Consider the following 144179-nt stretch of genomic DNA (forward strand, 5'->3'; position numbering starts at 1 on the left):
AAAACAGCTGTAGAATAGTTCACTTTTGCTAGAAGTGACCTAAAGTGGTGAAACTCACTACCAGTCTGTCATTATTTACAACCCCCCAAAAATTACAGACTACCAAAAGCTTGAATTTATAAATACACTCATAGAATTAGTTGTATATAATGTAAATTTGTGATTCCAAAGAATTTTAAAGTAAATTTTAGGAAATCTGTGACGATAAAGTCACAAATTATTAAATCATAATAAATTTAAAAAATCCTAAAAGGTAAAACGAATGTCGTAGCATTTCATGCAGGGTCATTCTGGATACTGTGGATAGGAAGGACCTCCAGTAGCAGTCAGTCTTCCAACTAATCTGAAAAGGCCTCTGACTGAAGACTGTTGGTGTATGACAGCTTTATCACTGTCGTCACATTCCAGGGAGCAGACACTATTCCACAGTAACATGTCCTGGATGACGCCATCAGGTGTTAGCAACCGCTGCTAATCCACCTCATTTGCTTTTGCCACTCCTCTTTAAAACTGCTGCCTGGCCACTACGAACATAAAACATTACAAAGATGTGCTGCCACCATGAGCGGCGCAATTCTAGGAATGAAATATGAAATGTTGAGAAGGAAAAAGAACTCCAGGAGTGAGTCAAGAAACATTTTTATTTCAAACTGCTGTGACGGGGCACTAAAAACAAAACTGCAGAAATACACACAGCCTCCCCGCCCTCCCACAAAGTTAAACTTACAGTGATAGAAAACGTATGATTTTAAAAGTTCTGAGTACGATGAAAGCACAGGAGAACATATAGTGGATGAAATGATTTCCAACAACGTCATGTAGCTTTCAATCAACCAACAGACGGAAAAAAATAAAATAAAATTCAAGAATAAAAAGGAACACTTATGAGATAATAAGAGCACAGTTTGGTGCTGAAAAAAATAGAACATTTCACAAACTTTGAGCAATAAATAGATAAGAGAACACCATCCTCGACGCTTATTCCTGTGGCGCGTTGACGTTACGGTGGGGGGGGAGGGACAAAACTAATTTTCCTTCCAGGGAGGAGTGGCGCGCACATTCACACTGCTTCCAACGTCTGTACAATCAGTCACAGTGGCTCTCTTTCACTCACACACACACACACACCCCTACACACACAAATAGAACAGAAGACGCCATTATTGATTATTGGAACTGGCTGACCTCACAACACATCGATAAACTAACAGTGCAAATTTTTCTTTCATTTTTTTTAGACGGCTGCAGAAAATTTAAATAAGAGCGAAGACAAACCACTGAAATGGCAAACTTCCCATTTATACAAATCTTAAATGAATTTTTTTAGTTTGGTGCTTTTTTGGGGGGAGTGGAGGGATAAAAGATGGAATGAAGCTCCAGAAAAGCAAGGAGAGGGAAAAAATATCATTTGAATTCAAGAGATATTATTTAAAACTTTTTTTTTAAGGATGTTATTTTACTTTCTTGTTCTTCATTTACTTAAAAAAAAAAAAAAACCTAAAACAATAACAGATTAACTACAATAAAACACTCTGGAGCACCATTTTTGACTAAACGTGATGAGAAACTACGACTCGACAACAACAAAAACAGAAGAAGAAGAAGAAGAAAAGAAAACAACAACACAGAAGCCAAAAGGTCAAAAAGGTGACTGGGATTGTTCTAGAAGGCAGCACATTTGACTGGTGGCACTAAGTTTGGACTTCCACGTAGACACGAGTCAACCCAGTCAACCGACTACAGTGCATTAGAAAGATTATTTTTCTCATCTATGGGCTTGTTGTGAACGACCTCGGTCCTCCTGCGGCCAGACGGGGGTCACCTCGCCCTGGTCCACTACACCTGTTTCATGTGAAATGCTTTTTTTTGTGTGTGTGTGTGTGAATTCTGTCCAGGAAAAAAAGGGCAGAGGAGCCCCCTGGAGGATGAAGATGGAACTAAAAAAAAAAGAAGAAAGAAAACTCTTCATTTCCAGCCTCTCCCTCCTTCTTCTGTTGGTTTCTCATCCCGCAAGGCATAGATTGAGTGTTTCCACCCCCCAAACAAGGCTGACATCCAGGGTTGTTATTTTTTTTTACGGAACCTCCCCATCCTTTGGGTTCTAGGAGTTCTCTCCAGTCACAGAGTATGGAAGGAAGGATGCTCGACTGTCTTGTTAAATGGACAGGAGGAGTTCCAGAGTTTTGTTTTTTTGTTGGGTTTTTTTTTTCTTTTTGACTTTCCTTTTTTCCTTCTTCACCACTCGGCGTCTCCGGTGGCTTTGGAAAAGACGAAATCTCTGCCGTTGAGATTCATGATCCCGTCCTTCAGGTGGAATTTCCATTTGGTCTTACTTCTGTGAATCTGTAGGTGGGGGAGCGGGGTGAGGGGTGCGGGGGAGAGGAAATGAGTCGGGGGCGTAGAGAACAGATGGACGGCATTTTTAGGGGATCAAATCTCTTCATCTCACGCACACAGACGGATCACACAGCTTCCCTCACCATGATGGAATTTCTAGTAGGTCTGCAACTAGCGATTAATCGATTTCTAACTTTTAGTAACCGATTAATCAATTGTTTTGACGATTAATTGTATGGAAATGGCACATTCAACAGATTCTTTGCTTAACCACTTATGCCTTTTTATACATCATAGGAAATGCATAAAAATAAACAAATAATTAAATCCCTGTCTTGCATTTTATTGCCTAAAATGGAACATCACAGAATTATTATAGTAAGTCTGAACCTTGAGAAGATTTGGCTAAAATACTTACAAACAAAGGTGTTTTCATCTTATATGCAAAATGTAGATATGTTTGTATAGCTTTGGATTAATTACTGCTCTCAATATGTTGGTATTCTTTAGCAAACTACATTTTTAATCCATTACTAAATTAGACCATCATTTCACCGATCGATTAATCATAATTAATTAATTAAATTTAGTGTCTTACCTTGTCGTACTGGCACACCACAACATTCTCTGTATCAAACAGCTCCTGATCTTCGTCTTCGCTGACATCGTCTTCGCTGTTCAAGGGCTCCTAAAGCGGAAACCAAAACCCATCAGCGTCAATCTTCTGTTTCTGGTCTCCATACCAACACAAGGCGGCCATATTTGCAGTAACAGAACAGAGAGTAGAGAAGGAAGCCCACCTCTTCAACCTGTCCGTCTTCGCCACCGTCCTTGTCTTTCTCTTCCTCCTCGTCCTCGTCGTACTCCTCCTCTTCGTCCTCGTCCTCCTCAGACGAGGTGTCCCCCGCCCCGTCCACCTGCAGCATCATGGGAGGCTGCTGTGCCTGAGGTTGCGGCTGGCTCTGCTGCTGCGCCTGTGGAGGGGCCTGCGGTGCAGCTGCGCCCTGGGCTTGCTGGACTTGAACTGCCGCCGCCCCTCCTGCTGCTGCAGCGGCCACCGCCATCTGACCGGTCTGCTGCACCATGGTTGCCGTTTGCACCACCTGCTGGTGGAAAGGCATATTACAAATACATTAACATTAGAAACTCCCAGCTAGCCAGTGGAGAATCTCCCCTTTGGAGCGACGGAGCTCTGACCTGTGTGTTGCCTTGGACTTTGTTTCCTGAAGCTAAGACGATCTGCTGCGGCTGGATGATGACTCCGGTTTGCTGGGGCAGACCTCCCTGCAGGGGAGCCAGCACCTAGAAAACAAGAAAAAAAAAGAAAAGAAAAGTGAAGAACTTACCCAGCATGCCATCTTTTTGTCGCTTTCACATACAAAAAGACCTCTTCCCCTAACCTGCTGTATAACGGGAGCCTGAACGCCACCAGGCTGCATCGGCTGCTGCAGAACGATTGGCTGCTGGGACTGTTGGATGATGTACTGAGTGCCGTTGGGAGCACGCACCACCTGCAGGATCTGACCTGCATCAGCAAACGCAAAAAGTAAAAAAAAAAAAAAAACCCAACTAAAAAAACAAGAAAACATCCTGACCAAGACCAGGACAAGTTGGAGCTAAAAAGAAACTGTTCAAAAGGCTAATATTGGTGCAGATTAATGCGAGTGCTTTACCTTGGCTGGTGATGATCTGTTGGTATGGGGTGACCCCTGTGGGTAAAGCTAGAGTGGCTGCGGTAGCTGCTGCGCTCTAGAGGAGGAAGGTGGGGGTGCACACAAAACAAAAAGATAAGGGATTTAAAAAGTAGGAAACAGGAAGGAAAAAACAATTAGACACAGTTTCCCCCTTATTCTGCTGGCTGACGTGATAAACGCACCATTTGTTTCACAGCACAGAGTCATGAATGCGTGTAAATACTGTCTGAGGGAAAAGAACATCATCTATTCAACAGGTAAGAGATAAGGTTTTCAATTTTTTTTTTCTTTATTAATAAACGAGATAAAAGCTGATGAAGCAGAGTGAACAAAAGAAAAAGCAACAACAACCACAACTTTAATACATTTAATAGGCCTGTTGCAATAAATCAATTAATCAGATGAGAAATTAAAACAAGCTTGATCATTTTCATTTGGACAACTGATTGTTTTTCTCGTGTCTCTCTTTCTGCCAGAGACTGGATGACAAAGGTTCTTCAGCCTGGTTCACTGGCCTCAACTAGGCCAGGTTTTAAGGGACAATTTTGTTTACAGAGACTTTGTTAATTTTATTTGTTTTGTTTATTTATTTAGGACATTTCACATGTCTTCCAGTTCCAGTGTTAAATGTTTGATATAAATTAAAAGTTTGTTGATCTTTGAGAGGGTGAGCGTGCATTATCATGCCGTTAGCATTATATTACTGGAAAATGGTCTCGAAAACAACAGTGATATTGTTTATTCTGGGACGACGCATCGTCCAGGATTCAGGTTTTGACTTTGACTAGGCCATTCTATGTTCGATTCTACAATGGCTTCATGTTTAGGGGTTGTCCAGGCGAAAGACGACCACTTTACTTTATTTTTAAATCTGTCTGATCTAAATCTGTTTTGATGTGTATTAATGTATGAATTGAATTTGGTGGAGGAGGAAAGTAGAAAAAGAAAAAAAAAGAAAGAGAAAAAGTAAATTGGAAATAACCAGCGCTCCAAAAATGTGTAAAGGTTTTAATGTGGGCAAAGAAGAAAAATATGAATGAGTACAAGCTGTTGACGGCCAAAACGTTTTCAATTTTTTGCCCGCATTAAAACCTTTCCATATCTTTGGAGCACTGGTTATTTCCATTTTACATAAATAAAGCTTCCTTGCCGCCATCATTTTAAAGCAGCTGGCATGACGTGTGCAGGTTTGTCATCATCTAATCAGAGCACCTTCTTCCGCATATTTGCTTTGTTCCCCGTTGTTGCTAGCTTGTGGCAAACTGCCACCATTGTCACCATTGTTTAACTAGTAAAAGCATCTGAAAAACCTGCGTCATTCCTATTGAGGAAGTCATAAAAGATGTATAAATATGAGATTAACTTAAAAAAAAAAAAAAAAAAAAGACAGCGTCTCACCATCCCCGTTGCACTCATGTGCTGGAGAATCTTCGGATCCTGAACAATGACTTGCTGCGGGGTTGCTGTAGGGGAAGAAAAAAACAAAAAGAGAAGCATGCTCAGCTCAACATCATGGCCCCCAAGGTGACTATTATTATTGTTATTACTACTACTACTCATAAATCAAAGATGCACTCATTTCCACTGCATCTCCATGAGGAATGTGTTTTAATGGTGGTGCTTTTTTCACTCCTGGGAGCCTACCTTGCTGCTGCTGGGGGGGCAGGATGACCTGCTGGGCCTGCGTCACCTGCTGGACCTGCGGGACGTGCTGAACCTGCTGCTGCTGAGTGGCCTGCAGGGCCGCCTGCTCGTCCGTGTGGAAGCCCTCCACTGCCTTGGACTGCAGCAGCTTGTTCTCCCACAGCTGCAGCATTGAACGGACGCTTTAGAGGACTAACTAGGGTGGAGGGGGCGTGCAACGTTGTTTCTGTAGTTTGGGTTTACCGTTTTCAGCTCCAGGAGAACCTGCTCATCCACTCCCTCATCCAGGAACAGCTCCCGCACCTCGTTGATCACATCTTCGATTACACCCCTGTACAATTTAGGCTAGGAGGAGGCAAACAAAACATTTTATTTTAAAGAGGACGCAAAAGAGGGCTCAATTGATGTTAAATAACATATTTTATAAGATTAATAATAAGTAACTGGCAATTGGGAGAAAAAAAACAACTGAGGATGTGATGTTAAAAATGCCTTTTGAATGAATCAGATGCTAATGTTGAATTTAACATGTTGCGAGTTAAAATACATTGTGTTCGAGCTGGGAAGCACAGCTAGTGTGAGCGTATAGCTGATGGATAATGGCAGCTGAGCTCCAGCGCTCACGACAGCAAACACGGTTAAAATGTCCACGACGACACCGCGGGGCAGCGTGGGTCCGAGAGCGGCCAGCCGCCGAGGCCGCCGCGCCGCACTGCCCCGATGTCCGCAGCGGACACCTCGGTCTTCTCCTTCCTTCCCTCCCCACTCGGCCCCCGTCGGTTTCCTCCACTATTTAAAGCGCAGTGTGGTGTTTATATGTAGAGCCAGTGACGTAGCGTCGTGTAGCACCGTCCCATCCCGGCCAGTCTATATTAGACGGCCAATATGGCGCTATAAAACCAGGCGGCGGAGAGGAGGAGGGCCAGAAGCGCGAGAGAGGAGAGCAGACCGGGGAGGCCATTTTACGGAGCAGCGCGAACAGCCGCCTTCTTCTAAGCTTCGTGAGGAGATATCCTCCGTCTTTTACCTAAAATATTCGGTTTAGACAAAAGCAATTTGGCTTCTGACGTTAGGGAGCAGGACTTATTTGGCGTTTTGTGGATAAAATGTGTGGTTTAGGACGTCTTTTCGTCGCCCTCTCGTCGTGGAAATGGTGGACAAAGATGAGGCAGCTGACTGGTCGTCGAAGACTTTCCACAAAATGAGGCTTTAATGTTTGAAAATTAAGCTTATTTCAGTCAGAGTGGATGTGACTGTGCTTTGGGTACATCTGCGTTTCATAAGTCTTTTAATATTAACCAGCTAAACGCTAAATATCTTATATCTCCAGTACCAACACACAAAAAAAGAAAAAACTGTAGCAAACAAATCAAACTAACTTAATTTATAAAGCTTTAACCTAACAAAATAAACAACTTTTAATCCTAATCTGCATTTAAAACTTGATTCTTTAGTGTTTTTGTTAAATTCTGCCTCTGCAAAGGTAGTCTGTTTAACAACTCGAGTTTCGCAAAATGAAGGTAATGGCTGCTTGACTGAACGTTGATTCTGTCATTTTAATGGACTTAAACAGTGGTGAGTTGGTTACAGCATATTCATCTGACTGCGAGAAATAAACTTTACCCCCCCAGTTCTTCCCCTCTCACTGACAGTCCTCGGAGATTGATCCTTACCACTTGGTTCGAGTTAGCCGAGCTCGCCATTATACGCGTAGTGTACAAACCACACGGAAATTGGCGAGAGACAGAGCCAAAAAATACGACACAAAAAAAAAAAAAAAAAGACTTAAAACGACTGTGAGCGGTACTTTTAAAAGAGCCGGTATCGCTTTTGTAAATAAAACACAGTTTTTGCGGTCTTATTTACAATCCCCGGGCTGCGACTCCCCAGCCGTCTTCCTCCCGTCGTTGTCCTGCTTTATATACTGAGCGATGGAGCTGCGAGTGCGCCGAACATAGGGCAGGGTCAAGTGTCGCGTATCGCGAGACTGCACGAGGGAAACGATGACTAATCGCCACGGCGACTGCTGGGAAACGTAGTTCACACATGAAAAGGGAGTAAACGATACAACTCGACTGTCGCGTTAGCTTAGTAATGCTTTGTGATGTTAATTTGTTTAATTAGGCCAACTGAAAATAATAAGACTTAATGTGTGTCAGGAATTAATCACATTCTGCCAGGAAGTAGACATAGTTTACCCTAGATGTTAATATATGAAGATATTTACTACTACTAATAAAACATATAATGCTAATAATCATTATAGTTTTAATCCTATAAATAGTAATAATGGAAGAAAATAATTTTTAGAAGAAATGTGATGTAATATTTCCAACAAAAAACTTTCTAGTAAGAAATAAATAATGACACTGTCACATTGATTCCAGTTTGTGAAGTGTTTTATATGTAGTATTTTAAATTGAATTGAATTGAATCAACGTTCTTCTTTTGCAGTTCCCTCCACAGATTCTGGTTCAGATTCATTTCAAGATTAGTATAAACATCAGTCAAAAGGATCATTAATGGGTGAATTAAGATTACGCATATATTTTGGACGTGCTCTTGCTTGCTTATCACTTTTTCATGTAGTTATTTTATGCTGCCACCAGAGGGCGATCACGCCACATAAAAGGAGAACCGCATCTCGTTCCAATTCCAGAGCACAATATCATAGCATCCAACTATTTTAAATGGCATTCATTAACAGAAAAAAAAAAGAAAGAAAAGTGATTTAAAAAAAAAAAATTCCTTCATGATATGCAGACATCCTTGTGAGTATCTGAGGAAATTTACAACAATAAATATATATACATAAAACCTTTGCAATAAATCCAAGCTGACAGGAGAACCGTAACCTCCACTTCAGTCTCCATGGAAACTTGCTTCGCTGGTCATTCTATGGTTATGGATGATATGGAGCAGGGGGGAAAATGAGGAAGGTAACCCGTTCTGCAGCGGCCCACCTGACGCTTCGGCGTGGCACCCTTTTATTATTATTATTATTATTTATTTTTTAATTTTATTTTAAACAGAAGGTCATCCGCCACGTTCCCTTGAATCCACTCACCTTTCTGTTGGCTGCTTTCAAGATTTTGAGGTGAAACGTGCTCGGAGGCCACGTGACTCATCTGGAGTGTTTGTGGATGTGATTAAGCAGGAAAAAGTCGGCCACGGCTGTTTCCTGAGCATGCCCTCCAAAAGATGTTGAAAACGTGCACCCCCCCTTCACCCCCGCTCCACACCCAACTGCACGCACCCCTGTTCTTCTTTGCTATAGTTGCATAGCAACAGAGGAGCTGCTGGCTCCAGTTGTGTTGTGGTGGGAGCGTGCTGCACAGTGGCTCAAGATTAAGCCGGTCTCTCCGCTTCAATTATGAATGGGCTTCCACCGCCACACGACTCCGAAATGGCACCACTTAGACTGAAAATGCATTGAGGAACTCTTCGGTACTCCTGTTTCTTTCACCACTACCCCCCACACACACACTCCTACACACACTTCTCTCCCCAAGGTGGAGGTGGGCAAGACTTTAATCGCAATGTATTGAACTTAAACGATTAGAGGAGGTAAATGAATAATTAACTGGGAAGAGGAGCGGCGGTTATGATAAGACCCTTGTTGATGGGGAATATGCGAGGTTAATGATTGGGGTCAGGCTGGAGAGCAAATTAAAGAGTTCTCAAATCTCACAAAGGCGGGCCCCCGGTAGCGGGGAGCCGCTGTGCAAGTGTGGGTAGCGGCGTGAAGGCGAAGAGAGGCCTGCTGCTTTCTCGCGGTTAGTCCTCGACTATATTTAACTTAAGATTTGGAGTGGAAGACGATTAAATGAGACCCAATGCCCACTGGTCTTCGGTCAGCTCAATGGATTAGTCGAAGTGTGGCGGAATGTGCAGTGCTTAAAAAAAAATATATTCACACCCATGTGACATTTTGTCTTGATACAACCACAAACCTCTTGCTACTTTATTGGGGTTTAACGTGACAGAACAACAAAATGTAGGGTTTAATATTGACCTGGAAAGAAAATGAGATGCAATTTATTTAAGTTATCAATTTTAGTTATTTATTTTAGTTACTTATTTTAAAGTGCAGCTCAAGTGGGAGATCCTGCTGACTTGACAACTATTATCTGTGCAGTTCAGATTGGAAGTTTTGGTTTCAGTTTGCCACGTGCTACGTACGACAGACGCAGCAAACGCGTTAAGAACTGATAGAAAAAGAAAAAAAAACCAAGATGCCCCAACGACAACTTTCAGCTGGCGAAACACGGTGGTGGCAGCATCATGCTGTGTGTGTTTGCTTTTCCTCGACAAGGAAAATCTGTCGGAACTTGAAAACTGCCGTTCCCGGACACTCTGTACTCGGTCTGAAAAAATCCCGAACTTATCTTAAAACGAAGGGCGGCCAAAAGATTCGGTTTGTAGATGTGCAAATGCAAGCCACACTTTTCAGATTCAGAGTTTTTTTTTCTTTTTGTGAAAATCTTTTTGAAAACCATCTATGATCTTCCTGCCACTTTCTAGTCACAAACTTCTTTGTGTTGGTTTGTTACGTTAATAAAGATAAAGTTTGTGGTTGCAATATGAGAAAAAGTGGGAAGTTTTTTGATTTCTTTTTTTTATCAAAGGGTTTAATACTTTTATGCGACAGTGCAAACTTTCTGATTTCTTACTTTTATTTAGTTCAGTTCAGAAACAGTTGATCTCAAAAGAAAATCAAATGTTGTAATTCGGACGACCCGGGGAGCAGGTAGCAGTCAGTCTCGCAGCGAATTTGAAGAAGACTCTGACTTGAGGACCCTGCTGCTGTGCCGCCTTGTTGCCACGGTTACACACCACAACAACTGTCTGAAGGCACAAAAGTAAGAGCAATAATCTTTCCAGCTGCACAGCATCCAAAACCAGAGGAAATACTCGTCCAATGGTAACAAAGCACCGTCCATTGAGAAATAAACAGCCGAGCTTCTCTGCAACTTGTATTTTTTTTTATTATTGCAACCAACTGGAAGACAATACATCACATAAACATCATCGTAGTTTCTCAGAGAATGGAAAACAAAACAACAAAGAAAAGAAAAACGACATTTATATATTTTTTGCCACGGCATTGGACAACGTTGATATTTACATGTAGTGATGAAGTAGGTCTTGAAATCATTCTTTGGCAACATGATTGCACGATAAGGAGAGAACCGAACACTTACTGAGATAAAAACCAAACCAAAGAAATAAAATAAAAATAGGAACCAACACCCGGGTGCACCCCGCATCACATCTCGCTCACAAACATGAACCTATGGCTTTCCAAGATTCAGCTCTGCAGAAACAATGGCAGTATTTTAAGGAATTTTGAACAAGAGAAATAATAATAATAATAATAACAATAATAATAATAAAGGGATTAAAAACTAGCAAAAACAAAACAAAAAAAAAGTTGGCAAAAACCGTTCATTTGTTTATGAATGGGTTCTGTTTGGCAGGTGTGAAGAACTAAAATCACTCGTCTTGAGCGCTTTTTCAGGCAGTGGAAAGAAATTAATTTGAGTTTTTTCCAGGACGTTAAAAGCCAGATTTAATCTCTACGACAAAATACAAGGGGAGTCGCACTAAAAAATTGAGCGTCTGGTAAACCAACTCTTTTTTTGTGTTTTTTTGTTTTACTTGTCAGTGCAGGGGCGTGTGTGTGTGTGTGTGTGAGTGTGGGGAGGGGTGGGGGGGGGGGGTATTACGTCGAATGCAGCCGAGTGGGAACCCTCAGACAGAAACGAGACGGATGGCACACAGCCAGACGCTCCGACTGCGTTTTCCTCTTGGCCTCTTTTTCCGTATGCGCGGAATGGAAAGTCAGCGATGCATGCTGCAGGTGGCAAAAGGAGCATACCGGTGAATGGGACATGCATTTGTTTTTCCGGCTCGACCTGCTCATAATCGCTCAGTGTCTAGTCAACTTAAAAAACACACACACACACCTCTTCTGTCTCTGCTACTCTAAACAACCCCAGATGACAGAATATTAGCACGTTGACGCGCTCTCCTTTAATGTTTTACATCATTTCTCATAAAAACAAAATAAACAAAGCAAAGCAAAGACTGTTTAAAAATACAAAATGTTGAAAGTGTGCCTTTCCGTTGTTTTTCTAAACAAATAAATCCAATTCACCTTTTTGACAGTAAAACAAAAGTCGACAATTATCTAAAAACAGGAAGCGCCATGTATGGTGTCTGATAGGCCTCATCAACCGGGACTTGTCGAGTGCGTGTGTAGCCGCATGTTGGAGTCAAACAACAACTGAAAAAGTTTCTATGTTGGAAACACTCGGAATTTTTTGGGACTTCAGGGAAGGAACAACCCCGAAATTGGGAGACGGTGATAAAATACAGTTTATGCAGAGGCAACAGTAGCTTGCTGTTTGTGAGCATAAAGTGTGTCAGATAAGAAAATGCTGCCTTCCACAACACTTTTCTGTTATGTCAGTACAAAATGCTAAATAGCTTCAGCTGTTTCTCCGTGTCGGAGCCAAATGAAGAAGAGAAATTAACTAATTGTAGTTTGGTCATAGATGAGGATTTATTACCTTAACGTTTTGTTTTAGTGTGAAACAGCATGCTGTTTGAAGGGACAAACTTCCGACCTCTCTGGTTAGGCTGACTTCAAATTTTACTGGCCAGATACTCGCTAGATATTGAAAGTTCCAGTTGTTACGGATAAATGGGCAAATATGTTTACTCACAGGACATTTAAAGAACAATTAAAATACAATTAAAAGAAGCAAAAAACATCCAGCCGGACATTTGAAACTTAGGCCTTATGAGGTTAATCATACTATTTTTCACGTTTTGACCTCAAGCTGTACTCTTTGCAAATCACGACACTCGTCTTTGGTGCCTTTGTATTTCGCACTGATGCCTGTGTTTGGCGTCGCTCTTCGGGAACGTTTGGCTGCTTCGTCACTTTGAATCTTCACACATTTCTTGATTTTGGTAAGAAAATAAAAATAATAATAATATATGCCCTTTAAAGTTTCCTACCGTGTTTTGTCCTCTACAATGGCAGCAAACCTCTTCTTAAATTACAGAATTTAAAATACTGTATTTAACTTAGAAAACAACATTTCTTCCTCTCTGTTTCCTACAAGGTAGCCATTTTCTTTCCATTTTGAAGGGGTGGAGGGGGACATGAGATTTATTCAGGACACCTACAGAGTTTTCCATGCCCAACTGATTCATACATTTACACTGAACAATGTCAATGGAAAGTAAGATCACATGTACATCTACACGCTGGAAAAGAGAGAGAGAAAAAAATCCCCCCCCAACAAAAAACAAAACAAAACTGTTATAAATAAATACAGGTGGCGCTCTGTTGTGTAAATAGAGCGACTGACGGCAGGCAGGGAGGCAGGCACAACGTTAAAGGGTGTGTGTGTTCTCGGACACACTGGCTCACACACTCCACAGACGAGACCTGTAGTGACACACCGGGGGTGGGAGGGGATGTGGGGATAACACTGAACACCTACAAGAAAAATCAACAAAAAAACAAACAAAAAAAAGAAAGACAGTCAGGTAGAGGAAGACAGAAGCCCACCCTCCCCAAAAAGAGGTGGTCAAACCCGGAGCTCAAAGGTGGCACCCTTGGGAGAGGGGGTGCAAAGGGGGGGGTTTCTAATTGTTCCTGCCTGAAGACGTGTCGTTGAAAAACCCACTCCGACAAATCCAAAACTAAAACGCTGAAAAGAGACAAGACCAACAGGCAGAAGTAGACGGAAGCCCACCCTACACCCCCTCATCCCGCCACCCCTCAAAAGAGGCGCTTCTGCTGGCCCTGAAATCCGAAGCCTAGAGGTTTCACCACCCGCCCTTCAACGGGGGGTGGAGGTCTCTAATCTACGTTTCCTGCCTGAAGACATGCCCACTCCAAAGGAAAAAAACCCAAAAAACCCTGATAAAACAAAACAAAAAACTCCATAATAATCACAGGTATTAGAATTGGCAGAAAAAAAAAAAAAAAATCGTTTTTTTTTTTCCTTTCCTGTAGGATCAAGGTTTATATGAAAATAAGTCATGCTTCATGCTAAATACATCGTTTATCTTACATGAATCTTTGAATAAAAAAGATTTTGCTTCTCATCTTATTTACAAGCACCCATGCAATATAACTGAGAAAGTCCTGCAGGTCAAATTGCTTCAATTAAGAAAAAGGGGAAAAAAAATAAAATATTTTCTAACCTTTGTACAGAGTTGCCCGCGCGGGACAAATTGCTTATATCTTTATGAAGGTAGAGTGAGAGGGTTTAGAGATGGGGACACGACGGTCAGGAGAGGCCCGAGCCCAGCGGGTCGGACGTGGAAAGTTGGCGTTGTCGGCTGGACAGGACGTTGTGGCAGCTACTGGGTATAGCTATGATCTCTGAACGGAGGTACTGAGCGAGTTTCAGGGACGACGACTACGTGATGCAACAAGAACAACAAAATGAAGAAGATATTGCCTCAGACCCGGCTTGCTATCTGTCTCTATCGTGATAAACATGACTTCTTTTTTTTTTTTTACATTTTTTTATTTTAAGATATTTTATTCTTAAATACTATGAGTGCTCTCGAAATAAACCAAGTTTTTTTTTTCTCCATGTAAGTGGCATAAAATAATTTTAAGTGCATTGAATATACATCACATTGGGTTTTAACTTTGACACTTGAGGTCACTCCTCTCTTCAGCTCTTTACCACAATGCCTTCTCCGTTTTTCTTTTTTGTCCTTCTTCTCCGTCGGCTGTCGCATCGGCTACATGAAGCAACCTGGTCGCGTATCTTTGGCACAGTCTCACGTTTGTGCTCGTGGGTGTCGGAGAGCGATGCCCCCCGCCCCCTGAAGAGGTGGGTCTCCGCCGCGTTAGCTGGCATCGCTGAGAGATTGCTACAGATTCAATGTGGAAAAAAAAAAAAAAGAAAAGAACCGAAACCAGGAAAGGACAAACAGCCATCCTCCGCTCGCTGCGCGGCGTACTTCCTCTGCTCGCCGCGAATTAGTGACAAAACATGCTTTTTTTTTATGGCTTTCATCCCCTTTTTAAAACGACAACAAAAAACCCAACATAGACATATGAGAGATACCCATTGATGTTAGTGTTGCTGAACATGTAGGAAAACATTGATTTTTGATATTGCCACAAATAAGTAGGATTCACCTAATGCCCTGCAGATAGATAGAGGGAGATGACGAGTGTCTGTCGAGACTAATGCTGTAGTAACGTTACCTGTTGACCTATTTGTGTACGTGTGGGGGTGTGTGTGGGGGTGTGGGGGTGTGTGTTGGGTGTGCGTGCCTGGAGGTTTCTGAATGCGTATGTTTTTTTTTTTTTTTAGTTTCTTAGGGCCTCTTTCTGCTCCTTCTGGCCCTTGGCGGCGCGGTTTGTGATGTTGTTGAGGCAGGCTCTGACGCCGGCCAGGTGGAGCAGCGACCCCGCCGCCTCCTTCATCTCCTCGTCGTCGCTCTCCGGCGGCTTCTCCGGCGCGCGCCGCTTCTTCAGCGGCAGCGTGTCGCTAATGCCCCTCGCTCGGCTTTTGGTCCAGGGCAGGCTGCTGCCCGGCAGAGTCCCGGCTCCGGCCGCCGAGCTGCGTCTTTGTCCGCGCGGGGGCTGCTGGGAAACGTAGGCGGCGGCGGCGGCGGCTGTGGCTATGTGAGAGTCCAGCGGGATCTCCCGGGGCTCCGGCTTGATGTCCGACTGGATCTCCACGGCGATGATGTCGTTGTCTTCCAGCGCGGAGGAAGGATTGGTGATTTCGGAGGGGGACAGGCTGCTGGGGGACTTGCCGGTGCTGTAGGTGTGGTCGTCCTGGAGGTCCTCGCCGCAAGGGATGGGGGAGTAGCGAGACGGGCTGTCCTTTCCCCGGCTAAGGTAATCTCCCAGGGATGATCTGGACATGAAACAGGAGAGGATATTGTTACTTCTCTGGTCGGGAAGTCAAAATCAAGTTCATCAAGTTGTATAGCACATTTCAGGAACAACGAGGCAGTTCAAAATGCTTTACACCATAAAAACATAACTCAGTACATGTGTCAAACGCAAGTCCTGGGGTCTGAATCCCGTCCACCATGACCACCTTCAACATAACATTCTGTGAAATTATGTCAATCAGTGTCTCCAGTTTTTTCGTGATTCTTTAATTGAGGAAATTCATGCGACAGATTCCCTAACTTTTTCATGCTACTTGCTTATTTGTGAGTATATGTCAAGTTTTCCACAAAACGGTCAAACACATTGATGTTAGGCAACTGCTAACTTAAACCTGCAGGTGGCGGTATGTCACATTTCTGCTAAACTCCTTGGCTCTGCCTTACTTGACGTCTAGCTATCGGCCTTGATCGATAACGTGATCGACGAGTAAGAATTACCGACAGCTGATAGAAGGCTGACTTTGTAATTATCTTTAACTGGCTATGGAGGTTCAAATCTGAGTCCATCACTACATCCACATTCTGATAGTGTGGAGCCATGTTCTACTGAAACTGCTGGGAAGTAGAAGAAAGGTAGGAGGTAAATCTTTCACTCCTCCAGACCTGAGGTGCACATCTCTCAAGTCCGACAAAAACCTTGTATCCCTGGAAATAAAAATAAAAAAGTCAGCCTTTCCCGTTGAAGGTCGGCAGTCAACATCAGACTGTCACCCATGCATATTTCAGATGACACTGAGCCTTCTGAGCGGCTTTAAACCTGGGGAACCTGCTCAGCACAAAGGCTCAGCACATCAGAACACGTCAAGGTGGCAATTTAACACTGAAGGTATAACATTCAAACCCCGTTCAATATTTTCCCATTTTCCTCATGATACACCTTTATGCATTCTAGGGGAAATTTTTGGGTTTTGATAGATCACAAAGTAATTTTTGTGTGAAGTGTAAGAAAAAGGATGCATCAATTTGGACAACACATTTGTAGCAAACTGCCCTCTACTTTGACAAATAAAACCCAATGCCTTCAGACCTTTAATTAATGACACGACTGCAAACCAAGAAGCTTCAATCAAAGAATCAGCCAATATATCAATGGTAACTCAGGAGGAGTGCAAAGTATTCTGGGTAAATACAACCAAAACAAATGTCTATTCTTGTGCTAGCTGGAGAAATGGCTCCTTGTTTGTTACCAATGACAGAAGAGAAATCTTCGTAAAATGTTTCGTTTACATTTTACGAAGAAGGAAGTTGCGCTCATGTCGTCTTCTAAGGTTCTCATATAGTTTCCCTCAGTGGTTCTTGGTGCAGCGCCACCACACGTTTTTTCAAAGGGTTTGGATTGTTTGACACAGTGCAGTGTGAAAGAGAACCAGAACAGCTGAATGCTGCAATACTGGTCTCTAGTTGAGCTGAGTCTACCAAACTATGTGAAAACCCCCTTAGCGTTATCCTTAGAGTTATCAAAGTGAAGGAGGCTGAATGCAAATGAAGACCTGACTTTAGTTATTTAAAGGGACAGTATGATGCATTTTCCTGGTATCATTTTGTAGCACAAGCAAGTAAATATGTTACCTCCAGTTGTTATAAAAATGCTGTATACATCAAACATGACTTAAAAGAAATTTGATTACATGATTTAACAACTGGAAAATTGGGCCTCTGTCTCTTTAAGAAACTCCTGCTCTTTCTGAAACTCCGCCTTCAGGAAGTCATCACAACATGGCTCCTCTATTAACCCCTTAACATTTTTACCAGTGTTTCAGTGAGATGAGCTCCTATAATAAGCTCAGCAGATGTGTGGTACTACCAGGTGTTTGCTAATTGCTGCTGGCTAGTCTGAAGGAGCTGAGTGCGTTTTGCACAGTTGAATGGTTGCCATGGGAGATTCAAGGGTTTCTCAAGCATGCATGAAAGAATCAAAGCAATACTCCAGGTGTGTTTTTGATGAGGGAACAACATAACATGATGTAAAGCTAAAAAACAACAACAACAAACAAAAAAAACGAGTCAATTTTACATGGTACTGCACCTTTAAACATCTCACAATTAAGAACTGATTTATTTTGACCTATCAGAAACTGATCAATTTCTGAGAAGTTCAAGGGATGCTCATTCTTGTCAAGCCCTGAGCATCATTCCCTCACTATTTTGCTGTAGTAGTGAGAGAATTGTGTTGTGTACAGCACTAAAGGAGGCGGAGGGAGGTGAGGTGGGGGGTATCCTGCAAAGCCATAAATCAGCAGCAGCTTCAGGAGCGTGCCTCGTCCCGCAGACATCCTCTCCTTCAGAATGAGAGAGTTAGCATATTAATATCTTATAAGCAAAACACACGCCCCTTGCAGTGATCAAATATTCACTGCATACCTCCAGTGAGCCCTCGGCTATGTTTAATTCATTACGCCGCGCCGACCATTATACTCTTATGCTCTGGTGATGGATGTGCGTGTCTGTGCATGCCGCATATGTTCTCCGGATCAAAAAGCCTTTCCCTCTAATAAACCTGTTTGTGTGTGTTTTTGAGGAAAGGAGCGCATTACATAAACACACCTGGATCAAATGTTCAGAGCAACAGGGGGAGCGTGTGAAAGCCTGACTTTTGGAGACAATAAAGATGTAATTATGTAAACTACGAGTGGAAATTTGTTTCTTTTTTTGTGGGTGTAGGTGGATCCGTTTGCGCCGGGAAATCCCATTAATTATATGTCTGAGGGCAAAGTTTACCCACCTTATGGCCGAGGTTCTGCTCCCCACGGGGCTTACGGGAAGGGGTCTGATGACAGGGAAGAGGGCCTGGCTCCTGACGCGAGCGCCGTTCTGGATCACGCCGCGGGGAACTGGAAGAGAGAAGCATTTATAAACACTTAAGAAAAAAAGAAAAGGACATTGATACAGATCCTTCCTGCAACCTGTAACCCTTAAATCAGTTTATGAAGGAGGGAGGGATAAAAATAGAGGAACCGTCTCGAAAAAATTTGATCGGGCCTCGATGAGAATTCAGCGGCCGTCCGAGGAGGACGGCGGGGCGATATTGATGAGCAAGGAGAGCTTAAATTGAGCGGGAAAGCGTTATAAATGAGTTAGGGCCGCTTTGATTCATTCGATTAGCAACGACCGCCGAGCTCGGCTAAATGCAGCCTGTCTGACGCCGTGTAGGGGAAGCGGCGGTGGCGGCACTTCAAACTGGACCTGAAGTACTCCTGTTTTGCTCATGAGTTGGGGATTTGGGCAGTATTTACCCTACAAATGAACCGGCAGGTCGACATCTCCACTCAATAAACGTCATGAGTCAGAGACCAGCATAAAAAGAAGACCATGTCCATGATAACCCACACCGTAAACTGATTTTTAAAGTAGCTACACCCATTGTAAAACCTCCTTAGAGTTACCCGCTTTCTGAAAATAAACTATAAAAAGCAGCTGATGCTCAGTAAATAAATGTGATCCCAGCATTTTTGCTGGATGCTTCTTCAATGACAGTTTATAACAGGGTAGTTGTTATAAATTAAATTTTTAAGAAATTTTAAGACAGACTAAATGAAATATGCAACCAAAAGAAATCTAATTATGCGGGATGATTAGAGAATCTTCATATCGACAGGCAATAGAAGTGAGCCAGTGGTAAAAACAAACATCGTGCAGCCAATTAGTGATACATTTGCACTCAAAAGGGGCAGCTTGCTAACTTTTATACCTTACTTAGCCTTATACCTATAATATACCTTTGCTAACTAGGTATATAGCTAGCATAGTTAGCAAAGGTTTACTACCTTTGCTAGCCAGCTAGCAAAGGTATATTAAAAGAGAGTTAGCAACAGCCTGGTTATCAATTGGTAACCTTTGCTAGCCTTATACCGCTAATATGCCTTTGCTAGCTACCTAGTTTTCTGGTTAGCAAAGTTATAATAGTCCTGCAAGAAGGTATAAAGTCCCGCAAAAAAAAAAAGCTACTTACAGGATTCAATAGTCCTGCAATTACAAAATTAAAGACCTGTGATTAGTGCATCTAAGGCCAAATTACCTTTTAGAAAAATTTATTTAAGACTTTTTAAAAATGTGTGGATACTCTGTATGAAAGTTTGTCTAAAGGTGAAAAAATTCAGGTGTCCTGGCAGCAATTTGAAACCGGTATAAGCATGCACATGTGACTGGTTTTGAGTTATTTGCAGATTCTAAAAATGTGAGTTCTAAGCTTTCCAATAATGTCAGAGACATGAAAATCAAAGATAAATGTTAAAAAAATGTAGAAGACATGGACATTTGAATATTGGTGCTATGAAAAACTGATTTCCAAGAAAGTTTCAAAAATAATTATTCAACCAAACACAAAAAAACCCAAAAATAAGAAGCGTAAGAGACTGTACAGTAAGGACAAATTATAATATTATAATAGGAAAAATAACACTGTACAGACATTAAAGACAACATGCTCAGAGTAAAAGAAATGTGCAAATTTAAAGCAGTAAAAGGGTAATTTAAAGAAAGAAAAATGTACAAGATGTTTATTTAATTTTTAATACTTGGTCAGTCGAACTTGTATTTGTTAATTTTTGCAGTGCACCGAACAACCTGCCTAATAATGACCTGTTTAAGCCGGGCTAAATTACATCATTTCCTTTTCCCTCCATCGGCGGTACTTAACTCAAAGGTGATCTACTGGCGACAATTTGGAGATACACGCGTTTGCGCTAATTATGTCCTTAGATTACAGTAAATGTCAAAGTAAGGAGCAGGAAGTGCTAGAAGGATTGTAGATGGCTCCCAGTGTAACTGGGGTTCAATTGCTACACCAGTTACATGCAGAACAAGATTCTGACTGGTCTAAGCTGACCGAATAAGTGCGACTTGTTTCAGGTGTGAGGATGTGAACTCAGACATTTTCAAAGAAAAGTCTGCCCAAAGGACACTGAATAGTTGAAATAATTCATGTCATGCGACAAGAACATAAAGATTTATTTAAAGTCTATCGCCTTGGCAACAGGTCAACTTTGACAAGATTCCATGTTCTTGCTGAAAAAATAAAACCCATACCATGATGTTCAGAAGAAGTCAACGTGGACGTCTTTTAACTTACTAATATCCACTTTTCATACAGGCAAGGTCTGAGGACTACTAGTTCTACTAAACTGTGGATTTCTGCACTGTTTCCATGGAGCTTCTGGGTTGCTGTGCTTGACGGATTGTTGGAAGTGAAAAATTAGAGAACAAAAAAAAAATCGGCATAAAATTCTGAGCCCAACACTTACCTCTCCACTGCAACCCAGCTGGATACAGAGAGGTTTGTTATTCTCTTTTGCTTTTTAAAGAAAGACAAAATTGTGTTATTTTATTTCCAAAAAATAATGTAAAAGGAATATTGTTGCTTTTGCATTAAGTAACAGGCAAAAGGATTTACACTTTAAAGAAAAGTTGAGAAAACCCAAATTCTAATCAATTATGATTGATGTCATACGGAGAACTTTCTAAAAGTATTTAAACATTTTAAAAAAAGTTTAATACCATATAAACTGTAAAGAGTTTGATATTTTACTCAATGTTTCCATAAGAATATAACTTTTAACAACTCTCATGTCACACACTGCTTTATATGAAGAAAACTTAATAGATACTGCCCAACTCTTCCTGGCTTATATGCTCATCATACTGAGGCATTATGTGAATAGATCTCAAAGTAAGTGCTTAAGAACAAACACCAGCCTATTTTCCAATTGTGCACTAGAAACATGGAGTTTAAGACCTGCACATTCATGTAAAAGTAAAATAATCCAAGCATTTATTTTACGCCTATAAAGCCAGGCTTTACTGTGTGTTTTGAGACTGACAAGAAATAAAAGAAGAAAAATAAAATACCGTATTTAAAGCTTGAATACTCAATGCCTGTAAGCTAAATGTGTCTAAATATAAAACTAAAGTCAGAATTGAGAGAAGCATTAACAAGCTCCAAATAAAACTCAGCAATTTCTGGATTCTCCTCCAAGGCCGTGCCGTCTAAAGGCATCCGTCCTGATTCTGCGAAAGGACCGAACCGGGAAGCTTCCCGAAGGTCAGAAGAAGAAGAAAAGATCTGAGCCCAAAGCTCTTATTATTCAAAGCAGACTGCTCACCACGAGCCGTCCCAGTTCACTAAAACAGCTGTCATCTCTGGGGTCAGCTCGTGTTTTGCAAATGATGACCCGCTGCTTGCCTTTTGTCTGCCACAGACGCATTTGTTGAGGTGCAAATGCCAGCGAACATGTACCGCAGCACAAATACGCTGCAGCTGAAGCCTGTATCCCCCCCCCCCCCCCCCCCCCCCACCACCAACACCAACACCCCCACCCCAACGTTATATCTGAGCCCAAATGCTAAATTTATGATTGATGTCATGAGGAGAAATTTAATTCGCCCCAGGAGCCGCAAGCTCATTAAAACATACAAGTTGTCACGGTGAGGCCCCCCCAGAAAACAGCCTGGTGTATTTGGCTCGTGTTGTAGCACACGCGAGTCGGGCAACCAGATGAAATATGATGGGAGTTGCTAGTGCTTTTGTCGTTGGTAGTGTGTTTTTCAGTCTCTCTCCCGGCCCGTTGTGTCCACAGTAATCTCATTGACTGCTGTTAGCATGGCCGTGCCCCTGATATCGCCAGCGCTGCTCTCCATAACCTTATAAGTAAGTCCCTGCACAGAGTCTCTTTTGTAATCTTGATCACTTGCTGCATGGTTCTCTGTATGTGTGTGTTTTAGTATTTCTCACCTTGTAAAGTCCATTTTTCTAACGAATACTACATTGTGAGGACCCAATACTCCTTATAGAGCCCAAAAACCAGACCCCATAAGAAGATGTGCTGTTTTTGTGTTGGTAATTAGGTTTAGGACTAAAGTGTGAGTTGAGTTTAGGTAAGGTTTAGGGTTAAGCATGTACTGGCAATGGTTAGGTTAAGGGTTAGGCTGTAGAAATGAATAAAAAATGAATGGAAGTCAATGCAAAGTCCTTGTGAAAATAGAAAGATGTAATATGAGTGTGTGTGAGTGTGTGGGCAGCGCATTAGGTCTTCCCGGGTTGACGTGCAAACGTCCGCTCCTTCCCCACCCGTTGGCTCCAATCGGGCTTTGCGTTGCCATAGCAACATGCCACAGAGTAGAGGATTGGGCATCAGAAGGGAAAGTGATAGAAAGAAGCAGGGGGGGCGAGAGGAAATACCAGGCTGTGTTTGACACAGCGACGGCGAACCAACCCGAGGACTGTTTCGCTTCAACATACAGAGAAACCCCGCGCTGTTCCAGACACACAGATCCAGAGTCATCTGTGCCTCTATAAGCCAGTCTGAGAGGAGATATACAAAAACTCACTAAGAATTTACAACACAAACCTCTGAGCTGTATTCAAAACCAGATGGAAGGATGTATATAAATATAACTAATGGATGGAGGATAGACTTCTAGATGGATGGATGACTATTGGATAGACTACACAATGGATGGATGAATGTCTGGGTGGATGGATGGGTGGATGACTATTGGACAATCTTCTAGATGGATGGATGACTAAAGGATGGACTTGTAGATGGATGAATAGATGGATGGACAACTAATGAAGGAACTTGGGTGGATGGATGAAGAGATTAATGGATGGATGACTAATGGACAAACTTCTAGATGGATGAATGGATAAATAGATGGATGGATGGCTAGTGGATAGACTTAGAGATGGATGGATGGGAAAACAACCAATGCATTGACCTATAGATCATCGATGGATGGGTAGTTGACAAATGAACAGAGATATATGGATGGAAGGACAGATGGATGGGAAGATGATGAATACACAGACTAACAGATGGATAGATTAATGGACGGATGGATACTTAGTGAATCGGCCTGAGGGGGAAACACCACTACACTTCCATACTTTATTTTCTAAAAGACTTCCAGACGGCGTAGGAACTGTGGACACAAACACACACCCACAAACACATGACTGCCAAGTCCAAGCGTGGGCAACTCTTCCCCCTCTTCCTCTCTCTATTTTCGTATTTGCACTTGTTCATAAACCCTGTTTGTCCATCTAATTCCACCCTCTTGTTGATATTTCCCCCCCTCCGTAGCCCCCAGCCAACCACCCTCTGTATTGATCTGGCTGCCATTCTGTGTACACTGGTGACTCATATCTCCTACTGAGCATGTATGCCGTCTCTGCAGGTGAAAAGCCTGGGACATATGCTGCGGAGATGAGGCGACAAAACCGCACCGACACTGAGCAGTTCGCTCTTAAAAGCCTCAAGCCGTTCAACTGTAAAAAATTCTTTTTGATGGTAAGAGAACACACTGTTTGCATCCGAGGCATTTTCCTAGAAAGAATGTTTGCTTTATTTTCCCCTTCCCCCTTAAGTATGGTCAGCTGCCCTCTCTTCTGTCTGCTTCCTGCGTCTTCTCCCTGCCTCCATCCTGTCTCTTCCTAAATGAGTTCCACATGGCCCTCCGGGCTGCACAGTCTCGCCTCGTCTGGCAGAGGAGCGCTCGCTCAGCTTTCGCTCTCACAGCCCCACGGATTCACAGGTCACTCCCGGCAGACCTTGAGATTGCAACCGTTTGAAGGCGGCCTCTCGCTCAGTCAAAACAGGCACTCCCCCTCCGTTCCCCTCTTCCGTCTCCCCTCCCTGTCCGTTTGTCCGCCTGGCTGCTGTGTGTTAAACCCAGAGCAGAGTCTGAGGGCAGGATGCATGCTAATGCTGCTTGACTGACTGGTTGAATGACAGCCTGGATTTCTGGTGGGATGAAGTTGCTGGCAGTTTAACTGGACGACTAACCGGCTTGTCTATCCGACACTCGGGCGGAGAGTTTAAGAGCTTGGCTGACTGACATGTGCTGGAACTTGTAGAGGGGAGAAAAGGAAAGTAGTTCTAGATTACGGTAATATAATGCAGCTTTGTAAACAAGTCTCTTCTTTCCTGTCAAACGAGCCTAAAGTTAACCATTGGAGATGCTCAGATAAAAAACTTTCAGTTTGATTAACGTTAGAAATAGGACTCCTAGGAAATATCTGAGTTGCTACCAACAAGGTTGTTGTAGGTTTCACCAATTCAAATGTAAGACTTTTTAAAGGGGCAGCATTATACATCATCAAGGCATATGGTGACATTTTATAGCACAATCAAGTAACTATGTTTCCTTCGGTTGTTATAAAAATGCTGTACACATCAAATTTGACTTTGTAAATTAAGTCCTTGAAATTGGGCCTCTGTCTCTTTAAAAACTCTTGCTCTTTCTGAAACTCCGCCTTCAGGATGTCGTCACAACAACTCTTCTATTAACACTTTAACATTTTTACCAGCGTTTCACTGAGAAGTATCTCATATAATGAGCTCAGCAGATGCAGTTCCACCAGGTGTTTGCTAATATGAATTGAATTCAAGACCTATATCACCACAGAAATGTACAAATGTCGTCCAGACAACTGGGAATAACTTTGGACTTACCCAGGAAAAATGCAAAAAAGCTAGCTTGCTAACAAGAGTATGTTGGCAGCTAGTAAGCGTTTGCCTACTGGCCTGATTGTCTGATTTATTGTCTCACAAACAATGAATCAGGCAAACAATGAATATGTTTTGCCTGATAGAAAAGTCCAGCAAGAAAAAACCCCCAGTGAATATTCAAGATTAAATAGTCCTGTAAAGGCAAAATTTAAGACCTGTAAATTGCATATTTAAAGCCAAATTATTCTGTTTTTTCTGATTAATTAAATATATTTTAAGGTCTTAGTTTAAGATACATGAATTCAGAAGTTTTAAGGATGTGTCGCTTCTATTTTGGTGAAAGAAATGACAGCAACAATAGCACTCCCATCCAGAGGGAGGCGCCAAACACTACCGTTACAGAACACCCCAAGAGTTTGATGATGATCAGCAGAGACAGCGGTGAAGCTTTTTAAGAAACATAGTGAGTTGAGATCGTTGTTTAGACCGTTTGGATAATTAATCTCAGGAGATTAAACTTTGAGTCACTTTGTGGCCAGTAGCCACAACAAAGATAGATAGCAGGTAGATTTGGTCTATGCAGTGTAACGCTAACCAACCAATAGGCAGAAGGGGAAGCCTTAAGACTCCGCCCCTCCTCATTTGCATAATGAGGCAGAAATTTATAGGTAAAATAAAAATAGGAGACAGCAAAGACATAAAATAGAGTGGAGGGGGGAAAACAATATAAAAAGTTAAATAATAAAAAACAGAACTAAATGGATCTATGAGTAAATAGAAGAATTTTAAAAACAGTCAAATTTACATTATGACTGAGTTGTTAGAACTAAACTGAAACAATGAATGTCTATTAAATTATACAACATGAGATACACCCTCCTTTTTAAAATTATTCAGTGCATTGATTTATTTACTGGACTATTTATATATTTCTGCTTTATTTTAAATCATGTAATCTCTAGGAGTCTGTCATCTGTAGCTGTAAATCCAAACTTAAAAGCATTTCATATTTTGGAACCTGCATTGACATTTTATTTAAGGGAGTCAACGTAAAGGGGTAACTACAGGCAAATACAAGTCACACTGCAGATTTCTGCATGAAAACAAACTTTTCCCTTCACTATATACTGTATCAGGCACTTTGAATTGGCCTGTCATAAAATCCCAGTAAAACACGCATTCGTCATGGTAACATGAGAAAGTATGAATAACGTTGAACGGGTATTAATACTTTAGCAAGGGACTATAGGTTTTAATATGACATATCAGTATCCTTAATTACCATAAGGAAATATATTACCTGAGCTACTCGAGGTGAACGTGAAAGGATCAGCTTCATATTATAAAGAGTTTAATTTAATACTCTGCTGAATTTAAATGAAAAGCACATTGATTTTGAAGGTGAATAAAATTAAATAATGTGAGCGAAAAGTAAAAATGTTGTGGCGTCTGTAAAAAAAATTATATCGTGCTTTATGGGTCTATTAACTTACTACAGACAAAATCAGCAGCAAATATCAAACTTTTTACACCTTTGGTATCAGGAAATTATTTGTAGATTATTTCAGAAAAACTCACTTTGTGTATTTTTTAAGTGTATATACTTCTAGAGAGCTTATATTGCTGTTACAGAAACAGTTTTGACATTTTAATATTTTGTATGTCAGTTGCTTTCTATTTAAAGAGACAGTATTGTGTATTTTCAGGCACATTGTGCCTTTTTAGGGTACTTTTTTTTTAACCAACGTTTCACTGAGAAGTAGTTCTTAAAATGAGCTCAGCAAATGCACAGTTAAGTTGGCTAAAAACATGAATTTTACATAATTCTGCCCTTTTAACATGTGTTTTATTCTTTTGACCCTGTGATTGGGTAACTTGGGAGGGTAAGGGAGGCAATCCGTCAGAATGGGGCTTCATCTCCCAGAGACTGTCGCTGTGTTCTTACTGCTGCTGTCTTGGTGACAGGGACAGACAGACTTCAGGCCAGATCAGCTCAGAGCAGAGCAGCTCTGAAAGCTCTGGGAATGGGAGATGGAAGTAATAAGTGAGGCCACTAACCGCCCTTCCCCACCCCCTCCCACCACCACCGTCCTCCTACCCTCTGCTTGTCGTTGCCTCTGGCTGTCTGTCACAACTTCCTTTCTCCCTGCTGCCTCTGAACATCACACCTGACCATTCCTGCACTCTTTCCTTTAAAAAAAATGGAAAAAAACGACACATTTCCTGTCCTTTCCTGCACTCCAAGTCAACCCTCGCTTGCCTCCCTTTCTGCCGTCCGTCCGCGTTGAGTCATCACTCAGACTAGAGAGAGTCCAGTTTCTCAGCCCCCCCCCTCTTCTCTCTTCTCTCCAACTCCGGCTCCTTGACCATTACTACTCCATTATTAGCGGCGATGGAGGGCTCGCCTCAGTCACCTAATGTATCCATTTCCCCCTCCATTTAGGGCTCGGCGGCCCGGCGAGCTCCCGGAGTGCTCCCTGATTGGGATTGAATGTTCATTTTAACTGCCGTCCAGCCACCGCAGGAGGAGGCGGAGGAGGAGAGGAATAATGGAAAATACAGGGAAAAGGAAGTGAGAGTGGACATATGTTACGCTAAATGAGGGGAGAGGGCGGTGGAAAGGTGGTCTCCGGTTTCGTTCTTTCTTATTGTCTCATTCTTTTTTATTTTAAAAAGATAAAGAAAAAAAAGAACAACTCTAAAATATGTTTCTGTAGACAGAAAAACAAAAGCATTCCTCCTCTGGCTGCAGGCCAAGAGTGAGATCTCAGCTTGGTATTCTCAAGGTGCGCCTCTAAAAAAGAAGGGATTTGGAACTGAGATGATTGGAGTTGGCACATCCGTGGAAGGTGGAGTGGGGTAGAAGGGAGAAAGAGGGCGAGGGAGTGAAAAAGACAAAAGAAAGAGAACAAAAGAGAGAGCGCGAGAGATCACACACATAAACAAGAACGGGACTTGCGGAGGTGAGACCGTACCTTGTAGCAGAACTCCTCCGTTCTTTCTGAAGAGGGGGCTCCCTGACCACAATGGAGGACTGGAGAGGAAGGAGAAGGAAAGAGGAAGAGAGAGAGACAGACAGAGAGAGAGAGAGAGAGAACTGGTCAATCATTTGATCTCGCGGCAGCAGCCAGACGAGCCCAGCCGGCTTCGTCGCGAGGCAGGAATTTGAGTCCATAAGCCAATGCTTCTGATTATAGTGATTAGAATCCCGGGTGTCCCACTGTTGCCATTATTCCCTGTGATTACCTCGGAGAATTACAGCCTCCACGCTGCAGTCCACGGGGGTAATTTCTCATGACAGCCCCCCCACCCCAATCCCCTCCAACCGCCTGCCGCCGGTACGCTCGCACGCGGCCGGCCCTCACCGGCACGTGTGCATTTAACGGCACGTTTAAGACGGACGATGTGCGTCCAGGCTGACGCGTTTTGAAGCGAAAAACTAATCTGTTATCTGTTGGCATTGAGGTAAACCAGGGTTATAACCCGCTAAGGATTTACATCACATCATAGAAACAGATTAAGATCCTTTCAGTCTACAATAAGAGGTCAGCATGTCTTCAGGCTATTTGGAGCAAAGAGGAAAGCAGAATTACCCTTCCCCAACTTGTTGCTGCCAGTCCAGCCACCTGTCTCGTTGACAGGGTAGCCATTGCGTGGATACTAAACATGCCTCATCCGTCACTTTATTGAGGTAGTGCTTTTCTAAAACTCCATTCGTTAAAAGGGCAGTATTATGTATTTTCCAGGCACATGTTGCCATTTCATGGCACAAATCAAGTAACTATATTATAAAACATTATATATCTGAAACATCACTTAAAAAAATTTGACTTTGCAATTTGAAGCCTTGAAATTAGGCCTCTGTCTCTTTAAGAACATAACTTAATATTTCTATTTGATCTCTTCTGACATACTTTTTCATTTGTTCTTGTTTTTATGATACAGACACATCTTTGTGTTGCCCACGCTGCGAATGAAACAGCCTCCATAAAGAAAAATAAATATAAAAACAAAAACGACTTCTTGACTTCTACAAAACAACCACCTGAAAACTACAAAATTTATCAGGTGTATAATTCATATTTTTGCTTTCGTTCAGGTATTAAGCCACAACATTTAAATGCCATACATATCATTATAATAACTATAAAAAAATCTTACATTATTTTAGCAGTAGTACTAATAATTGTTGCAATATTTCAAGGATAAGCAAAATATTGCTTTCTAATAATTATTCTAAGTATTTAAACACTTTGACAGACTTTCTCTGCCCTTTTTGCCCACAAAAAAAGAAATGTTGGTTAACTATAATCAATTTGGTCATTGCAGTATTCAACAATTACATCGCTAACTCGAGTTCTAACATCGGGAGTTAATCCTTCAGGTTGCGCAAGAGAAAGCAAGACTTTCAGCAGAAAACATTCAGAAATATCAGCAGCCTTTCGGAAATCTTAGGCTACGTTCACAAAGCAGGTCTTGATTCAGATTTTTTGCTGAAATCATATTATTTTTGAATAGTCAGTTATTCTAATAATGAAATGTGAATATAATCAGGTTTCTGTCTGAATGGTTTATAACCACAAAGGGACCTGCAAGCGTGAGAAGAACATAAGAACTTGTTTATGTAGGTAATAATGGATGAAGCCATTTAAGGATTGATTTTAAAGTTTATTTAGCAATTAGAGCCGATATGATTGTCACAAGATCATAACAAACACAAAGGGAACTAATAAAAAAAAAAACTAGTAGAAACGGCATTTTGTGGAGCATTGACTGCAGTTTCGGTTGTGAAGTCTGTTTGGATACATAGTCAGAGACAAGAGTGGTGGGAATGTGATGTGATGCGCATCAGGGAGACAAATTTAATTCATAATTTTATGATTACAATTTTTCAGCCATTGTTTATGTCTAAATTTCTTGGCCTCATCTGGTGCAGAATTACGTCTCACACCAATGACGTAAATGTCAGATTAAAGGCGACATGACCGTTCAGACTGCAGACACTTTGAAAACTATTTATCAGATTTAGTTCAACATATGGAAGTGGCTGAAATGAAATTTGTTTTAAGGTGAGAAGATCCAAATTGGGCCTTTCAGATTACCGTGAAAAATTTGGATATACACCGCGTTTCAAATTATTATACAAGTGATATTTTTCTCAGATTTTCTTAAATGTTCAAAGCAAATGATGGTCAGTATAATTTTCAAGTCACGAACTACTACAGTATAAATCAAATTTTACTGAACAAAGTTCCCCATTAGAACAGTATTTTTTTCAAAAATAAAAAACTCAAAATGCACTGTTCCAAATTATTATACACAGCAGATTTTCTAAACATTTTATGCATTATAAAGAACTGCAAACGGTTATTCTTCGAATGTGCAGCATTAAGGGTTGCACAGCAGTCATCAGTGAACAAGTCTGTTTGAAAATTAATCTTCATGTACGGCTGGGCCCACTGTGACCGTTTCTGCTTGTGAGCTCTGGTTAGGGGCCCAATAGTAGGTTCAAGCACCGCAAGCCTCTGGAGGATCCTCCACCTTGAGGTTCCAGAGGCTCCAGCAGCTTCAAACGCCTGTTTGCTGCTTTGTCAGGGCATTTTAACAGCTGCTTTCTTAATCCGATGAATTTGTCTAACAGGAACCTTCCTCATGCCTTTATCTGCACAAACCCATCTTTGTTCTGAATCAGCCACAAATCTCTTCACAGTACGATGATAACGCTTCAGGTTTCGTTAAATATCTAATGTTTTCATACCTTGTCAGACGGCTCTACACTATCTGATGATTTTCGTCAGCAGAGATTCTTTCTCTTTCCTATATTGATTGAAACCTGTGGCCTGCTTAATAATGTGGAACATCCTTCTTCAGTAGATTTCCTTTAATTGAGCTCACCAGACAAACTAATCAACCAGCTCTCTGAAATTAATTATAGTGATTCGAAGAGCCCTGACACACAATACCATCTATAAATTCAATAGCACGACAAAAAATGTAATCTTTATGACACTTGAATCCAATTTGCATAATAATGGAACATGGTGTAGGTTGTATTTGGGCAAAAAAAGTCAGATTTGGGTCACATCTGCCTGCTGTGTCAACATAGGCTCAAATTGTGGTAAGGATCTATATTATCCAGGAAAAACTTGTAGAGGCAGTTTTAGCATGGCTAACAGTACTGGAACCAGGGATAAGAAATCAGCCAGAAAATGTATGATTTGTGCATCTCTATTTCAAAAAATCCCATGCCAACAGTCAATCAAATCCCCCTAACCATAAATCCAAGTTTAAACCCTCAAGAAGCCATTGAAACTATACAAAAAAAAAAGCACTCAGTGCACACCCCTACACACGCACACACACACAAAGCTGGGGACTCACTTTAGGTGATCATTGCACCACTAATGAGGGAGGTAATGACAGCATTTCTCACATAGACGGAGATATCTTCACTCACGAGCACAGTCACGCGAGAAGACAATGGGTGCAGTTCTGCTGGCGAGGCCATAATTCAGACAGAAAGATGGAGGGATACGGACAGAGGAGGAGGGGGAGAGTGGAAGAGCTTTTCCAGGTTGAGTAGTCTTTAGCTCTCCGTCAGACTGCACGTTTGACTGCTTCCCCCCAACTCTGCAGTCAGGAGAGGCTGCCCTCCCTAACAGAGTCAGCGACAACGTGGACAGTTTATTATACTGTATGCAAACACACACACACACCCACACCCCCACACACACAGAAGAGAGAAAACAGAAAACACCTGGAGAAGCTGGAAAGTCCAAAAGCAGCACTTGTTTCCACTCATCTGCCGAGCTGTCTTTGTAATGCAAGTTGTGTTTTATGTTGGACTAAGCAGCTGAAGGAGGCACACGTGCAGGCGTGTACACACACAGACACACACTCAAATAGTATGTCTTTCTATCTTTACAGGGACTTTTCATTGACTTCCATTCATTTCTACAGCCTAACCCAAACTGTAACCGTCACCTGTATATGCAGTACTTCTTATGGGGCCTTGTGTTTGGGACCCACAAGGGGCAGTCGGTCCCCGCTACATCGTATTTGTTAGACAAATGGTCCTTACAATGTATCAAATACAAAGCCACGTTCACACACGCACACACACACTCTCGCACACAGGCAAAGCAACAGCAAGGAACGCAAATTTTAGCCCTGAGCCACCTGCTGTTGCCATGGAGAGTTGCCACATTGCGTTGCCACGGCGATAACATATTTTTCCTGCGCTAACAGCCTGTCTGTTTTCCCTGCCACCCCCACCCCGCACCCATCTCATTCTTCCCTCTCTCTTCCTCTCAGCAAACGACTTGGCGGCGCGACGGCGGCCAACTTAACCTACCCCCTGCCATCTTCAAACCCCCCCACCTCACCCACTCCCACCAGCCCTCTGACTACCGTCACATCGTCTTCGTCCGGCTTTTATTCCTCGAAGGGATGCCGGAGGAGGAAGGAAGGGAAAAAAAGGAGAGAGAGGAGAGCTCCTTCACCATCCCCTCCCCCTAGAGACGCACTCCTTCCATCCATCCTTCCCCCTCCCCTCTTCCTCTCATCCAGATGTTGATGGGGTGTGAAGGAATGCACCATAGGGCTGACCTCCTACCCAGCATGCTCTGCCTCTTCCTGCCTCCCTCTCACTCTCTCTGCGTCCACTCACACCCATCTGATGATGCTCGTATTGAACGCACTCAGCTGGACTGAAAACATCCAGCTGCTCCTCCAGGCACAGGTGGGTGGGGTCGTGCAGGGGGTGGCAGGACTCAGTAGTACGGTCCGTACAGGAAACAGGACATAGAAGAAGAAGAGGCAGTTCAGGTTTAACTTTCACCACCGTCCCGTCACCCCCCACGTCCTTTATGATCCGTCTCTATCAGTTGCTGCGTCGGACTGCCAGAGACGGTCCTTGACCTTAACGTAATAGACATGCAGCGCAACCATTCACGGTCATTTAGCTTCATACATGCTGTTCTTCAGAGTGAGTGCTCTTGACAGAGAGATATCATTTCCTATTGATCAAGCTTTACTTCTTAGGCAGAGAACAGCCAACATCTTAAGATGGCAGCTGAACGTGTCGACTTACGGTTTCCAAACTAAAGGCAAGTTTTGAAGCTAATATTTAACATAAAACAATCTAAAAGGCCAGAATAGAGCAGACAAAAGTATACGTGCACAATACAGAGAGCTCATAGGACAATCAGTAATGAAGCAGGTCTGGATGAGAAGCTCTGTCAGGCAGGGACAACACATGAGTTTTATACCAAGGATAAAGAATTAACAACAAGGGGCGAGACAGTCTGGTTCTGATGCAGCTGTAGAAAACAACTTCCAACCTTCTACATGTAACCCAAATAGTTCTTTTGGTGAGAGTTCATAAGCATTTCATATAACATGACTAGCAGATGTGACCTTAATGTAATTTTTCCATCACAGTACCCCAGCTCTTCATTGGATTTAGGTTTGAACTTTGACTAGGCTACTCTAGGCTATAGATTTTTTTAATCCAAATCATTCCTGTGTATATCAAGGTGAAGGTTTAGGGTCACTGTTCTGGTAGATTGGAGTCTGTAACCTTTGTAATTGAAAAAGAGTCGGTTAAATAAAACTTGTTTAGGGCCTCAAGTGTTTCAATTATCTTTATTTATGATAAACATCTACTACAGAAAATGTGTTCTGAACTATCATTTTATTCCTATTTTTAGGTTTTAAGCAAAGAAAAATGCAGCATTTTTGCAATAAAGTGAGTGGAAACACTTTCTTCTGCGGGATGTTGAGATTTGCAGAAAATGCTATGAAAGATTCTGCATTTCTTCTAAAGGTTATGTATTTATACCTAATATCTGTACGCCTGGTATCTCCACCTGTTTATTTAACTAACTCCTAAGTTTTATTTCAGCACATCCAAATCAAGAGGGCAAAACACAAAAGCAAAAATGATTTGAAAAGCCACGTATAATTTTCTCTCCTCTTCAAAACATATGGAAACTTTGGTTCCAATAAAATACACTGACATTTGTGGTTGTAATTTGTAAAAAAAATAAATAAATAAAAAGTGAAAAAGTTCAAGTATGAATACTTTGCAAGGTACTTGCAGCTTACTAATAGTTACTGTTAGAACTCTTCCTAAACAGTAGGTGTCACTACTGAGAAAATAATACAAAAGAGTGACACCAGAAGAACTGCAGAGGATCAAGCTGTGGTAGGGCATGGTCCAACTGTTGGTAGGTCATAGGTCAGCACCACAGAGAAAGGAATTATATAATAATATTACGCAAAAGTGTCAAGGGAGTGTTGTAAAACATAAAAATATTTGCCACAGTTTGGTAGCACAGCCACCTATGAAAAGATGAAATATTGTAATCCATGAACACTTGAGATTCCTTCTAAAGATTCTTCTAACTCCTTATTTTAATAGTTCAAACACTAAGTATAACTTAACTTGCATTAATACACACAGTGGAAACAGTCTTAGCACTTCCCCATTAATCTAACATGCACAGTCTTCCTCATCTCCCTCCGCTTTTGGTGGTACAGCCAATCAGTGTCAAGGAAAACAAATAGGACTCCTTGATTGGTTGCTTTACAAGTGGCAGCCAATAGCAGTTTGGGTATTTCAGTTTCCCAAGATGCATTTTCTTTTGAAAACTTTTGGTGTGCTCTAAGAAGAAATCCGCAAATAAGCAGATTTATAGTATAGTACAACCTATATGTAAAACGCATGCTGTTTGCAACATGTAAATAAAATAAAATCCCAGAAACAGAAAGGAAAGAACAGCCAATTGAAAGAAGTAAGAACAGCAGGTGCATTTGCACTGAAATACGAGTTTACTGTCAAATGTCTCGTCAATGTGAAACTGCTTTTGGTATTGCTAGTGACGTGTAAGAGCGCCCTTTCATCTTTGTTTTAGCCAGAAATGCCTCAGCAGTATCTGTATTGTGCTGGGAGAGAACATCTGTTCAAATTACCATCTCAAAGTATCAACCCCTCCACCCCCGAAAGCTGAGAAAGCTACCGGTCAGTGAAAGGCAGAGAGGAGCAGCTCAACTGGAACACAACCCTGTACGAACAGCAGAGAGGCGCAGATACAAGGATCTACAGTCGGGGTTTTCCTCCGTAACACTCTCCCCTGCTTGTTGGGTAGTCTCATCGGATGAATCTGGGTTTTATAAAAGAAGAAAACCATTGTTGGAAGGCCTTAAGAAGTCCTATTTGGAGTTTCTCGCAGGGCATCTTTGAAAGAGGGAAGTCTGGTCACAAGAGGTTACAACCGAACCGTGTCCAGGTTCTAGTGCTGCAAATTGGATTCACGTCGCTGTTGAGCAAAGCCTGTCCAAGATACCAAAGACGTGTCACGTCAGTCCAAGATCTGTTGTCTGGAAGTCAATCACACAAGACGTGTGATTCTGTAAGTTATGATGCAAATTCTACACACTCGTCTATTTGGCTTTTCTTCACGAGCTGATCGACATCTTTCACGACCTCTGTCGTTGATTTCAACAACTAGCCGCAGTGAAAGCTGTACACCCCACATACCGAGTAACCTCATGCGAGGACAATCTCATCTAATGCAAAACCTGCACTGCGATTGTCGAGCTCTGGTAACTATTGATAATCAAAACTAACTTACCAATAGATTTTCAGCAAAATATATGCACTTGTTTTAAGTCAATGATTCCATTATATTGATAAGAAAATTACTACTACTACTGGTATATGGGGAAAATGTCTTGTTGTAAGTAAAATAATCTGCCAGTGAAATTAGAACCTTTTTTTTATCAATACAATATTGAGGAATTATTGGCTTAGTTACCATATCTTGACGAAAAGTTACTAATAAGTAAGTTGTCTTATTTCAAGTATACTGAGATATTAACAAAAAAAAATACTAGGTAAGATTTTGTCTTTTTCAGTGTAACTCTTCCTCTAAAGGCCTCAATTTGAATGAAAAAAACAGTTTCAGAGTGGCCCAGTCAAAGTCCAGATATAGTTGACGTGTCTTGATTGTGACCGCTTCAAAACATTTTTACAAGGAACTGTGTGCCAAAACTTCTCAATGGTGACGTAAAATATTCATTACCAGTGATAGCTAACACTTGGTGCAAGTAGCCGCCACCACATGTGAGACAACCAGTTATTTGGTTTAGGTTGAAGCTACTTTTCACATAATACCAAGCTGATTTGTACACCTTTTTCCCCACATTAGTATATAAAATCATTATTTGAAACCTGTTTTTTGTAAAAACTAAACATTTAAGCGCGATTAAAAAGGAACTCTTCACCGCTGACTTCCATCACAAACCCGTTCGCTGGAGTTTGTGGAAACAGACATCTCACGTTACAACACGCTGTGAAGGACGTTTTATAAATATAATAACTGTGTACTGTAACTGAAGTGAATACAGTACAAACACACACATGGAGAGAGTGCAGGTGCTGCATCACATGGGGACCTCCAGTTCCCCTTACTCTCTCTCTCCCGCTTCCCCTCTGTGTGCGTCAGAATGCAAATGAACAGCCTCATCCCCCCGCACCCCTCCATGTTCCGAATCCAGCCTCCAATTTGTTCCACTTCCCCATACCTCATTGTTCAAAATGACACTTTTACATTTTATGGTGAACCAATTATTCTGTCTTACACAGTCCGCTGGCTCTGCGAGCCAACCTGCCCAGATCGGCTGGGTGGGTGGGGGGGCTGGAGGGCTGCTGCTGCTGCTTGGACACAGCAAAAGGGAAGAAGAAGAAGAAAGGGAAAAAAATTAATGGTACCTCTCTCTGACATATCCGCAGGGATAGATGGAGGTGCAGGATACTGAGAAGTTAGCAAAAGGGGGGGATGATGGAGGAAGGTGGAGAGGTCATAAAGTGAGGCTGAGAGGATGAGAGGATGATCTCGCTGCGCGGTGTGGAAAAGTGAGCGTAGACAAAGGAGGATTTAATTGAATGATAAAGTGATGGAGGGAGAGGGGGAAAGAGTAGAAAGAAGAGATGAATTACAGCAGGGATAAATAAAGAAGATGAAGAGGAGGCTGCCTCGCCGGTCGCAATTGTATGCCTGAGGACGAACGGGAGGGTGTGTGCGGGACAATAAAAGGGGAGACAAGAGAAAAAAGGGAGAGGGAGGTGTGGAAGAAGCCGGAGGAGATGCGGCAGAGAGCGGTTGGAGGCTGGTGGGGGTGGGGGGTGGAGGGGTTGATGGAGCGAACATGTGCCAGGAAAAAGAGAATAAAAAGGGGCTTTTTTCCCCCTTCTTCTTTACCTGAGATGCGCCTGAGGGCGAGAAAGACAGGACTGTTGTTGCATGAAAGCAGCGTGCAAAAAATAAAAAATAAAAATAAAAAGGATTGGAGGAGAGGATGGAGCGGGTCAGCTCCGACGCCTGCAGCGCGCCGATGCAGAGCGCCAGCGACAGATGGGAGACGGGGAGGTGCATGCACGCTGTAGGTTTTATGTTATAATTGGATATTGGCACGACACGTTTGATTGGTGGTCTTTAATTTTCGGCGATCCACTTAAAATCCTATGCACTCTAATAGAAACGTATATCTGAGTCATTTATCGTGGGAAAAGCAGTGTTTGATTTTGATTTTTTCACCCCTCTACCTGTAATCAATATACCTGGTGTCGTAGTTGGAAACTTCTGCTCCAAATGAAAACATCTGAAGCACATTTACATGTGAAAGTAGAGGAGAAAACTGATTCAAAATTTTCAGGTAACTTTTTTCCTCCAGAATTTGTTGTGTTTTTTTTTTTTTATGAAAGAGTTAAAGGACTCATTCATTACCTAAAGTATTACAAGAGTGTCTGAGTCATAATTATTTTCTATATTTTTGCAACATTTAAGCAGAAAATTGCACTTTGTACATTCATATTTTAGGTTAACTTAATAAAAAAAATGCCTCCATGATAAAAAAAAAAAGTTAAATAAATAGGGTTCATATATTGGCAAATTAGTTCACACCAGCTACTAATTAATATGCATGTTTGGTGTATTTGATTCGGTAGGAGGTTTTACTGTTTTATCAGGTACAGCTGTTTGATTTTCTACTTCTTATTAGAAATAAATAGTTTATTTTCATCAATTTCATGTAAAACTATGGGATAATATAACAGTGGTACCATGTCAGAGACCAGCCAAAGGTCAAGGTAATCCATCCCTTTGACTAAGCCATAGTATGTTAGAGGTAGAAACAAATATGAGTATTATTAAGAAGTGGGATAAAAAAGATACATGGTTTTTATTTGTTCTTACAAATAAAAATACAAAACAATGCCCAAAAATGCCTTTAGAAGTCTCCCTAGATTGTAAATAGAGTCCATCTGTGGGTGATTTGATCTCTCCATAATACAGCTGTTCTGTGAAAGCATGGTGTTGTTAGAATTATGCTGTGGTTTAAAAATAATAATAATAATAATAATAATAATAATAATAATAATAATAATAATAATAATAAAATACAGGAGAAACCACAGAGAAAACCTAACCTAACACCAAAACATACAGCAAGATTTACAACTGAATCGTTTAAATCAAATCATATGGAGGTGTCAGAATGGCCCAGTCAAAGTCCAAAACTAAATCCACATCAAAATCAGTGGTAGGCTGGGAAATGCACATTCACAATCTGACAATCTAGTCAGACTGAGTTATTCCACACAGAACAATGGTCAAAACTTGTAGTTTTTTTCAGTTTTAGCCAATAAGATATTTTGCTGGATGATATATTGTCCCAAAGATTATTGCGATAAACGATGATATTGCTGTTGTGAGACCGTTTTCAACTAGTATACTGATAAGATTACAAGCACACACTCTCACAGATCAATAAACGTTCATTTCCAAAGAACATTTAACACTGGAACCTGAGGACATTTTTTAAACATTCAAAATAATTAAACAAAGCAATAAATAAAAAGGATAATTAAGTTTTAAACAAAATAAATTGTCTTTCAAAAGAGATTCATCATGAGGTTCAAATGGGAAAAACATGCAAAACTGACAGTTAGGACTTCAGCAAAAAAACAAATGTTTGCAGCATTTCTCAAAATGACGGCTTTTCATTAATATTAAAGGGCAGCTTTTATTAAAAGATTAAGCGAACAACACAAACAAGAATGCAAATGAAAACTGTGACTCAGTTTAATTTATCATGTGATTCGTTGAGTTATTGCCTATTGTGGCCGGCTTAGTCAGACATGCCCCAAAAAGACGAGGAAGGTGGTTCTACTGTTGAAAATCATGCACTATTTTTAACATTATGTGCTACTTTGTGTATTTCTGTCAGCCAAAGACCAACTGAAATACATTAGGATTTATTGAACTTGGTTCAAAAAGCTGTGAATTCTTGTAAGCAAACCTTGCACCAGGTTAGTGGCACACCTTTCTGGTCTAGTAGGACCCAGGAGAAGTTGAGTTTATGGCGGATCGACAATTGCACAAGTTGTTTACCTACCAAAATAAACCTGGTCATGAAGCAAAACACACTGGCTCAATAGTCAACTGTAAAACAAGTTGTGTGACAGGAAAGAACAATCACAGAGATACAAAACGGAAAAATTCCAATCAAGGCCTCTACAACCTTGATCTAGCTCTAAAGGAGATTAAAGTCACAGAAGATCTCAGCTGTTCTCTGTTGGTTTCTTACCTGTGGTGAAACGTCTGAGGCAGGCTGGGCGGGGAGGTGGAAGGTGTGGCCAAACTGGGCGAATAAGGATGATACGGCGTCTTCTTCAGCGCCTGGATCAGATTGTGCCTGTACTCTGGATCTATGGACCACAGGGAGCCTTTGCCTATGCTCTGAGAGAGGGAAGAGAAGAAGAAACAAGAGAGATATCAGATTGGAAGTTGTATAAAACCTCTTAAAGCACGTTGGATTCTTCACAGCAGGCAGACCGGAGCCACCAGGTGGAGAAGTTAACTTCCCTTATTAGCCAAACCACCTGTTAAGAGAACAAATTCTGCATTCCTGCCAAGTGAAAGACTCTGAGAAAAACAGCGGTGTGTGTTAAGTATTACTGCCCAAACCCATTCCAGATCACATCTGCCATCCAAACACTCACATGTTCCACAAATAGACAACACTCTGAGGGATGCAAACTAATACACCCTCAATGCCAGAGCTGCGTTCTCCCATTGCCAGCCTCTCCTTGAACAAGAAAAAAAAAACAACAAAGACAAAACACAAAGCTTTTTGAAGAAGATCGGAAAACTTGAACTTTCTCCACTCCAGAGGCGACAATTGTATTTTTAGATCAAAGCACCCTCTCCCACCCCCATCCCTCTCCTAATGAAGCTGTCAGCTCATACTCTAAAGGAAGTCAGCCTATAGATTACAGAGAAAGGCAGCGGTGCAAACACTCTGCCCGTCTGTGGATCTACCACTCTGTGTGGAAGTGGCAAAATCAAACAAGTTCTGCGCGTGGCAGGACAAAGGATGAACACCATGTAAGTCGTTGTGTTCAGATCGCTTTGCGGCATGCTGTTGAATGATAGGGGAGCTGGGCAGATGTCGACATGCAAAAGTGGCTGTAGACTTCTGCTGTCTAGAAATATAACAAGTAATCTACAAAGAGGGAAGTGACACATGGGCCAGAAGCAGTAAGTCGTGACTGATCTGAAACCCATCATGTATTTTCTATCGTCACCAGAGATATCTCTGATCATATAAGACTAAATACAGTTGTAAGCCAGTCTAAAAACAGCCAGACTTTTTTAAACAACCCGATTCCACCACAGATGATCCAACCTAATACAGTGCAGGCATTATGCAGAGAAAACAGTCTTTTACCACTTTCTTTTGAATAATCTCCTTAGATTATGCACTGTTCAAGGAAAGGTTGTCAAAATAATCCATATTTTGTTCTAAAATCTTTTGTCCTTCTCCTCACCAGGGTATGGGCTGCCAAAGCTCTCCAGATTTCCGTCCTCAGCAGTTCGTCCTAGTTGGTTCCAGGTGTAGCCAATCTTTTTTTTTGTCTGTCTCCCCTGGTGTTTCTTGGACGGCCTCTCTTATGCTTGCCTTGGGGGTTCCTCCTGAAAGTCTGGTTGTGTTGGTTGGTGGTTTGCATAGAGTCTGTCCTACCCAACTCCATGTTTTCTTCCTGATTTCTGCCGCTACTGAGAGTTTATAAGTCGTTTCCTGAAGGCTGACGTTACTGACAGTGTCTGGCCAGCGAATGCTGATAATTCTTCTAAGACACATGTTCAGGAATGTTTGGGGTTTTCTGGTTTGAGAATTTGCTTGTCCAGCCCAACAGCACCGACTCTACGTCGGAGTTGAACGTTGGTTCTTGACAGTCAGGGTCAGGTCTAGAGCAAGATGAAGGCAACTATTGCTTTGCTGAACACTGCATTGACATCTGCATCTGATCCACCTTGCTGGTCATTGACGCTGCCCTGGCAGGTTCTAATCAATTCTTTGAAGATATTCTTTTGCATTAGTCAATACAAACTGGGTCATTTTCATCTCCACAGGTTGGTCGACAACTTCACACAGCAGCGCTGCAGATAAAAAACTACTCAGATTGTTTGTAAACCTCAAGGCTTGTTCGAAGGTATTTTGCCTACGGAGTACAACCATGACGAAACATCCTAATGACTTCGGTTTACTTTTCAGTCTACTGTCATAGACCATGTTTCTTTTTTTAAAAACTGTCCTGTTTAGCAAAACAGGACAGGAACATTGCATGGTTCCCAGTGTCTTTAAAAGAGAAAAAGACCTAAAGCATCAAAGATCCTGCACCATATTCAACAGTGGTGAATTTGGTGGAGGATATTGTGGGATGCACATTCATACATCCCGCATGTATGAATATGTGGGAGGTGCTTTCCCGCATATTCATACATCATTGCAGACCAAACCTCAATGTTGCCTTTTCTGACCATTAAGTTAAAGTTCCAGCAGGGATTAGCAAACTTCACATGTGTACAGTTGACTGTACTACCGATACAATCAGTGGGTTGCCCATTCGATCCCCAGTCCTTCCATCTCTGTTGTTGCGTCCTTGGGCAACACACTTCACCCGCCTTGCCTGCTGGTGTTGGTCAGAGTGCTGGTGCATGGCAGCCTTGCCTCATCAGACTTCCCCAGGACTGCTGTGGCTACTATCTAGTGGCTTGTCACCATCGGCTTGTGAATGTGTGAATAACTGAACATAGTGTGAAGTGCTGTGCTCTGGACTTGATTATGGGCTATACAAGTACAGATCATTTACTATTTTACCATCTTTCACTATCCTGCTTACTTTGTACTGTGGCGCAACTAAGATGACTACTATGCTAGTGGCCAGTGGCTAAGAAGTACATTTGTCATGTCGTGTATTAATTTTTCTCTACTGGGTTGAGTTACTTTGATGACATGTATTTTTAAATACTCAATGGGTAGTTTCTACTGTGTGAAGACCAGGCAGAGCCTCTACTCATTTCCCTGTGTAGCAGAATCAACAACCCATGATCCGGCCAACTTCAGTCCTGCAACGTTGAGAAAATTTAAGAAGCTAATAGAGCATATGCTGATTTGCGTCTGCAACCGCCCTGTCTGGGTCTTTGCATTGTTATGTCAGCTGTGTTGAATGCAGTCCATATGTGTCAAGCCTTGCTCTGTGCGTGTATGCGTGGGTTAACGAATGTGTGTGTGCATGTGCATAGTGAGTTCCCTGAGGAGTGTGATATTACCCAGCATGGTCTGCTCCTAGGAGTGCTTCTATGACTGCCAGCAACGCCTTCTCCTGGAGAGCATGATATTGCACACACATACACAAACTCCCACAGAGGTGACCCCCACTGGGTCAAAATCCACCAAACCCCCCCCACCCCATAACACTGCCACGCTGCCAGTGTTTGTGTAGATATATCTATATGTGTGAGTGGTGTCTGCCTGGGCTGCCGACCGATTAAATCAATGCTCTCTCCTGAATGTCTGTCTGCTGGGGGGCCCTCGCCTCTGCCAACCAGCCAGCCAATCCCGCTCCTCCAACTGCGGACCCCCCTCCTTCTCGGCCGCCAGGCCAATCACACGGTGCATCTCACAGGAAGGGTCCGTAACCTGGGTTATAGCAGTTGCCTTGGCAACAGGCATCATTATGGAAGCAAGCAAAGGTAAAATGGAGTTTGCATTTTCAAACAATGTCATAAAGTTGAGATATGGGCAGACCATGTGATGTCAGGAATCGGTTTCTGAGGACTTCGGGCTTAATAAGAACAACTGCCCATCTCCTCTCTTCCATCCTCTGTCGCGATGAGCACATTCTTTTTTTCTTTTTGTCCTCATTTGTGTTCCACATCCAACGTGTTTCTGAAAATAGTCACATAACCGTAGCGCCACACAGCGAACGAGCAGGATTACACAACAAATAATCCCCTCACTTTGAAAGGTTCACCCCTTACTTTTGAGACGTACCCGATAAAGTACGAAACTAAATCGGAAAAGGCAGCGCATTAGACTTTATAGACAACTTTAAAAAAAAAAAAGAAGAAGAAGAACGGGCTGAGAATTCATTTAGAGAGCAGCAGTCCTTTTATGTCCTGGAACATACAGGTGATGAAGAAAACAGGCATGTCTGGGACACATTATGATAGGATTTAGAAGGCAGAGGGGGGTGGGGAAGAGGAGAGAGGCGGGGGGTGAAAAAGTCAGATAGAGGAATGATTGTGAGTTGCTAACATCTGTTTCCTGTGTTATATAAGCTGTGGGGGCTGGTCTCCCATGGAAATGGGAGATATTAAAAAGTCCTGCTGCCACTGACCCTGCTGGTAGCAACCACACAGCCCTGCTACTGCATTCCTGAATGCATGATTATCCTGTCGCATGAACATTTACCTGACACAATCTCTCACCACGGCTAAGACTATTCAGATTAGCTCGTCCTTTTGTCATCTGTATCCAATTAGAATTATTCTGGGTTAAAGGGGCAGTTTGACAAATTACTCCTACAGAAAGAAATGAGATGAAAGTGCCGTTGAACTCCTTAGACTATTGAACATTCATTTTATTAGAGCTAAAAACATTCATGTTTTTTTTATTGGGATTAAACTGACAAACCAACACAGAGGTGTGCATCACCTTGAAGTTGAAAGGTAAAGCCTTTTTGTTTCTTTCCCCTTTTGTTCTGATACCCCAAAAAATATTCAAATTGCCTTCACAAGTGATCTTATCATAACAGACGTACAGTTTAGGTTGGAGTATCGGTTTAGAGAACTATTAATTACGCAATCTTCAAATTTGGCCTTTGTTAAGTAAGAAGAAGACAACATTAGCAGTGTTTCCATCAATGATTTTTGTGCACATTTTGAAGTCATATTTCTTTCTCTACGTTAAATAAAACATGTAACAGTGCTAATACTAGCTGACATTACAGAACAATTACACCTTGCCTGATAGCAACACCTCCCTGAAAACGTCTTTCCATTTTTCTGAGATGTGTGGTCCATGCTGAGTTGCAATCTCCACTTCCTGTTTATCACAGCCACAATAATGTCAACATCTGACAAAACTATGGTTTGTAAATCCTGGTTGATTTGCTGCAAACCAGTAGATGAAAACATGCCTAGTTAGAATTTTCTCTCTCTTGTTTGAGACATCTTAAAAATTTGCTTAAAAATTTACATGACAATTGGGCAGAGACATAGCTATTGTTTGGAGTTTTTCACAACCTGCATAAACCTTATCAAACATGAGGAAAGTGTGCTGGTCAAACAAGGGCAAAATAAAATTTTCTGGCTCGTGTAGGGGTGAAATATGGTTTGCCACATGGGCAGCTTCATACAGATCCACAACATATTTTTTTAGGCATTTAATTGAAAAAAACAAACAAACAAAACAAAAACACAATCGGGCATTGTTTTTCCCCTTCAATTAAAATTATGCACTACTTTGTGTTGCTCCACCAGAAGTAAAATGTGGAAAATTTGAAAGGGTGTGCTTACATTTGCAGAGCAATGAACTGTTTGTCTAATGTGATACTTAGAGGTTGGTTAGCTCTCTAAAGGGCTGCCTTGCTGTTTTACACCTAAGCAAACTTGTTAACCCCTGAGAGTAACACGAGCATCGAATTACGCCATACCTGAGCGGAGTGAGGCGAGCTGCTGATCTTCATGCTTAGCTAAGCTAACCAGCTGCTATATATTCAGTGAACTATGAAAAATGGTAGCAGTCCTCTCTCTGAGCATTTTGTATGGAAAAAACAGAGACAATTCAATGTTTTCTATATTAGCAGCTTTCATCAAGCTAAGCATCTAATGAGCCTAGTCTGCTATAGAGCTGAAATAATGGCCAAAACAGTAAAAACAGCTAGCTTAGCTAGTTTTAAGCAACACAATGGCTATAAGTGCAAACAATAGTGAAAATTGGTTTACTGTAAATCACTGAAAGACAGTCTATTGTAGCTAAGTAAGTAACATATAAATCCTCATGTGAAAATAGTCCCAAATTAAAAGTTATGGAAGAAATGAAAAACGAGGGTCGAATCGGGGATTTCTGCACGGCAACATGGAATCCAGAGTTAAACATGGAAGAGATTACATTCATCAACACCTAGACGGGATTTACACGCTTGGGTTTTCACTGCCAATGATCCGAACTTAAAAGGAGCGTCCATTACTGCTTTGCTTACAGGGGGGCTGCAGTAGATGAGTCATTTTGTGGCTCCAGCTGTTGCTAACCCGCAGAACTGATGGTGATAATTGCGGCTGTTATTTTGACTCTTAAAATTTTTCATGGTTTTTCAGAGTTTTAGTTAAATGTTAAATTGAACACTTAAGTAGCCTTTTAAGACTATTGCTGAATAATCTTGCCAACCTACAGTTAGCTTGCTTAATCCTTTGAGCAAGTTCAATTCAGTTCAAAAATACTTGCTGTAGATGCTTAAGGAACCACAACGATAGCAAACCAAGAAGATCTCACCTTGGCCTTTTTGTTCTCGACTCGTTCTGTGAACTTTCATAAAATGGATCACATTGCATTCTTGATGCCAACCTTCGCAGATTTGACATATGGCAGTCATGTCTTAGTTTGGTGAAAAAAATGTATATAAAAATTAGAGGTTGGCGACACAAAATTTTAATTTTATCGTGATATTTTGTGGCACTATGTTGTGATAATGCTAAAAGTTATGATTAAATCATTTAGGTGGCACAGCATTCATAGTGCGGCAAACACAAATATTGTTCTTGAAAAGCATTCACATTTGAAACTGGCTTATTCAGAACACCACTGAAAAACTGCACACAGTAAAAGCATTTAATTACATTCTGGAATATTTATTGACGCTCTAGTGGAAGAAAAGGTTGGAGGAGAGGCGGAGCAAAAGCAAAAATAACATTTCCCATAATACTGTCGGTGTTTTTTTTTAAGCACCATTTACTGAAATTTATTGGGACAACAATAAATCAAAATCCTTTCCCTGATAAGAAATTTATCACGATAAATTATAGACAATACAACAAATGGCCACCGCTACGAAAAACAAATTTCTCCCACTAAAACAACAGCTACACTTTTACTATACTTCTGTCTCTCCAGCTCTGGATTTACTGCTAGCACCTAATCTCTGTTTGAAATTAGACATAATATGTAAAGCCCAGATTACACACACACACACAGAGTTAAACTCTAAATGCAAGCATCAGAGTAACTGGCTTTGTTATCCGCACAACATGACTCAATCTATATTATTACAACTGCATACAGGTTTAATAAATGACGTCCCCAGGCAGCGGAAATGCTTTAACAAACCTTAATTAAAATCACTGTGCTACAAGGATCCACCATTACTGTACACATTGTATACACATAAACAAGAGGACTAAAATAAGACAGCAGCTGTAGTGCTGCACAGATCAGATACATGACTGAGCATTATGGCATATTTTTTATGTTTATTCAGAAAAAAGTGACTTTTCGTAAAGTAGAAGGGTTGTGGAAGTACACTGTAAAAACACAAAATCTTACACAAAGTAGTTTTGGTACAAATATCTTAGTACACTTGAAATAAGATAAAATTAACTTAAAAGTAACATTTTTGGCAAAATATAGGAGCTTTTTTAAAGCCAATAATTTATATTGATGAAAAAGTACTATTTCCACTGGCAGGTTATTTCACTTTTAACAAGATATTTTTTCCATGTTGTAATTGAAACAATCAATATTAAGGAATTATTTACAAGCCACCATATTTTTTGCTAAAAAGCTACTTGTAAGGTATTTTGTTCTATTTCAAGCCTACTAAGACATTTGCTCTAGAAACTAGACCAAAAATACTGAGTAGGATTTTGTGTTTTTGCAGTGTAAAGTTCTAATGTGACTTGTATGATTAGATTCTTCTCACTATTCATTCTTTATTATTGACATTTTAGGAGAAAACACATAAATGATCTGCTTGTCAAAATCTGCAGATGTTTTGAGGGACTGAAAACTTTTCCAGTGTCAAATCCAGTGTGTCCTCGTTCAGCTCGTACCAACAATAGACCCATCTGGTGTGACGTAAAGTTTAACTGCTGCTACCTTTTCTTACATCACAGCCAAAATAGGCGTAAAAAAAAAAAAAAAAAGGATAGTGAGCCTGGACTGAATTAAACTCCTAAATACTTGGTAATGTGTTGCTTTTTTTATGTGGAACTGAAGCCGCTTACAGATGTTTAAACTGCAGCCTTTGGGTGAGAAGGAGCATATGGCGACAACGAGGTTTTCGACATGCGACGACATAAAATATGTCATAAGGAGCCACCAGGAGTTTTCACATTTCTTTAAGGTTTTTCCTAAATACATAGAGGAGGATGTTTGACTGAGAAGAAAGACTGTCATAAAGATTCAGAATTAGATCTTTACGGTAGGGAATCATTTCCATAAACATTAAACTGAGAAGAAAAAACCCAAACTGCCTACAGCCAAACTTAGACAGTCTGACTTGCTGAAGGTGGGAGATGATGAGAGCACAGCGCAGACTTTTTTAGTGATCCGATGTCAAAGTGTCGCCAGCAGTCGGAGTCTGGCTGTTTTGCTCTATGTGGCGGTTTTACGATGGGCGGGAAGGTTTCTGTTCTGCAAAATGACCCCAGAATGGTCAAATGATTCATCTGTCTGCAGGCCAACATTGGCTACAAGCAAGCAGTCAGAGCTGCAGCGCATGTCCATGTTAGAGTGCAAGAACAACTACAGAGACTTTGTGAGGTTACTTAAAAGGGGGTTATATACAAATGCAAATGCTAGCCAAATCTTCTGATTTTTATTTCTTACAAAATTTTAAATCATCAATTTCTCAACTATGCAGTACTCTGTGTTGGTCCATCACAAAATCCATCTAAGATATACGGAAATCGGTGGTTTTAACACGACAAAATGTTGATGGAAAAGTTAACTTCTCAATCACTGAACTGAAAAAGAAAAGTTTTTTAAATGCATTTTTTGTTTACATTTCAGTCCTCTATTTGCCATAAACTTATATTTTTTTATGTTTGCCCATTTGTAATTGAAGCTTTGCAATATTTGGACAATTGCTGAATTCTCTTTAATGAATGATTATGTTCAGTCATCTAACTATTATTATTATTATTATTATTATTTAATTTTCCTTTGGGATAAATAAAGTATTTATGAATTTGAACTAGTTACAGAGCCTATTAAATAAATATTCACTCCCTTGAATGTTTTACCTTTTTTTATTGCTTTTACAAATCAGTCATGATCAACATAATTTGGCTTTTGCAACAAAAAAGGTAAAAAAAATAAGTAAAAGAAAAAACAGAAGCTTTAATGTCAAAACAAAACCAGATTTCTACAAAATAAATACAGTTAAACAAAAATATTTGCCATAAAACAAGTGACTGCATAAATTTCCAAACTTTTTAAAGGTTGGATCCGATCCAATTCAACAGAGGCCCACATTTATATTTGTACATTTATCAAAAAAGGCCACATTTTATTTATATTGATTGATTTGTAAAAGCAATAAATGAGTAAAACATACAAAGGGTTGAATACTTTTCATAAACACTCTGTAACCAGCGACGACTTTATTTAAAATCCAAGTCAACAGTGACGGTCATCGACAGGAAGTCGTCTTTCATTCAAGCACCAAGGAGCATTTTTAACACCCTTTCTGCACCGACACCTGGGTTTACTACCGGTCTAATTAGGCACTAAATGCTTTCTTATGTTTACTGTGTGGTTAATTAAATTTCTTGCTGTCGGGCAGGTGTGAGAGCACGGATGAGCTCTTTCACTGGAAACAGCAGCTGGCTCTGATAATCTGCAGTTGAAGACATTTTTTTTATGTTATTTACAACTGCCTTAATCTGGGTTTTTGTTCAAAACGTTTGTGTGAAACGCTCTAAATCAGGGGTGTCCAAAGTCGGTCCTCGAGGGCCGACTTTGGACACCTCTGCTCTAAATTATAGCAAGTCCAGTTAAATCTAATTTATTCGACAAAGGGGTGGACTGAAGATTCATCCATCTGTCTGTTCTGCATTACAGATGCTTTACTTTAAGGTCATTTGGCTATGTTCTTATTCTCGACTGCAACAGCGGAAACCTTCGTCTAAAAAAAGAAAAAAAGAGATTCTAAAGATCTTGATGAAACTTAAGTACCCCCTTTTTTATGAAGATGTTGCCCACAGCTTCAAAACGTTTCACATGAGAGGCACTAGAGACGCACTGAGGGGCTATTCAGGACAATCAGCACAATATCTGGCTAAACTGGTCAGTGAACGCACCATACCTAAGCTCTTAAAGGTCGTGCTATTATCACCCTTTAGCGTGGAAGTTGCAAGAGAAAGAGAAAGCCATTCTTAGGACATGGAATCCTGTTGTGGCACTAATGGCAGAAGAGATTAAGAGAGTAAGACTTTTCGCACGTAACAAGTAGGAAGTTGGATATGCTGGGGAATTCACACACACACCCCCACACACACACACACACCACAAGGTTTCAGTTACGCTAACGTCTGAGGCTGTGACGAGATCTCAAAGGTGTGAGATCTCACAATAATGAAACGCAGCAACGTTTTCATCCAAGTGAAGTCAGTCTCACTGTAACCAACATCTGACTCTTAAGTTTTAAGTGCTGATCTTGAGGATAAGACAGTGATGTTCGCTGATAGGTGTATTGAAAGTTAAGAAGACTCACGGTTCTATTGTTTTTAAAACTGTTTGTGCGAATCAAACGGCAATAAAGTGACAGACTAGACATGAAGCCCTGGAAGAATATCGCCGCTACCCTACCGTTAGCTGCTAATGATGCTAATGACGTTAAATTAAAGTGCGATTTTGTCATGCGGTGTCCGCCACCTCTCCGAACTGGAGAATTGTACGCTGACTAAGCACGTTTTTGAAACCCAGATGGCCATTTGTAAAACGTTTACTCTAAGTGCTTGCTAGCTCCCCGAAAACAGTTGCTACAATGACGTCTCATTCTCGTGGACCGTTATTGTCTCACTGGGGACAAGTTGTACCGTTACACCCCTACAGCCTTAGCCACCATCCTAATCACTAACATGTGACAAGCAAGCTATAAATTGCAATTTCAAAATAAATCTTTGTGAAATCCTGTTTCTTCAGCTGCACACAGTGTGACGTCGCCTCTGCTCCTGCTATGCAAGACTAAGAGGGTAGGAAGGCCGGAAAATAAATGTTTGAATGCATTTAGCTTTCTTATTATAGAGAAATGTGAATTGGCTAAAAGATTGGAAAACAACCAACGATTGGAAACAGGGTCCCAAAATCCAAAGTCATTTTCCACCAAACAAGGGAAAAAGCTGTGGGCACTCTTGCAGGACAACATGTTGCAATCTCTGTGAGAAATAGCAGATGTATGACATTTAGAAAAAAATAAGAATCTACATGTTTCAGTCTTCTGGTGGGCAAGATGTAATAAAAAAAAACAAAACAAAAAAAAACACTTTTACCCAGGCAATTTCACCCTCACCTGAAACGCTGTAACCGTTTAAGCATAAAAACATCAAGGAGCGCCTCTCGTCTGAACGAGGGTGAGGTCAAGTTCGGGGGTGACACACTTAAGTGCGACGCAGAGAGACTTCACAGCGCGTCTCGGATTACAAAACTGCCTTTCTCTCTGCTGAGATTTCATAAGAGGCTTTGAGAGATATATCGCTGACTCCATCGATGTGTGTTTGGGCGTGTGCACGCGTCGCTCCATTACCACATTGATCTCCGGCACTGATCCACAAGACTGAGGGCAACAACCCTTGCCATTAAGGCATGTCATTCAACGAGGAGAAGAATCCTGTTTGTAAACAAAGCCATGGCAACAGCGAGACTCACTCGCTCGCTCTCACGCTCGCAACTTTGAGTTGCCACACAAACACACACGCGCACGCACACACACAAACGCATCGCGGCACGGTGCGCTTTATTCCGAACCAGACCCCCATCTTGTCATCTGCCTGGGAATGACCCAGAAATACAGCCACTGGAACAAATAGGCCACTGTCGTATTATTCTCCACCTCTGGAAATTTTAACTTGGTGCCGTTTTCACGAATCCTCTTTCCCCCTCATGAGCGCAATCTCGATTTGTCCCTCGTAACCATAACTTGACCTCCCCCGTCCCCTTTGGCGACTCCCTCGCTCTCTTCCAACAGTGAGAAGGAAGTAAAAAAAAAAAAACACACACAATGCAGTATAACAGAAACCTATCTTACAGCCTGTAATTGCACGCTCGGCTCAAAGGAAATAAACAGGTAGAGGAGAGGAGAGAGAGAGAGAGAGGTGTATTCACATGCAGATATTCTCGGTGAAAAGCTTTTGGAAGAAAAAAAAAAGGGCAGGAGTCTGAGTGAAATTACAGAGATTCCGTAATTGCGGCTTCAGATAAAGCCCGGGCTCTTGGCAGGTAGAGTAAGAGTCTGCAGAGATGTGCCCTCATTTCCACACCGACGCGGCGCTCGCATGCTCAAGCCCCTTTTACGCACTCATGCGTGTTTTTGGGTGGGGGAGAGGGGTTGTGCGTGTGTGTTTGTTTGTTTGCATGTCAGAGTTGCCCCGTGTGTGCAAGAAAAAAAGAAAAGAAGAGAAGACAGAGAGAGAGAGGAAGGGTTTGAGGGGTTAATGAGTATGCTGTCTTAAGCAGAGAGCAGTGACAGGAAGACAAGACGAGCCGTCCTTGCCAGAATCACCTCTCCACAAGCTGCTCCGCGCACAAACACGTAAGAGGAGGACATATACTTTCTTTTTTCTCCCCACTCAACACCTCTGAAGCACACACACGCACACACACACGCATATACAAGTCGGTAAAGCCAAATCAGTTTTCCCCGTTGCTACAGCAACAGCATACTTTTATGTCAACTGCAACCTTGTTACTATGGAGATATGTATACAAGAGAAACTCTGGGCCGTCGTAGTCAAGAGCCAGATGACAGCACAGATCGAGGGCGTGTGCGTTGCACAAACACACACTTTTGCCATCCTTCATCCATTTTGTTTATCCACACATGCACACACACACACACACACACACACACACACACACACACACACACACACGCGCCTCCACCCACACACACATATATACACACACAAATGATTCAAATCCCATTCTGGTCAAAGAAGCCAGACAGCAGAAGCAGTCGCCTCTCCTCTGGTGTAATCTCCATCAGCGAGAACATTGATCCTCGTCGTTCCCCCCCCCACCCTTTCACTCCCACCAACCCTGCTTAACAACCCCTAGGGCAGGACGGGATCTAAAGGCTGTTGGCATCTGTGTTATTAAATCCTGCGGTATTAATTTAGCACTAATTGAGAGAGGGATTCGCTCCCAGTTTACTCTGAGCAGAAAAAAAAAGAAAAAAAATCTGCTCGGGAAAGCCAGTATTAAAGGGCTGCATCAAGACTTAAATCAAAAGCGAAACGCTCTTCCCACCGGGGAGGCACAGAACGTCGGAGTGAAAGAGAACTATGAAAGCGGAGATCATCAACTATTGATAAGGCCGATTCTGGTACAGCTGTAGACAAAATACAGAATGTGTTTGACTTCACGTTGAATGTGTCTGCGAGCGGCTGATAGCCGTCTGGCTGTGAAATGAGGTCTAACCGCACATGATGGAGTGACTATAGGTTAGGGTTGTTTTATGAAAAAAACAACAACAAAAACAAAACAAAAACCAGTGGATGAACTGAAATTCTTCATCGATGACTGTGGTTGTAATTAGAGCGAATATTTGAAAGCATGATGGCTTTCATCAGCAAATTAATTCTTATTTTATTTAATTTTTTCCCTTTTTCCCCTCACAAGATTTTACTTGGTGGATTTTGTTGTTGCCTCTGCTGTCCAGCAGGGGGTGGGTGGACTGGGCAGCAGGAAAGTTAAGATGACCTCCAAGTATTTTTTGTATTTAACTCCAAGATGGAGAGTTTTTCTTTGCTCTTTTTCATGTTGCGTGACGTTACAACCTCAAGTTGCATACAAGTTAGCAGACGAAAACAAAGTAGTGCACAACTGTTAATGCTAAAAGTGTTACTGTTACTCTTTCTTCTTTGATTCTCAACTGGATTTAACTCTGAACTTTGACTAGGCCGTTCTAACATGAATGTGCTTTGATTTAAACCTGAAATCTGCAACCTTTGCGATCCTAAGATCCATATTAGCCTCCAATCCAGCTGAATTAGACTCGTTTAGAGCCGCAAATGTTACATGACTTTTTTTTTAAAAAGGAAATTTTTTCAGGAATTTTGTCATTTTTAAAGGCTCCCATTTAATTTTATTTTTGAAAATAATAAAGAAAAATTATAAAACCTTTGCAGAAAAAAGAAGGGGCTGCCATCATGTTTCGTAGTGAATAGAACAAGAGTTTAGCATGTAAGACAAAATGACCTTTTTTTCTTTAAAAAAACAATAAAATCACTAAATCTGGTGTCATCTAACTGGCCCAGGGCTCAAGGCCTTTCCTCTGGGCCTCTCTGTAACATATCTGTGTTGCAGAGCTCCTAGTTTGTGCTTTTTGGAACTGGAGGCAGCTGGTCAGTGTCTCCAGAGGAGCTTCAGATCCAGTTTAAGATCCACCACTTGTTCTCATCACGTGCTCCCTTTCCTTCCCTTTTTTCTCCAGCCAGCCATGATATTGGGCAAATAAATCAGTTTTTAAATTATTCTATGCGTTGCTTCCCTTTATTTGTTATGATCCTAGAGCCTGGCCGAAACAAACTGGGGGCTTGTCCGGGATATTCTTTCACCTTCTTTTCAGGTTTTTTTAATGGGTATCAAAGTGATTAAATGCCACATTTCAAATGTTTAATTCTAACACTTTGTGAAAGGTATGTTTGATTTGCCTTCAACTTTCCAATAATCTGCTACTACGTGTTGGTCTAGCATATGAAATCCAAATAAAACACGTTAAAGTTTGATGTGACATGACAATATATTGAAATGTTTAAGAATTATGAATATTATTCAAAAACAATAATGTTATTATGCCACCGCATAGGACTTTTTAGATCTGCATAGATAGTTTATCAGACAGCTGCATCTGATTCGGAAAGCTGCTGATCGAGTTCTGACTAAAACCAGGAAGAAAAAGCACATCAGCCCAGTTCAAATGTCCTTCCACTGGCTCCCAGTAGCTCTAAGGAAATACTTTTAACATACTTCTACTTATAAATCACTGAATGGCCCAGCAGAATTAAAGATCTGCTGCTGTTGTATCAACGTTCCAAACCTCTCAGGTCTTCTGGTTCTGGTCATCCCCAGAACCAAACGTGGAGAAGCAGCATTCAGCTTCTATGCACCACAAATCCGGAACAAACGTCCAGAAAACGGCAAAACAACCAAAACAAGGCTTAATCCAGCTGCTTAGAGTTGCCTTTGAGTCATAATAATTGGAACATTGATCAATATGCATGTATGTACTGTATATTGCCTTGATGATTTTGATTATGGCGCTTGACAAATCCTAAATATTTATTGTTTGTTTCATAATTACGTTATTTATGTTTAGTGTAAAGCATTTTGAACTGTTGCTGAAATGTGCTATAAAAATAAGCTCAACCTTTCTGAAAAAGAGTTTGCATCCCATTCCAGCGTATTCGGGACATTTCTGCTCACTTTCCCAACATATGTACTAATATTGTCTGTCTACTTTTACAAAAAAACAATTTCACACAGTTGATGTGAGAAGTCACCTGCAACTTCAAAACCTTCCCATCATTTTAGTTCACTTGATTAAAACCTAATAAACACACCCAAGGTTTTAATCTGGACCTGTGTATAAAGGATTGTTGATTTCATTACCTGACTGCGATCTTTGTCCACCTTCTTGAAACACTTGTTGAGCGACAGATTGTGCCGCACCGAGTTCTTCCAGCCCGTTGGAGCGTTCGCAAAGTAAGGGAAGTGCTCCAGAATCCAGCCGTAGATGTCCTTCACCGGCAGCCGCTTGTTGGGCGCGTCCTCGATGGCCATGAAGATCAGGCAGCTGAAGGAGTACGGCGGTTTCCGGTTGGCCCCCGTCGCCAGGTCGTACGCCGAGTGCGCGTCGCCGAGCAGCGCGTCGTCCGGGGACGGCGACGAGGAGGAAGGCGAGCGTGGGTGCTGACTGTCGGGATCCTGCAGAGGGGAGACGCTACGCAGCCCGGAGTGGCTGAAGCTGTTGAGGAGGTCGGTGCTCTCATGGAGCCAGGAGAGGCTGGTGAGCTCCTCGTCCTCGGCTTTGGAGAAGGAGGCGGACAGGGAGAGCGAGAGGTCGGCCGCCTCGGCCTCGGACGCCGCCGTGGCGGGGTCGCCCTGCCGGTAGGGCGGGCTCATGCCCTGCGAAGCGCTGGCCCCGCTGCTGGGGCTCTGGGCCTTCTTACTGGGGGGCATGGTGGGTCCCATCCAGCCCAGGGCTCACTCCTGCAAAGCAACAAAGGTGGGAGGAAACAGAAAGAGTAGAAAAAAGGTCAGTTTGTCTGTGTTTTATTAAGCCTTCCCTTTTGCTAAAGGTCAAAAAGGAGGAGATTTTGACTACTTTTGCAATTAGGCAGAATTACATCTGAGGGAAAATCTGCATTATCATCTCCCTCCGAGGCCTTCCGTCTAATTCCGAATGGTGTGGCAAATTTAGTGCTTCAGCGGCTGAGGAAATCTTTCCTTGTACAACCACCCCTCTAATTACCAGTGTAACAGCACAGTATTGACATTACACGGGGTTGCTGTCATAACACGTGAAAACCGTTAAAGGTCTAATGGTTGCAGGGGCCTCAGAAACTGTGCCGGTGATTTAACATCTCTGCAGCATGAGAAAATGTAATTGTCAGGGGTTGGCGTGATAATTGAGAGCAGAAAAGAAACCCTTCTTAAATTCCTGGATTTTACAACATCAGAAACGGCGTCCAAATGATGAGACTTAGTTCCACAGCGGGATATCTGTGACGAGACATGATCGTGATCGGGGGTAATTTACCAAGAAAAGAAACAAATTAAAGTGTGAGTTCAAATCCATCCCTGCTCCAATCAGACCATTATCCTGCCAACATAAGAGCAATGCTGAGCTCGTTACACGCAGGCAGAGTGCGGTAATTGAAGGGGAACGGGCCCGAGCTTCAGACCACAATCAGAAGAAGGCGCGTAACCGGGCCTTTGATTGTCCTCTAGCGCAGACAGCTGTGGGAAGGCGCCCGGCAGCAGCTCCAACTAAAACCTAATCTGCTCTACCCGTTTGGAGCCTGAGAACAGAGACACACACACACACACACACACACACACACACGCACGCGTCTACGCATAAAGCAACACCCACGCAAACATGAATGAAAGCTAAAGCACATACACTGTAAAAGGGAGTTTTGCCTGGCATTCAATTTAAACAATGAAATATTTATGTTATGATCAAGGATATTAGTTTGTAACTGTGAATTTCAACACTGGTTTAATCCAAAATATTGGCTTTCCTTACAGACAAATCCTACCTAAACAGTTTGATCATTTGTTCCTATTAGCTTAGGCAGACAGCATATTGTGGGTCTGACTTTATTAACTGGAAGCAGAGATCTCAAACCTCAGTCCTGTTCTAGATTAGTGGAGGATAAAAACTGAATACTACTTCTCCGCGTTTATTTCTGACGATTAATTGAGTAATAAAATGTTTTTTAAAAAGTTAAATATTGGTCAATACTATCAAAACAGCAGCATTAATATCAGATCTCAGGCTCAAATTTTCTGCAGCAATAATTGCCCACTTTTTAAGTTGACCTGGACAAAAATTATACAAAAATCTGAAATTATGTTATATTTAATAAAAAAGCAGCAGGTTCATGAAGAAAATAATAATGTCTGTACTCCTGATTTTCATTTTGGTATTCATATTTAGCCAATTTATTAGATAAACTCTCACTTTTCCCAGCCAGTTATAGCTTTTGTGTCCACGTTTTCCGATTTTGTGTGAAGGGATTTGGCACCTTTGTCACAAACAGAGAAACATACAGTATGTCAGCTATGTGCCGGGATGGTATAAAATTTATTTTCCAGTTCGCCCGTAAAGAACTGGAAAATAAATGCTTATGCTATGGATCTGATATGGCAGCCTGCTGTGTTCAGTCTATCTGCTCCGTCCATATGTAGACCCCTCCCAGTCCGCTCTGAACCAGCCATTAGTCAGGTGGCTCTGGGAGGAGAAACTCTGTCTTATTCCACGCGTCGCGCTAGTCATTTTAAAAACGTCTGTTGTTGGTCTCCCAAAAAACGATAAAACCTCAGAACAATCAATGAAATCCCACCGACCGAATACCCTTGACCGCATTTGAAAATTGAACGTTATGCTGCCAGCACTTAGCATTTGCAATTCACATTCGGAAGATGAGAGCACTAATAAGAACCCGGCCGGAACACGGTGCCCTGAACAGTAAAACGTAATTTAAACAAAGCTGTTTTGTTATCAATGCTATTCAGTAAAAGCTGTAGTAAGTCTTGTGACAGACAGTCTGTGTGTTTGAGAAAGAATTTCAGTTTGAAGCCAACAGGTTAATGTGACATCTTTAAGTCACATTTTCTCATGTCTTTTACGCAGAAGTAAATCGGGATGCAACAATTTCAGACCTTGTGAATTGTCACCATTGTTTCGACAATTTAAAAAATAAACAGCCGAGCACAGCAATAAATAGCTTACTGTTGACTGTATGCTGTTTTTATGACTTCTTACTCATGTTTTTCTTTACGATGTAAAAGCACTTTGAACTGCCTTGTTGCTGAAATGTGTTATACAAATAAACTTGACTTATCGATTAATAAATAATCTTCTCATTTGTAAAATAATGTTTGCAGTAGATGCAGAAGAAAATGTTTCACGCAGTGGAGGTTAAGATGTCACTAAGAAACTCCAAAACAGCTGATGTAGACAGATGCAGCTTTCTTAATTAAATACATGTTGGTGTGGTAACAATAGATGTATTTATTTTCCATAGCTGAACCATTTGCATGGGTTCTACATTTGAACCCTAAGAAGAGAAGCACTGACAACTTTTAGTTAAGTCATAGTACTGTGATATTTACCAAACTGCATATTCTAGTAGTAGAAGATGTGTATAATTATATAAACATCAATGAACTGGGAGCTTGTGGAAAACTCATTCGTGAAGCAACGAGGGGAAAGACAATAGTCCACTCCGATTCTCTGGAACTGCAACCTGTGGTTGTCAGGGATTTTATTTATTTATTAATTTTTTTCAGTAGAAGGACAAACATGATGGGCAAAATTATCAGAATAATGCACAACTAGAGAAGTTGAGTAAATGTATTTAAGCAAGTAGATAACATGTATTTAACGTACAGAAACGCAGATAGAGACCAACCCTTTATCTGGGTTGAATTCTGCCAGTTTGTTTTATCAGTGCATGGATGTACACAGAGATAGCCGCACACAGCAGCGCCACTAGGACATGAGGATTATGCCTCGATATGTTCTGGCCCGTCTCTGTATGCTGCGATCGCTCTCTAATCCAAGGTGATCATCGGCCGATCTGTCCCCCCTCACTCTGCGCCGCTGACTGACAGCTGTCACCCACGGCGACCGGCCGCAGCGTGACAACTGTCAGCGCGCCACAGCTCCGGCTGCCACGTCGCCATGGCGACAGAGAAAAACAACTCATCTCCACTCTCGTCTGCCTTTTTTTTTTTTTTCCTTTCCTCTTTTCCTTCCTCCTCCCCTCCTATGTGTCTGCTCCTCTTCCACCTATCTTCCGTTTTTCACACTTTTATCAGCACAGATAGCTGCTTAGCGGTGTTGACAGGCCGTCGTGGAAGGACTGAGCTAAATATAGAGCTGTGATGCACAGCCGCCGCATATAGCCGGGGCCGGCCCGCAGTCACTCACCCCACCGCTCCGCCGTCTCCACGGCGAAGGGAAAACGCTTAGCAGGAGTTGGTGCGGCTCTTTGATCTCGCTCGTCTCTCCTTCCTCCTCCCCCCTCCTCTTCGTTTTCGCTTCTCCCGCTGTCTAACAAGCGCGCGCGCTCATTCAACAAGCTGTACCTGTCTTGAGGTGCGCCGTTGTTGCACCAATATTGCCATTGAGCATAATGAATTCAAATTGGGGCCCGGTGACAACATGGCACCGGAGCTGAAAATAGTGAGCGGGCAAATCAAAGCGATGGGCGAGGTGGAAGAGGGGGGGCGTTTGGTAGGCTTTTCAAGTTGTGTGTGTGCGTGTGTGTGTTGATGCCTGTTCCTGACAGGCTTGTCGGGGTGGTGTGTTTATGACTGTGTTTGTCTTGAGGAGGAAGAAAGGACATCGCAGTGACATTGTTCCTGGTAGGAGTTCACCGGAATGCAGAGATGCCTCTGATGCTCTCTTTCTCTCCCGTCTCCTCTTCCTCCTCCTTGTTATGTTGCCATAGCGGCAAGGGGGCCATGAAACATTACGGCTGACAGTAAAGTCATCTCATTTTACTGTTGCTATGACAACAAACTCCTCACTGTTGGTTGGGGCCACTGCGAGCTCCCGCCCAAGCCTCGTGCCTGAGCTTCTGCATGTTTGCGTGTAGATATGTGTGCGTGCCACAGAGTCTCCCATGGGCTCTCATAAAGCTTAACACACTTGCTCAGCTCTAAACAAACTTCCATGCAACTTCTACAGTGGCCCCCGAGGAGCCACTGCTAAAGGACAAATGCAGATATCGCTCAAGTTCAGACTAAATGATGCTTGCTGTGGTGTGTGCATCAGAGTGTGTGGGCGTGTGTGTGTGTGAGTTAGGAGCATCCTCACATTTGTTTGACAGATGGGACTCTGCTGTTCTCTCTGTCTTCCTCATTCTCTGGATCTCTTTTGTGTTTGCGTGCTTTGTTTTGATTTGTGTTCGTCTCTTTTTGGCGTGTCCACATTAGGAGGTTTTTTTCCCTTCCTCTCTCCCCTCGCTTTTCCCCGGTATTGCATATACGCGCGCACCGGACTAGAAAAGCACGCGCCATCTGATCCGTCGGTCACATTCTTCTTGTGAAACTCGGAGCAAACCGGCATAATTTAAGGCAGCCAAAGTCAGTACAGTGCGTCTTTTCTCTCTCTGTGACCCTGGCACCACGCTGCTTCTGTTTGCACTCTGCACCCCGAGCGTACGGACTTTAAAAGACACCATTCATTTACAATAAATGGCTTTCTCCGCTAGAAACGCCACTCACTTAAATCAGACTGTTGCTATTATTACTGTACCGCCGGTGCGTGTACAGTACGTTCTTGGAGAGTTTCAGCAGTATTGTGGCAGATGTTAAAATAATGAGTGAACTAAAAGAAATTACAGCTAATGTGAATGGGGGTTATTCAGAGAAAGCCTTGGATTCATCACGTCAGTTATGAGTAGGGATGAACGATATATCGGCATCTTCCTGATGGTAGCTATTTTTAACATATCGATATCAGTCCGATAGGTGTAACTGGGCCGATATGAAGAACCGATGTTTATTTCAGTATTGACATTGAGTTTCTGAAGAGGTAGAATGTTGGACATGTAGTTTGATCATATTGAGCTAAATCTGCATCCTTAATTACGACTACTAATGTAAAAATATACTGACGTAGTTCTACTCTTACTTGAGTACAGCTTCTGGGTACTCTACACCTCTGAGAAGACATTTTTCTAAACATTGCTGACATTTTGCATTATTTTTATTTTATTTTTTAACTCCTAGAAATGGAAACTAATACATGAAATCATGAAAGAGACGACACAGAAACCTAAAGGGCTCGTCACATGGGAACGACGAACGATAGCGAAAAGCCAAGGTTTTCCGCCACTCCAGGTGAACCCAATAAACGGGACGCGATGATGACAGCGACAAAAGTTTAACATGTTTCTACTTTCTCGTGTACGAGCTCCAAATTTCACATGCACAAATTTTGTCGGTCGCATTAAGTTAAATAGCAAATGAATGAAAAATGCGTGACATCATCTCCAGTGTCGAGGCCTTTACTCCTCAACATAGAAAATTCTAAAGGTTTTAGACTAATAAGTTATTATTCAATTTGATCATTTAAGTTTGAATTTGTCTGCAAAATGGCTTAATTTATTGTGTCAGTAGAAGTCTGTGAGTGTTGTTGCTACAAAGTGACTGAAAAGACTTTTTAAGACAGCCTGCTCAAAAGCTAGTTCCACCAAATTTCTAAGGTTGATAAAACAAAAACAAACAAAAAAATACAATTTTTCCCCCGTACTGCCCTTGGGTGCTTCTTCTATTAGTCAGAATGACTAATAGAAATCCAAAATGCTTGTAGATGCTGAAGTTGACCAAACTGAGCCTGACATCACATGGAATCATGAGGGCTATATAATTGGAATGCTGTCTGTGACCTCGGTGTATCCCGGCTGACCTGCGGTCTGTTCTGGTCCTCTGAAGTCCTTACGGCTGGAAGCCGTGGGGCCGGCGGTGTTTACACGAGTGGAAAAAGGTTAATAAACTCCTCTGAGAGCGGACAGGGTGTAAGCTAATTCATGTGCTCTAATTGACAGTGTAATCATCTTATGCCGCATTCGAGTTCTCGCAGATACTTGTCTAGATCACAAGCCATATTTACGTAATCCTCCGAAGATCTCCAATCCCTCTTGGCAGCTCTTTTTTTTTTTTTTATCCCCCCCCGTCAGACCTACAGGCGTTTTGTTTCGAGAGCCGAATCCAGAGGAAACGTTCTAGCAACGTCCTTCATTTCACCCGTTCCGAAAGCAGCTGCGCCATTAGCAAAAAAACCACCAAGTCATCAAGTCACAGGAAACCCCCCGATCCCCACCACAAAAAAAACCACATCAATGAAGAAATATTAAAATGCAACCCAGTTTGGCTTGTGACACGCTGTCAGCAGCTCATTTATACTTAACTCCGGGCCTCCGAGGACTAAAGCAACCATTAGAACTTTGTCAGGTTGATTGCAGCTAGTGACATATGTTGCGTGACACATCCTCGTGCACCCCACTTTCCTGTCAGTCTTCACTCTACGCCACAATAAAGCCGGTGCCGTGAAAATATTCCCCCACCCCTCTACCCCGTGAATGGAGTAGTAATAGTAGTGTAGGAGATAGCAGCAAAGAATGGAATAGCGGCTGGTAGGAGTTATTACTTGCAGAGGCGTGAGCTGAACCTTGTGGCTCCTCTGGCCACAGTGATAAAGCAGAGAGTCAGATGCACCGAGGCAAAACTAATCCGGAGTTTTGATGACAAAAGGACGACCTTTATCCTTCCTTCAAACAGACCGGATGGACGGAAGGGAAAGGGGGGGGAAAGGGAGACGGACAGAGAGAGACGCGGGGATGGAAGAGGGAATGAGAAGACTCTAAGAGACTGCAATATAATAACTTCGGCTACATATATGTCAGCATGGCTTGCAGGAAGCCTTGTGAAGTTCTCCGTTTCCGAGCCGCGGAATTAGACCTTTCCCTGGCGACAAATATCAGGGTTTCCAGGGGGCTTTGAGGAAGCGGTCACATCCTATTGGTTCTTGACTGCGTCTTATTTTTTCTGTCGTCTGCAGCAGCCGAGAGTTCTGGAATGGAGGTCAGGGTCGGGGTGTCCCCGAGGAGCGCTCCTGACCCCCAGTGTCTGGGCTGTACTCTGTGCTGCCGGGCAGCTAACAGCAGCCGCATACACATAGACAGGAACACATTCAGTGGACATCGGTTCAGTACATTTAGTATTATCGCTCTTTGTGTTATTTCCCCCCAATAAAAACAGTATCAAAACACAGTGGTGGTGGGATCATGCCACAGGGAAGGTTTCCCTTAGAGGGGCTCGCCTTATAGCAAGACAGTAACTACAGCCACAGAAACAACGGAATGGTTTAAGTCAAAGCGTATTCACGCGTTAAAGGGCACAGTCAAGTATCTTTGTTAGGTTCTGCTTTTATAAAAACACAATGTATCAAATATGACTTCATAATTTAACTCCTTGAAATTGGAGCTCTGTCTCTTTAAAAAGTCAGACTGTTTCTGAAACTCTGTCTTCAGGAAGTCATCAGAACATTCCTCCTCTATTAAGTAACTCGTATAATGAGTTCAGCAGACGCGCAGTTCCATCAGGTGTTTGCCTATTTCTGCCGGCTAGTCTGAAGGAGCTGAGTGTGGGAGTTGTGGGGAAAGGCTGCTCTGTGAGCTGGAAGCTCAGAAGCTTGTAAACTGCATCTATGTGGAGGAGCTCTGCCTAGAAGGCGGAGCTAGGTCCACCCAGGCGTTTTGCACAGCTGAATGATTGCTATGGGAAATGATTAAAGGATTTCTTAAACATGCATGAACGAATCAAGGCAACACTCCAAAATTACTACTTCATTCTCTGAATATTATAAACTTATTCTGGTAATATTAATGCTTAATTTTCGCATTACTTTGACTTTATTCACGTATTACTACAACTGTGTTCTTGTAACATTGACTAGGACTTCATTAATGGAATAAATAAAAAATTTAAATCATAGCTTGACAGATGACCTGAATTCAAAGTCTAAATGAACAGAAGTTTTAAAACGCACTTGTCAAACAACACCGCTCTGTACTATGGAAGCACACAGCTTGCATTGGTGGGAAAAAGGAAAAAAAAAAAATCCAGATAGCCCGGTGCGGCTTTTCTGTGGATTTTTCTTCAACCACCAGGGGGCTCTTTAGCAGGAAGTGAATCATTGAAGTGAAAATTGGAAATCAAAGAAAGTGCTGATTTTTATTTAGAACAAGCACATGCTAGCAGCAGGCATGACAGAGAAATTTCTTCAAACTCAAACCCCGTCATCATGGAAACAACATGAAGAAGTTCATATGATGCCGCTTTTAAGTTGAGGGCTGTTGATCTGGCAGTACAGGAGGGAAACAGCCGCTGCACGTAAACTCGGAATGAATGAATCCATGGTTTGGCGTTGGAGACGCAGGGCTCTGTCCTTAATAGCAGATTTATTAAAACTGAGAGCGTCGGAGAGACCAGCGGCTTATATATGTACGTTTCCAGTTGTTTTGTTTTTTTACTTTGTGGGTGTGGTTTATAGTGAGGTGCGCTCTATAGTCCGGAAAATACGGTAATTGATCAAAAAAATGTATGTTCACCCCAGCCAGCCTTAGAGGAATATAAATGCGCACCACACTTTTCAGGTTTTTATTTGTGTAAAGAGGATTATTTGTCTAAAAAACAACTTTCTTTTTCCTTCCAAATGGACTCAAAGTCAGTTAGAATCCACTTAGGTACCTTCTAACAGCATCTGGTTGAACTGAATTTTATTTTGGGGCATCAGGGGAAAGCCAGTTGAATATAAACAAACAATACAGTTTGTTTTTTTTCAGTGCTCTACTTCATTTACGTCACTGAATAATAAGGAATCGTTTCAACTTCCTGTACTACACATGGTCGAATTTATAGGACAGAAAAATGAAATATGAGACAAAATGAGCCTTTGCTCTGCATACCTACTTTTCTAAGTTTGAGTTCACAGACTGCTTTGCCTCAGGATTAACCATTATCCCCTTTCTTTCCCCCCTACAACGCAGATAATAAGATCATGATAGTATAGTTAGGGGAGTTGAGCCCCAGAACTTTCAAGTTGAAAAATGAGACCATAAAGCACATCGGTGCCGCTTATGCTGAAAGAACCAGTCCAAGTTGGTGCGCTACAGAACAGTGCAGAAAAAGCAAACGTGCAACTAACTTATTCTTTGCATGATAAAGAATAGGAAAATAAATGACTTTTTTTTTATTTCAGTGACACATACATGAGAAAACGTGCGTGAAGAGTTAACCGTCAAAGTTTTTTTGTTTTTTTTAAATGAGCATTTATGTAATAACCAATTTGGTACAAATTTGCCTCATTGCCAGATAATTATAGAGCTGTAACTTGATTGTTTTTTTGTTAATCGATTAATCGTTATTATGACAATTAATCGGATAGGAAAAGGGAACGGTCTACAGATTTTTCAATTTACTATTTAAGCTTTGTTTTTACAATATTACAGATACATTGAAAGATGCAAGTAAACAAATAAAATATAAACAGAACTGCTGTCGATCAGAAGCTAAAACTAAACCACTTGAGGAGTTTTGGCTATAATATATTTACAGTCAAACGTGTTTTAATCTCAGACGCAAAATGTTTTGGCCTAATTACTGCTCTGAATATGTTTTTGTTTTTTACCAAATGGATTGTTTTAGTCTGAATACTCCAGTTAACGATTAATCGGTTGCTGAATCAGTTGACGATTATTTCAGATTACCGATTAATCACAATTAATTTGATTAATCATTTCAGCCCTATGTAATAATGACATTTTCTGTGTCACAATGTAAAAGGACAACAAACATATATATTTTTTAGCTTCATGTGTTGACAGATTGACAATTAATGGAAATAAATACATTTAAATTACTTAGTGTACCTCCATTAGAATATTGAACTTTACCTCTAGGGGGCGCTATATACGTTAAACGAGTATTGCCTACAGTATGGTTCAATGGTCTAAAGTGAAATAAAAGTCTTTGCTATCCAGTTGATGCAATCTAAATTTTCCAGAAATTCTTGAAAAGAGTCCGATTAAAAATAACTGTTGCTTATTTTTACGAGTCCAATATTGCCTGATTAGTAATTACCGTATCCACAGCAATTACTTATTTTGCCAACTGTCTTAATTTAGCACAAAATATGACCTCAAAAAAAAAAAAAAGGTGCGTGGAAGAGGTTTTCTCCATTAATTAGCATTTATTAAGTCTCCTTCAAATGTCAAAGGATTTTTTTATATCTTCTGAGATAAAACAAGGAACTTTGCTAGACTACTAGATTAAAAGAGGTGGAAAAATATTCCCCAAATCTGCAGGTTATGTACAGGGACCAGTCTGAAAAAGCTGGTTTAATTCTCCTCCTCATTTTAAAGCTGAGCTTCAATGACCTGACTGTGTTTTCTTGGCAAATTAAGAAGAAAATCCAAAGCCGGGGAAAGACAGGGATGAAAAGTTTATTTGAAACCAAATCTCTGGATTAAATCTAAAACTGATTGTCAGGCCACAAGGGCGTTGAAAGAGCTGCTTTACTTTCCAAGAAGCTCTTTTTTCCGCCCCGCTGCATAAATCAAACTCAATCTAATCTGAACCTTTGATTTGGTACCAACTTTGATGCTGTTGGTGGCTCGGGGTAAATTCGCTATTTAAAAATCTGCATTTCTTACCTATGTGATCCCCAAGCAAACAAACCACTTCATACCCACGAAAATATGGATTTGGTGGTATTTTCTAAGAATTATTTATAAAAATAATTTTTAAAAAATACTCAAGTCTAATGTGTAAAAACTGTACATCACCCTATATTTCCACTGACTGTGGACCAAATCATTGTTGGGCCTTATGACTCTTATGTAACATTACAGATTATGACTTGTAATCAGATAAAAATAGCTCTGAGCGACCTCTGGACTGCAGATTCTTTTTTTAAAATTTTTTTTTATTTGAGTCACAGAATCCAATTTCCTTACAGTCAACTTGGAATAAATGACACATAATTATTTCAAATCATTGATTGTCAAAGCGGGTATGAAATGTCTCATTGCCGTAAGTATGTATGAAATGGCGAATGCATCGTTGTGGGCCAGTTGAGACTTGTGAAATAAAGGTTATAAGACAAGAAGGCGCTCCAGAGGGTTGTTAGGGCAGCAGAGAGAACCATAGGCTGCCCCCTCCCCACTATGGAACAGATTTACATTTCCAGGCTCCACAAGAAAGTTTTGGACATTTTAAATGACTCTTCACACCCTGGCCACGGTCTCTTCCAGCTGCTGCCATCAGGCAAGAGATACAGAGCAATAAAAACCAGGACAAATCGCCTAAAAAACAGTTTTTACCCGATGGCAATCATGGCACTAAATTCAGAGGCATAAGAACTTCTGCTCTTGACACCACTTTGTTAAAAATGTAAATTCTGTTGCGACACCTCCAGGCGCTGCAACCATCTTCTGATGTCTATTTATTTCTCATTTTGTACTATTTATTTCTTTATCTTTGCATATTACGTATATACACATAACCTGCATCTTAACTCGAGTCGAGCAAATCTCAATCTCGTTGATGACAATGGCAAATAAATCTTATCTTATAAACCAAGTAAAACACAGGTTTTACTGGAGTCACACATCCTTACAGTAGAACATAAGCAGGTCATAGAAGCTTACTATACAGACCCATGTTAATAATATTCTAATATATATTAGAATATTATTAAAAATTTCAGTATCTTTATCACCAACTGAAACAAATTGTAGAGGTTAATTAGACAAAGACTGATGTTTTAACATCGTTTTTCTTTACTTCTCTAAATCATGATGATTTTCCGTCACATTGAAATTAGAATATTACATCAGATCAATAAAAAAAAGGTATTTTAAAAACAGGAATGTGGGCTTATTGAAAAGTACGTTTAATCTGACATGACTCATCGGGACAGATATTCTAATTTATTGAAAGTGACTGGAAATCTCATAAATCACTGCCATTAACTCTGGATTCTGGTGGCGGCTTTTATTATTCTATTCAGCTGTTAATGTTCAATTTTGTATGCATGAGACTTACAACTAGCATGACACAACAAACAAACACATGCTGTATGTGGTAATATGGGCGAATGTTGCGATAACGAGATGTCTTTCAATAAGTAAATACCGGTAATTGAAGTTTATACATCTGTTTTATAGGGTTTCATAGCAAACATAGACCACAGATAGTCTATCTGTATACACACACCCACACCTTAAGTGTCTTTTGTCGATGCAGTTAAAGATATCCGTTCCATTGAATGTCAAAATGAGTAACAAATGTCTTTACATTGGATACAAATAGACTCAAACACTGAAACAAACACTTACGGACTTAAATCTGACTCTAAATTTAGCTTTGATAAAAGCTTTTCGACACCAACAGTATTAATAATCTTCACAAATGACTTTACCTTCTAAATTTCCTCATTGTGCATCAAACAAGCATCACCAACCATATAAGAGGCAGAGTGAGCCTGAATGCATAGGACTAAAATAGGTAGCTTATTTCAATCCAGGCAATTCTTCATGAAATATTGCATCTTGCATACCAAAATTTCGTGGTAACAATGTTTTACCAGCTGCATATTTCACAATCCCATTAGTGTTAGCAGGTGCATTGGATTTACAGGTTGACTGCCAGAACAGAAAGGGGCCGGAAACACTGCCTTGAGGTGTCCCACTGGTAACTGGGATCGCTCTTTATGTTTGGCTGTCCACCATAACGTTCTTTTGCCGATCCAGTTAAAAATACTTGTGATGAATGTCAAAAGGAGTTGGAAATGTCTTAAATATGATTCTAAATTTAGCTTTGATGAAAGCTTTTAAACATCAACGGCATTAATAATCCCCATAGCAACAGAGTTAAGACTGCCCATGTCCGATTTTCCACCTTTTCCTTAGCGCTCTCCATCCTTCACCCAAACGTTCCCTCACTTCCTCCGAGGCCTCCCTGTCTTTTTCTCTTTGACAGTGAGCAGGTCCCAGTTGGCGCCTCGTGCTCCTTTACACTACTGTGGGAAAGCGAAGACTATGTGTGTGCGAGAGAGGCAGAGGAAGGAAGAGAGCGTTGGAGAAAAAAAGGAAAAGAAAAAGAAAGAAAGAGAAAGGGAGACTGCCAGAAACAGTATACGATAAATCAAAGCAGCCGGTGCAGAGCCAACAGAGCTTTGATAGTGGGCAGAGAGGAGTTCAGGCCACAAAAGAGCAAAGAGGAAGCCTCGGCGAACTGCTGAAAGAGGGCAACGTCATCTATCGGGATCCCCACACTGAGGGGAGAGAGAGGGTGGATAATGCTTTGAGCTGGTGTGGGATTTTTTTTTCTTTCTTAGATGTTTGTCCTGCAGTTAAAATATAGCAAGAAATGAAACCGTGTTCCCTCTCTGTGTCTGTTTCTGTTGTCTCCTCCTTCCAGCCCCCCGGCTTTTCCCACTTATCTTTAACAAACAGCAGCTCGGGCTCTCGGCCACTGGCCTAAATTTGATCCAGACAAGAAGAAGAAAAAAAAAGAAGAAAAAACCACTGGAAGAGCAATCCCAGTTCCAAAGGTCCAAATCTAGTCCGGCTTACCGAAACCCACAGCAGCTCTTTGGCCAAAAACAACGGACGGATTTGAACCAATAAGCGAAACAAACTCAAACTCTTGAGATAAATGGTTACGATCAAGAAAATATTTGACCGGCTCGATGTTGGCCAGGAAACTCATGACTGAGGAGTTTATTAGATCACCTTTGGCTGACGAACTGAGGTTCTGGCTGAGAGGAGAAAAAAAGTGCACAGACAAGGACAAGAGAGTGAAGCAGCAATCTGTCAGGCGGCTATACGGTCCTCTCCGGCCTGCCTTTGCTGACGGTCCTCCCAGCGCTTCTGCTGATGATACAACTCTGCTTACATCCTTCACTCCTCCCTCCCACTCTTACAAGCTGTTTTTAACACTGCACAAGATACCTTATGTCAACTGAAACGTGCTTCGAATGCTGACAAAACTAAATTCAGGCTGTTTACAAACTCCCAAACAGGCTAAAAATGAAATATGATATCAGATCTCGCCCTTCTGCGGAGTGTTTTTTTTCTCTCTCCTAAGTGACTAAAAGTTTTTTCCCGATGGTCTTGCCAACTAAACAGAGTTTAAAAGCGGCAAACTAGCTTGTTTCAACTCTAAGGATGCATTCAGACCAGTTAAGTCCGCTTTAATCAAACACTAGTTCGGTTCGTTAGGGTGGGTGTGAATGGACCAAACAAACCAAACCCTGGTCCGCCTTAAAACTCAGTTCTTGGCTCTGTCGCAGTGAAATCTGGTGCGGTTGAAATGCATATGTGAATGCTATTGGACCGGAGAAAGCTCCAAAACCATGACACGGACGATAGTGCAGGGCATTCTGGGTAAATACAATAAAAACAAAAGTGAGTCTAGCGCTAGCGGGAAAAATAGCTTGTGGTCTTTCATTAAAGACAAAGAGAATTCCTACAACCACTAAAATCTGGTGCTACTCCTTTTTGGTTTACATTTCCTGAAGAGGGAAGTTGAACTCATTGTCTTCTTCAGAGGTTTTCATGTCGTTTCCTTCAGTGGTTCTTGGTGCAGCACCACCACAGGTGAGGAGGGGAACAGGTTTCTAAATTAGCTTGGATCGTTTGACACAATGTAGTGTGAAGGAGAACGGCAGCAGCTGAAAAATGTAATGAATGTTGCAACTTTCCTCCCCAATCGAACCAAGAGTATTTGTGAAAACAACCTCATGGATTTAAATATCACTGATCAACACTGTTTCAATTGTGATACCAAGATCATATCTGACCTACAAAGAATAAATAAACGGTAACCAAGCACTGAAAACTAGCTAAATGTTCGTGTCAAGAACTAATAGTGATTGTGATTTAATTATTTTCAAGGTGTTTTTTCTCCCGATATGCAAGCAAGAGTCAATAACTTTTTTACTGGTCACAAATTTTTTTTGAATCATACATCTTGTGATTCCCACATTTTCTGTTGGATTCAAAAACCAACAGAAAATGTGGTATACACGTCAAAAATCAAAACTGTAAGGTTTAAAAAAAAACAAAACAAATAAAAATTAAAAAACCGGTACTGGCCAGAAAAATCGCAATTAATGCATCTCAGCTCTTTAAAAAGCTTGTCAAGTAAATTTCACAAGACGAGCTGGTATCCTGAAGTGATCACCGTCACTTTAGACCAGACGCTGATCCATGACCGCATCACCACGCTGACAAACTGGCTTCTCACCAAATGATTTGAAGTTAATAGAAAGGGGAATAATAAATACATTCCCTACCTTACACACACTGTGAATAATAATAATAATAATTAAAAAAAACGGTAAGTGACAGCCACACATATCAATATTTTGGATTTTATTTACACAATGATGAAAAAGTGTCCAATTCTCAGCTTGAATGGCCTCATCGGTCACAAACTGGTGTCGTCATCTTTGACGGCTGCTTTTCAAATTCAGCCAAATAAATAAAACAAAATTACATACGAACACATGGCTTTTTTGTGATATGTGATTCTCTAACTTTTCATTATCAAATGGAAGCTTATATTTGCAATTATGGGTGAATTTATTCACTTCAACGCTCTTCCATGTAGCTAAATCCATTAAATTATGCTTCAAAGTCACCAATATTGTCAGTAACAGCTCTGTATAACTCTTGAGGGGGTCTCTGCATCCCACTAAAATACCTAAGAAGCATAAAGCAAGTTTGATCCGGGGGGGAAGGAAACTCGAGGGGACGCTCGCTGCGATGAATTGTCTCTGAAAAGCGAGTTCAAACTCTTCCCAGTTGGATTTCAGCGCTGTCGAAGATGAATGGAAAGAATGTCTGTCTGGGACGTAGGAAAAACTGGTGCAAAGGAGTAAAGCGAAATTAAATGCACAAAGGGTTTAGCCCCTTTAAAAATGAAATTAGGTCATGTCTTCGCTAACAGTTAAAAGAGAAAAGTTAATGGCATTTTCTCACGGATCTTATTTCATGTTTCGTTCAATTAATCAAAAATAATCTCGGGTGACTTTTACAAGAGGAGAAAGCCATCAATTCCCTTAGAGCCAACCTTTCTTGGCTTCACTTTTTCTTTCCGTGGCCTGTAGCACTCCGGCTGCTTTATTGACTGTACCTCTGCTTCCCATCAATGTCACATTCCATATTTTATGCTGTCCACCCACTTTCCAGCTACTGTTTTGTTAAAAGAGACATACAGGGTGCGCTGGTCAAATACAGAGCTGTGAAGAAGAATTTAACCCCCTAAACTTTCAGATCATCAGGTCAACAAAAGCAGATTTTCCCTTGATAAATCACAAATGAATTCAATGACCAATTGTTGGAGGTTCAGCTTTGACAAGCAACATTGACTTCTGCAAAACCAAGACATCGCCTTTACAAAATAAGAGCCTGTCTGACAACATGAAGCAGACTAAAAGATCTTAAGGAGCAACACATCATGCCTCAATCTAAAATTGATTCAAGAACAGATAAGAAACAAAGTTGCTGTCATCCGTCGATCTGGAAAGGGCTAAACCATCCCTTCCAAGTCTTTGGGACTCTAACAAACACACAGTGAGAACCATTATCCGCAAAATGGAGAAAACTGTGAAACGGTGTAGAACCTTGCCAGTAGTTGCCAACCTTACAAAACGTTTCCAAGAGCAAATCAACCACTACTCCAGGAATCAGGCACACTTTGGTTCTGCTGCAGGAGGATGATCGGAAGCACATAAGCAAGTTCCTCTGCTAAAGCAAAATGAGTGGTCTAGTTAAAACCCCTATGGAGACACTGCTGCATAAACTTGAATGGTCAATATTGCTAAAAAATATTCCAATGTTGCCAATTTAAAACAATTCTGCAAAGAACAGTGGGTCAAAATGTCTGCATAGTGATCTAAAAGACTGATTACCAGTTTTTGCCCAAGACCGTGGCGCAACAAGGTTTTAGGTTCAAGGGACAATTATTTTATTCAATATAGGACCACGTTGGTTTGGTGCTTTTATTGTTTTAATTTATCCACGAGAATTAACCTGAAGGGTTTTTCTTTTATATACTACAAAATTTCAAGGATCTCTTAGTTAATTCACATTGTTAATGAAGGAGATGACTATTTTTTGTTTGTTTGGTCAAGATTTAAATGGGTTTGGCAGCAAGCCTGCATGTTTGAAGCAAAAGTGTTGCCTGACGGATTGCGTACAAAGAATTCCCTTGGCTGTGGATGTATGCTGCTGTTGTGAGTTTGTCTTTCAGAGTCTTCCTCGGCGTCCCCTGATGAAGCAGACTTTGGCTCACTAGGCCTTGCCAAGCTTAAACAAAAGGTCAGCGACAAAAACGTGTCTTTTCATTGACGCGCAACGCCGTGGCTTCAATCTCCGCTCTCACGCAGGGTTGGTTCGTTTCACAAAATAAAAAATAAACGGGCTTCTTTTTCGCACAACTCCATGTTTGTCGTACTTTCCAAATCGGCAGATCTTGAGGATGGCAGCGTTCGTCCTCCCGAGAAGGAGGGTGAGCGTGAATGCTACTGACAGCAGCGGACGAGACAAGAACGAGCGAGAAAGAGCAAAATGGAGAGGATGGTTAGATCGCAGGGTCATTAGCAGCAATTCAAAGTCACCCCTGCTTTCAGCGCATGCTGTTTGACAGGTCCTGCCAGCAGAACTAGGGGTGAGGGATGATGTTGCTCAGATTAGACGCGTAACTGAGGCCTTGATGCATGGTTATGCTCTCATATATGCACAAAGAAATACATCACTAAGTAATATGATAACCACAGCGGTAAGATGCTGCCGCTTATTAACTGGATAGCCCCAAGACCTTTTATTTTAAAACCAACCAATCTGATACGAGTCCACCTGATACAAACACCGCAGGCTCCCCTCTGGCTCCCTCGATGAGCGAATTGAATTCCCAAATTACCAGGCTTAAGATAACATACCTGGATAAATTGCCGCGCTTTATAAGTCTCAAATCTCTTTGTAGATATTCATCAAAGGCTGTTTCGCTCCTGATGTGGAGAACTCAGGAGACGGGGCGGAGGGAGGACAACACACAACGTGGCTCACATTAAGGCCTCTGATCTTTTATCTGACGTCCCCTGATTTCCACTTACATTCCCTCTTCCCAGCGCCGATGTGTTGGAGAAGGAGACGGGGCTGGCATCATTTCCGCAAGAGCAAAAATATCTAACGTTGCACCTCTCATCAAGTGGAGATTTTTAGAGTAATTCAAGGAGAGTCTTGTGCTTTTTATCGCCCCCTCCACTTCTTTCAGCCTTGAGCCTCATGCAACAGGTCTGTATCCTTGGAGCTTTCTGAAACCACTTCAAGAAGTCAGTTCATCCCTTCATGGTTTACTCTTTCATTCACCTTTGTTTCACTCGTCAACTCACTCCCACTTTTGGTTGCAAAGTCTTTCAAACATCTACCAATTCTATAATTCATCTCAAACAGCTACCAGAAAAGCTTGCCAACAGACACATAGATCTGTAACACCCAAGGTTTACAGCAGAATCTTAACAGCAGGGAAAGGATTTTGGTTTTGTAGACAAAGTACACTTGGCAAACATACTGGTCACTTCAAATTTAGAGATCCAGTTTGTCTTGATTCATTCTTTTGGTTCCTGTTAATAGGAGTTGTTTCACTTTGGGTGAGCGTTTATCTAATCCTGCTGAGGCCACATAATAAGCTTTGTCTGAAAATAAACAGCTTTTCAGCAACTCCTATAATCTTAAAGGATGTGGTGAACACATTTAATTCTTCAGCAATGCCACCACGATCAGGATGGATCGAAGGTTTTAATAATTACTTTTTTTATTTTCCTGACTGCTTGGAGAATAGAGTAGTGCTGCTCTACCTTTCCCCTCTCCTATCTGCTGCCGCACTGGAAACTGGTTGAAAGATAAGTGTTTTTCTCAAGCAATTTGTCTGGAAACATTTCTCATTGCAAAAAACACTAGTCATGTTTCCAGTACAAATGTGCAGAAAACTTTGTTGATATTCCGCAAATGTCGAAAAAGCACAGTTTCACAATTGCGGTTTTTCCATTAAATGAGAAATGCAGATAAAATCACACGTGAATACGTTTGTTCATGTGATAAGTCATTAAAAAACATTCTCTGGGGCGTGCCGTGGTGGCGTAGTGGTTAGCGCGACCCATGTTTGGAGGCCTTGAGTCCTCGATGCGGCCGTCGCGGGTACGACTCCCGGACCCGGCAACATTTGCCGCATGTCTTCCCCCCTTTCCCACAAAAAGACCCCCTGATGGGGTACAAAAAATAAAATAAAATAAAAACATTCTCTGCCATCTCTGCCTGTAGTCTTATTTGTCCTTTCTGCCAATAGCAAAAATATGTGTGAAACACACCAATTTCAATAGAGCCAAAAAAAAACGTCAAGTGCAAAATCTTATCAAAAATTTATTTATTTTTTAAATATCGGCGTCTTTCCAATTAGCTAATTTACTTTTGTAATTACAATTTTCACAGTTATATGGTAAATGGCAACACAGATACAGACAGTCAAGGTGTGGTAACTATTGCTTTTCTCTAGGTAGCCATTTTGGATACCTGGACAATAAACAATTTTAGATAAAATCTGGTTGAATTTAACAAGCATTTTTGTTTTAAGTCTACAGTCAATTCAATATATATAATCTCAAGGTCATCATACCGTAAAAATTTCAGAAAAGCCCGTTGCTAATCTAGACATGAGGAAAGAAAGCACGAGTCGTGGAAAGTCGAGTCCCGTCATTTATACAGTGTCTTATGAAGCTTCCTGCTTTTGTATAGTGTGTGTACATTGGGATAAACAGTATTACTTTTAAATGGCATCACTGTCACACTTTTTTATAAAACAAAAGGAATGTCTTAATAAATAAATTAGAGGAACTTCAAGGAATCAGCATTCTGAGGTGAATGAATCATTAGCGCTGACAGAATGTCTGCGTAGAGTCGAGTGTGGTAAAGTAATCTTGACATCAGGTCAATGCTACAACATGAGAGGCACACACAATTGTTTTATTCAGTATTGTTTTCCAAACTAGTCAACCTTTAGGACAAATTAAATCTTGTAAGAGCTAAATTGAAGGAAATTCTCCTTAATCGTCAGTCAAATGGCAAAAACAAAAAGGTGGATAGCCAGCGGACGCCAGTCCACAGGTATAACGTACTATTAGTGACATTTGATCAGCTCATGAAAATAACTCCCTGTAAGGTTTGTTTTATTTTAGTTTCACAAATGTTTGCAGGCGAGTTAAAAAGTTAATTTCTGTCGGTGCTCCTGGGAATTACAGCAGCATGTAGTAAAAGGTGTTGGCTTGACAGGCAAATCAAAACAAGGCTCTCCGGTGTTTTCCTCACTAAAACTGTGAAGTGATATCCAACACCGCAGCTTTCCATTGGAACCTGCACTAATTAAATAGCTTTAGATTTGCTCGAAAGCATTTAAGTAAGAAAATACCCCTTTGAACATGCACAACAAAAAAAATTTGGTGGAAGAGCTGGACGACAGCCAAGCTGCAAAACTTAATACAACTTCACACAGCAGTAGATCTACTAAAGCTATAAAGAGGCAGAACAATCCCAAGAAACAACCAATAAGTCTTGAGCTCACTTTTTGTGGTCTTTCGAAAGACTTTAGGAGTCTCAGATGTTCAGCATTCTGACAGAAATTCATCTTGGAGGAGTCACAGGAAAAAAACTGATGATATAATTTTCTTAAAGTATTGAGGATTTTTAAAAACCAATCCAATCCCATGTAATACAATGTACAAGACGTCAATAGCTGCATTTCGTTACTATTACATTATCTACATTAGCACTGTTCCTGTGTCCCTCCTGACTCACTTAGCTGTACCTAGGCTTGTCACAATAACAAATTTTGCTGGACAATAAATTGTCCATAGAAGTTATTGCGATAAACAATAATATTGTGGTATGGTAACCTGGCCTTTCATGGTAATGGCATAAAAATAATCCAAGATCAATAAACTTTAAATTCTAATGAACATTTAACACTGGAAGACATTTTAAATATCCCCCCCAAAAAATAAACAACAGAAACAACAAATAAAATGAACAATAAAGTCACTCTAAAGAAAACAGTCCTTAAAAAAAAGACTAGTTGAGAAAAGCACCAGATTGAGGACTTCTGTCATCCAGTTTTTGGAGGAAAGAGAGCAAAAAAGGAGAAAAACCATGAATAATTCAAGTGGAAATTACTGAGTGTAAGTTTATCATGTGATTAATTGATTTATTGTGACAGGCCCACCAGTACCAATTTTCATGACACCATCAGATATTTTACCCCAAGAGTAATTTCTTCAGGACAACCTTTTGTTTCCAAAGACTTAAACACATTCAGTCGCAGTCTTCATTGATCTTATGTTAGCTGAAATGCTAAGCTAACATTAGCATGCTTACTTGTATATGATTTATCAATAATTTACCTTCCAACATCATTTGCCATGGTTCCATGTAGAACTAAAATGAGAGGAAATGATCTCCGGCTTCATAAGTGTTGTGCTTGGATTTGAACGTTGAAAAATTGGATGACTAAAGTTTCAGCTGCTTTCTTTACCTACTTTACCTAAAACTTGCATGTTGTGGCTGACATGAACACAGACAGTACACCAACCAAGCAGGCATTCTGGGAATTGTAGTGAAGCTTTTAATTAAAAGTGTAAAAGGAAGTTAAAAGACTACAGATGCGACAAAGAAATTAAACAACAACTACATGTTCGCAAAAAGGAGAGAGGAAATGCTGGACATCCCAAAACTGATGATTTACAACAACGTAGGAGCAGCTAAGGGTGGAATTTTCCTCAGAGGTAGGGCGTTCCACTTTTACACCAAATGCTGAGCGAAACTTGGAGCACACACACACACACACACACACACAAGCTCACATTCCTAGATGCACCCACCCATGAACAGAAGAATAGAGAAGGACAAAAACCTGGAAAATTTGCATGCATTTACGAACACAGGCTCTTGATCTCTCGTCCTCTAGGTCTTGCACTTTTGCCTTTTCTTTTTTTTATATATATATATTTTAACGGCGGTTTCCTGTACCCACTGCCTGCATCTCATGCTAGATTCAGAGCATGAACACCCGGAGTCAGCAAGTCTGGACACAGCTGTTAAATATTCAGCCCCCTCTCCCCTCCACCCACAAACCCCTTTGCTCTCTTTCTTCTTGGCTTGTCCTCTTCCACCTTAAACTCTCCTTCCTCCCCTCCCGTCCTCAGTCTTCCTCCTCTTCCAGCTCTAGCTCTTCCCCTTCACGCGGTTTTTCCCTGCAGCTCTTCCGCCGCTGCTGCTGCTGCTGCCTCTGCTCTCAATGCTCCACTTTCATTAAGGGGGCTCTCCTCTGATAGCCCTTCATATAACACTCAATCTTAATAACAATAAGAGCACCCTCTCACTGCGACGAATCACCTCGAGGGGGCCAGCCCTAAAGATCCCCCGTTAAATGATGTCACTTGCCAGCCAGAGCTCCTTATTGGCTCCAGCGGCCGCTCCGGATCAGGCCCCGGGGGGGGGGGGGGGGGGGGGGGGGGGGGGGGGGGAAGGGGGCGCTTGGCGGAGGGCTAGGTAAGGGGCACGCAGGTCATCCGGGCCAAGGGCACTCCACTTATGGAGAGGAGCGGAGCAGGTACACAAGGACGCGCGCGCACATGCACAACGCCTCGCGCTGGCAAGCAAAAGACGGGGGCTCTGTTTGGTTTTCCAGTCAAAAGAGAGATGAATAAGACTATTGAACAAAGGGGGAGGGAGGTTTGAATAACAGTATTTTACATGAATGGATCTTCAGGGAAATGACTGCTCCCCGTCGCTCCCTCAACTCGGCTATTTTTGGCTGCAATTTGACAACACGGTTGTGGGTGCGCACGCGCTTTGAGCTGACGACGTGGATGACTGAGTCTATCGCGCCGCGGAGGTGTCTGCGTGCCGTATTATGTCGTAGTGGCTGCCGCGCGCAGATGAAAAGTGACGGCAAGCGTCTTGTGAACACGCGCGCGCTAAAAACATTTAAAAAAACCAACAACGTGTGTGTGCGTGGGTACACACTTGCCTGAACCTCAGCGAAATCACAGCTGTTCCCAGTTGCCACGCAGCGGTCGCGCCATCGTCTCAGATAACACACAGCCTCATACAAGTGTTAGCACGGCGAGGAGGAGGGGGGGCGGCGGTAACGCCAGACTTGGCAGGGTCGCAAGGTCGCGAGGGGCGGAAGGGGAGGCGGGGTGACAAAGTATTGAGACAAAGTTGCCCAGCAACGAACACGACGCATATCGCTTCCAGCGCAAGCTCCGGTGTGGCCCCTGACCAGATCTGAACGCGGTTGTGATGAATGTGTTGACAGCTGATGATTGTTTTGCACCTGGCTTTCACTGTTGGCGCAGAAACATGTTGAATGTGGCGGCGCTTCCTGACGGGCCGCAGTAAAAGCTCCGTCTTTGGCACTCCGCGGTCAAATCAAAACACGCGGCCGTAGGAACATTCGCACTTTTCACTCTGCAGTTGGTGGATGGCGAAAGACAACGGAAATCCCGTTCCTCTTCTCAATCGCATTTTTCACCTCAAAATTTATTGTTATTATTATACATTTGCCCCTGGCAACGTTGGAGAGAAAGTCTGTGGCTTAAGGCTTTCCCATGAATCACAAAAGTACTAATGCAAAAATGCAAACAAGGCAGCATAAAAGTCACTTTGCAAAAAAATTTTTTTTTGTCTGGATACAGCAGGTAGATGGACAGTTTTTTGGAGGTAAATGCAGATATCAAGAGCACAAGTTCAAGCAACTATATGTCCAACTAGTTGGACGGGAGAAAGACCCCAGCTACAATTAGCGATTGTTTTAGTAATTTATTAGTCTATCATTTATTCTGACGATTAATCAGACAAAAATCTGCCACATTCTGCAGATTTTTCATTTAACCACATAAGCCGTTACAATACAATATTAGAAATACATTAAAAGATGTAAATAGACAAATGATTTAATTTAGTCTTTAAATGAGAAGATAAACATTTTATCGCCTAAAATGTAATAATATAGCGTTCCTTTAGTGTTCGCTTAGTCATTTGTAGCAAAGGATGCATCTGCAGCTAAAAAATAATACTGACAATGTCAACATATGAAAAGCTCCAGGCTGATCTGTTTTATTTATTTATTGATAAATTGATAATTGGATAGCAATAGGTGCTTAACAGGAAGTTTTTTTGTTTTATTTTACAGAATTTGAACTGAATGAACCTAAAACTATACCACTTAAGACATTTTGGGTAGCACACGTTTACAGAAAAAAGAGGATTTTTATCATCTTAAACTCAAAATGTATATATTTGTGTACAGATCTGTCTTAATCACTGTGTTGAGTATTTTATTTTTTTTTACAGCAAATGACCTTTCGAGTCTTAGCTCAAAAAAATTTGCAGTTAATCGATTTCTTAATTTGTTGACGATTATTTCAATCATCGATTCAGCACGATTAATCTGATTAATTGTTTCAGTCCTGCCAACAGCCATCAAAACTCAAACTGATCAGAAACAACGCTATAACAGTAAGCTATAGAGTAAGCATCTGTAATGATGTTACTTTTTCCACAGATTGATAGATTGAGAGGAAGCTACTAAGAAATGAGCACCTGGTCCAAAATCAACAAAACGTTGTTCCTAGAGAAAACGTTAAGAGTCAGAGAATACTCAAATTCAGCATGCAATAACAGCTTCCATGGTGATTGTACTATCTTTCTGTGGCTCTTTTTTACTATTAGTACCACTGGTTTATTGTAAAAAGTGAATGAATTATTTTTAGACCTCCATATCCTTAAATTTTTTAAGTCAAAAGCTAATGGTGGTAACCTGGACACGGCTGGGTATCCTTTACATATTTGAGCCTGTCTGTACTCCATAATCAATGCACACACTGTACATGCCAATGTTTTTTTTGTTGTTGTTGAAAATTTTGATATTTAAAACCAAGTAAAATTATGATATAAATTCAAACGTCAAAAAAGTGTTTGGTGTTTTCTAGCTTTTTTCCTTTGCCAAAGCTACACTTCAAAATAAAAGTAGCGAATAAGTGTGTTATGGGTTTCAACCGAAATAAAATTTTGCTGTAAATTGAAATTGAAAACCTGATTTGCTGGTCTGAAAGGTAAATCAGACCGAATTGGTAAAATAATGTATCTGCGCTATGAAAAAACAAAACCATTAGAATACAAACTTCGTCTAGTGATGCACAAATGCAGAAAAGGCATGAAATCAATTAGGATTTAGCTTCCTTCAGGAATGCCTTGTTTAAGGTTTGGACAGTTCGTGATAACTAACTGTTATCAGTTAGTTATCACTACCTTGTTTACCTTTTTAAACAAGGTAAAATAAAAAATCATTCATATTTTTACAAATATAAACATTTTTGATGATGCTCCGAGCCCTAACAATGCTCAGAGGTACTCCGTTATCGTCTGGATAACTAAAAACTAATCATATTTTCATGTAACTTACTTTTTTACTTTATTCATGTCTCTATCAAACAATTTAAAAAATCAGCTCTGGTTCATCTGTCAACGTTTTCCTCGCTCCCTCTCAATTAGAAATATATTGATGAGAAATTTTACTTTAAATTGGAGTTTTCCGATTGTATCTCAGTAAAACCTTTCTTGTTAACTTGCTTATATAGGAAGAGTTCAAATATTCTTGCAAATCTGACTTGACCACAGAGTTGGGGGAAAAAGGCCACACCTGTTAACTAAAGGGTCGTGGTTCACAAACCATGTTAGAAATATTACTGGTGGTACATAGTGGCACTTTTAGTGGTACCATCCCACCAGCCAGTAGAAACTGAAGAACACAACAGCAACCTAAGAAAAAGTCCCGGTTGTTTACCATCTTCTAGCTCTGAAGTCAGAAACTGATTCCTGGAAGAACATCAAATCCAACTTCATGTTCTAGTTCGGTCGCGGCAAACCAGTTCAGCAAAAACAGCCAAATTAAACCCGTCATCACCACAAAGAGTCACACAACATCATTGTTGGGTTACTGTTTACTCAAATTGTCCTTTTTCTTATATTCGTCACAAAGAATTAGTGGGACACCTGAGTGTCTTTGTTTTCCACAATTATCTCTGGGCTCTGCTGTGGCTACTCAAAGCAAATCTTTCACACATGTTGGTAACAACAGAGCAACATTTGTGTTTTACCTGTTGAGCAAATGGATTCACAGGCATATGGTCGGTGCAAACATTGACATTAGCTTGAGTGTAGTCTGTAATACAATGGAGAGTATTTGTCTGGGGGCACAGTTTTCCAAAACTCTGTGGTTCCTTCTCTCAAAAGCACAAAGTCCAGTCATCTTCAACACCTTCAACTGTGAGTCGAAGAGTAGAAAACAAAATGCATTAATTTAAAATTATGTGAATAAGCTAGTTTACACAATAAGTCGTTAAAAAACCTGCAGCGCCATCATCCTCATGCCATTTCTAGTCGTCTTCTTCGTCATTTCTCCCAGCAGTAACATCTTGTTGTTGATCACGACTCGTGGAGTGTTTCCATTGCAGCTTCGTGAAATACACCAATTTCGATAAGACCAAAAAAAACACCTCATCAAAGCACCAAAACTTTACAATGAAAAAAAGTGTTGTTTTATTTCTTGAAATTAGTGAGTTTCTATTAAGCAAAGTTATTTTCAAAATGTCAAATCGCGCATTTGTAAAGTTAATGGAAATGCAGCTAGAGCATATGGAGGGATAAAATTCACAATTTCTAGCCCTATTTAGCCTCTTAGATACAATGACTTCTTGATGAATGATGCAGTGGAATGTCAAAAATCCTTGCAATCGATCATCAGCTTTACACAGCCCTACAAGGCCATTTGCAGATCCCAACATAGTCGGTGCACCAACTGTAGCGAATGCAGCTCACTTTGAACGTCATGAGTTGAGAAAGGATCAGGTCAATGCCTCAAGATCCTTTCTGTTACCAGCACGATGTCAAGGAACTCTTGTTTAATTTCAAAGATCTTACAAATACTGCCAACTGTGGCTTGTCCTGGATGCTACTTTAAACACTCAAAACCCAACATTTCTACAGGTTAAACTCAAACGGGTGGCCCAAGTTTTGACTTGACCGCCCTCCCTTTAGTCGGCGCCGTCACACGTCAGCCGCCTCTGACAACGCCGCGTTTGCTTTCCGCCACGGAACAAAGCAGAGATGGCAGAGGAACTTATCTTTAAAAAGAAACTGCACAGTGTTGGGGAATAATTTGGAAAAGTGTCAAAGACAGCGAATCCTATCTCCGAGCATGCCAGTCACAAACGCGCGGGTACACACACACACACCCCTGCACACACACTCACACTTAGGAAGCAGAAGCCTATGAGAGCACAGAGAAACACACACAGACACACAGGCGCACGGTCTCATACACAAACAGGGACTTTGGTGTTTACATCATATGGGAAGGTATTTTTTCCCTTCAGAGTGCCAGGGAACAGGCCCACGCACGGACACACAGACGCTGACTAAGGCCCTAGGACTCCTTTTGGAGCGAGGGGAGGCCACATGTGAATCCGTATCTTGTGCACATGTATATAATTAATGCAGCAGTCGGTAGCCTTTTGATCCGTTTCGATCTAAAAAGGTGGGTGCAGCCTCCATGTGCGTGTGGATTTGTGCTGCTTTGTGTTTGTGGAGCACTATTAAACAGCCTTGTTTAGCGTTAAGCTGTTGTTTGGTCAGTGGAATGTGCAGCGCTCTGTTTGTGCTTTGGCCTCACGCACAATGAGCTAGTGCTAATCAGTTTATTAGACTAAATCTGCTGATTTTGCGTCGGTACGAATGCACATGTGCCATTTGATCTGACCTGCAAGGACGTTGTGCGATTTCCCCCACGGCTTTTTGGAGCTGGAAGAAGAGGACAAAAGAAACGCAAAGTGTATTAGAGAGTGGGTGTGTGTGTTGAGGTCTGTTAAAAGCTCCCAGTCCTCCCATCCAGTGTGAGATGGCAGATGTTCAGAGCTTCAACCACAACAGTTGTGAGACCACAACAGGCAGCCTGTTCTACCCAACACACAAATAGAGACGTCTCGAAAAGCCATTGCCCAGACATTGAGCTAAAATCAGATATAGCTTTTTTTTCTTCCTCCTGAGCAATAAAAAAAGAGCCCAACCACTTAAATCGCTTCTTTTTCTTCTCCATGACGATGTGTACTTTAGCTAAAATAGGGAACTGCTGTGTACCACATCTGTGGAGACAGCCCCGCATAATCTCTTCTTCCAATTTCATTCACTTCCCACATTTGATTGTTGGCGAGTCCCATGATGAGGAGGGCAGCAAAGGTCAGGACAGTTGCAGAAGAAGGGCAATAAGGTGATGGAGCTTTAAGCTACGTAGCGCTGGTGAGCCCGTTTCAGACAGAAGTCTCAGGAGCCTGCAGTAACACTATGTCAACAAAGGAATCTGTCTAAATTTCCCATGTGTCTACAGCGTCTTGCAAAAACAGACGTACCCTCTTATGTTTTTTGTGACGTTACCGGCACAAAAGTCAATATTTTTCACTGGGATTTTAATTGATAGAACATAAAGTATGGGCAATTATGAAGTAGAGCAACACGGTTTTTAAATATGTTGTCAAAAAACTGAAGTTCGCTGTGTGTCCCCTACAATTGCACATTGTTGAACCAATTTTCTCTATCATTCTTCTGTTAAGATGTCTCGAGCTCAGAGTGGATGAAGAGCATCTGAGAAGAGCAACTTTCAAGCCTTCCCGCAGATTCTTATTTAGATTTAAGTCTACTTTTGACTTTGCCATTTTTACATGAATTTGCACTGATCTTAGCCACGTAAGTTCTGGATCTTTGTCCTGCTAGAAGGTGAACCTCCGCCCCAGTCCCAAGTCTCCTACAGCCTTTCCTTTTAGGACTGCTATCAATGTCCCCATCAATAGTAGTATGGGAAAAGTATCCCATAGTATGGATGTTTCCACCACCATGTTTCACCAAGGGGATGGTGTCCACCATGGGGAGGGGTAATCATCTGGCCAGAGCACCTTCTTCTTCCATGCTTCCCCTCCAAACGGGATGCCTAACTGAATTTTTTCAACAACGGCCCTCTCCTTGCCACTCTTTCACATGATAAAGATGTTTTCTAATGATAGATTCACCCTAATGGGCAGTGGATCTCTGCAGCTCTTCCAGAGCTCTCCTGGTTGCTTCTGTGACTATTGCTCTTCGTGCCTAATCTTTGAGTGTAGGTGGACAGCAAAGTCTTGGTAGGTCTGTTTCCAGATGATGGACTGAACAATGCTTTTTAAGACTTTCAAAGCTTGAAGTATGGTTTTATTACTTAACCCTGCTTCATAACGGACCTATCTGCTGTGTTCCTTGGTTTTAAGGAAGCCGTTTGTTGCCTAACATTCTCCAATGCCAACACAGAAGAGGTTGGCAAAGTTTGGTACTCTATTTTATGGTCCGGGACAATTGAGAGAGCTTTTCCATTGCCAGTAGGAATTTCACCAGGCAAGTGGGGATAAACTCAACCGCATAACGTAGTGTGATACTAGTGCAATGACAAACATGATGCACTAGTGTGTCTTGCGTTTTCTGTGCCCCAATAAATGGACTGTGTGACGCCACTAGCTCTACCCTAACCGTACCATTGTCCCATGAACCTACAACTGAAGGGAGCACAGGAATGGTACAGCAAAAGTTGATTGTATGGATCAACCTTTGCCGTTAATCCATACGTTATAAAATGTTTTGTCCATTTTTATAAGGGAAACGAACAAAATAGTATACCAACTCATGCCATACTGCCCCGCTCAGTAGCAAAATATACCTCTAAGACCTTAACAGAACAGCTACATTTATACAGGGATGCCATTGCATACAAATTGACTTTTTTTTTACTATTTAGATCTATTATATCGTGGATCATGGATCCTTTCCATTCCACTTCACCATTACGCACTACTTTGTTTTGGTCCATCACTTAAAATCTCAAGAAGACACATTAGAGACTTTTTGGTTGCAGCGTGGCAAAATGTAGGAGTTCAAGATATCATTTCATCAAGCCACCATCTAAACATACAAAAGGTCCAAGCATGAACAACAGTTGGGGAATTATTTTTCTTCCAGGCAAGAAGAACTGAGAATTGAGCCATTTTTTACCATATAAAAATAATTTCTAAAGGGACTTGTGTTCTCCCCATGCAACTCTGCATGCCAACACACACTCGCAATGTCTTTGGCTGCATCCAGTCATGACATCACCGCAGCCAGCCAGAGAGAAAGGGAGAGTCATCGAGAGCCAAGCTGATGTCATCCCATTCACTCAGTGTCAATTACGTAATCAGAGGGGGTCCAATGGCTGCAGGACAGGCCAGCTGCTGCGTGCGTCTCTGTGACTGCGTGAAGGGCAGAGAGACAGAACTGCAGCCTCGTGTGCGAGAGGAGACATGAAATGTGGCGCGCTGATGACATCATGGGTGGATGTGAGGGCATGGGCGGTGGTGGGGGGCGTATAGACACAAAGCTCTGCAAACAGCAGTTATGCAACTCGAAAAGGACAAGAAAAGGCCTTTTTAGCCCCGTCTCTATCCGTATGCCGTGTGTGTGTGTGTCTTTGATGACATTCTATAGCACTTTTACTTCAGGCGGAGAACGCATTAAATTCACACAAGCACTCGAGCATATTTAGCTGAAATGCAAACTGAAATCTAAACACACACACACACACGCTCGCTCTCACTCTCACTCCCCCCCTCCTTATAAACACAGCTTCCTAAGGACAGGAAATCCTTCCACCCACGTTCCTGAGTTGCGTGGCAACCGGAGCAGCGTCACAGTGTGCATGCCTCCACCGCTGAAAACACACAAACAAGCCGACAGAGACCCACATACACATACAAAAGCATACACATCCAAAGCACAACTCCTTGAACTGTGCGCCTCTGAAAGCGCCAAAAGAGACAGCAGATAAGTGAGCTAACGCAGCGCAGGCGGATACTCGCCGCAGCTGCCCCCTAATTCGTCGGCCGTGGATTTAGACCAAACATGACATCAGTCCTCGCAAAACAGAAAGCACTTCCCCCCCCATTTATAAGCTCTATTTTTGTTCCTGCTGACGTCTTTTTCTGCATGAGGCTGAAAATGTGTGCATGTGTCATTGCGGGCTTACGCTTGTGTACTTGTGTAACGCGAAGGATACGACGGAGAGGCGCTAACCGAGTAGCTTCCCTTCAACGCGTGCGTTTCAATCCAGAACAACACCCAACTGAAGACAATGGAGGATGCACTGATCCACCTTTTTCACTTCCGATACTGATACCTAAAATAAAGCATGTGCTGATACCGATTCGATATACAACAGCAGCGCTGGATTGACTTGTACCATTTATTTCTTTAAACACAGACATACATGTATTGAGCTACAAACTTATTTTACAACTCTGCAACGCTACAGCACACTTAAATACACCAATAGCCTCACAAGCCTTGTCAAACATGTAAAAACATTAATTTTTTCAATCAGTGCATTTAGGAGCATAACAATAAGCTTCAACTATTCCTACTAACAGTGCACCAAAAAAAAGTGTTTATTCTTTTGCTGCTCCTGGAGAAACTAAAGAAAAGATGCTTGCAACTTTGCCAACAGTCTTATGTAACTGGAGTAGATGACTTTTGGGTAGTTCGATAAACTAAATGATATTACTACACCACATTATATTTCATCTCTGCAACATAGTAAAATACAAACTGACAGAACAGCTTAAAGTAGTGGACGAAGCTTCACAAACAGCTGAATCACGGATCTCATAAATTAAACAAATTCCCTGTACAGCTGCCATGATTCATTGATGTAATTGAATCTAATAATAGTCAACTGCAATAAACAGTTCACATCAAGACTTTAGGCTGACACAGTGGGTTTTTTTTTTTATAGCTTCAACGTTTTATGTCTCAAATAATTTGTAAGCAAAAGTTTTCCTCAAGATTGCAGAGCAAAGACGTCCAAAGGTTGGCCCTTGAGACGGTTTTACACGGCCCCCCAAGCTTCACTCAAGAATGGTTGAAATTTGACTTGCTGGCACATTGAATATAATTTTTGTAATTTTCTTAGGGTATCATTTTCCTCTGACAAACTAAAATGTAAGTTGTTTGGTACAACACAAAATCTTTGACTCCAATTAGCTACTTTCCACTATCTTTCCATAAAAAGTAGTCCTTTTATTTAAAAAAGGTAAGACTCTTTTTATGTTTTTGATGTACACTGGTTTACAAATCCCCTTTAACATGAAATCAACTACATTATTACAGTAAAATATAGCTTTTTTCTTTCACAGAATTATTTTATGTGCTTTAAAATGGAAAAAAAAAGTTTTAGCTGTGGAACAAATGTACTTTAAACTGAGAATTGTGGCCAACATAGCAGAAAGTTTGGACACCACTGGCTAAAAGCGTCCCCTCCCTGCAGTTGTAATACTGAGTGTGTGTGTGTGTGTGTGTGTGTGTGTGTGTGTGCGTTCCTTTAAGTCAGCAGAGTTTGGCTCCAGTCATCCACCGTCTCCGTCTATGTCAACGTTTCCAAGCAAACATGGAGGATGCAGCGTCTGACCCTCCCAGGTTCTCAGAGCTGTAAAAGGCCAAAGTGATCTGAAGTGTGAAAGTATTTCTGTAGTTAGGAGACTTTAAAGTCTAAATGGTTCAACAGCTGAAGAAATGGACCCAGGGTCTGCCGAAGAGCCCGACAAAAAACAAACAAACCAATACAAACGCACACTTCCCAGTTTACTTTTTTGTTGAAGCTGCTAAAGGCATTCTGAGGTTGGGGAACTTGTCCTTGAGCTACTTTGTCCCACTTTTCACAGAAGAATGACTATTAAACCGCCTGTGTGTTGTGAATTAGTGCAAATTACCCTTACTTTACCCATTTTAATCAGTAGAGAATGTTGTTTGGAGGGGAAAATTATCATTTTTAATAACTAATGAATCAAAGAGTGAGAAAACAGATTGTGGTAACCCCAGTTCCAAGACATTACTGGCCAGTTAAAAAAAACAACAACTTTGCCATAGGACAGCAACTAACAGACAAATCAACACAATAGCTAGGTTGCCTGTTTTGTACTAATTTGGAAATATTGTATTTAATGTATGCCCTGCGACAGACTGGCGACCTGTCCAGGGTGACCCCGCCTCTCGCCCAGAACATTAGCTGGAGATAGACACCAGCAGCCCTCCTGACCCCTCTATGGGACAACGGTGTTAGAAAATGGATGGATGGATGTATTTAATGTAATCAGGAAATATTCATGTGACTTGTAGTTTTGATCTAAACTGGGTCTGTTGTAATACAGTGTCACATGTAAATAGAAGACCAGTCCAGGTCTGCCTCTTTTCCTAAAGATCGACACCAATAGTGGATGGATACATGTAAACAGAACCACCTGGTGAAAAAAACAGAGCTGCATTAATGCATTCTGTTAACAAAACCCTTCAGATTAAACAGGTAGTACGTACATTTCTGACTTTTCATACGTCCCACCCACATTTGCCTATGCGTGGATAAATTCCTCCCCATGTAAACCAGAATCATGAGGGAAATCCCCCCACGATTCTGAAAGCTGAATTTTAGGCCACAAAGCTTCCGTCCTAACCGCTATATCCTTCCCCTATATTTAGACGCACACCGACCTTTTTACCACCAACTCAATGCGTGGCGATAAAGAAATGTCTCTCTCTCTTTCCCTGGCTGTAACACAGTCTTCCTGCTGTGCCTATGCTCAGGTTGATGTGAACAGCAGCCCAGATAAAACTGACTTTTTTTTTCCCCCTTCAGGTTGGCTTTGGCTGCAGTGCTATGAACCCTGACTCCGTCCTACATGCCTCTGAGGATTCTTGCAGATGAAAAGCATTCTGTTAAACCCTCCTTCCTCTCGGCTGATGCCAAATAGTTCTGGTCACTGCTACCTTTGGGAAGAATTAGTTTTACACCTTGATATAAAGTATGCACGGTAGAAGATGAACATTAGCACAATAATTAGCCAGGTACTTGCTAATCTATTAAAGAGCTAAAAAAATAATAAGCTTCGAGCTCCAATGACACCGGCATAAACTGTTCTGTGAGATCCAACCAAACTATATCATAAGCTCTACTTCCCAGTTTATATTTATCTGACCTTCTTCCTCCTGCTCGCCTTTTTCTGCTTGTTTGTTTGCAGTGTACTGGTCAGGAGGTGTGTACAAACAGAAGGCTTCTTCTCAGCACACAAGCAAAGCAAATACTTGGCGGCGCTAAGGAGAAGCGTGCTGAATTTGACAAGCCGTTTATTGGCTTGGAAAGGCTTCTTGAATGTTGCGTTTACAACCTCCTATTAGGATCCAAGGAGAGCACTTTTAAATGCTCAAAAACTCAGCAACAGCCAGTTAGGCTGTCAGTGTACAGCGTTAGCGTTCTGATTCACCTAATTAAATGAGCAGAGTTATGTTTTCCAGGCACACAGTGCCAATTTATATCATGATCGAGAAACTACGTTACCTTCAGATGTTATAAAAATGACTTAAAAAGAAACGTCACCTTGTAATAACGCCTTGTAATTGGCCTTCTGTCTCATTAAGAAGCTCCGTATCTTTCTGAAACTGTGCTCTCAGGAAGTCAGCACATCACATTTTTACCAGCATTTCACCGATGAGCTAAGCAGATGTGCAGTTCCACCAGGTGCTTGCTAATTGCTGCTGGCTAGTCTGAAGGAGCTGAGTGGGCAATTCGAAGGGGAAGGGCTGCTCTATGAGGTGGAAGTTCGGAAACTGCCGCTCAGAGGAGTTTCATCCTTGAAGGCGGAGCTATGTCCACCTAGACGTTTTGCACAGCTGAATGGTTGCCATGGAGATTAAAGGATTTCTCAAACATACATGAAAGAATCACAGCAACACTCCAGGTGTGTTTCTGATGTGAGAATAACATCATAAAATGATGTAAAGCTAAAAAACTGTTAATTTTACATAATACTGAGCCCTTTAAAGTGCAACATTATATAAAGTTTTGGTTGCAATGTGACAAAATATACATTGTTTTGCAATTTTCATAAGGAAAATCCCTTAAGCAATATAAAAACACTCAATTATTTATGTATTGTAGGTATATAGCAGATTTCTGTGACCATAAGCCAACTTAAAACAGGTTAAATAGGTAAAGCTATCTGTCAGTTTACTTAATTAGAAATAAACTTTTTGAGCTCTTTGATTCAGTGGAAATTATACCGTTGTCAGTGGAAGTGACCTACTTTGCTGAGACACAAGTGCCACACTGTTACTACTGGCATGTGTTAATCTTTGTGTAGAAAGTCTGCAAGATATGCGGAACTAAATGCAACATCTGAAGGCCAGCGGTTGAATTTGACGTTTCTGAATCAGTCAGATATGTCTTTCTTGTATGTCCACCAAAGATTCACGGCGAGGTTTCTGCATAGTGAACATCAGAGTTAACAGAGAGTGTGTCTGTACCATTGCAATGCCAACGCACAAGAAATTTGGGGCAGGCTAGTGAAGCCTTGATGCAAACACCTTGATAAAGAGTTTAGAGATTGAAATTCTCACAATGCAAAAAAAATATATAGGAGAAAGAAAAGTGAGGAAAACAGTCACTTGTTTTCTTAATCAAGCAGTCTTGATGACCATCTATGTAGTTCCTGATTATTGGAACAAGAGATTCTACCACAATGTAGTGCATTCGGGACAAATTCAGTTAGTCATTGATCGACATTCTGAATATCAAACCCTACTGTTCTGTCTTTTCCATAGAAGTAAAACAAACTATCAATTTCATAAACAGAGAACAAATTCAAAGGTCATCCTCCCTCTTAACAAGACAACAGTTGTTGAGGTGGGCAATGAGTCTCTTGGCTTTAAAACGTCTTGGCAATATAGTCGTTGAATTTGAGTTTTAGTGGCAACTTCTTCAAATGCATTGCTGCTAATACAAGTCGGCTGTATTGCCCTCAATAACCCAGTGGACCCTCTGTGGGGAGGCCACATAAGATCTTGTCGACCAGGTGAAGTGGGTGTTAACCATACATAGACAGAAGACCATTGGTCACAGTTTGGATAAGTCACTTTAAACAGAAATCTCAATGGACAAAACGATACTTAGGAATATTGGCAATGTTTCCGTCATTTCCTTAAACTCAAGAATTACCCCAAAGCAATTGGTCACATTGACGGATGTAATAAATGAGCATACAGGCCAGTGCTGTCTTCATAAAGATATACTCAAATTTTCAGATCACCTTAAAAACAGCTTTTTGTCGATTGAAAATAATTTTAAATCTGTAAAATTGTGTTTTCAAACAACTCCTCTGATGCGGCAAAGTTGCCTCCTCTGATGATATAAAATATGACATACTCGTATTAGAAAGGTTAGAAAATGTATTTTGAATGCAGTTATTATTAAAAATTAAAGAGAGTTCCAATTGATATCGGCATGTCAAAACTTCATAAAAAATTGGTAGCTAGAAATCGGCCAAAAATCTGATCGATGCATCTCTAGTACCTAGTTACGGCCAAATAAAGGTACTTGAAATGATCGCTACTACTGCGAGTATAAATCAATTCAAATGAACTAAATTTTTGTTTTTTTCTGGAACTATACCCAAATATAAACGTACCTGCTCAGCGCTCCCTACCTGCCTGCTGCTCCGTAAAAATAGGACCGGCTTGTAACAAATGCCACCTTCCCATGCGAGACACACAACGCACGTTGTCCTCTTTTCACAGAGTAAATACACTCCATCATCCCCCAACAATTTAAGAGGTCAGGATATTTTTATCAGTTTTGCTGATAAGGTAATGTTTAGTGGAACGTTTACCTTTCAGAACTAAATGTACCATGGCCCCGGCTGCACGCTTTCACCTGACATTGCGTTTTAGACTCAACCGCCATATGGCCAGCAGCCACAGCTGACCAAATCTCAGCGGTGGGCGATGATTGTGCAGCTCCCAGGCAGGCCCCCCAGCAGATCAAGAAATATTAAAAAACAAAACAAATTAAAAGAAGAAAAAAAAAAAACACAGCCATTTTGGGACGTTTACGTCGAATAAACCATGAGCCGGCGGTCAGAGGAAACCGTCTCGACGCTCGTATTCAAAACACAGACGATTCAATTCATTCACACATGAATTATGGATCCATTATGGACTGTTTGAGCCGGGGTTCAGGGAATCAGTCAAACAGCTGTACTGAGAGCACTAACCCACTGTTCCATCCAAACCAATTATCTGTGTGTAGGGGTGGAGTCTGAGCTCAATATTCAATTTACACGATTCAATTTCACACAAGAGGCTCTCGCTGTAAAACTGCTGGCGTCGAACAACCGGAACGGCCGAACAAAATAAAAAAAATAAAAGAAAGAAACATGGAGGCGCCCAGGCTGCCTGTCTGAGAAAGTGATAAAGGATAAAGAAGGGCTAACTGAACACTTCGCCATAGGGGGGGCGTCCATTGAGAGACAGGGAAGACGGTGAGCGCAGCCGTGGGGGGTCAATATGTGAATGAACGTTTGCCATAGAGGTGAATTATGAATGAGCGACACTCTGAGCACTCCTGGAGAGAGCATCTCTCCTCCTGCCTCCTCTTTTTTTCCTCCCTTTTTCTTCCACCCTAAAAATCCCCATCGTCCTTGCTTTCCATCCACCTCGTCGTCTGCATGCCGGCTCCTTGTCGTCCAGGCTGCCTGAGTAGATGACCAAACACCCCCCTAGACACACACACACACACCACCACCTATTCTCTTACATATTTACACAGCCTCAGCTGGACGCATGCACGCTCACATGGCGGCAGGAGGATAATATGAGAGCAAACAGTGCTGCACGTGTAAAGGCAGATGCATTAAAGTGAAAAGGCTTTGGGGCATACACACACACACACACATTTCTCCCAGCTGTTCTCCTGGCTCCAGAGCTGGTGTGTGTGTGTGTGTGTGTGTGTAATTCAGTGTGCTGCTGCTCAGCCTGTGCCACGCTCTCTCCTCTGTTGCTGTGCGTCTGATCAGATCTGCCTCCTCTCAACCTGTTTGCCGTATATGGCACAGAAACACGCAGACAGATACATAGTATCTCACACACACACACACACACACCGACTGGAGCTGCTACTACTTATCGAGCCTCTCTCAGGAAAAAAAAAAAAAGATTTCCCTGAGCTGGGGTTTTTTTTTTTCTGAAAGTGTGCACTGGCTTGTGGGAGAAAAAGTCCACACTTAGATGCAAACACATGGTGAGAGAGAGAGATTTTAAAGGGAGGGTAAAAGTGGACTCTGCTTTACTGTTGCTCAACTTAAAGTAACATACCAGAGAAGTGTGTGATTGTGTGTGTGTGTGTGTCTTGGAATGGGATCAGGCTGTTCCCTAAAAAGTAGCCACTCCTTTTGATCCCTTCACTCCAGTTTACAGTGGCCACTTCCAGCTCACTTTGGCACCCTTTTCCTTCACGCGTGTAAAGGGAAAACAACCTCCACGACTAACTCGCGCTAACGTAAACCGACGCTGCGCGCGCGCACACTCACTCACTCACACACACACACACACACACACACACACACGCACAAGCGCGCACAACACGAACCCACCACACTTTTCCTTCCAAGTGCGGAGCCACGCAGCACATGCCAGCGACACACACCTTCAGAACAGCTACACACGGCCATGAAAAGCCCAATGGAGTCACCTTAAAATCCTTGCGAGTTCCAGGTGAACCCCTTCCCCACTCTTCTTTCTCCTCTGTCAAGACTTCTCCCTCTCTCTCTCGCTCTCTCTCTTCCTTCCTCTCCTCCTTTCCGTCCGTCCGGCAGTCCGTCCTTCTTCTCGCTCTTCTCGGTTCGTTTGTCTCCCCCCAATTTTTTCCTCCTCGGTTCGAGGTCACTTCCCGGCGTTGTTCCCGAGCCCCTCCATGTTCCGCCCCGCTAGTCGTCTCGAGCACCGAGCGAGCGAGCGAGCGCGCACGCGCACACAAAGCAGACACGCGAGAGCCGCTGCCGCGTTCCTCCGGTCTGCCTGTGTTTATCCCTCTCTCCTCTGCCGGAGAGCAGCTAGGCTTGCCTGTATGTGTGTGGATGTGCGTGGATGTGTTCCTGGGCTCTGCCTGCCTGCCTGCCTTGCCCCGCCAGCGGCTGAGGACTTCCCCCGGAGGCCGCCCTGGGTCCTAAAGAGTGTTGAGTTCACTGAAAGAATGCCGTTGTATACAGAAAGCTTTAGCCAAAGATCGTCTATTGTTTGTCCAAAACCGATTTAAACATGATGGGAATGTTAGCTGTGCCGTGTAAAGAGACATCCAATCAAATATTTAGTCTCTTGTTCGCTGTCTAACATTGAATCGGACAGGACTACGGCGGCGTATTAGGGCCGTATTAGATACGAAAAGAAAATAGTACATTTCCACCCAAAAAGTCTCAGAAATTTTCTAGAAAAAAACTTTTTGGAAATTCCTCAGTTTAAAAGTTTGAAATGTGGTTTAAAAAAATTAAGAAGTTTTGAGATTAGCCATGTCGATTTTCTAGAGAAAAGTAGGAGATTTCTGAGTTGGAAAAGTTGAACATTTGCTAGAAAAACTCAGAAAGTTTTCAATTAATCTCAGGAGATTTCTAGAAAACTTTTTTTGGACATGTCTGAGTTTCAAAATTAAAAATTTGTCCACTGGCTCATTATCATAAAATACTTCAATTTTAGTGTCCTCAGACCACAGAGCACATTGTCAACATCCAGGTCTTTGTCCCTGGAAAGTGTGGCAGGTCGTTTTACTGCTTTGGAATAATGACTCCTGTTTTGCTGAGTGGCATTTCAGTCCATATGAGTACAGGTTTCCTTGAGGATTATCACACTCACTCAGGCTTTTTGCTTTTCTTATCTCATCCATTACTCTGGTATTTAACAAAATAATAATAATAAAAAGACTGTTATTAATAATAGTAAGTTTTTTTTTTTTTACCTGAAACAGGTAAAAGGTATCAAAAAGAGTTGTTTTTTCATATGACCCAATGTCATAATGTTTTTCTGATACCAAATTCTGACTTCCGCGTGCGATCTAATTGTATTTCCAACTTTTCATTTGACCTTCTTGGCCTTTGTTATCCTGTCAAATACGTCAGGCTGAGTTAAGAAGAGCCTCAGTTAGTAAACATGTCGCTTCATTGTCTTATTGTTAAAACAACAAAAAGAAATTCCTCCAGCAAATTGGAATAATTCCTGATTTAACTGCAGGGGGGGGGGGGTCATGTCTGTGTCTTTTTATTCAGTGTATGTAAACTGTTAAAAATATTATTTTTTTAAATGGTGCAGTGATGAACTTCTAATTGCCTTTAACTCCAAGAATCGGTAGCACATATTCAGTTAAAAAATTTTTATGTAACTAAACAATGAAAACTTGATTTCAAGGTTTACTTACCACAACTGCCATCCAATGGTCAAATTAATATATATATTACATACACATAAAATCAAATATTTAACCAATTAGTGATGTCAAGAGGGAATCAAAATGATTTTATTTATGTGGATGAACACAAACATAGCCAATCGCCCTTCACAAAATATTGTGGCGCAAGGAAGGTCAAAGCAAAGGCAGCAAATGCTTCCTCTCTTTCCCTCTCTCTTCGCTCAGGTTCTATATTTATCTCTCCGTGTGAGTCATCTGCTCAAACACAACCCATCTTTGGTGCGGCTGCCGTTTCCTTCATCTGTCTGCCCCTCTCTCCTCCCTCCTTCCCTCTCCTCCTGATCCTGCCTCAGAGCGTCATCAGGTTGCCACAGCAACGGCCCGCCTATGGGAGACAGAGATCAGATCATTATGGACCATGGGATCCAGAAACTGAAGGGCTTTATTTTTATTTTTTTTCTCTGCTAACACAGGAAGTGGGAGCCCTAACTTGAGCTTGAACTCGCCTCCAAGAGGAGCAGCCGCTGTGGAGCGATGCAGAGATTTGAGTTACAATAATTCACTGAATCCTCGTGGAAAAAGCATAAGGAGCCCACCCTGCGTGGCTATAAATAAGAGCCATATGCAAAACGGGATTTCTTTGAGATGTAAACATGCAGCCTGCAGAAACGTTTTGAGCAGAACTTGCTTGAACGCCGCCGAGTTTTAATGGGCGTGACAGACGTGGCGCTGCTGTCGGTGCGCGGCGAGCGCCACAGTCGGGGGGTGGGAAAAAAACAACCCAAACTGGGCTTTTATTTATGGGCTGGGAAATCGACGTGGGAGAAGTGCACTGCGGCGGGTTCAAGTTCAGAGGCGGGAAACGCATCAGGCAAACTGTTTTGTTTGCTGAAGATCAAAGAGAATTGTTGGGAGAACGAGAAGTGTGTTTACAAGTCCCTGAATCCGGGCTGCGTCTCCCTGCCCGTGTTATTAGTGGGAGGCCGTGTGTGTACACGAGCGTATTTGTGTTTGTGCCGCGCAACCCAGAAGGCAGCAATAAGCTGAGGTGACAGTGGGGATCTTTAAGACGGGCTCCAGAGAGGCTAGATCTTATCTCGAAGTGCCGATAGAAAAACAAAAAAAAATTCCAGAAAATGGGGCAAAGAAATGTGACGCAGGAAGACGAGAATAATTCAAGACAAGCAGTCATAGGGGGAGCCGTGTAGCTGGCTCAGATGGTAACCTTGCAAAAGTATCCATATCTGATTAACGTTTTCATATTTTGTCATGTTATAAACACAAATCTTTGTGCATTTGAACAACTAACTGTACGGTGAAAGGAAAAGACAAATGGCTAAGAACATTTGAGCAAATCAGCATCAGGGCAAGGTGGTGAGAAGTTGTACTTCGTCAAAGCACCTTTCACTGGAATCCATAGCACAAAAAGTGGGTGTGCAATAAATGGGACATGTGGGTGCCATGCTAGAGCGGGCGCCAAATGTTATGACTTATTTCGAGCAGTTCTTAAAGATAGGCAACAAGATTCTATGAAACAGTGTCATTGTTTTTAAATTGTTTTATACTTGTGCATATGTGTTAATTGTTTTTATCTTGTAACCAGGTTGCTATGTATTGCAAATTTTTGCTCAGGTCCCTCTTGGAAATGAGATCTAGATCTCAACGGGGTTTACCTGGTTAAATAAAGGAATATGAAATGTTGGCTGACAAATTTCTTTCTTGTGGGTATTTTCTATATTTAACAGCTGTTTCTGCATGTGAAAATTACACGATTCATAACAGAGGCACTCAAACGTGGAGTGCCTTGCAAAAGTATTCGTATCCGCTGAACTTTTTCATAGTCAGTCTCATTCCGACCACAGACTTCTGTGGATTCACACTGTACCGTAAAGTGAAATAAAAATACGCATTGCCTAGAAACAATTGGAGCAAATCAGCATCAGGACAAGGTGGTGAGAATTTGCATTCAGCCCTACTGAGTCCTGGAATCAGTGGCACAAAACGTTGGTATGCACTATGCATGACGCATGTGGGTGCCGCGCTAGAGAGGGCGCCAAACATCGGCGGGAAAATAATTCCTCGTGGGCATTTTCTTTACTTAGCAGCTGTTTCCGCATGTGTAAATGATAAGAGTAATAACAGATTAGGCGCCTCCATGGTCCTTCACCTCCTCTCTTGTCGCTCGCCCACTCACAATATAAGGGTCTGATCTTGAAAGACTACAAATATGGAGCAGTAAACTGTGTTAGCAAAAAAAGACAACAACAACTGCAGGCGCAGCAAGTGGTGATGTGTTTGCATACACCTCCAAAAGCACAGAGTTGCACCGCTGACCTGGAATTACAGGTCTTTGGGGGTTGTGTTTCTACCATCTTTACCCATCGAGAGGCTTTCAATTTTTTTGTCCAGTTTTCTTTACGCATTAGCTCAAGCTCAGATTCTTTGCCACGGATTCCCAATACAGCACATAGAACATGCTTTTTTGACGTTATCGTCTAGCTTCCCATTGTCTGCTGGAGACATGGATTGTCCCGGCCTAATTGTTAGTTTCCTATTTCATGTGGCGATTTCCCAGATCCCACACATCCTGGACACAAACTGTTTTGACTTTTACCTTCAGGTCTGTTTGCCAAAAAAAACACACACAAAAACAGCCACCACAGAGGCAGTTTCTTTCCCCTAGGCTGTTTCTCTGATGAACAATTAAACGTCAGGGTGCCCAGACTGATAGCCTGCATATTTGCACCAGTTCAGCCTTGTCTTCCTCTTAAAAGTGTCTTAATTGTCAGCAAAGTTGACAACCATGACAAACAGAACTGATTCCGATTCATTTTGGACTCGTCTGACTGGAGCACCTTCATATACCTGACGTCTTGTAGCAAACTGCAGACACACTCTCCCACTAGGTTTTTATTTGTAAAAAAAAACTTTGAAAACTTTCTTTCATTCCCCTTCCATTTAACAATACTGAATGTATTACTCTTTGTTTTGGTCTATCACGATAAAGCCCAATGAAATATATTGAAGGGTGTTGTTCTTACTGGATAAATAATGACTACACGAGTCATTCCACTCACTGGTTTGTAAATTAGTTCTGATTTTGCGTTTTATTATGATGATGTTTGTTCTTTCTGAAGAGAGTGTCTGCTGTATATTTGTTGCAACCGGGAGACTGATTAAAACTTAACATAAATCTTTAGAATTTACTTCCTATCTTGTCATCCAGCGTTTTAGCAGTGTGATATGTTGTACAATGAAATAGCTTTAAACTTTATGAATGAGTCAGAAGCCTGGGGTTTAACTCTTTTTCTCGTTTCTTGCACCTCCTGGTAGATTTTATTTTATTTTTTTTTTTTTTGCCTTGGCGCTCAAATCTTTTTAACATACTTACCGAGACAATAAAAATATCATGCTGTTTTGATTCTTAACATTCCCATTCATGCCAATTTAAAAAACCAAAAAAACTCAGTTCTTTGTCTCAACTTTATTTGTTAAGTGCATCCCAGCGGCTGAAGCCAAGAAATACAGATTTATTTGATTAATCTGCTTCTTTTTTTTTTTTTTTTTTTTTTTTGTGATGTTAAAACCAAATGTTCCTGTGAGATTCTGATCAGGGCCCAGTGGACCCGGAGGGGGAACCCCAGCCCCAGTCTTTTAAATGCATAAATTATTTTTGTTTTGTTTTTTTATGTGAATTTTATTTTGTATGCCTGCTATTTTGAACATAATTTTAAAGACGCAGCTCGAACAAAAATTTCACTCTAGTGTCCTCCAAAAGGAGCTGATCATGCAAGGATGAGCTGGAGACGTTTTGACGGATGCCATCAGTGGCTTCACCCAAACTGGTTTCACTTTTCAGAGAGACAAAGAACCACAATCAGGATGGATATGTGTGGCAATTTTTTATTTTATTTTAATTGCCAAAACGCTGGTGGTACACTACTATATGTCTCCATGTGCATAAAATGTATATTTGCCTGCAATTAGAAAGTTTACTTTAACATACAAATTCAACAATGCAGGGGGGCTAAAAACAAACGAGACAGTCCGTAAAAAAGGAAACAAAAATGAATAAGGAGCTAATGGTAAGCTGAAAAAAAAGTTTTTCTGTTTTATGAGTCAGCGTGAAACTTTAAATTTATGTTTTGTAGCACGTTATTAAAAAAAAAAAAAAAATAGAACGTTGAGGCTTATTCGAAGTTTCTAAACCTTTTGATTGACCTAAGAAGCAATGGTAGAAATTACAAAAATGTCAGAGTACGGAAGAGGGTTAGGGCCACTGAAAAAAAAAGGAATTTTGACTTTTTTCTCAGAATTCTGAGTTTAAAGTCTGAGTTATTATTTTTTCCCAGTGGCCCGACTCCTCTTCCATATCTGACTCACATTTCCTGAGTAGCAGTTTTTTGAGGTACTTCTAATAATCTCACGTGTGATTTAAAACAAATATTTGCAGTCATTGACATTTTGTGCCTCTGTGTTCAAATTAAAAGTTGTTTTTTTTAGTTTTCTTTTTAAAACGATACTAGTGCATTAAACCAGTTCATATAAGGACATATTTCACCAATAATAGTGACTAGTTTGTTATGATCTGCTCTCCAAAACGTCTACAAATTGGGGAGAGAAAAATAAGTCCAACGATGGAAACATATGAAAAAGACTGGAAATAGCAGCTGAATCAAAGACTTCAGGGGGGGAAAGTTAGGGGGATTTCAAAGGGTCCGGAGCACGGATTCATGGCAGGAGCCCGACAAAGGGACCGTTCAGTCGGAGGACCAGGTGTGTGCAGGAGATGGACTATGGGCTCATTTAAAAGATGGTGGGGAGAAATTTTGCCCCGACTTCATCGATCTCAGTCGTATTGAAACGTGGGAAATTGCTACAATCGGCTTTGGGGAACATAAGTACACATGAGGACAGAGAGAGGCCTTAGAGCAGGGGTCTCAAACTCCAGTCCTCGAGGGCCGCAGTCCTGCAACCTTTAGATGTTCCTCTGCTGCACCACACCTGAACAGAATAATTAGGTCATTAAGGCTCTGGAGAACTGATCTACACAAGGAGGAGGTAATTAAGCCATTTCATTCCAGTGTTTTATACCTGTGGCACATCTAAAAAACTGCAGGACTGCGGCCCTCGAGGACTGGAGTTTGAGACCCCTGCTTTAGAGGTTTCAAAAAAGGCCGTTTTTTTAATTGTTTGAAAATATCAAATGTGGGAAAGCATTTTTTTTTTTTATGATGTAATGTAAAGAAGCTTGTTGGTCTGAAGCTGAACAATATCACGTTCAACAATTTAGACTCATAATAAATCTCATCGAGTATGTTAATGTCTGTCATTGTTTTTATGTAATTTCCAGCCACACATTTTACCGCATCTGCATTTATTAGACAAGGAACTACTGCATGCTTTATTCTGGGTTAGTAGGAAGGAGGGGGTTTATACGACACGTACTGTTGATAAGCACATATTTAAACGTGGTTGTCGTCGTCGCCAGGGCGATTACAGATGCGAAATGCTGTGAAAACATTCAGACAGCTTCAACATTCTGTTCTTTAAACAGTAAATACTCAATTGCTAATGTCTAATCTTTTGATTTTGTTTTGTCTGTATACAGGAAATATACTTCTTCACAAGTAAACATTAAAAATGGACCTTTTTATTTCGCTCGTTTAAAAAGAAATGTGCGTTCTGAGGGAGACGTTATAGGACTGCAGAGCCGGTTGCTACGTCATTAGCAGAGCATCCCTAAACCGTGACATCTGCTACTCCAGTTAGCAAAAGGTTGTTGTTTTTTTTGACAGGATGTTGGATTTGGTCAACACCAACTATGTCTTCATAGAGCTATTTGTCAAAAAACAAAACAAAAACATTTTTCTGACAAACGTTTGGGTGACCTTTTTGGTTCTCTTAGAGGGGAAAATGTGTTTTGTGAAAGTTAAACTTTTGCAGTATTTTTTTAGGCATGCTTTTTCACTACAACAGCAGGAACAGCCTGTTGAAGGTTGAAGGACTTTTGAAGGCTTTTAGCATCTTGCGATCTGCTTTCAGGGTGAAGTTGCTTGCATGGCGAGTTGTTTTGAATTTCCTCCTCTTGGAACCTCGTTTCCATAGAGAGGAATGGCTGATTTCAGCTCTTTAGATGGGTGCATTAATTTATTCCAAAAAGGAATTTGAATTTTGAATTACATTTTACAGAAAATTCTACACGTTGCTTTCTCCTGTTTTTGTTTTTTTGTTTTTCATTAATGTTGGAATTCACATGAAATATCTACATGTATATGTATGCCTTCCTAAAAGATGGGCTGCATAATATTTTTCTGCGTAAATCAACTTTAGGCAATAAAGAGGTGGTGATTATTATTATTATTTACCAAAATCACTTTGGGAAAAAAGAACGACTTAGGCCATTATTTTAGGAAGGTAAAAATCTTCTTCTTCTTCTCACATATTAAAAACAAAAAAACACATTAATGTACATAGAAACACTCAGTAGTATATCCATAAGGGATATTTTTGTGAGGATTTTCAAGCAGGAGCCTACAGAACTGCCCTTGGTGCAATATTTTCAGCACTGTTAAATTATGTGTCCTATTTACGTCAGCGGGCTCCGGCTGGACGTTTGCAGGGAGCAAATGTAAATTGCAGCTGTGATTGTGGTCGGATTAGGAGCTGGAGATTAAGGCTAATGGTAATGGGGCAAAAAGGGGGCTGGATTCTGGATCCGCAAGTGCAAATAAACTACGATCGGTTGAAATTTAATTACTGAGAGTATTCATTCGTACGGTTTGTCGCAGAATTGAAGAGACAATGAAGCATTGATTAAGAATGTCTAAATTCATGAAATCACCGATTTACTGCGCATGGCCCTGTCTTCTCGTCTAAAACGTGCTACTTGTATCTGAAACAGAAACAAATACCCACCAAACCGCAGCACTTCAGTTTGCGTTCCTGCCGTTCACAGACTTTTCCAGATAACAAGCGACCCAGGCGCCGTCCGCCCCTTCATCATCTCTCATTCTTTAAGTGGGGCTGCCATCTCTGCTTGTCTACCCGGAGGCCTGAGGCGAGCAGTCGGATGGGTCAGCAATCTTCTGTGTGGCAGGAAACGGGCAGGCGGAATGGCTGTCAATCAAAAAGCCTTTTTTATTTCTCCTCCCAGTGTTTCAATCTTTGCGCTTTTTCTCCGCTTCCTGGTGTCTCGTTTCTCCATCAATTCTGGCAAACGAAATAATTATTTTTTTCTTTTACTTGAAAGCGGGAACATAAGTCAGAAGTGTGTCATGACATTTGATGGGGTTTTTTTTCCCCCCCACCGTTCCCATTGCAGTGTACCTGGGAAGTTTACTAATCTTTTCATGCATCTAATGTTTTGATGTTGAGTATTGACCTATTTTTCTTCTAATCAGCGACATTCTTCATAGAATCCCAGAGAAAGTTCAATTTAAGATGCTGGAAAATAACGATTCTGACTGCGGTAACATACAAAAGGTTTTTTACCCTCGCGGAGTTTAATGTGTCATTAACTTGTGGGTTGGAGTATGGAGTACCAAAGATGCTTTTCAAGGCTGTTTGTGTTTTTTAACCAAATCAGAAGACTCTGGACAAAACAGTATCTGGATTCTCCGCACAAAGTTGAGCTCCCAGTATGGGACTCCAATGTACCCCAGATCTCCTGTCATGCCTTCGGTGTACTTGAAAAGAAACTCAACGTCTAGCTGTGGAGAATAAGGCGTCTGGTTTTGGACCATCAAGGCTTCATCTCAGCATCTTTCATGATGGTGTTCTCTTTGAGTCTTTAACTGGAGCAGTTTGTGGTTGATTTCACACCTGAGATGTTTAAACATTACTTTCCCCCGTTGGTACGGACAGTGTGTGAGGGTGTGAATACGCTCAAGCGAGTCCTGGTGCGGAGCAAACAACCAAACTGACTCTCAGTTTTTGAGGAGGTCTGGGTCCGCTTCCATACAAACTCTAGTGTGGTTTGCTTCTGGCGTGAATACAGACCAACCTTGCAACGTGTGTACGTCTGTTTGGGACGTAACGAGCCACTGTAGTTTGGCGTCATGGTTCAAAGTTCCAACTCTTGCCTATTGTCAAGAGATATGGCTCATGACTGAGATCACAAGACCCAAACAACTGCAATGACCTGCCTGTGGTTGAAAACAACGTCGGAGTAAGGTGAGGATGTCTGTCATCTGGGGGGAAAATTAATGTAGAGACAAAAGCTGTGTTTCCATAAATCTTTGTCGATATTCTGCTAATGTCGAAAAAAAGCACAATTTCGCAATTATGGTGTTTCCATCAAGTAAGAAATAAAATTTTGATCACTCATGAATAACCTTGTTCATGGGATAAAGCAGTGATGGATGTAAAGAGTTACATAAAATATATTTATAATTCAGCCATGGTGCTACCGCTCATCATCTATCAGCCATCAGAGATGTCGGCATCATATTCCGGTGTAAGAGCGACAAATCCATTTTACTTGGGAGCGGCTGCCTATGCAGCGTTTTGGGAAAGTTGGTGTCACCGATTTTCCAGAAGAGCAATGGATTCAGCACCTTAGAATGACAGAACTTTTTATGAACTGAGCGATGCTGTGGGAGCTCTGGTGGAGCCAGCTGCACATTGTCCAAACTATCATTCTCCTACCACTTCCTGTTGTCGTCTTCGTGGTTTTTGCCAGTGGTAACATCCGGCTGTTGATCACATGTCTCGTATGATGCGGGAAAAGTGTTTCCATTGCAGTTTTGTGAAATACATCTATTTTGGTAGCCAGAAAAACATCATAAAAGTGCAAGAACTTCTGATCAAAAAACATGAGTTTTTTCTAGTTTGGTGTCTTTCCATAAAGCTAGTTTATTGTCGGAATTTCAATTTACACAATTCTATGGTTAATGGAAACGCAGCTAGTGCTATTAACATTGAAATGGGTTGAGTTGGGGTTGTTCAGATTAAGATTACCTTCTGGATTACCTTCCAGGCATGTACTGCTGTCCTAACACCCATGAACAGACCTAATCTGCTGGACAGACAAACAGTTCCCTTCTGGAATCTCGGGATCCCCAAGAATGAGCTGTAGAGTGCCGCTGGCAAAAACGATGTTTGGCATTTTCTCCTGGACATCTAACTCCAATGACTTTTTGACCTGCGACACTAGAATTGGTCTCAATACTGATTTCGGCAAGAATGTAGAATATGCAGCTGAAGCACAATGGCTCCCTATTACGGTAAGTAAAGGTGAGGAATCATCAACAGAGACCGATTTTAGTCATCGTTCTCAATCTATCAAACAACGAGGAACTGATCAAGGTGTAGTGAGGAAAAAATTCTAGAAGACGGCAAAACTTGAAACAATAAGTAAGTAGAGAATAGACATATTCGTGGGACATATTTACATACAATGAATTTTTAAACATCAACTCCCCCAGCTGCGCTCAGCTGTTCTGAAGGACTGCACCAGAGGTGAAAGCAGTAATAAAAATAAAATACGTGTTACAGGAGCTTGCTTTCTGGCCCTTGTCAGCATTTTTGCAGCTGAATTTTTTTTTTTTTTTTTTTTTGAAGTAGCTTCAGTGGAGCCATAGTTCTCCCAGGGAGACCAGAAAGCATCGTGTTACAATGATCAATGCTACACATTATAAAAGCATGTATCAAAGTCTTTGCGTCGCACTGAGAGAGAAAGGGGGTGAAACTCTGGCAATGTTCTTCAGGTGGTAAAACACATAGTTTGAAACATTTTTTAACACGAGTTGTGAAAATTTGGTTTCAACATAACAGCATGATTTTTTTTTATAAGTGATGGTTCATGGCTAGAATTTGAAATGGTGGGTTGGGTTTATCACACTAAGGATCTGCTCCAAATGTATCTGAAGAAAATGTTCTGCCATACTTTAAATGCAGTTGAAAAGCACTTCAACTTGTCATCACGAGGTAATAAAAATGAAGATGTCCAGTTATCAAAAGAAATGGTATGCTATCCAACAGATATAGAGAAATGAAGTTGGTCCTAACACTGGATCTTGGGGTACTCCATAGTTTACACTGTAACATTTTGATGAATGTCGTGTCAGACAGTGTTGAAGGTTGTGTTTAAAAGTTTGGCAATAGATGAAATACATTCATCATGACCTTATTGATAAAGTAGGAAGTTCGTTTTTTGTTTTGTTTAGAAGATGGGAGAGCCGTAGGTACCCTGATGGTGAGTATTCTAAATTATAACCTTAATTGTGACACAATGGCTTCTGACACATGGGAATTACCATTGATCTCAGGGTGGATAAGCAATAGTGGAGTCGATTCTGGTAAGTATTCGATTGGTATTAGCTTAAACAGGCTTCCTGCAGTCTGGTTGTTGTATATAGGCCAGGGCAGAAAGGCCAGTGGGTCATGGTAAACTGAGAAGAGGTAATCTCCTGTGGCTGACGCGAGTTCCCACGGCAAATACAGCAGTTGAACCATGAAGTGGTGTGAGGACCTGAGAGAGGCTCTGTCAGAGCCTTGTAGTTAAAGAGAACCAAGGAGTTGGGAGAGGCTAACAAGAAAATAGTGGTAGCATAGCAAGTAGGAATGTGAAAGGGGGGACGAATTGGACAATCTGGCACAGTTTGGCACAGAGGGTAGGAGTGTAAGGTAGGGTAGTGTAAGGCAGGAGGAATTGGAAGGATATGGACTCTTGCACCATAAAATGTAAAAAATCAATTGAAGACACAAATATTGAACTTACCATTCAGAACATAATAATTTTTTGTTGTTGTTGTCGGATTGACTAAGTAACGTACACAATGTTAAACTACGTCCAAGCAGTTGGAGATTCTGTCTTAGAAATGACCGTGACTCGATGGTCAGGAAGAACTCTTCACCAGTCTGCGTTCAGTCTCCAAGGTAACCAAATCCCATTTTTAATGTATTTATTGGTAAGAATATTTGTTTTGATCTTGAATAGCGAAAGTACAATTGACTTTTTTCCAGTTCAGTTATGTTGCGTATGCTGTCGTTCTCGAATGTGAATTTCAGGATTTCAGGTGAATGGAAACACAGCATTCGTAGTGACAATGTGCGAAGTATTCTGTCCCTTCAGTCAAATAATGAGCGTCTTCTGTGACATGAAGAGAGAGAACATTAGGAGCAGAAGGTGGAATAAATGCGCAACAACAAAAAATGTTCTTACAAAAGAAGACAGAATGTATTCAGGTTCTTTGAAAAAAGAAGTAAACTTTTACATTTCAATAAAAAAAAAAGAAAGAAAATGCATGGAGTGTTTTTGAGAAAACTATTTTTAAAAAACCCTGCAAAGACTCCGGCCCTGAACTCGGAAGAATGTCTGGAAATATTACTACTCTTAGTCTATTCATGCCACTCTGTCAAAAAAACGTATGAAAAAAAATATATAAAAAAACTCAAGGAATTATTTCCAGAAGACTTCACACTGTCAACGTCATATCAATTCTTTATCAAAGAACCGAATAAAAATTCAGGATATTTACATTCTGACTCGCCTTTAATTTTAAAACATTCAAACGACACGTCACGTTTTTTTCCCACTTCATATTGTTTCTGAAATATACAGTTGAACAGATTACATGTGTCTGAAAACGTAATTTGCCTTGCATGTAAGAACAGCCGGCGAGCATTTGTCATTTTTCCAACTTGTCAAACTGTATTTCTAAATCATCTCAAGCACATTTTCTACAGGCACTCCTTTAGATGACAGGTCAAGTTGACGAGAGAGAGGAAGTTGTATATTCTCCCAGTTTCCCTCTCTGGCTCCTTATTTCCAAATTCAGCTGAGTGCTCCACACGGATCAATAGTAATCCACGGTGGGAGCAGTTTATTTTGGAGTGCCTGCGAAGCGTGGTGGGTGACAGGATCCACATTTACCCTCACACATTCATTTAACGATATATATATATATATAAAGAAAAATCTCCCTGTTCCTGTGGCAGAGCACAACAAGGCACAGAGTAGTGAAAACGAAGCGACAAATACAACATGTAGGCAGGCTGCAAGCTTTAGGCCTGAAAAGCAAGGCTCCAGCGATGGTCAACGATACCTTTTCTACTGAGAGAACGAGATGCTTCGGTAGCTGTGAGCAAATCTTTGTCTATGTTCTGCTAATGTCTCAAAAACACAATTTCACAATCGCGGCGTTTCCATTAAATAAGAAATGAAGTTAAAGTCATGCGTGAATAAGCTACCGATGGATGTAAACACCTACATGAGATGTATTCGTAAGTCAGCCACGGCGCTAAGGTTCATCAGAGGAGACGTCGGCTTCTTATTCAAGGGTTGGAGCGACAAGCCCCGCCTACTTGGGCGTGGCCACGTATGTGACATTTTGGAAAAGTTGAGGTCGGTTTTTACAGGAGAGCTATGGATTCAGCACTTTTTATGAATTGTGTGATGCTGTGAGCGCTCTGCTGTAGTGGAGCTAGCTACGCATTGTCCAAAAAAAGAACAAAAAACATTACCGACTGCCACTTTTTGTCACTTTCTCTCGTCTTCTTTTGAAAGAAAGACAACGTCGTTGAAAGAGTCATTTTCAACGACTTTTTTGATTCAACAACCAGATGTTGTTGATCATCAGTAGCTGTTGATCACGTGACTTGTGTGATGCAAAAAAAGATCAGTTCTCCAGAGCCTTAATGACCTAATTATTCTGTTCAGGTGTGGTGCAGCAGAGGCACATCTAAAGGTTGCAGGACTGCGGCCCTCGAGGACTGGAGTTTGACACCCCTGCACCTAGAGCAAAGCACTTTTTAAAAAAATCAAGAGTCTTTTCAAAATTGGCATATTTCCATTAAGCAAGTTTATTTTCGTAATTTCAATTCACTCAATTCTATTGTTAATGGAAACGCAGCTAATTTCAAGGGATGCTAGCTACCACGATGCTGGCAGCTAGCATCTAGCATCCTGTTTTCCAAGCTGCTAAAAGTCTGTCGTGATCTGCAGATGTTTGGATATTTAGCTTTTGTTTTTGTCATTTCTTAGTTGTTTAGTTTCTAACATCTAACCATTTTGGTGTGTCCCTTTTATCAGTTCATGTATTACTCACATTTCTTGTGTTGTAGAGTTGTTTCTTTGGATTAGTGTTTCTTTCTGTTTAATTTCATATCAGGCTCAAGTTTCTTTCCCCCTTACAGGTTGAAAGATCTTGGTCTTATATTGTATGTTATTTGTACAGATTGTTGGGTCCTACTGAATTGCTCCATTAGGAAAGCACAACAAGTAGAGATTGAAGGATCACAAGGTAAAACCAGGCTAATGTCGTTCCTTTATTTTTTATTTTTTTTGGAGTGGAACTTCAATTCTGGCAAAAACTTTTATACCTCTAATAAACATCTAAAACCAACTCTAGATGTAAAAATTAGGATTTAAATTGGACGGTGTGGTCTAAAATGCGCGTAGGTCGCTGGATTTAAATTCTACTTTTACAGTTGGTTTGAGACGAACCCTGCTGACCAGACCGAGCTGCTGTGGCCGACTCAAACAGGCATGGACACGGATCCCGAGGAGACCGCTGAGGAGTGTTTCTGTCATCCGCTCTGCAGCCGAGACACCGCTGTGCTGCTTCCCGGCGCGACATGCCGAGCAATCTCATTCGCTGTCTTGTCCACTTGGCATGATTGCTCCATTCTCTAATCAACACCCAGCTCCGACTCATAATTAAAGCAATAATAATAATAATAATAATTGCAAAGGCGCTTTTAAAATTACTGATAGAATCCAGAAAATGAGTTCAGTCGCTTTGTCCGGTAATCGCACCTCAAGCTCTTGGGGGAGAGGTTTGTTTGGCGTCGTGCTGTTTGAGGCTTGTCTGTGCTTGCTTCTTGTGGATCAGCTTTCATATCTGGTTGGAAAATTGTTCCCACAGAGACGCCTGGTAACCCTGAAAATCCACACACACACACACCCACATGTGCATTGTCCTGTGCAGTCTAGTATCAGAGTAGAAGTAAGGAGCCTGTTAAACTGTCAGGTGTTTGTGATGTGAAACTATGGGTTTGTGTTGAATCCCTTCACAACGTTTCCCATCCAGTGGCTTATATCGCCTACAGTTCAACTGAAAACTAAAACACGCCAGCTTGAGTTGAAGCATATAAAGGAAAAGGAAGCTGCAACGACTGGGCTAAGTTAATGGTGTTGCTCGTCCTCAAACTAATACTTTCTTAAAACGTTTTTTGACTCAGCTTTAGCTGGAAAAAAAGAAAATGAAAGGCTGTTCTCACCAGTGGTACGACGGTTACAGCTACATGGCGTTCCAGTCGTATTATTAATTGTAATCGCCAACCGGCCAACATTTTGCTTTAATTACAAGGTCAGTGTCACACTTAATCACACTTAATCTGCAGTCAGATAAAGGATACATTTTACAGACCCTAAATCCTATAATAACCTCGATGGCTTTAAAATGTTTAGAAAGGATGCACTGGTGTGGTGCAGTGGGGAGGGGGGGGCGGGATGCTATATGTAGCATACAGCCACACGGGACATGACCGCTTCACCGTCTGTTTGCTTTCCAAGAGTCAGCAGCACCAGCATACCCTCAGCAGCAACGCTCCCTTATCCTCGGCGATGCATCCAGCTCCACGGCGTTCCTCCTTCAAAGCAGCAGAATCACCTCTTGTGACAAAACCCTTTCCTCCTCAAGGGCAGACAGATAGACATCTGTCTGCCCAAATATCCTCATGCCATAAGATAAAGACATTAGAGATTAAGGGATTTGGAGCTGCCAGGTGACACAAGCTGTGTTTTCATTTGCACCAACTTAAATCACAAACATATATTCTCTTAATGGAAACCTGCCAAAACTCACCTTTTCCAATAGAAAGTCTTTGAGCTAGGAGTCTTCTAGCTGCATCAAAATGGATGTATTTTGCAAAATGTAAATGTTAACACTTTCTTCACATCACACCTGTCACGTGTCCAACAGCTGGATGTTGCTACTGGCGAAGACAACAAAGAAGACAACAGGAAGTGGTAGGAGGATGATGTTTTTGTTGGGGGTTTTTTTCAGACAATGTGCAGCTGACTCCTCCACAGCTCTCACAGCATCACTCGCTTCATAAAATGCTGTCATTTGCATATGTTGAATCCGTAGCTCTTGCATAAAATCGCAGACTACAATTTTGCCAAAACGCCACAATTAAAATCACGCGTGAATAAGTTTGTTCACGCAATAACTCACTAAAAACCATGCTGTGCCGTCATCCTCCTGCCACTTCCTGTCGTTTTCTTCTTCGTGGTTTGTGCCGGTGCCAACGTCCGGTTGTTGATCATGTGACTTGTGTGATGCGAAAAAAGTGTTTCCACTTCAGTTTTGCGAAATAAACAAAAAATTTGAATGAAAAAAGGTTTTTTCAAAACTGACGTGTTTCCATTGAGCAAATTTCTTTTCGAAATGTCAAACTGCGCAGATACTGTATATGGACAACAGAAACGCAGCTACAACTGAGTTGTGACAAACAAAAAAAAAAACAAAATACAAAATTTAAAAGATGCTAAAAACAAAAGTAGAACAAGAAAAGCAGCTCCGCGGGTGACCGGTCTCAATGCTGGTGTTTGGTGGAATTAAACGGCTGCCACTCGCATCGATGTACATTATGGGATTACCAAAGCGTTGAAACAAAAAGGTCAACAGGAAGATGCTTTATGCAATAAGTCGTCTCTGCAAATCTATTAACTAGTGTTGGCCCCCTCTCTACTGTTGTCTCCCGCCCTCCTCCCTCCCGTTGCCTCTCGCTCACTCGCTGTCCCCATAGTGGGATGAGTCATCGATGAGGGAGAAGAAAGGAGAGGAGAGGAGGTGTGTTTTGCACGTATGTCTATGTTTGTGGGCAAGCGTTTGTTGTGTCATTCCTCCTGAGGTGCGGTGCCCTCCACGCTCCTCTTCAGCTTTACGTCAACCTTGCTGTCGGGGTGCGATCTCCAAAGGTACGCCATACAGAATCACGTATGCGAAACTTTGGTCTACTTCTACATAACTCTTAATTTACCACTGCGAACAGATTTGTGCAATTTCAATGCGACTACTGTGTAAAAAAAGAAAAAAAAAAAAAGGACACAACACCCACACCCTGGCCACCCACATTTGTCCGTGGAAGACAATGAAGTCGCCTGCAAAAGTTTTTAATTGCCAAGAACCTTCAGAGTGCAAAACTGCACACCGATGGATGACAACCACGCCTGTCATCATGTCATTAGCTGTGAAGTGTTGCACGTTTATAGTGTGGAAATTGTTTAAGGTAAACCTGACCTTGAAGAAACAGCATCTCCAACTCCTGGGGGGAAAAAAAACCTGTGGGATTTAGGAATACACATTACAATACTTACATTTTGTATCCTAAGAATGTTCAGTAAAGCATATCAAGATTAAGACTTAAGATCCACTGGATGATTACTTAGTTAGGATTTAACTAAAGCGCAAAAAATATATATCTTATTATCATTTTTGACTTTATAGTTGGTGTTTTAAGTTTTATCAACTGTGTCTTACAATAACACGTCATTACCAATTCATATGACCTTCAATTTCTAACCTTCTTTAACACAAAAGATAAGATAAGAGCAGCTTATTGATACAACGACACATCTTAGATTTAGCCTGTATACATTTTACAGGCAGCTTGTGGATAACGGTTACATGAGTGACTGAGGATTAAACTGAATGAGTCGGGTAAATATTAAAAATAGAAGAGCTCAGCAGGTAAAGGGTGGCCTTATGAAATTACTGTCTGTACTGTTAAACTGCACAGTGGGGCAGAAAAGCCGTGCGCGCCAGAGACGACGGCCGTTTGTACCGTAGGCAGGTTGCACGGCATTAAGAGTGAATTTATGAGGACAACTGTGCATGACGGCTACAAGGAAATGATAGTGGGCAAGCCTGTGGCGCTAGTTGGCGTACATCAGAAAACCTGCAGCTTTAGAGCGAGCGATACCTGCAGAAAGGCGCATAAAGAGGGAGAACAGAAGGACAAAAAAGGGAACAAACTACAAGAGCTAGTGGCATCAGAAAGTGCCATGAATACATGCAGGGTAAAAGAGAGTTGAGGAGAGGCACTCCGAGCGTCACGGGGAGTCCACGAGCAGACGGGGCTCAGAACAGCATGACAAACTGGGAATTTTTTAAGCCTTATGTAAAAAATAGAGAGGATACCTGCTTCCTTAAGCCAAACTGTGAACTGACTCCAACGAAAAAAAAGGAGCCCGATAGCTGAAGGCTTCTGCTGCTTCTCGTTCCCAGTGGGAACCAAAACTAAGCCCCCACTGTCAGCAAATTGCTCTGTTGGGATAATGAAATTTATGAGTTCCTTCATTTTGGGCAGCAGTGTCAGATTAGAGCAGAGATGTTTTGTTTTTGGAAAAGGACATTAAATGGCGATGATGTAACTACCAGCAGTCTCTCCCGGAAATGGAGTTTGGATCAGATGCAGACGTAGATGAAGAAAAAACGTTTCTAAATCAGAAGTATTTGCATCGGTGTAGATCTCTTCTGTCATCTGTTTTTGTCCCACCTAAGTATTTCACACCATTAAGCACATCTTAATACCAGAGAAAGATCATTTTAGCAAGTACGAGAAAAGAGGGATCGCAATCAGCCTGCAAGTCTTGCTAAGTTAACAGATTCAATCAACACATTTGAGTTAATTCACCAGCAACACTGGAAAATGAAAAGAAGTTGACATTGACCCAAACCTGTTGGTACAAAGTCTTTTTTCAAGGTATGCTGAATTTGGTTGATGTAAAACATTTCTTCTGTTCTGGTGTCCAAGCAGTTTTACATTAATTTGTCCAAAGAACATTCAGTCAGTCTGGCATTTATGCGTTCAGAGAGAAAAATAATAGTTCCCATCAAAGTTAAACTTGTATACTCTCTTTCTATAGCTGCCTGATCAGGGGGCGGAGCAAGGTGGGTGTTGTTGGCCAACCTTGCCAGGTGATTGGTTGTTCCCATGGGGAGGTAACACACCAGCAGAGCAACAAGCAGTTCCCCTCCGAAACAGTTGGTGGCACCAGCTGCATATGCTTACACAGCACATGTTTAAGATATGGCTGCATTCGTTTCAAGAAAGTTTTTTATTTTTATTTTTTTGTAGTGAATTATTTGGAAAATGCGGGGTACTCCGCCTTGCCCCAGGGTCCGAAGACATGCTGTTAGGGTGGTTCGAGAAATGTTCCCCGATTTCAAAACTTGTCACTGCAGAGTAAAAGTTAAATACTTGGTGTGTGATGACGCGATGTGGATCCTCTGTTCAGCTTGTTGCATACCATTAAAACCGAATGAAAATTAAGTGCAATTGAATGTCATTTAAAAATTTTAAATGCAAATAAATATAGATTATGATGATTTTTTTTTTTACCCCGTCTGTCAAAATGATGGACAACAAAAAGGTGTAGCGCAACCTCTATATTATGAGTAACTTCATGTTCCAAAAATACACCAATTCATGTCACAATCATAATGAAATGAGATTCTTAAAGTAAAATAATACGACTTCACTGCAGAAAACATGCATGCCATCTTTCGTTTCTGATTACAAATATGGTTTTTCCACAGTTTCCTCTTGACTTTTATTTGAATTATAGGACATTTTCAACATTTAGCACGACGGCCTCTCGGTGTCTGTAAATCAGATGCCTAATGCGCGAAGTATCAAACCCTGAAAGCTCCCCTCGTGTTTTGTGAAGCCTGTTTATTTCATGCAGCATCAACGGTTCCTGTGCAGCTGTGGCTGCTGGGGGCCAATCAGTCCGAATACTTGGCGGTGAAGCTTGATCTGACTGGACTGCCTCAGAGCTGTCCAAAGGAGACGGGGGAAGAGAAAAAAAAAAAAGGAGAGAGAGAGAGAGAGAGAGACATGGACACTTCAGCTCACAGTGTCTCGGACAGCCAAAGTGAAGGGGTTTTATGAGACGCTCGGCTTTCATTCGCACAGACAGGTCTGCGTCTGTGTGCTCCTGCCAAATCTACCATGGAGTCACAACGCAGCGCAAGAGAGAGATCTACGCCGAGCTCATCATGGAAGAGTAAATAAAGGGAGCCGCAAAGCATCCCTAACGACAAGCCAGACGCGCTTTGTGCGCGCGAACAGCCACAGATATCGGCTAATGTGCACGACCGTCCTTGCTTTTGAAATTCTTTGATGCGCACGCACGCGCGCACGGTCCACATGCCAAACACGGTGAGACGCAGGCAGAGCAACAAGCAGCGTGCGGCGCTCCAGACTGCTGTTCTGTCATTTCCATAAATACTCTTTAAAAAGGTGCAGCCAAAACCATGGAAGGGTGCGATTGCCTCTTGGCTAGAAACTCACAACAACAACAACAAAAAAAAAAAAAAAAAAAAGAGAGAGAGAGAGGAAGAGAGAGAGCGATTTTCTCTCTGTAGAAGAGGATGACCCACTTAATCGAACAATTTCAAGTGGCAGAATCCATGTGTGTGTGGTTGTGTACTCGCGTGCGTGAGTGTAAAAAGGCCTCCCAGTGCCTGAAGACAAACAATAAACAAAACCAACGAGCCTACAGTATCGAACAGACATGTGTGTGTGTGTGTGTGTGTGTGTGTGTGTGGGTGTGTGTGTGTGTGTGTAAAGTTACGCCAGGCTCTCTATCTTTGAGTCCCAGCTTTTAAATTTCCATCTACTATACGGGCTCACGCAGGAGTAACACTGGGAACACTGGGAGTCATTTTAGATGCAAACTCTGAGTCATTTTCTGACAGGAGTTGAAATGCTTCTTATTGTCCTCATGGGACGGTCATCAATTCACACGGTGACCACACGGTGCTTTGAAAAAAATACCCATTCCCTTCAAATATTTTCAGTTTGTTTTGTTTTTTTTACCCACGGCCTCAAACTTTGATGTATTTTATCCAGATCGCTTGTGTTGGATCCAGTGGAGTCCAAACTGTTTCACCAAAATCAAAAGTACTTCAGGGCTACAAATGCTGATTTATTGCTTAAAGTAAAATGCAACAATTATTTTATTCTACTTTGTATGATTTTTATCTAACTAATAATAAACAAAGCACAGAACAGTTTATTTTTTTGTGCACTTTTTTGAGATTTACATCATGTTATAATGTTATTTCCTCATCAAAAACATACCTGGAGTGTTGGTTTAACACTTTAATGCGCGTTTGAGAAATCCTTGAATTTCTCTTGGCCACCATTCAGCTGTGCAAAACACCTGGGTGGACCTAGCTCCGCCTTCGAGGATGTAGCTCCTCCTTGGAACTGCAGTTTCCAAGCTTCCGCTTCACAGAGCAGCCCAACTCCCTGACTCACCCAACTCAGCTCCTTCAGACTAGCCAGCAGCAGTTAGGAAACACCTGGTGGAACTGTGCATCAGCTGAGCTCATTATGTGAGTGTTGGAAAGAGCAGGAACTTCTTAAAGAGACAGAGGCCCAATTTCAAGGCATTAAAGGACAAATTAGAATTTCAGGGAATCTGTTCCTCGACTTGAGTGGGAATATCTTGGGATTCCCCTGGAGGAGCTGTAATAAGAGGCTGGGAAGAGGGAGGCCTGGGTCTCCCTGCTTAGGCTGCTGCCCCCAAATAAGCAGGAGATAATGAACGGGTGAATAGGCACTCTTCAGTCAGTCTGACTGATGTTTATCCATCTTCAAATGAAGAATGGGCAAAAATGTCAGTGTCTACATGCGCAAAGTCAGTAGAGACCTACAAAGGGCAACCTACAGCTGTAATTGCAGCAAAAGGGACTTTTAGGGGTGAGTCAGAGGGGCCAAATACAAATTCCCACCACATTTTTAGAGTTTTATTTGTAAAAATCAATGATGACAAAGGGGTGTGACTACTTTGTGAGGCTGATTTGAAAGATTATGTATTTCTTCTTCAATAAGCACGTTAATCCATTATTCAATTATGATAGACCGATAGCTGCAGTACATTTCCTCCGAAAGGCCATGAAACTGTTGGCTGCATGAGTGCTAAGTGCGGCTGCGTTGCGACAGGCCTGACCCCGGCGGCAGTGCTGAGCCGCCGTACATCACTGTGACCTTTCTGAGTGCCGCTGCCGCTCGCTGCCTTTGTTCGCCTAATGTGTTCCACACAAAGCAACTTTTGACCGAGAACAGAGAAAGACGCGGGGCGCAGATGGAGAGATAGCGACCGAAGGCAGGAGATGAATTGACAAAAGGAGCAGGCGTCGGCTGGAGGTCCGCTCTAATGGCCCCCGCGCGTTTAGTAATTAGAGGCGGTGTCAAGAGACGCTGAAGGGTGTGCGGCGGCGGGGGGAGGTCAGACAACAGTCGTAAGGAAAGCAGACCATACAGACAGAGTAAGGCAGAGGAAGAAAGAGAATATGGAAAAAGATACGATTAGGAGCCAATTATCAGACAACCGGGGAGGCTGTCCTCTAAAGAAAGCCGAGAGAAGAAGATCCCATCGTCTGCTCCGTCACCGATCCTGTGCCATTGTGCCTTCTTCATTGGTATGAAGAAGGCACAATTGTAGAAATTGTATTTCTACAATTTCAGGAAGGAGATTCTGTACCATTAAACACCATGGAGTTCAATTTCTGAACAGGGCCTTAAGCTTAAGGACAATGCCGATCAGCAGAGCTCATGTCCTGATCTGAGTTTAGGGGAAATTGTGCTTTTCTTAGAATTACAGCCAGATTATTCTGTAATGCTGACAGTGTGAGGGAAATGTACATGAAGTAACCTTATTCAAGACATTTCTTCTTCCCACTTAACTTCCCACCAGTTAAGTGGTGAGGACAGCACAGGGTTCAAAGGCAGTCTTGTGCAATACATGCGTGTGCCAGGCAGATATATATATATATAAGCTACAGTGCTGGTTGAAATTCTACTAGAGGAATCCAAGTTGATGGGAAAAAATCCTACACAGAGCAGGGAAGGGTGATTAGAATTGGGCGGAATTGCATAGGAAGGCAATGGCCTGGTAGTTCCTAACCAGGCTGGAGAAGTTAATTAACCAGAAGAGGTTCATAGAGATATGGATCCTCAAAAACCCACTGACTGAGTACAGAGGAAGGAAGGAAGGAAAGAGGACAGGAAGAACAGATGGATAGGTGGATGGATTCATAATGGATAGATATGGATGGATGGATGGATGGATGGATGGATGGAGTGTTATTGGGCAATAACACAATAATGTAAAAAGTGAGTTCACACAAACCATTAAATCGTCCAGCTGATAAATCAGCCTCGACTTCCTTAATTTTGGGAGATCTGTGATCAGCCGATGCTTACATGTGAAGCAGATCTTATCCAGGCAGATAGATCTTTGCTTTCTACCTCAGCAAAGATCTAAAAATCAACCACTGTCTTCTGTTGCTGCACCGTGAGAGAGGTTTGACTGACAGATCGGCCCACCAGGTCATGCCTGCACGTTTGCAGTTAATAGTCACCGAACTTGTTCCAACTCATCGACTTTCTTGCTAAAAAAAAAAAATGTCCAAAATCGGAATTGGCAGGTCAGACTTTTTAAAGATTGGTGATGGGGGATCGGGCAAAAAAAAACCCTGCAATTGGTGCACACCTGACCACAACTATCATAACTCCTAAGAAGACCTTTTCTTTCCTGCTGCATTCGACCAAATGCAAATGTCTTTTGCATCTGAGGCCGTCCACACACCCACAAGCACACACACACACTCCATCTGTATCCGTGGCCCGCTTGTCCCCCGTGGGTGTGAGCGGCCGCAACCCCGTCAATGTAAGTGAGTGTGTTCTCTGCGCCTGCAATGAGGGATGGACATCACCAGGGCAGCGCGATGAGCGAACAAGGCAGATCAGTCAAAGACTTAGAGCTCTGCTTCCCAGCGGAGGATACAGACGGGCTTTGATGTTGATGTGAACAAATAAAAAGGAAGCCAAAATGAGCGGAATGAAGCATTATCTGCTGCGGAGAGGCCCTCCCATGGAACCGAGCCTGCCCGCTTCGCTTCCAATCAGGAGGGGTGAAGGGGGGATTGACGAAGACGGGCCGAGAGCGTGCGTGAGGGAGAAAGACACAGAATCCTATTGATTGGACTCTTGTGCTAAATTCAAACACCGCAGTGTTCTATATTTGCCAGTGTGTGCAGCCTCTGTCAGAGGACGTTTGGGTAATGTGTCCACTTTAACGCCGCTAAAGGCCATGTGAACATGATCTGAACGTGCTGGAAAAATCCTTAACCATCGGCCTGCAGTCTGGGCAGTAGTTACCCGAAATCCTAAAACTGCCACTGCTTTTAAAAGGCAAAATGGCTGACCACTGTTTGGAATTAATTGAAATTGAGACCTGGATACCGTCCTGCGTAAACTAGCAAACATGCCAAAGACACAGATAGACAAAACTCTCTTGACTGGCTCTCTGAATCCTAAAAGAAAGAGAGAGAGAGAGAGAAAATGAACAAATGAACAGCTACAAAAGCAAACAAAATCTGGGTAATTTTATTACGATGGTATTTTTGTCACAGGAAAAAAAGAGCAGCAAAGAACAGTCCTCTAAAAGGTCCTTCATCTTGGAAATAAATACAGGGAAATTTAAAGGTGTGGGGAAATTTGTTTGCAGCAGCTGAAGCTTTAGATTTCTATTGTGGTGGCTGGGAAAACTGGGTCAGGCGTTACGCAGCAAACGCATTCGCTCTCAGCGCCAAGAGCGAGGCGATTCAGAGAGGGCTGACCCCAACAGGAAAGGCTTTTGGATGTTTTGGATAAACTACAGAAAGAGCATGAAAGGTGACAACACAAAATCCCGTTTAAGAGTTCTGTTTTAGAAAGAGTTCTGGTTACTGGTTTCCTGATCGGCTGCCCACCTGTTGGTCCACCGACTGATCTTTAGAGAGTAGCGTGAAAAGATTCTGCCTTTTTTTTTAAAGCTCTGTGGACTTTATCTCTGGAAAAAAAATACAACATAAACTGGGGGTTAGTGGGAAATACTGTCAATGACTCGACTGTTGCAAAAACTTAACAGTTTGTTTTTTTTATTGCCATGATCCACGTGTGGCTATGTTTTGGGTTTCTTTCATGTTGGTGTTCTCATTTAAAAAAAACAAAGAAAAATTAGTATGAATGTTGTTTAGCACTAGGACTACCAGGATTTTGAGAAATTCCTATCTCTACCAAGAGGGGCCAAATTGGGTATCTTCCTAGAACTACCGAGAGAGGGCCAAACTGGGTTATTAGCATCCAAATGTGGCCAAACTGACGACTCTGAATGGTCTAATTAGCATCCCTGTAGATGTGACCATAGCCTGAGGGACCAGCAGGGGGGAGGAGAGCCAAACTCACTACATCAACTTTCACGCTGATTGTCCTTGGAACAGGATAGAAATGGCCTTATTTACATAACAAAGGTGCCTCTTCACACCCTCTCTTGGAGGGCCAAACTGGCCCCTCTCTGGTACCTAGAGGAAGATTCCCATTTTGGGAATCTTTGGTAGTTCTAGTGTTAGGGCTTTCCATATTCAGTTAATTTCTCTGTTAAACAATTATTGTGTTATGCTAATCTTTAGCATTAAAAATTTGAGATGCTAGTCACATGAACCATCTTTATCACAAGTATCAGAATTCAAAATTATCTCGTAAATGAGCCAAATAACACAGCGTTGCACGTATTCTCCAGTGAAAGAGCATGATTATTACAGATGTTTGTCGGCTATGCCATGTCAGTGCGCAGTAAGTTGACATACCTGTCAAGTCTCCTGTTTTGACCTGGAAACTACCGTTTTTTACCCCCCTTCCCCGCCATGCTCCCATATTAGTATTTTCCTGTAAAATATCCGATATTGTGACTCATTTATACTCCCTATTTCTTTCAGTTCTACTCTGGGTTGTGATTGTAACTAAAACTATTCACCACAGCATCATTCCTAACATAGCTTCATTGCTACTTGGCCATGTGGACAGCAGGATGTTAGCTTCTGCCATTGCTTGGTAGAGTGTTTGCTACGTATCTAGCCTGCAGGTATTGATCTTGCTTGTGCACAGGCAGCTGTAAATAATCCATTCTGTTATCCAAGGGTCAAACATTAGCACAAAAATAATCTACAGTGATGTCTGTGCAAGTAATCTGTCCCTTAGATTCACTATGTCGCTACAAGGACTCTGGTTCGCCAAGAACAATGCCTCTTCCCATCACGGTCATTGAAAGATTCAACATCAGCGAGTGCTGTTTTCACAGAAAAAAAAAAATACATATTTAGTTTTCATGAGATAAAAGTTACATTTGCCAGCAAATTCAGTCATTTAAGGACTAGGATTTGACTTGGAAAAAGATTTTTTCACGTACTTGAGTCATTATATTGAATCAGGTAACGTACCAAATAATATACCAAAAAAACTAAACCAACACCAGTTTGCTGGGGAGAATTGAAAGTTGCCATCAAAAGTGGATGAATCTGAATCCACGGGAGGAAACGATACAAGGCAGGAAATCAGATAATGGATTATTGAGTGGAGCAGAGAAGCTCCCTGCAAACTTACACCTCTAATGCAATTAATAATTAAAAACGAAGAAGGCATTTTACCTGCAGGATGATAACAGAAAGTAAGGCATGTCAGATAGACTGATGGTTTTATGGCTCTTTCAATGGGGAAAATGTTGATTTTTAAGCCAAGCGTTTAGTCGCAGGGCGAAAACATAGGAAAAATATACCGTATTTGACCAGCTGAAGGGCATTATCCTGAATGAACATCAATACTCTGAACAGAGCCAAAAAGAAAGAAAAAAAACTACAGAAGAAGCTATGTCTGAGCTCAAGAAAACATCTTTTCATCCCTCTCATAGGCTATATATATATATATTTATGTAACAATCTGCGTTGAGTTTTCTTTATCAATTCATCTTTCAGTCCAGGACATAATTCCTGTTTATGTACCAGAACAGATTTTTTTACATTTAAACATCTGAGCATGCTTCATTTAACACGTCTGGACTCTTAAGCTGCCCGAGCAGCTTGATCTGTCTGCCTCAGTGAGAGCTGCCAACGCCTGAGATGTTTGACATACGCTGCTCTCTTTTTGTCTGCTCCTCTTTCGCTTTAATGTCGTCCAACGTTTTCCCCGGGTTTCTCTGAACTTATGCTGTGGAACGCCGAGCTTGACCGCGGTTTTGGTTTATTCATGAAATTCAACGAGGGAGGCCTTTGATGTCCATGAATAATTTAAAAGAAACACTTTTTTCCCCCTCTTTCTCTAAAAAAAAAAAAAAAAAAAATAGTTCCCAACTTTTGCTAAATATCCAATCTATTCTTTTTTTTCGTAACAGCTTCAAACAGTGTGGGGGTAAAGCTTACAGATATCCTTTGCGGTTGGTGCCTAAGGGGAGTTTGAGGTCCTGATCAGTCCCTTGTGATACGGTTGTTTCAAAATGTATCTGATTATTTTGGATTAACTTCAAAAACTACAACTTTCTTTGTGGGGAAAAAAGGGCTCAAGTGGTTTCTTGATAAAGTAATCTGATGAAGCTGAAGCCGTAATCGGAATGCCGATTCAGATTACGGCATTTTCAAACAATTGGTGCCAGGAGAGACATTTTGTGTGGTAAAGATGTTTTTGAGCAAACCTTTAACACACCATGTACACTGTGCATGTGCACCGCTTCAAAAAAAAAAAAAAAAGCACACTACTGTGACCAAAATGTAGCAGCAGTGATCCAATCATTTTAATTTAGAGATGCACCGATCCAATATTAAGATATGCATCTGTCCCGATACTGAAAAGAATTATAAACTGGGTATCGGTGACAATGCGCCTGATCCATAAGGGCACATCTACCTATTCTAACTCTATGCATTGTGCTTTAAACAATGTCATGCCTTATTTATGTACTTTTTTTTTTACATTCTATTTAAGATTCCTAATTGTACTTTCTGAATCATTCAAAAGATTTGCTACAGTTTATTTTTTTTACGTTTGTTCAATGTAGTCAACCTGTTAATTTAGTCAGTTTCAGGGTTTTTATTATTTATTTTACATTAGCTGCTTTACTCCTAATTGCATTGATTAAACAAATTAAAGTTGTGTTGTTTTTACATGTTTGACCAAACTTGTGAAGTTATTGGTGTATTTAAATGTTGTGTACTGAAGCAGTGTTATCAAATAAATTTGTAATTCAGTACTTTTATCTCCTTGTTTAAACATTTCAAGTCAATTCAGGTCTGTTTTTCTGTATCGGATCGGTATCGGACGATATTAAACTTGAGATCTGTATCGGTATTGAAAGTGAAAAAAGATTGTCTTGACTAATAATTATCCGACTTCTTGAGGGCACGCGTGGAGCACTGAAAACTTAATTCCAGGATGATCGTTTCATCCTGATTTAGGAAGGAAGTCAAACCGGTTGGTGCCGGTTGGTGCAGGGCTGCCCTAAGCAGCTTGTTTTTGGCCCTCCCATACCAACACATCAACATCAGATGATTTATAATTCCAAGTCTACTCTGTGTGTGTAACACACCTACTATCATTAGCATAATTTGTAATTAGCATACATTATACTAGTGCCATTGGCTATTGATTTTAACCTTACAGGAGTAATGAAGTAAAAAATAAATAAAGAACCTCATTTGGATTTTGAAATGCAGAGTGGTAATTAAGTGTGCCATTTCCTTTTAACTATTTGAAAGTAACATCAGCTGATAAACACTTAATTTAATAACTTATATTTCCCCAACATTGGCAGCAGGAAAATGTGAATCATTATTTATTAAAAAAAATAATACAGTGTGTAATAGCATTTAGTTTGCCATATTCAATTTTATTTAAAATATATGTATATTTGTCTTATCGTGTTGGTTTGGTCCTCTTGGGGGTCCTCTGGTGGCGTGGGGGCTCTAAGCAGCCACTTAGCTCACATATGCGTTGGGCCGGCCCTGGGTTGGTGATATGGCAGAAAAGTAACATACCTAGTCATGATGCAGCGGGACACTGTGCACTGCACACCACTGATCCCAAAATACAACTATCCGGAATGGAAACATCAAAACAGACACATAACTCAAAGACATAAAGTTACCTAACAACTTAATTTAAGGTTTCATCTACACAACTGGGGATATTTTTAAACAAATAATTATATATATATAATTTATTTATTTTTTTAATACCCGATGTAATAGATATACTGCTGTTCAAACGTCAGTAACATCAAATTGACAACATTAAAAGAAGATCCTTAGCAAAACTGAAGGCAGTGGATGAAACATTTGATATTTGACAAAGGAAATTTATAACGTGGCTCAGGAAGCAGGTAAAATAACACGCAGGAAACCGAACGAGTAGCAGACATCACAATGGGGAAAATGATGAGAGGAAAAAGTATTTCCATTAGCTACAGCGGTGAAGGGGAGCAAAACCTGCAGGCTGAGGGAAGGTGAATGACAAACGATAGAGAAGAACTGAGACGCAAGGAAAGTAACTAAAGGGAAAAACAACAGCGCTAAACTAAGAGAACAAAATCCAATAAGCGCAAAAATTAGAACTAAAGAACAAGTAACCCAACACAAAGGAATGAATTGACATAGCAGGATCTAAGGAATGTAAGTAAACAACAACGAAGCGATCAAAACAGAAACCCAAATGAAACCCAGAACTCAAACTCCCACAGATCATAACACAGCTTGCATATCCTCTAGACAATATTCAGGTCTCAGTTATTAACTTCTTCAGTTTATATTTCTACACTGGAAGCAGGACCAGGATAAAGTGAGGAAGGATAAAAACAAAAAACTGTGACATCATTGTTAGGATGGGAATGTGCAAAGTAATCATCTTCCCATGTCCAGTCCACCCTGTACTCGCCGCCAGCAGAGTTTTTAGAAATCTCAGCATTTTCTTTAAAGTATCCGGTTTTCTTACCAAGAAGTGAGGCCATCAACAAAATATATATATTTTCATTTTAGTTTTCTTACTGTGGACCAATACTAAATGTTTTTAGTATGTTCAGAGTCTGAACGTTTGCTCGGCCGTCTGCTCAGAAAGCAGCTGAAACATTACTAGATACGTTTTACAAAGTGAAAAGTCAAGCGTCAACTTTATGAAGCAAAGCAGCTTTTTTCTAAAAAGTTTAAATACTCTATGTTAGAGTATTTAAAGGACACTTTAGCGTGTCAAACTTTGCTAGCGTTAGCGCTTCGCTTTAGCAAACTGCGCTAGCTGTATTGGTCGAGTCAGCGATATCGTAGAAATAAAAAGCTGTGCTCCAGAAGCTCATTAATGATAGAGCTAATACTTGGAAGTATTTTTAATTTTTTTTTTCTTATACAATTCAAATCTATAGAATTTTTAAGCATATCCACTGCATGTATTGATCAAGTATTGGACTGGAACTTTGTATTGCCACGTGTCTTTTTTTGATTGGCACAACACGGGTCAGTATTGGGACCAAAACTAATAATAATACTAATAATCCTGGTTGTAACATTCCTACAGATAATGGAATCCAGACAGACACCAGAAACAGCATCTGTCTAACTGAGACAGAGATTTTTTTATTTTTATTACCACCATAAGACATTTCAAAACCAGTTAAATTGCTTTAAATAAGCTTTTGTTCTGTTATTGTGTCTCTTTTTATTTCCAAAAGGTGGGCACAGTCTCGTCTCTGAACAAAGCTCCTTCTACACAGTTTGTCAGTGCAGCCATCCAAGTGCCTAAAGTAAGCCGCCGACAAGCACAATTTATCTTTCTTTTAGAAGCTTTTCTATGAAGTCGCGACTTGGAGTTTGTCAGCCATGCGTGCCCTCTGTATTTGTAACTCCGGGTACAATTTTGAAAAGAAGAGCGAGAGTTTGGATAGTGCATCTGTATTATTTAATTATTTAAAACGGTCTCCTAATTCCATAATGGTTAACACTTTATGCTCTGTGTTGGAGTTTTAAACTTAAACTTAACCGGAAAATTGGTATGTTTTTGTTCCAGGTCCCTTTAGGGTGCCTAAATCACTATAATGTATTATTCCATGGAGGTGGAAAAAGTTTGTTTCCTACTTTTTCCTACATAAAAAAGTTTTATTTTAAATTTTGGGTTTTATTTTATTTTATATTTTTGCTCATTTGAAAATTAAGAAAACGTCCAACTTATTCGTAAATAGTCCAGGAACCAGGAAATAAAATTGTAACCGCCACTAACTCAAGGAATAAATAATCTGCCTGAACTAAACTAAGAGCCGACTAAGAAGAGTGAAACATGACAAGGCTGATCACATTAAAATAATAATAACTAAACAGGGAAATGAAATAATAATAAGCGAGCTGGGAAATAAAACTGGACGAAGGAAACTAATGAAATCAATAAAGGGAAATAACAGAAGCAAAGAGTCCGAACCACATGAGATATGACGCTTCAGCTATTCTGCATCTCAGTCATTTTTATTTGCTTTACTTCTTACTGACTGACTAAGTCAAAACTGCTTAAAGCACAATTTTAGAATGCATTACATACAAATACTGAAAAAACGAGACAGATAGCACGCATGTAATCTCCTAATTGGTGTGAAGTGCACATACTCAAAGAAATATGGAATAATAGCAGCAGGCCCGGTGGTCTTTGACGGCTGAGACCCCCCGCTGGGCCTCACTTTTACATCCAGCTAGCGCAAACAGAGCTTGTAGCTGATCTCTTTTAATTTGTCCGGAGATAAGTGACAGTCTGGCTTAATATCACGTATTAAAACCAGCATCCTGTCACTTACAGCTACGCAGCCGCATTACTCTCTTCGACGCCCGGTTTCTCTTTCACGCACGCACGCAGGCAGGCGCGCGCCCCCGCTCTCCCTGTCCGTGAACGCATCTTGATGCTACACGATAGCGTGGCGTAATGTGGCGCGAGGGCAGCGGAGGGAGCGCGGCGACCGGGATCTTCAGCCAGCCGCCGCGCTCGGCTGCTTTTACCCCCGGTGCGGTGGCACACAGCGCAGGCAGCAGTGATATAATTAGAATGGAAATTACAGGAAAATAAAAAAAAAAAAAAAAGTTACAGGCGAGCTAAATCTCTATCCCTCCCTCCCTCCCTCCATCACCACCACCACCACCACCACCACCCCGCGCATCGCGTGGCTAAAAATGTCCCGGGCAACGCCAGTGGATGTATCACCATAGCAACAGCCTTCTTCTGCACTCTATTTTCAGACCGAAACAGGAGAAGTATCCAGAGCGGGAGGAGAGGAAGGGAGCGAAGCAGGGAGAAATGCAAACATTGCCCTTTTTTTTTCCTGTTGAAATTGATACATTATTCAAGTAAGGAAAACATCTCAGAGTGAGCGCTCGAGGGCGGGGAGACAGGAGGGCGCGTGCGCTCGCGTGCCAGGGCCGACCGAGAGACGTCTTGACGGCGCTTCAAGCGTGACGGTCAGACAAGGACAAGCGGGGTGGCTGCCGGCCTGACTCGCACGTCTCGGCAGAGGTCAACGCCTGAAATCCACACCAGCAGCCCGAGATGTTAACACCAGGGCATCGGCGGCGTGACGAGGCTTCCCGGGCTGGTGGTGCCGCCGCCGCCGCCGCCGCACCGGCTTCTTTCTAAAAACCAATCCCACATCGAATAGTTGGAGGGGTGGGGGAACCGCTGAAGTGACTCATATAGTTGGAGGAAATGAAGTAATTTGGGCTTCAAAGGAACGTGTTCCAGTTCGGTATTGTCAGGGGATTTATTTGGAGGAAAATGGCTCAGAAAACCAAATCCATTATCAAATCACAAACTTTTCTCCTTCTCTCGGTTTAGTTTAATTCGGTATAATTCATTTCTTTTCAGATTTTTTTTTAAAGCATGCTAGTTAAAACAAAAGATCCACATTTCTCTCTTTGCTTCCCTAATAAGATCTCAAAGGCTCTCTCTCTCTCTCACACCAATGCCAATCTCTGTCCATCTGTCCGTCTCCTAATGTTTCTCTACCTCTTCCCCACCCCGTTCCCTCTGGGGGTCTGATTGAGCCGGCTGGGAGGCATGGATCTTTCCTTATTGATCCGCCTGCTGAATCACTTATCCCTTTTCCAATGGCCCTCATCACCATACGCTCTCAGGTTTTAGCACTCTTTGCATGCACCGATTTTCTTAACCGCGCAACCGAATCCGGAAAGATGTGCCTGGAAACAACAACAACTATAACAATAATAACAATAATAATAATAATAATAAGAAGAAGAAGAAGGACGATGATGTCGAAAAGGAGTCATTAGATTGTAACGATTTTTCAGCATCTTTTCGAAGGAATGTGCTAATTGCGCCAATTGGATAATAAATGCTTTGAGGGATGAAAGGCATTGACTGAGATGAACACAGTTTTTGGTCGCAATCGATGGCTTTCGCTGAGGAAACTAGGTCATTGTGGAAGACGGAGTTGATCTATAGAAGCGTTTACAGATGTGTAACAAGAAACTGATCATGTGGTGGTCACACGTTTGTGTGTTTTCTTTCTCTTTCCTCAATCTCACAAGAAAAAAAAAGACCTGTAGAATCTCCCAGACGTACCAGAATGTACTGCCTATATCACTGTAATCAATCTTCCCATTTGGTTCTTTTGGAGACAGCGTATGAGTATTCTTTGCTTGATTTTGATGAACACAGTTTTTGGCTCCAATCAATATTTTAAGATGAGGAGATCAGGTCACTGTTGTTGGTGTCATCCTGGGGTAGTTAGCCCCTCCCTCCCTTCCAGTGCTGCTGATCAATGGGAAGGGTTATTCCTTAACAGCCGCTCATTCACCTCCAGCTAATCCTCTAAAAGGACCGGCGAGACTCTAGTACCGCCAAATTGTATTGTCTTGGTCAAAATAATCCTGCCTCTTAGTTGTGTTAGGAGTGTTCTCCTCATATATGTTCAAATCGGCCATATATTGGTGCAACTTGACATTTTGAAAACAAATACACTTAATGGACCCGTGCTTATTTTGAAAAAAAAAAGAACACTTATTTTTTTTGCTAAAAAGTTTTGGTGTAGAATGAGGCGAGGTTTTTTTTTTTTTTTTGGCTGTATCAAAATTGTCTTATTGCACAAAGCTGGAGTGGAAACACTTTTGTTCGCATCACACGAGTCACATGAGCAACAACCGGATGTTGTGACTGACGCAAACTACAAAGTAGAAGACGGCAGGAAGTAGTTGACGCGGCATGTTTTTTAAGGACTTATCGCGTGAGCAAACTTGTTCGCGCGTGATTTTGCTTGCGTTTTTTTACTCAATGGAAACACCGGCGTTGCAAAATTGTGGTTTTTCCCACATCATCAGAGTATTTTTTTGTGCAAATGTTATATGAAAATGCAATCAAGCTACTTTATAGAGATCTGTTGGGCGAGTTGTGGGATTGGTCAGAAGTTTGTGGGCGTGTTTTATGCACCGATGCTCTCAGAAGCTGATGTTGATGTTTCTCTTCCACTAAGTCCACTTCCACTATCTGGCCTCCGTGTCCACAGGCAACCTGCATACTTTCAAGGCTGCGGTGAGGAATTATGTGCACGTGTATGATTCCTCACAAAATACCTACAAAGTTTTTCAGGTGGCTGAAAAGTGTGGCGCTGTCTCCATAAGCACTTTGCTACCTTTAACCTAGATTTATAGTTGACACATTGAATATGGCGCCAAACGTGCCATCCACGCCTCTCTACGTTGGCCTGGTCGTGCACCTCTTAATTTTTGTAACTCTGCGAGGAGCGCACACACCACCTTACATAAACTGGACAATTTGGAAGGTGCTCGTGTAGAGCAGACCCCCTTGCACTGGCACTTCCATAAACCCTTTATGAAGGCTCATTTTAGGAAAATATGGCTCCAATGAGCGCGCCAACGATAAACACCATACAGTGGTTTTACCATGCACGTGCTCAACCCAAACGTCCGAACCTGTGACCGCATCGGCTGTCGGAACAGTCGGAAGCCAAAGAAGTAAGTAGAGTAACCTTTGCTCTACTGACCATAGAGTAAAGGTATGGTAAGCAGAGGTTTCACTCTACTTACCATGAGAATGTGGCAATGTCTGGGTGTTACCTGATAGCACCGTCTACGTTCAACCTGATCTGTTTAAAAAGAGCCGGCCTTGGTCTCAAAATAAACCTTTTCAAAGCTGCACCCTAAGACTGGATCAAAAAAAAAAAAAAGGAAAAGCCTAAACACATGTAAAATTCATTTCGGTACCGTTGTGTTCATGATACCCAGAAGAACAAACGCCAAGCAAACAAGAGCTCCGGAACGCCATCGGATTCATTCCAACTTTCCCCCCGCACGGCTGTGAAACTATGCAGACGAAGCAAAGCCGAGACTATTTATACGGCACCCTTCAGCATATCGGCTACTGAAGATCATCGGAGCCCTGCAGTTCCTCATACAAACCTGTTATTATCACCATCCGTCAAGTTGCACGCATCATTTTTTCTCCTGCTGAACTGGGAAGCATAAAAAGAAGGAGAAAAGAAAGGAAAAGTAAAACGGATTTGAGATGAATAAGTGACACGATTATTTGATCACCTGTTTTATCATCCTGCGGAGCAAAGGGAGGAAATCAAATCCAGTTCCCAGACCGTCAGGCTCAGAACGTGAGCGTGCAGATGGCCTTGGCTGGTTTCGGCGCAGTCAGCAGGCTGACTGTGCTCGGTGGTGTAAACCACAATAAACAAACTTCTGGAGTGCTGCGGTTTTTTAGGAGGGTTTTTCTACGTTTCAGCACCTAGCGAGTACAAAAAGTGGGCTATCTGCTGTACCTGCTGGGAATACTCTAAAGCGTGTTCTTACCACCAGAAACAAGCTTGAAAAGAGCCCGACAGTGTAGAGACAGCTCCCTGGTGGCCATCCTTTTTTCTTTTTTTTTATTTGCTATGTCAACCACATGCCTGTGGGCTGATACAGATGCTTTCCCTCCGCCGCCGCAAAGAATCTCCGACCAGGCGACAAACGGACTACCCTTCGTACGTTACCGGACTCCTTCTGGTTCGCTTACTCCCACTGTCAGTCAGAAAGATTCTTCTCCTAACTCGCTTTCTTGTCTCTTTTTATTGCTCCGGGCTTTTTTAAAAAAAAATGTGACTTTATTCTCGTCGGCGGACATGACGGCCTGTCATTGTTGACACGCTGCTCGCTGACCCCCAGCACGCGCCGTCACTTTAAACACTCACCGTTCCTCCCGTTGGAACGACTCACACAGACAGTAGAAGAAGAAGAATGATGATGAGGATTAGATGAAAGTCAAAGCATCTAATCAAGGAGGGGTGATCAAACGAGGCAAGAGGAAGAAAAATGGGAGGGAAAAATGATTAAATAGATTCCATCTAAACATTTAGTGCACTAGAACTGGGATTTTATGTTATCGGGCCAAACAGAGTTTTAGATTATTGTGAAGCAGGAGAAAAAGGAGGCATGTTTAAGGAAACATTATAAACCACAAACCCTGAAGCCCTCACATGTTGATGCTTTTTAGAAGTACTAGGCCAGATTCTACATTCCTCCTGAAGAAGAACATCTCCACAGATGTGTTTCACGTGAATACTACCCAGTCAGGCCGGTGGTGGACCAAACATTCAGTTTTGTCATTTGAGTCAAAGCACTCAAAAGTAGTTCTGTCAAATTATTACTTAAGTCAAAGTACTGGCGTATGTGCTCTCAATAATACTTGAAAAATTAGATTTTCTTTTCTTTTTCCATTGATTTTTGAGTGTGGTCGAGAATATTTTGGAAAATGTTCTAATTTGGACAGATTGTAGATCACCAATGATAATGCTTGAGTCTTTTTTTCTAGCTTGTCTTGACTCTCAGAGTTACTTTAAAGTTTCAAGCAGCATTGAGTATAAGACTAGCAGGACAAAAATTCTTCTTCTTCTTATAGTTTAAAGCTGCATATCGCCATCTACTGCACAGAGGGGGAATGTGTTCTGACACAAACAAGGCCAATGGAAGTAACAAGTAACAGAAGCCTTTAGAGAAATGTAGTGGAGTGAAAGTTTCCTCAAAAAACACTACTCAAGTTCTCAAAATGTGTACTTAAATACAGTACTGAAGTAAATGTACTTTGTTTCTGCCCACCTTTGGCTTACAGGCTGATGTAGTGTTATTTTTTTCACTCTAGCATTTAATATCTTAATATCTAACATACAAGGCAAGGTGAATTTTTGCTGTCTTCTTGCACTTAAATCAAATTTGGTGGCTCTAAAAATCAAAAAGAACTGAAGAATGAACTGAAAACGTTACAGTTTGCCATAATATGTTTTTTCCGTGGTTGCAGTTCAGTGGATTCAAATTTAGGCTCAGCCAAGCAAACGACCGTATTTTTGGAATTTTACTTAAACATGTTTCTGTCATGCCTGACAAAAGGCACGAGTTTGTGGGTTTTAATCCTGTGTGAGGACGTGTAGAAAAGTTCAAGGAGTGGGAATATTTAGACAAGGCACTGGAGCACAGTAGGTACCAGGAAGGTAACTCTACAGAGTCATGTGGTACATGAATATATATATCATGTCTCTCTGCTCAGAATCACAGCTGTCAGTCAAGATGTAGGTCAAAGAAGCAGAGGCGTGAACCGTAATGGCTGACTCAGATCGGTAATCGCAGGCTTTGCTTATCTGGAGTCATGATGCTGAGTGAAGAAAGCCAAGGGATTGAGTACAAAAAAAAAAATGAAAGAATAAAGTTAAAGGAAAGGTGAAAAAACACAATCCGTGTCGAGGTAAAAGGCCACAAGGCAGAATGAGATTTGATGCTGCAGGGCCTCCGAATACAAACGTGGCTGTGTCAAGAAGATCGCGACCCCCCACTTTGCACAGGGTTAAACACATGTCTGCGTGTGTGTGTGTGGGTGTGTGTGTGTGTCTGCGGTGAGGAGGCCTTTTGGTTTCTCTCAGAAGCTGTAGATGTTTTCTGAGCAATCACAGTGGGATCTCAAAACTGGATCCAACACACAAGAAGGAATAACAAAGAAATGGATAAACGCAGAAGCTGTTTTTTTGTTTTTTCCAAAACGGCTGTAACTTCAAACTAAGATTTCCTGTTATGTACCCGAGCCAGAAGCGCTCCCTTTCCTGCCCTGTTTTAAAGAATAAATTGTACATCTTTTGCAGATTAGGAACCAGAGAGATGCTTAAGTTAAACATAGATTCGTATTTCTTAAATTTACAGAAACATGATATGATATTATGTTGCGCACAAGTCCATATATGTCCAAAAATAACTCACCAGAAACAGGATTTACACCAGAAATCCTGTTTCTGGTGTAAACACCCACTGGTTCAGATGTATTTTATATTAATATGCCCTCTCATTTTGACTTTTTCAGATAGAATGTACCACCAATCAGCAGTCATAATGTCCGAATGCCTGAAATAGTTTCAGATTTTGACCCCAATCAGAGATTTATGAATGAAAGCTTATAACTGCTTTGCAAACTAAAACACAAAGTTGAATTTGGAGTTTAGAATTAAAATAACAATGGTGTGTGGTCTCTAGTTCAAATTTTGGCTGAAGTGTGTTCATGGACCGGTCTCCTGCGACTTTTAGATTTCTTTCTGCTTCAGCACACCTGCCTCCAATATTAGCTCATATAAAAGTTGCAGGACACTGGCTCTCGTGGACTAGAGCTTGAGAAGGCTGGTTTAGACTTTAGTGTTGAAAAATGTGTAAAATTGACATTTATTTGGATGTTCTGATACAGCCAATTCCTTCAATAAGTGTTAATTTGCTCCTTAGGGAATCTCATGGCGGACTTCAGCGCTAAAGACAGTGTTGCTCCAGAAGTTAGTAAGTTGTTTAAGAAGATTATTACTTATAATTAAGGTCTATTGGAAATCAATTTGAGACTTAAACAATACAGATTTGGAAACACCAATAAAAATGACTCTACTTATTCACTTTTTAGCACAAAAAGGAACAAAGGACATACACAAAGTAGGCCTCCTGATGTCCAGTCCGCAAACAGATCATTTAAAAAGCTGCTCTTTGGAAAGTGTTTTTAAAAACCATTTCAGAAAGCATCCGCACAAATGTGGACAAAGCCTCAATGGCCTTTAACTCGCTTGTAGTCTCAAGAGCTAACATTGTACCTTGGCTACCTTCACCTGTCGGCAGCTGAAGGACATAAAGTAAGTACCCATCTCTGTGGAGCAGCAATTTTCCAACAAATCAGCAGAACGGGATGAGATCCAATGTAATGTTCACTGTCGCCTTTATGTTCTGCCAACCGCTCTTTAAAGTTTGCATAAAGTGACTGTCAGTTTGATGTAAAAGTACATTTTATCTCAGACATCTTGCTAGCTCTTCTGCATGACGATAGGCATTGGGAAACTGATTGTTTTTCAAGTCTGAACGTGGATGAGCACGCAAACAGCTCAGCCTTCCAACTGTAGACTTTCATCAGTCTCTAATCAACATGTCCGTGCCGAGTGCGCACGGACCGAACTAGGCGTGACACCGGACACGCGTGTCGCCGTGATGAGCAGGAGACGAGTGAGCGCTTGGAGTCACGGAGAATGAGGGGAGAAAAAAGAATGGATGTTGTTTAGATTGGCTCCGCGCCGCCGATTTAGGTAACGGAGAGAGATTGAGTGCATCCGGAGATTTAGCTGGCGTCCAAGACGGAATGTCCAACCTCAACAAATTCCCTTTGGTTGACTATTGAGCTGTCCTACTTTACCCATTATTCCTACGATAATCAAGGGCCTACGTACGTATAGCTACTTTCTTACCAGAACATTAGGCAGAGATGCATTATGTGGCACTTTTCAGTCCAAAGGTCTTAAATAATTAATATGATGACTGCAGCTGTAGGTGCTCTGCGCCTGTTTTCCTTTCCATGGTTTTCTCTGTTGTGATGGGGGTCCGTCAGCTGTTGGAATAGAAGACATTTGGGAATCTGGAACCACCTTTAATCAGCAACAGAAGTTCTCAGAGCTGGACTTCTTTCACTCTAAAAGAAGAAGTCTTGAAGATGTATGACTTTTGAAACTTTTAATTTATGCGTCGTAAGCCATATTTGCCATCAAGATGTTTTCTGAACCTTCATCTCACAGCTAGAGACGTCAAAAAGACCCGTGCAATGAACTGAGAGGGAATGCACGGTGAACATGTCTGCAGGAGAAGTTGTGGTGATGCTTTCCTGCTTGGAATTGTGAGCTAGACAGAGGAGTGGAGCAGTTTTAACCCAAAACTAACTACACCCTTCAGGGCTCCTGTTGGATTTCAGTGGGAAAGTAGTAGCCAGGTGCAGGTGATCAAATGTAGCTCATCATTCATCCCCACCTGCATAAAAGCTTGCATGCTGGGAGTGTGTTTGCTGATCTAGTGCATACAGGTGGGGTTTAACACTATGGCATGAAGGAAAGACACCAGCAATTACCTTAAAGAACAATTGTTGGTGCCCATCAATTGGAAGATGCTATACGGCAATTTCCAAACAATCTCAACTCAAACTCGCCAATCTTCCCTGGAGTGTACTGCAGAGTATGAATTACTCAAAGGAACTGCAAAAAACCCCAAGAGCTCCTTGTGAGACTTGATAGTTAGCTTTAAATGTTAAAGTTCAAGACAATGTTGCAATAATCAATGTGACTCAGGGTAAACACATTAATGAGTTTCTCTAGATGTTGCTGGGACATTAGTGCTCTAAACCTAGAAAAGTTCTTTACAAAGACCGACTTTGTAATTGTCTTTATGTGTTCACGGGATAATCTTCTAAAGCACAACAGCAAATTTGCCATAAGGTGGCTGAAAAGGATGCACGGATGTTGCAATTAGCAAGTCAAAGTATTGAACAGTTGGGGCAAAATCCTCTCTGGTAAATTAGAGACTGATAGAGTTGGAGAGAAAACCACTACTTCAGGCTGCAACCAGCTATCTACCGGGTATCTTTAAAAGCCATTCTATCATGAGGTGTACTTTTTCCCCATGAATGTACCATCTCTTGATTGGGCTTCCCCTACGGAGACGAGCACCAACCTGACACGCTCGCTAGCAGACTCCCTGGGACAGATCGAGATCAAATCGAAGCCTCAGATGCTGCAGAGGTATTATGGACAACAAAGGCTTGATAAAGATGAGATTTCCAGTCTATTTAGCTCTAGGATATGATTAGTAAAGAACCGCGCCAGGTGAGGCGCCTGAGGCTACTGCAGCGCTTCGCAGACGACTAGAGAGGGACAAAGAGTAGAGGAGATATGAAGATGGACGGAGGGAGTGGTCCGCTCACGGGGAAATGAAACGCTTCCTGGAATGAAATGAGAACGAGGCGGACAATTTGGTCAAATGAAACTCTAGAGTGGGAGAGACAAATCGCGAGCAGAGGAGGTCAGAGGTGATTATTCAGTAGCATAACAACGAGAAGGACGGCGCATACTTCACTGACAGCTTTAACAGAAAACTCTTCAGTTAAAGGACTGGGAAAATCAACATTTTTGAGCTTTACATCATGTTATAATGTTATTCTCTCGTCAAAACCATATCTGGAGTGCTGCCCTGATTCTTTCATGAGAAATCCTTTAATCTCCCATGGCAACCATTCAGCTGCTCAAGACGCCTGGTTGGAACGAGCGCCGCCTCAGAGCCACAAAACCCACCTGAAACAAGTTAGCTTACTTAGCTCAGCTTATTAAGATGGTTTGATTTTAAAGTGAAAGAAAAGCACTTTTTTTTCTTTTTAGGTTTTAAAATAATAAGTTATTCTTTTTACATAGAAGAAATGAACACAATTTCATAGTGTGATGAAAACTTTTTAACAGTAAATTATTTCCAAAAAGCACCCAAACAAAAGACTTTATAAAAAAAAGATTATTTCTTACACTATTAGTGTTATTCTTTGTGAAAATGCTTTGTATGTGTTACATAAAAACAACTAGTTTTTTTTTTTTTTATTATAGAGTTTTGAAAAGTCACAGTGGGCGATAGAAAGAGCTACACGTTGCTTGGATTAGGCCATTGTAAAACAAGAGCGCACTTCAATCTAAACCATTAAGTTTGGTCTGTTGGAAAAGATGGAAATAAACATCGGAGATTCACATCATTTTGCTTGTCGCACCAATACCGATATGCTGCAAAAGGACCAGCACAGGCCGAGACTGATGTTAATGTGACCGGTGTTGTGCGTAAATAACATTAACGTGGCAAGATGTGGAAAAGGAGCTGTAGTTGTTCAAACGGGGCGAAAAAGGTTTCTGTGAAACATTTCAAAGGAAGCCCTGAGGAGATGTGGCAACAAGGCAGGAGGGTGGGAGAGACGGAGGGAGTCTGAACGGGGCAAAGCGACAGCTCTCTGTGGCACAGTAGGTTAATTTGCTCTTGTCAGAACGAGGGTTTTCCCTCCAGCCGTCCTTATCTTTGTTGTCCTTCTGGGTGCTGGTGTCAAAGCGGGAGGCTGCGCGGATCTCCCGCCTTGGCGCTGTCACCTCGCCGGCTGCAGTGCGGGAGTGACAGAGCAGCGGCTTTACACCGTAATCCTGTAATTATGTCAATTAAGGGACTGAAGAACGGAGCTGGAGGGATCCAAACTGTTTTTGTGAGGAGGAGAATGCACAGGTACACATAAATACATGCCAGAACACCCTCGATAGAGAGACAATGCCGATGAAGAGGACGCAGGCTCCGGTAATTGGATTGTAATAAGAGCATCTTTTTTAAATTTCCTAATGGAAAGGAAATCACTGCTGAGCAACTAAACGAATGGCAACTTAGAGAGACACACTGTAGAAGAGGAGAAGAAGAGTAACACGCAAATTCAGGATGAATGTCAAGCGAGAGGATTTAGGGAGCCTTAAAGTGTTGTACATTACCTCAAATAGGATTTATAGCAGTCATAGTAAGAGATTAGTCAATACCACAGAGTACACAGTCATGTTCTAGTCTTCTATACTTCACAATCCAGCAGAGGAGCACTGTTTGTTTCTTGTTTTAGTTATTTATTTACACCTGTACAATGGGTCACTTACTCAAATACTGCATCAATCACTTGGCAGCAATCACACCATGATAAAACACAAGTGAGTTCAAACTGAACAGCATGAGCCTCTATTTGCTTCATTCATTTTAATTAATTCTATTTCTTTTTAGTTTCAGTCGGAGAAGAACAAGCGGTATTGTTTTCTGTCCTTGCTTAGGCTATAAAACTACAACTTGTTCAACTTAGCCAGTAATCAAACTACAAACAAAGTTACTCACTGCTGTCTCAAGTCGACACAACCATTTGTGACTTAAACTGGTAAACAAAGAACACTCGTTACGTCACTTTTTAGCGCAAATCGGCCAATCGCATGGCAGCAACACAGTGCATTACGCAACTGGACATGGAGAAGATCGTGGATGTACTGTCCTCAAATGGTCAAACTACCGTCTCAACATGTCAAAGTTTTGCAGAGGCCTGCTAATGAACCATCATTTGATTCATTTGTGTAGAACCTGGGTAGGGACCAAAATACCCAGGATGCCGGACATCAAGAGTTCAAACAGAGTATCAGAATGGGGAAGAAATAAAATTTAAGAGACTTTGAACAAGGCATAGTCTTAATTCTCAATCATCTGGTCAATCAATGGTCTGTAAAAGAGGAAATATCCAGCGAGATGCAGTTATGAGGAAGATGGAGATGACAGAAAGGCAGCAGTGGCTGAAATGACCACTCGTTACAAGTTAGAGGTACAGATTATCATCTTTGAAGGTGCAGTTTGTCAAATCTTGAAGCAGAGGTGCAGCAGCAGAAGACTATACTGGGTGACCGTCCTATTAGCAAGAGAACAGAAAATCGAGGCTGCAATTCACAAAAGCTCACCAGAGTGGGACAATAGCAAACTGGGGAAACACTGTCTGGTCATTCAGATGGCAGAATCAAATTTTGGGTGTATCATTAGTTCAGGAATGATGTAATGCTGTGGAGATAGTTTCTTGACTATGGCTCCTTTAGTATCAATTGAGTATTACCACATCCTTCCTGAGTCACATCCGTCCCTTTATGACCTCAGCTCACACATTTTCTACATCCAGCAGGATAATGCGCCATCTCACAAAACTTAAATCAAACTACTGTCTTTAACATGACTGTATACTTAAAACTTCTAAGTAAAACTTATTAAAAAACCCCCAAAAACTTATAAGTTCACTAACCCTGCACAGGTACCAGATCTTAGTTCAACAAAGCAGCTTTGGGACTTGGTGGAACAGGAGATTCTCATCATGGATGTGGTAACGACAAATCAGCAGGAATAGTGTGATGCAGTGGTGTCAATATGGACCACAATCAAAGAATATTTCTCACACTTTGTGGGACAAAAGCTGTTCTGAAGACAAAACGAAGCCTAGAGTTAGCAAGGTGAAGAAAGCGATGAACAGGCTAGAACCTGATAGCACCTGGTGCTAGCCAGCTGCTATCAGGTTCTAGCAAGGTAGCATGTGCTGCTAGGTAGATAACACCTGGTGCTAGCTAGGTAGCGCCTGATTCTAGCTAGTTAACACCTGGTGCTAGCTAGGTAACACCTGATGCTAGCTCCAGGTCAGTGAATGTAAGTCCTGTGTCAACAATGAGACATTTATTTAGCTTTAAAGATAATTTATTGGAACACACTATAAATTTTCTGTTTTTAATTTATTTCAAAATAAATACAAGTAGGTTATTAAAATAGAAGCAAGATATGTCCAGTAAGATAAAGAAGTTCTTTTTGAAGGAGGTACATATTTTGTTTATTAATTCTTTAAAATCAAGATAAAATCAACACATCTTGAAGGTTCTAAGCTTCCTATATTAGGACCACCACCTGGTCCTCTTGCTCATCCTGTGCTGTTTCATAGAATAATGCATCTTGCATCTTCTAGCCAAGCACCATAAACATCTTGTACTATGCTAAATATCCCCACCCAAACACACGCACGCATGTAATTAAGAGAAATTTATCTCAGCCTGAGACACGTGGAAAACACACACAATACTAATGAATGCAGCTGACCCAGATACAGGACCAAAAACTCACCATGCTGGTTCATGATAGGCCTTATGGAAGGCTGAATGTTACTGAGCCACTTTTAGGACTGTTTTTGAAACATTATGCTTACTGGCCACTTTATTAGGTATGCTTTTCCTGTACCGGGTTGGACCTCCTTTTGCCTTCGGATCTGCCTTATTTCTCAGTGGCATAGAATGTTAATCAATTGGTAGGGGCTCAAAGTTAAGACAACTTCCACAGCATCACACTACCAGCAGCAACTTAAACCTATAACAGAAGGTAGGTTGGATCCTTCTTCACACCAGTCAGAAACTGGTGTGAAGAAGGATCTTGGCCTCTGCTTAACTGGTTAGCTCTTGTAGGCTATTACCATCCACCATGCTAGCTAAGAGCTGTTTCATTTTTCCATAATATCTTTTTATTAGCTGACTAGCAAGCTCAGTGTTGGACTAGCAATTAAGACAGAGCTACTTGTACACGAGGGCATTTTGAAGCCTGTTTTACCCATGAGTTTTCTAACAGTGCATGTGACGTTAAGCTAATGCTAAGCTAACTCTTCCGATCTGAGTTACTGTTACACTGCTGAAGTGTGACTTCCGGTTACGTTCTGTTGTTTAGGGAATCACAGGCAGTGGCAGATGTTTTCCGGCGCGCCACAAAATGAGCAAATTACCACCTGAATAAGAAAGAAAACAGACAAATCAGAGCGCAAAGGCAATATGTAGCATACGAGTGGCAGGCTGGCAGAGTATTCCATGTATTCAGAGCTAAGAAAAAAACCCACATAATTGTATTTTAACTGTAATTTAAGTCAATAGAAATAATTCAAGGGGTTGATGTCAATTAAAAAAAAAAAAAAAAAACTGTATGAAATTTACCAGACATTCCTGTGTGCAGGTACCAGCAAACACTTTGTCTTAAAGCAGATCTCTATTTTTCTTGTTGAAATAAAACCAATAAACTCAATCATAATTTGTTGTTGCTTTAGCAGTTATCCCAACTCTGATAGTGACGCTTTGCTACTGGTATATCATTAAAATGCTAATTTTGATGAGCTAATTTTGATAAAGCGTCCATTTTAGTTCATCTTGAATATGATCTGTCATTCTAGTATGTTTTTTTTTTTTATTTTTTAAACATACCATTCCTGGAATAACCAAAAAGGGAAAAATAAACATTTCCATTGCAACTCTTTGGCCCTTTACCCGACATTGCCAAGAGCCAAGCACGTCAAGGTCTTGTCATGCCTTCATCCCCACTGATGGGTTTTCAGGAATTGTTTTGAAGGTTTGTGTGACTGCTGTGTTTCAAAGTACCTGATCCTGTTGATTTCTGATACTAAAAGGCGTTTACAGCTTGTGCTTCTTCAATTTTGTGTAATGAATGGATGACAATGACCGTTTTCTGTATTTAAATGCACATAATCACTTGTCAAATGTGTGTGTTTAATGCAGTCAATCTTCACCCAGATTTCTTGACCAAGTCAGCAGAAGTGTTAACAGCACGCCATGTCACTTTTTTCAACCTCTCTGCAGTTTATAACTAGCTGGCTGTCTGTTTATTGGTTATTCTCCAGATGTTAATAATCAGAAAGAATCTTCAATTTGTTGCCTTCTGCTTTTTGAAGAAAAAATTGGTCATAATCTGGAATAAATACAGCAGGGGATAAAATTACATATAGCAAAAAATAATAACCTACAATCTCATGTTTTTTTTAAAAAACATTGTTACATTATTGATGGACACTTGGTGTTATGTCAGGCGACATTATTTATGAATTAAAAGCTACTTGGAAAATTGTCACAAATGTTATTAAAGATCTGCTGAAAGAGCCTGGTGAAGAGAACTGAAGGAAATTTTGAAGAGAGGGTAAAAATGAATTAAGAAATAAATATATGGGTGAAAAATGTCAAGGAAATAAGTGTGAACAAATCTGGTTCAAAACTAAAGCGACTCATTAAATAACAGTTAATGAATAGTTACAGTTAGACATATGCAGGAGAAATGTAAAAATCAAAAAAACATTTGGAATTTTAAAAAATCTTTTCCTCATTTTGTTTGCAAATAAATGATTAAATTGTGAAATTGGTTTATTTTGGATCATGGCAGATTTGCTCTGTCAAAATGGTGGACTTCGGTACAACAGCGCCTTGAAAATGGTCGTGTCCCTTGAAGCTTTTGACATTTTGACCCATTTTTTATGGTAGAGGTTCATAAAGACTAAGGAACGACCGATATGTCAGGGAGAATTTCAAAGTTATTGCTGAGAAAACAAATATGTCCCACTTTCAGATTACCACAAAACATTTTGGAGACACAGAAAGTAACTTATTTTTTTTGATAGTTAATTTTCATTTTTTTTAATGTTCTGTTTGTATATATATTTCCTTGGTTTATAATTTTAACTTCTCTTTATTGTGTGGTTGGAACCCATTTTCAATCATATAAATTTTTGTTCCTATGGATTTCTGTGACTTTGGAGAGATTTTATTTGAATTCTCCCTCATTTTTAAGTGTTTTTTTTTGTTGTCGTTTGTTTTAAAAACCCACAGTGAGTTATACCATCAAAAGAAAAAGAAAGAAAGATGTTTTTCTGTTTTGAGGTTCGCCCACAAACTTTTTCTTTTGGAAAGTTTCGCTCCGCGGGGTGTTGGAGATTTAAAAACTACGTACTTTGCCCACGGAGAGAGCGGGTATTTTTACGGCCGCGCTTTTACCTTGATCTGCTGTTTGTCTCCAGGTTCGCGCCGCTCTTTGGGATTCTGACGCATGTCAGCCATCAGCGGCTGTCCCCCTGGAGACGTTTCTCACTGATGACATCATCTCTCAGTAGGGGACGTTGATGGATCCTTCGACATTTTGGCTCCTGTGGTTTTGATAAAGTGTGGAGCAGGTAGCTGGTGTTGGGGATGGTTGGGGGGGGGGGGGTCCGCCAAAAACATGAAAAGCTTTTTGTCAACGTCAGGGGTGTGCACTAAGGGTCCCAATGCAGCCCGGACAGAGATTAACAGCAGCCGTGACGGTGGAAGTGCTATGTGTGTGTGTGTGTGTTTATGCTAGCACCATCATCAGATGGCTCTAAAATGTTGATTTTACACAATACTGCCCCTTTAAAACATTTAAGCACATATGGGAGCTGCTTAAAGTCTTATTTTTAAAAAGCAGTTTAATTTATTTTAAATAGACTGTTTGGGATAACTGGGTCAGCAATGATTCTGTGGTTTTTAATGTGGCTTTTTTTTTTTTCTCCAGTGGAAAAAAAAAAAACTGCTCAAATTATAGGATGAATTTTGTAAATCAGCGTAAGATTGTGCCACTAAAATAAGATATTTATGAATTTTAAGGCTTTTTGCATTTTTCTAACAATTCTTTTCCTCATCTGAATGTATGTGTGAATATTAGTCTACATATGTATATACTGTATGTCTATATATATATATATATATTGTAGACCAGACAAGGACAATGGAAGGACGTTAAGGCCTGCAGCTGTATTACTGTCAAGGACGAATCAGGACTGTCAGAAAGCATCAAGCAGTGCTGCCATGGCAACGCCGTTCGCACCGGCGAAGGTCACAAGATGGAGCGCGTGGTCCCCTCCTGCTGGGCGCCTGTCATGAGTGACACACAACATAAGCCACACACACTTATCCAGTCTGTGGTAACTAAAAAGTGCTGCAAAGAAAGATTTTCTTTTTCTTTTTTTTTTACCCGCACAGTGCAAAGAAAAGCAGACAGGATCCTGCGTTACCGTGGGAACCGCATGATGCAGCAGTCCGGACGAATTCAGCATTCAGATTTACGGAGATATTTAGAGGATGTGAGGGGAGCGGTGTTCTTCAAACAGCGATGATTTGTATCCGCACGCCCTC

The 144179-nt window shown here is 41.4% G+C and overlaps 2 protein-coding genes across 3 annotated transcripts; both read right to left on the reverse strand.

Annotated features, from left to right (window-relative positions):
* Window positions 1-622: 622 nt before the first annotated feature.
* ches1 (checkpoint suppressor 1) lies at window positions 623-95175 on the reverse strand. 2 transcript variants are annotated; one of them, XR_003598372.1, is made up of 7 exons: window positions 94754-95175; window positions 55319-55918; window positions 39728-39879; window positions 28051-28109; window positions 18352-18460; window positions 11633-15589; window positions 623-1130 (listed from the first exon to the last, which is right to left on the reverse strand). XR_003598372.1 is itself a non-coding variant. In XM_028039586.1 (6 exons), exons 2-6 carry the CDS (start codon window positions 55898-55900, stop codon window positions 15034-15036), a joined length of 1458 nt encoding a protein of 485 aa, XP_027895387.1. In that variant the 5' UTR covers window positions 55901-55918; window positions 94754-95175; the 3' UTR covers window positions 10644-15033. The 2 variants fall into 2 exon arrangements, 1 of the variants encoding a protein (XP_027895387.1); XM_028039586.1 differs by lacking the exon at window positions 623-1130 and having other exon boundaries at window positions 10644-15589.
* gtf2a1 (general transcription factor IIA, 1) lies at window positions 1220-7608 on the reverse strand. The gene is made up of 10 exons (XM_028039587.1): window positions 7349-7608; window positions 5919-6020; window positions 5676-5838; window positions 5430-5494; window positions 4011-4086; window positions 3738-3862; window positions 3535-3639; window positions 3138-3440; window positions 2936-3025; window positions 1220-2343 (listed from the first exon to the last, which is right to left on the reverse strand). The coding sequence occupies exons 1-10, from the start codon at window positions 7376-7378 to the stop codon at window positions 2236-2238; spliced, it is 1167 nt and encodes a 388-aa protein (XP_027895388.1). The 5' UTR covers window positions 7379-7608; the 3' UTR covers window positions 1220-2235.
* Window positions 95176-144179: the final 49004 nt, after the last annotated feature.

The sequence above is a fragment of the Xiphophorus couchianus genome, chromosome 15 (assembly GCF_001444195.1).
Source record: "Xiphophorus couchianus chromosome 15, X_couchianus-1.0, whole genome shotgun sequence".
Classification (NCBI taxonomy): Eukaryota; Metazoa; Chordata; class Actinopteri; order Cyprinodontiformes; family Poeciliidae; genus Xiphophorus; species Xiphophorus couchianus.

Excerpts from the sequence above, each read along its gene's own strand:
- gtf2a1 (XM_028039587.1), bottom strand. The coding sequence starts at position 7,378 with ATGGCGAGCTCGGCTAACTCGAACCAAGTG. Across the intron at positions 6,021-7,348 it reads CGGCTAACTCGAACCAAGTG|CCTAAATTGTACAGGGGTGT; the intron begins GTAAGGATCAAT and ends GCCTCCTCCTAG. Across the intron at positions 3,640-3,737 it reads AGGCTCCCGTTATACAGCAG|GTGCTGGCTCCCCTGCAGGG; the intron begins GTTAGGGGAAGA and ends CTTGTTTTCTAG.
- ches1 (XM_028039586.1), bottom strand. The coding sequence starts at position 55,900 with ATGGGACCCACCATGCCCCCCAGTAAGAAGGCCCAGAGCCCCAGCAGC. Across the intron at positions 18,461-28,050 it reads CGGAGGAGTTCTGCTACAAG|TTCCCCGCGGCGTGATCCAG; the intron begins GTACGGTCTCAC and ends TCTCTCTTCCAG. Across the intron at positions 15,590-18,351 it reads AGCAGAACCTCGGCCATAAG|ATCATCCCTGGGAGATTACC; the intron begins GTGGGTAAACTT and ends TTTCATGTCCAG.